This window comes from Bufo bufo, chromosome 1, assembly GCF_905171765.1.
Source record: "Bufo bufo chromosome 1, aBufBuf1.1, whole genome shotgun sequence".
Classification (NCBI taxonomy): domain Eukaryota; kingdom Metazoa; phylum Chordata; class Amphibia; order Anura; family Bufonidae; genus Bufo; species Bufo bufo.
The window spans coordinates 202,136,949-202,281,127 of record NC_053389.1 but is presented as its reverse complement, the minus strand read 5'-3'; the positions used below and the strand labels follow the sequence as shown (position 1 = coordinate 202,281,127).

At 43.3% G+C, this 144,179-nt stretch overlaps 1 protein-coding gene across 4 annotated transcripts; it reads right to left on the bottom strand.

The window, feature by feature from the left end:
• Positions 1 to 33,409: 33,409 nt before the first annotated feature.
• LOC121002810 (myocardin-like) lies at positions 33,410 to 82,055 on the bottom strand. 4 transcript variants are annotated; one of them, XM_040434386.1, is made up of 15 exons: positions 81,486 to 82,055; positions 58,132 to 58,421; positions 57,249 to 57,306; positions 55,497 to 55,562; positions 53,634 to 53,689; positions 52,288 to 52,363; positions 50,936 to 51,085; positions 43,797 to 43,948; positions 43,410 to 43,535; positions 42,744 to 42,997; positions 42,499 to 42,664; positions 40,911 to 41,570; positions 37,667 to 37,804; positions 37,525 to 37,582; positions 33,410 to 34,630 (listed from the first exon to the last, which is right to left on the bottom strand). In XM_040434386.1, exons 4-15 carry the CDS (start codon positions 55,546 to 55,548, stop codon positions 34,161 to 34,163), a joined length of 2,358 nt encoding a protein of 785 aa, XP_040290320.1. In that variant the 5' UTR covers positions 55,549 to 55,562; positions 57,249 to 57,306; positions 58,132 to 58,421; positions 81,486 to 82,055; the 3' UTR covers positions 33,410 to 34,160. The 4 variants fall into 4 exon arrangements, with proteins under 4 accessions (XP_040290320.1, XP_040290338.1, XP_040290329.1 ...); XM_040434404.1 differs by lacking the exon at positions 57,249 to 57,306; XM_040434395.1 differs by lacking the exon at positions 58,132 to 58,421.
• Between the last annotated feature and the right edge of the window lie 62,124 nt (positions 82,056 to 144,179).

Sequence of the window (144,179 nt, the reverse complement as noted above, 5' to 3'; positions counted from 1 at the left end):
GAGAGGAGGAGTGGAAAGGCTGGGTGGCAGATCTCTTGACTCCACTGCCGACAGCCTGTTCTGCATGTCCGAAATTGATGAGGATAAGTTATGGTGGTGTGGAGCTGTGTCAATGACAACTGGATTGTCGACATCGACACCTGCTCTCTTGAGGAAGAGGAATCGGATACCAGGAGTCGGTATAACTCCGCCTTCCGGGCCGAAGCTGGGTAACGAATCCCTCTTTTGTTCAGCTCTGCTATGATTTTGGGGACCGTCCAGCTCCTGAGCGACCCCACACTAGCATGCTCGGATGCCAGGAATTACGGAATGGAAGAGGTCTCGTCAATTTCTGAGAGATGTGACATGCTGGAAGCTGAAATATAAAACTATTAGTGCTCGTAGCAAACAAAGACGTCACCTCCTGAAACGTTTAGAACCTTAAACCCGTGTTAGTGCCTAGCGTTTGCTACACCAAGTTGAAAATCGCTTGGAGAGAAACTGAGCCAGAGACGTGAGAAACAGTGACATTGGCTCCGCGAGTGTGGTTGAACCTGGTAAAGAGAGGACAAATACCTGATATCCCCACCTGGTGAGCCAGACTTAACAAAGACCTGTTGACTCGTGGCGGCGCTATCAGAATCGGATCTTTTTTTTTTTTTCATTCTTTTTATTATTTCAGTTATATAAGAAACATATACAAAATCAGAAAAATCCAAAGATCCGTAATACATAAATCAGTAATATAATAACATTTTACCCCAAATACCCACCCCCCACCCTTTGGAGAAGAGAAATAAAAAAAACATACACATCCGACCCTAGTTCAACCAATTTTTCCATATTTTATAATTTTTTTCTGCTCTCTCACTATATCTCTCCGACACCCGTTCCAATTTAATCAAATTATCGACTGATTCTTGCCACTGTCCCACTGTAGGGGGATCTCGATTTACCCATTCCCGAAGTATGAGAAGTCTAGCTTGAAATAATAAAACAGAAAGTCAGTCCTGCGTCTCAACACGGACAGTTACTTGCGCTGCTGCTGGTCCCGGGTTCGTGTGGTAGGTTTCACACTGGCAAAGTCAAGTTCATAGGTTTTGGAACCGCGCTGCTGGGAGCTATGTATTCCGGTCACAGGTGGATGATACAAGGGTGTCAGCCCCTCTCCTCGACAACCAAAGGATATGGTCCTCCCAGACCTCCTCCTCTACAGGGTTTAAGGGGATAGGCAAGATAGTGAAGCACCCTTGAGAAAGTTGTTCTAAAAGGTTTTATTCTACTTACAACAGGTCAGTAGACAAAAGGCATAAAAATACAAAATGATCGTCACGTTCCTGCCCGACCCGGGTTTCGCTACCTCGCTTCTTCAAGGGCGATGACTGAGCATGCTCACAAACGAGCCCTATAAATAGCCCAGCCCTCTCATTATTATTCAAGCGGGTGTGGTTCCCATCCGTACAGGACATTTTCAAAATAACAGTTTTACAACATATAACATAAAATCACACTGATGCAATCATTTTTAAAATACAAACATAAGAATATAAAATTATACACGGGAGTGGATTGTTACTCCCTATTGCCAATTTGTGTAAAGACCCTTTCGGGTTACCGCTGTTCTCAATAGTCAATATATACATTCAGCCTCTTAATAAGAATCTATCCCCCACTTAATCCTCTCTTGTCCTAGGTGTATCCCAACTCAATTTATTATAGTAGTTCTATCCTCATATACATTCCATCCACTCCTCGGATATTATACCGGTATTCTCCACCTACTCCCGGAGCGTCATTCAGCTAATTTCCACTCCTCCTGGAACATCCCTCCACAGGACGCCATCCGATTCTGGGACGTCACACAGGTAATCTCCGCCCACTCTTAGAACGTCACTCAGGAGGGCGCCACCCACTCCGGTAGCGTCATTCAGGTGTTCTCGACCCCGCCTCCACCCCTGATGTTCCCATCACAAGGCATCATTATCCAATGGAGCAGCCAGGAAACCTGACGTCATCCAAAGGTCCTTAGGAGGCCAGGTAGAGAACAGCCGAACGTCGCCACCGGTGGGTCATTTTACAGTAAACATGGTTTAAGGTCAAATTCAATATTAAGCCCTCTGGGTTGTAGGGTTCCTAGCTGGTAAATCCACTCCACTTCCTTTCTATTGATTTGTGCCAGCGAGTCCCCCCCACGCCAGTGTGGCTTAACAGTTTCAACTCCAGCGAATTTTAACCCTTGTGGGTTTTTTCCATGTGATAATTTAAAGTGTGCTGATACGCTATGGGTCATTAGGCCTTTTTTGATGTTCCGTAGATGCTCTTGTATCCTAACTTTCAGCTTCCTAATTGTCCGTCCCACGTACTGGAGCCCACAAGGGCATTCCAGTACGTAGATGATGCCCTCATTTTCGCACGAACAATTGTTCTTTATACGGAATTCAGCCCCATTCTTTTTAGACACTATCTGTTTAATATTCACCTGTCGATCTCTGGAGTTCCGATTTTTACAGCCTGCACAAAAGCCACACCAGGTAAATTTTCCTTCTTTTTTCTCCTTCACATTAACTGGGGGTATGGCACTACGTACGAGTTTCTCTCTAATGTTGGTCGCTTTTTTAAAAATAAAAGAGGGATTTGCAGGTATTATTTTTCCTATTGTAGGGTCGTTTTTTAAAACTCCCCAGTTCTTTTTCACCATTTTCTTAATGTTATCTGACATGGAGCAAAATTTGGTCACAAATGAAAATCTGTAGTCCCTATTTTCTTTTATCACTATTCTTTTTGTATGTTCCTTTTTTCCTTTTGTTTCCATCTCTACTTTCTGTATGCATTCATCTAAATTGGCCTCATCATATCCTCTCTCCACAAACCTATTTTTTAACACCCCACATTGCGTTCTATATTCATCCACCTCTGTACAATTACGGGCCATCCTCTTGAACTGTCCTTTCGGAATGTTCCTGAGCCATGGGCCGTAATGACAGCTCTTCATATCAATAAAGGAGTTCACGTCTGTTTCTTTAAAATAGGAGCTAGTAAGGAAACGCCCATTTTCAACCCGAATGCATAGGTCAAGAAAATTAACGCTTGTGTTGCTGATTTCCCCCACAAAACGTAGATTCCAACTATTGTGGTTCAATTGGGAGATAAAGGACTCGAGTCCCTCCTTTCCTCCTTCCCACACCAGGAGACAGTCATCAATATACCTCCTCCAGAAGGTCAATTTGCGGACACTCCGGGAGGCAAATTGACCTTCTGGAGGAGGTATATTGATGACTGTCTCCTGGTGTGGGAAGGAGGAAAGGAGGGACTCGAGTCCTTTATCTCCCAATTGAACCACAATAGTTGGAATCTACGTTTTGTGGGGGAAATCAGCAACACAAGCGTTAATTTTCTTGACCTATGCATTCGGGTTGAAAATGGGCGTTTCCTTACTAGCTCCTATTTTAAAGAAACAGACGTGAACTCCTTTATTGATATGAAGAGCTGTCATTACGGCCCATGGCTCAGGAACATTCCGAAAGGACAGTTCAAGAGGATGGCCCGTAATTGTACAGAGGTGGATGAATATAGAACGCAATGTGGGGTGTTAAAAAATAGGTTTGTGGAGAGAGGATATGATGAGGCCAATTTAGATGAATGCATACAGAAAGTAGAGATGGAAACAAAAGGAAAAAAGGAACATACAAAAAGAATAGTGATAAAAGAAAATAGGGACTACAGATTTTCATTTGTGACCAAATTTTGCTCCATGTCAGATAACATTAAGAAAATGGTGAAAAAGAACTGGGGAGTTTTAAAAAACGACCCTACAATAGGAAAAATAATACCTGCAAATCCCTCTTTTATTTTTAAAAAAGCGACCAACATTAGAGAGAAACTCGTACGTAGTGCCATACCCCCAGTTAATGTGAAGGAGAAAAAAGAAGGAAAATTTACCTGGTGTGGCTTTTGTGCAGGCTGTAAAAATCGGAACTCCAGAGATCGACAGGTGAATATTAAACAGATAGTGTCTAAAAAGAATGGGGCTGAATTCCGTATAAAGAACAATTGTTCGTGCGAAAATGAGGACATCATCTACGTACTGGAATGCCCTTGTGGGCTCCAGTACGTGGGACGGACAATTAGGAAGCTGAAAGTTAGGATACAAGAGCATCTACGGAACATCAAAAAAGGCCTAATGACCCATAGCGTATCAGCACACTTTAAATTATCACATGGAAAAAACCCACAAGGGTTAAAATTCACTGGAGTTGAAACTGTTAAGCCACACTGGCGTGGGGGGGACTCGCTGGCACAAATCAATAGAAAGGAAGTGGAGTGGATTTACCAGCTAGGAACCCTACAACCCAGAGGGCCTAATATTGAATTTGACCTTAAACCATGTTTACTGTAAAATGACCCACCGGTGGCGACGTTCGGCTGTTCTCTACCTGGCCTCCTAAGGACCTTTGGATGACGTCAGGTTTCCTGGCTGCTCCATTGGATAATGATGCCTTGTGATGGGAACATCAGGGGTGGAGGCGGGGTCGAGAACACCTGAATGACGCTACCGGAGTGGGTGGCGCCCTCCTGAGTGACGTTCTAAGAGTGGGCGGAGATTACCTGTGTGACGTCCCAGAATCGGATGGCGTCCTGTGGAGGGATGTTCCAGGAGGAGTGGAAATTAGCTGAATGACGCTCCGGGAGTAGGTGGAGAATACCGGTATAATATCCGAGGAGTGGATGGAATGTATATGAGGATAGAACTACTATAATAAATTGAGTTGGGATACACCTAGGACAAGAGAGGATTAAGTGGGGGATAGATTCTTATTAAGAGGCTGAATGTATATATTGACTATTGAGAACAGCGGTAACCCGAAAGGGTCTTTACACAAATTGGCAATAGGGAGTAACAATCCACTCCCGTGTATAATTTTATATTCTTATGTTTGTATTTTAAAAATGATTGCATCAGTGTGATTTTATGTTATATGTTGTAAAACTGTTATTTTGAAAATGTCCTGTACGGATGGGAACCACACCCGCTTGAATAATAATGAGAGGGCTGGGCTATTTATAGGGCTCGTTTGTGAGCATGCTCAGTCATCGCCCTTGAAGAAGCGAGGTAGCGAAACCCGGGTCGGGCAGGAACGTGACGATCATTTTGTATTTTTATGCCTTTTGTCTACTGACCTGTTGTAAGTAGAATAAAACCTTTTAGAACAACTTTCTCAAGGGTGCTTCACTATCTTGCCTATCCCCTTAAACCCTGTAGAGGAGGAGGTCTGGGAGGACCATATCCTTTGGTTGTCGAGGAGAGGGGCTGACACCCTTGCATCATCCTAGCTTGAAATAATACTTTACCTAAAACCCATCGTATCTCTTTATTTAGTTTAAGATGTTCTGTAGCCCCTAATATACAAACTACTGGGTCTTCAAAAACTTGAACACCCAGAAATACTAATACAATCTCTGCAATTTCTTTCCAATACCTAAAAAGTTTAGGGCATCTCCAAAAACAATGTATAAGATCTGCCTTCTCTCCCCTACATTTTGGGCACTTATCAGAAGTTCTCACACACCTATTCTCTTTAATGCCCAAGGAGATCGATGTAGCCTATGAACTATAAAGAACTGAGAGATCTTATGTGAGGCCCATTTTCCTCTGGCAAGAATTGTAAACAGTTTTTTTTTTCCTTCCATCAAAATCCCATATCTTTTTGCCGTTGTTCCTCTTTTTTCTCCTCCATTAGTAAATTTATCTATTCTATCTGATTGTTCCTTCCTATATTTATCTAAACTCGCCGATGTCCTCATAGCATTTTTGAGCTGAAAATATTTATAGATATCCTTTTGGGGGATCCCAAACTCCCTTACCAAGGTGCCAAAATCCTTCAGTTTATCTTCCTCAAATACTTGATCTAGATATTTCATCCCCTTTTTATCCCATTCTATATAAGACCTAATCTTTTGCAATTCCTTTAAATTAATATTTTTCCAAATAGGTGTATCTTTTCCAAATGTGTATTTTAGTTCTAAGTTCTTTTATTAAGGGGAGTACATTTAACTTTTTGTATTCTTCTATATTTCTAGAGATTTGTATACCTAAATATTTAAAACTCTTGTGTTTCTCAAGCACATGCACCCTTGAGCCACTCTGTAGTTGCCCCTTCCCTAATAACATCATATGGGATTTCCCCCAATTAATGTTTAAACCGGAAAAAAAAACTAAAAACGTATCTATTATATCTATTACTCTATTGAACTCATCCCCAGTGTTATGCATAAATAATAAAATATCATCGGCATACATAGATAATTTTCCATTTCCTTCCCCATATTGAAAACCTTGAAACTCCTTATAATTTCTTATTATACATGCCAAGGGTTCTATTGCGATAGCAAATAGTAATGGGGAGAGAGGGCATCCCTGCCTGGTGTCCCTGAAAAGGGCAAAAGGCAGGGACAAGCTCCCATCCACCATCACCCTCGACCTCGGATTGGAGTATATAAGTTGTATCCATCTTATGAATCCCTCCCCTATACCAACCCTTTTCAAAACTGCCCATAGATACTCCCACTCGATACAATCAAATGCCTTTTGGGCATCCAATGAGAGTATAGCTTTCTCACCAATTTCTGTTTTATTAGCTTCAATATTGAGGTACAGCCTTCTTATACTTGAATATCTCGTTCTTCCGGGTATAAAACCTGTCAGATCTTCTTGAATTATATCTTTAATCACCTTAGAAAGCCTACCTGCCAAAACCTTTGCCAGAATTTTAACATCCGTATTCAACAGAGATATTGGTCTATATGAACAGGGGTCTAGTTGTTCTTTACCCTTTTTTGGAATCAATGTAATAATTGCTTCTTTCATTGAGTCTGGTAAATCGCCTATTTTTTGGGCCTCACACAGTGTCGCTCTTAATTCTGGTATTAACACCTGCGCAAAGGTCTTATATATTTCGAAAGGGAGTCCATCACACCCTGGTGTTTTTACAGGTTTCACCATACCCAAAACATCTTCTATTTCTAAAATAGATATTTATTTTTCCAGGAATTCCTTTTGGGCCTTAGATATCTCTCTCAGGACAATCTGATCTAGATATTGGTCCAGATCTTTTTTTGTATATTGTACCCTCGACTTATAAAGTTCCTGAAAGTAATCCACAAAAACTTTTTTAATTCCTTCAGGTGAACTGACTATTACATCCCTATTATCTCTAATCGCCCCTATCCATGATTTCCCTCTCTGATTTTTTACTATACCTGCTAAAATTTTCCCAACCTTTTCTCCCTCTGAGGCTAGCCGAAACCCCTGGAAGAACAATTCTTTCCTACTTCTCTCAATCGGATATATTTTTAGCTTTTCATGTTCCTCCTCCCATTTCTTCTTATTATTTTCAGTGGGGTTCATTATACATACTAATCTTGCTTCTTCTAAAAAAATTTCCAGTAAATTCCCTTTTTCTTTAGTAATTTTCTTCCAATAATTAACCTTTTTAAACAACGATCCTCTTAGATATGCCTTGGCGGTATCCCAGACTATCAATTTATTAGCAGAGTTGTTATTATCCTGGAATTTTTTTTTTAACTCCACCAATATACTTTCTTTATCTGGGATTAACGATAACCAATGAGGATTAAACTTAAACATTGGCAAATTTTGCTTTCTGTTCAAATCCAATTCCATTACCACAGCACTATGATCGAATAAGGCCATAGGCAAATACTTTATCTTAATCCTATTTTGGGACATTAAGTTTTTGTTTCCCAAAACCATGTCTATTCTTGACCACGTTTGATGCGATTTAGAATAACAAGATAGCGCCAGACATCAGTCCAGTTAAACTCCAAGGCCAGCTTAAACAAATCTACATTTTGTATTCTTCCCCCCCTGCTAGACATTCTATCCCTGAGTGGATCCATTACAGCATTATAATCTCCTATCGCAATCATTATACATTCTTGTCTATTCAACATAAATCTATGCAACTCATACAACACATCCGGCTTATATGGTGGTGGAATATATATATTTGCGATTACCATTTTAACCCCTTCTATGTTACATTGTAAGAAGAGGTACCTACCACAGTCGTCCGCCTCGTATGCAACACACTCAAATGTAATCTTATCGTGTACCAAAATTGAGACCCCTCTGGAAGAAGTAGTGTATACCGAATGGTATCCTTCCACTATCCATCTCTTCTCCAACCACCTTAAGGATTCTTTAACTAAGACAAATGAGAAACATTTAGTAGGGAGCCTAACTGAAATAGCGCTGCTGGCGGGAGTGATCAACGAGCAAGATGTGCGAGCGTATGAACACGATGCCTAAATAACGTATCCAGGCGGTGAACAAGGATAGACGAACATGGTGTGCATAACGAAACCAGACATATGGCCAGTGAAGGAGATGGCCTGAATGACGGAACAGACAGATGATAGACGAAGATGGGTGAACGGGCCTGAGTAACGTAAACAGGCGGGAGACGTGGACATGACGAGGAACGGAGCCTGAAAACAAAAAACAGGCTGTGGACGTTGAGAGAAACGCTGCCTGAAAGACGTAGACAGACAGTAAACCAGGACATGACAACGTGTGGCATGACTGACGTGAACAAGAAGAGAAAACATGGTCTGAATAACGTAAACAGGCGTGAGACAAGGATATGACGAAGACGTTGCCTGAATAACGAAAACAGGCTGTGTACATTAACCACTTAAGGACCACAGGTTTATACCCCCCTAGTGACCAGGATCTTTTTTTACAAATCGGCACTCCACAACTTTAACGGTTTATTGCTCGGTTATGCAACTTACCACCCAAATGAATTTTACCTCCTTTTCTTCTCACTAATAGAGCTTTCATTTGGTGGTATTTCATTGATGCTGACATTTTTACTTTTTTTGTTTTTAATAGAAATTTTGCAAAAAAATGACATTTTTCACTTTCAGTTGTAAAATTTTGCAAAAAAAACGACATCCATATATACATTTTTCTCAAAATGTATTGTTCCACATGTCTTTGATAAAAAAAAATGTTTGGGTAAAAAAAAAAATGGTTTGGGTAAAAGTTATAGCGTTTACAAACTATGGTACAAAAATGGGAATTTCCGCTTTTTGAAGCAGCTCTGACTTTCTGAGCACCTGTCATGTTTCCTGAGGTTCTACAATGGCCAGACAGTACAAACACCCCACAAATGACCCCATTTCGGAAAGTAGACACCCTAAGGTATTCGCTGATGGGCATAGTGAGTTCATAGAACTTTAAATTTTTTGTCACAAGTTAGCGGAAAATTATGAATTTTTTTATTTATTTTTTTCCTTACAAAGTCTCATATTCCACTAACTTGTGACAAAAAATAAAAACTTCCATGAACTCACTATGCCCATCATGGGGTGTCGTCTTTCCAAAATGGGGTCACTTGTGGGGTAGTTATACTGCCCTGGCATTTTAGGGGCCCAAATGGGTGCGAAGTAGTTTGAAATCAAAATGTGTAAAAAATGGCCTGTGAAATCCGAAAGGTGCTCTTTGGAATGTGGGCCCCTTTGCCCACCTAGGCTGCAAAAAAGTGTCACACATGTGGTATCGCCGTACTTGTGACAAAAAATAAAAAATTCTAGGAACTCGCCATGCCCCTTACGGAATACCTTGGGGTGTCTTCTTTCTAAAATGGGGTCACTTGTGGGGTAGTTATACTGCCTCTTTGGAATGTGGGCCCCTTTGCCCACCTAGGCTGCAAAAAAGTGTCACACATGTGGAAGTTTTTATTTTTTGTCACAAGTTAGTGGAATATGAGACTTTGTAAGAAAAAAATAAATAAAAAAAATCATCATTTTCAGCTAACTTGTGACAAAAAATAAAAAATTCTAGGGACTCGCCATGCCCCTCACGGAATACCTTCTTTCCAAAATGGGGTCACTTGTGGGGTAGTTATACTGCCCTGGCATTTTAGGGGCCCTAATGCGTGCAAAGTAGTTTGAAATCAAAATCTGTAAAAAATGGCCTGTGAAATCCGAAAGGTGCTCTCTGGAATGTGGGCCCATTTGCCCACCTCGGCTGTAAAAAAGTGTCACACATGAGGTATCGCCATACTCAGAAGAAGTTGGGAAATGTGTTTTGGGGTGTATTTTTACATATACCCATGCTGGGTGAGAGAAATATCTTGGCAAAAGACAACTTTTCCCATTTTTTTATACAAAGTTGGCATTTGACCAAGATATTTATCTCGCCCAGCATGGGTATATGTAAAATGACACCCCAAAACACATTCCCCAACTTCTCCTGAGTACGGAAATAGCACATGCGTGTCACTTTTTTGCAGCCTAGATGCGCAAAGGGGCCCACATTCCTTTTAGGAGGGCATTTTTAGACATTTCACAGGTTTAATGAGACGCACAGGACTGAGGAAAAATTAGGACGAGGTGCTGCCAGTAAAAGAGGATCCGCCCTTCCTCTAAAGTGAATAAATAATGTTAAAAAATATACTGGGCACACTCACTTATGTAGAATCATATATTTTATTCAAGGACATGTAAGGTAAAGTAAAATCAATTATTTAAAAAAACACATATAAAATACAGTCAAGCAATATAAGAACACATGGATACCATAAAATATATAGATATAGAATAAATACTAGGACCAGTGGTGGATAGGCTAGGGATGGTAAAAAATCAGTCCATACGAAAGTCAGAACAAATAGAAGTATAGCCCAGCTGGTGGCTTGAGCTAATATAGTGGCTAGCTTCACAAAGTACTATAAGGTTCACAGTCCTGATTCACTGCAAGAGGATAATGTAACTGTGGTACAACAGAATTCACTAAGTGAGTATACTTGCGGCGTCCCGCTAATACTCACTGTTCCTTATGCGGTTCCTTATGCAGGTAAACTTGGAAACAAATTGTCGTTATCAGCTGCTGCTGTAGCAACTGAAGGATACTGTGTCTTTTCTCCGTGCCCTTGCGATCCTCTGGCTGCCGCTCCGTAGTAGCAGGAAGCCGGTCAGCGCTGGGACTCAAGATGCTTTTCCCCTCGTCGGTATGTTATGCGACACACTCCTCGTGTGTTTGCGCTTGTAGGTCCCGGCGTATCAGGGGTTTAGTAAGGCACAGAGTTCTCAAAGACTTTGAATTGCCGCACGGCTCCTTGGGGTTGTTCCGGGGGGCTCCTCACCAAACGCGTTTCGGGGTACTTGCCCCTTCACTTGGGGTACTTGCCCCTTGCCCCATCCATCGATCAATGTGGATGAAAAAATCTCTGCCAAAAAAAAAAGGAGCGGAAAGGCGTCTGCCAGGACATAGGAGCTCCGCCCAACATCCATACCCACTTAGCTCGTATGCCCTGGCAAACCAGATTTCTCCATTCACATCAATCGATGTGGATGAATAAATCATTGCCGGGATTTTTTTATTTATTTTTATATATACAAAGTGTTTGCCAAAGCATATGAACACTGCCGCCTCCTCAGCTCATATGCCTCGGCAAACGTATCTTTTACTGCAGAGGAGAAATCTCGTCTTGCAGCGTCGCATACACCGACTTTTGTGTAATCTGACAGCAGCGCAATGCTTCTGTCAGAATGCACATCAGTGCTGCAGCTGCTTGGTCCACCTAGAAGGTAAAAAAAAAAAAAAACAGGCCGCAACGCAATAAATTTATTAACATTAACTTTAGAGAACATTAACTTTTATAAACTTTTGAAACAGAACAATAACTTTTTTGCTTACCGGTGATTTTTTTTTTTTTTTTAACCTTTATAGGACAAACCTCTCTCCTTCCCCATGGGACAATGTGCAAAGCGCAAATCGCCCAGAGATGTGGCGAAGTACATTATGCACTTTGTCCCAGGTGAAAGGAGAGGTTTGTAGCAGCTCTGTGTGAAAGGGCCCTAAGACCCCTGTGTGCCTGTCCTGTGTACGCAATCCCTATGCTAATAGTGTACCTGAGTGTGGAACTTGCGGAAACACTCCCATATGCATAGGGCAGGCTGGTCACGACAGTCAGGACAAAAAAAGGTGGTGTCACGCCTTATTCCACCCCTGCTACAGACACGACATCTTTTTTTTGGGGAACGTTGAGTTGGAGTACCAGGATAGACAGACGGGAAGTGTCTGCCATGTAGCCGGCTCACTACATCAGGGCCTTGGGGCACGGACCCTCCTGGATACAGGATTTCCGAAATGATCTCTTCCTGGAATTTTAGGAAGGATCCTGTTCTCCCAGCCTTACTGTAGAGAACAAAACTATTATACATCGCCAATTGAATTAAATAAACAGACACCTTCTTATACCAGCGTCTGGTGCGTCGGGAAACTAAATAGGGAGCCAACATCTGGTCATTGAAGTCCACCCCTCCCATGTGAAGGTTATAGTCGTGGACAGAGAGGGGTTTCACAATGACTCCAGTTCCCCATTCAATTTGGACAGTCGTGTCTGCGTGAATGGTGGACAGAAGGTAAACGTCCCTCTTGTCCCTCCACTTCACCGCGAGCAGTTCTTGGTCACACAAGGAAGCCCTCTCCCCCCGTGCAAGTCGGGTACTAACGAGCCGTTGGGGGAAGCCCCGGCGACTAGGTCGCGCGGTGCCACAGCATTGAATTCCGACTAGATGTAAGTGCCGAAAGAGGGCCACACTTGAGTAAAAATTGTCCACGTATAAGTGGTACCCCTTGTGGAGTAAGGGTGACACCAAGTCCCAGACAATCTTGCCACTGCTCCCCAGGTAGTCAGGACATCTGACCGGCTCCAATTTTGAGTCTTTTCCCTCATAGACCCTAAAACTATATGTATAGCCTGTGGCCCTTTCACAGAGCTTATACAGTTTGACCCCATACCCCTGGGGATGTACTGTTTTATGCCAAGGCGCCCGGTAAAATGTACTAGGGACTCGTCTATGCAGATGTTTTGATTAGGGGTATACGCATCTGCAAATCTGGATGACAAATGGTCTATGAGGGGCCGAATTTTGTGGAGCCGGTCATAAGCAGGGTGGCCTCTTGGATGACAGGTGCTATTGTCAGCGAAATGCATAAAGCACATGATGACCTCAAAACGTGCCGTAGACATTGCAGCAGAGAACATGGGCATGTAATGTATTGGGTCTTTAGACCAATATGACCGCAATACATTTTTTTTAGTTAGACCCATGCTGAGGATAAGGTCCAAAAAAATGTTAAACTCGGAAACTGTGACTGGTTTCCACCGGAAAGGCTGGGCATAGTAGCTTTCCGGATTGGCGGTAATAAACTGTGTGGCGTAGCGGTTGGTTTCTGCCACAACTAGGTCATAGAGATCCGCGGTGAAGAACAGCTCAAAAAACTGAAGGGCCGATCCTAAATGAGCCGTCTCAACGCGAACTCCAGACTGGGCGGTGAAAGGGGGCAATACGGGTGCGGCGGAATCAGGGGATTGCCAATTAGGATTTGCCAGCACCTCTGGGAGACTAGGGGTTCTACGGGCCTGTGAACGCGGTGGCTGCGACAGGGGAGTTATTGCACGTGCCACCGTACCAGCTGGAACTGCCCTTCTGGTGCTCGCCACTTGACCAGGGAATACGGCAGTGCTGGTAGAAGGTCCAGGGTGTGCTGCACTGCTGGTGTATGCCGCACCATAAAGAAGATCAGCGCTGCAAATGAGGATCATCATGCGGGGTAGGCAGAACACTGACATGGGATCGGGTACGTCTGACCGTAGCAGGGACCTCTACCTCGTCATCTTTGCTAGTGGTTAGAGTGCCACTGCTGTCTACAGGTTCATATTCTGAACCACTGGATTCAGCGGATGAGGCGTCCCCATCGCTTTCATCCATAACGGCCAGAATCCTGTAGGCCTCTTCAGCGGAATACCCCTTGTTTGACATTTTGGGTTCACTAAATTTAGGGGGTATTCCTCTGAGACTACCCGGGAAAAAGAGCTAACCTACCTAGTAAAAAGGAGTGCTTGCGAAGTAGCGATTTTACAGTGTTTTTGCAGTGATCAGAAAAAAAATAATTCTGTCACTGCGGTGGGGCGGACTGAACGCAAGTGTGCGCACAAGATCAGGCCTGATCGGGCGAACACTGCGTTTTGTAGAGCCTAAGGTGTACTTATATAGATCTGAATGCGATCAGTCTTGATCACTTACAGATACTATATAGTAGTAGTGCTGATTAGCAACAGCGATGACGCTAATCAGCGACTAAAAAGTGACTGCGGTGCGGTGGGCTGGGCGCTAAACTACCTAGCAAGTAGCTAACTACCTGGCAGGGATGAGGGACCCTTACAGGGGGGGTGATCAGTGACAGGGGGGTGGACAAGGGGGTGATCAGGGTGATCAGGGAGTCTAATATGGGTGATCAGGTGCTAAATAAGGGGTTAATAAATGACAGGGTAATGTGTAATGTGTAGTGTGGTGATTTGGTGCTACTTACAGAGCTGCCTGTGTCCTCTGGTGGTCGATCCAAGCGAAAGGGACCACCAGAGGACCAGGCAGCAGTTATATCAGACGCTATTTTCAAAATAGCGTCTGACATGCCTCTTTCATTCGTCGATTCAAAAATCCACCAGCCTGCCAGCCAATGATCGCGGCCGGCAGGCTGTAGATGAACTTGTGCACTACGCGATCCTGTGAACGCGCGCTCCTGTGTGCGTGCGTTCACAGGAAATCTCGGCTCACGCGAAATGACGCCAATCGGCGTTAGTGTGACCTGGGAGCGCCGCAGCAATGACGCCTTTCGGCGTTAGTGTGACGGGAGGTGGTTAAGCAAGGTGGCCTGAATAACGTAAACAGGTGTGAAACATGGATATGACAAAGACGTGGCCTGAATAACGAAAACAGGCTGTGTACATTACGGAAAGTGGCCTGAATAACGTAAACAGGCGTGAGACACGGATAAGACAGATGTCACCTGAATAACGAAAACAGGCTGTGTACATGGAGAGATGCTGCCTGAATAACGTAAACAGTAGTGATGAGCGGCAGGTGCCATATTCAATTTCGACAAAATTCGCGAATATTCAATAGAATATTCGTTTCATATTGGTCGAAATCGAATATTCGTCATTATTCTAGTTTTTGCGATTATTATGCGATGTAAATAATCGCGTAGTGCGATTTTAACTTAAGGCTACTTTCCTATTGGTTTGATATCTAGAATTAGCGAAGATGACAAATATGACGAATGTATTCGTCATATTCCTCAAGACGAAGATAACAAAGTATTCTACATCTTCGTTTTAGCTACCTATTCGTCAACTTCGCTAATTCTAGCAATCAAATAGGAAAGTTGACTATAGAGACAGCTGTGTTTAATTCGCTATGCGATTATATTACTTTTCTTTTTTTTTTTTTATATAAATAGAATCATTATAATAATCAATTATTTAACTATTCCATTTTTTTCAAAAAAAAGCAAAGTAATATAATCGCATAGCGAATTAAACTTAGCTGTCTCTATAGTCAACTTTCCTATTTGATTGCTAGAATTAGCAAAGTTGACGAATATGGAGCTAAAACGAAGATGGAGAATACTTTGTTATCTTCGTTTTGAGGAATATGACGAATACATTCGTCATATTCGCTAATTCTACCAAGCCAACCATAGTAAACCAGGTCCAAGTTGAAATAGCAATTCGATTCAAGTTATAATAATCGAATGCACTGGAATGCACTGCTATATTCCATATTAGGCTAGAATTAACGAATATGGAATATAGCATTGCTAAGTTGAAATCAAAATTCGATTATTATAACTTGAATTAATCGAATTGCGATTTCAACGTAATTCTCAAATCCGAGAGTACATTCTAGTATGGAGACGTTCCCATGGTGATGGGGACGCTCCATGAGCACGGAAGTCATCAGAAGTGGCAACGGGCACTGACTGGAGCAGCCAGGAAGCCAGGAATCCTAAGGACAGGTAAGAACTACTTTTGGGAAGTGGGAAAGAAAAAAACATAACAATAAAAAAAAAAAAAAAAAAGAATATTTGAAATATCAAATTTATAGCACTATATTCGAAATATTCGCGAATTAGCGAAGTGCCTATATTCTCAAAAAAAAATTGATATTTGAATATTCGCGCTCAACACTAGTAAACAGGCAGAAAATAAGAATGTGACAACGTGCGGCAAGAATGACGTGTACCGGAGGTAGACAATAGCAGCGAAACATGGACTAAGTGATGTGTAGAGGCGTGAGACATAGATAGGACAAAACGTATCCTGATGAAAGAAAGCAGGTTGCGCACATGAAATGGAGGCAGTAACAACGGCATGATACACGTGACATGAATAAGTGCACAGATGATTGCTGTTTTTTTTTTATTTTAAAACATTGTGAGTAAATACTGTCAAATGCAGCGTATAGAAAGAAAGTGTGGCGTAATAGAGGAGACAGATAGGGTGGTTGGTTTGGAAAACATAGTGACTGAAATGCGAGATTACAAACCTTGTGTTATGGAATTTTGACGAACGCGGCAAGAGAAGGTGTTGAAATTTCCGTTACGTTTGGCCTGGAAAAGCGTTATAGCCCAGCCGGAGCAAACCAGAAACTCTATTTCTATGAATAAATTAAATATGGGAAAATATGGCAGCCTGAGATGATTCTAAAATGATGCGAGGCCTGATGCCCCTATACGTGCCTGCTTACAGAAGAACGTGCGTGAGTAAAACCCCGCCCTAGCAAAATAGTTCTTTTTAAATGTATTTATTAAAAAAAAATTTGAGCCACGGCGAGAACCCTGAAGTGCGCCCGAACGCAGAGCCTATGCCGCGGACGCCCCCCAGTCCCCCCAGAACCGTGGGCCGGAAAATGAGTGCAGGATCGGGATCAATGATGGGTTTAGGTAATGGAGGGCCAATTAGCTTGCTCAAGGACAATTAACATGGCCGAGGGTTCTGTAAAGCATTGGGGACAATCCTTCTTATGACTGATGCTGCCCTGCCCCCAAACATGTGAGCCCATCCTCACTCATGGAGATTGCATGAAGTGGTGCATGAGACCCTCATAGTGGCCAACAGTTTGTGCTGTGAAAGTGCGGACTGTGATGTGAGCTTGGGCAATTGCGGGGAGCCTGTGCAGCTCTGTGCCTCCGGCCCCACTGTAGGTTGTGACGCAGGAGAGGCGGGGACGGGGAGGAGCCTGAACCCCCCCCGCGCGCCCTGGATCGCGAGGAGCACGTGACCCACCAGCCGGTGAAGGCAGGAGAGACGGCGTCTACCCGGCCTGCGAGTCACAGCGAGCGCCGCAGCAGAAGCCTTTAGTGATGGTGGTGGCCGCTCCGTGGTGGTGCGGGGGAAGAGGACCGGAGGGCTCGCTGGAGGAGAAGAAGATTGCAGTGGACATGGAGAGAAGGTAGGAGGACGTCGGCAGCCATACTTACCTGGCTGGAGCCGAATGAGGCGTGACTGACGTAACCCTGGGATTGCACGGAGTGACGCCAGCACTGATAGTCTGTGGGAGAGGAGCTTATAAATCCTCCGCCCCTCCCACAATAACAGGCTGAAATCAGCCTTGACAATTGTGACCATAATGATCACTTACCGTATTGTACATGATTTCATACAGATATTTTTGCGTGCAATTTGTTCGAAATATTAGGACATTAAAATGATCAGTCCATTACTGATGGTAACCTGTTACATTGAGCAGTTTTCTTTGGGCATAATCAGTATCATATGATTGTAGTGTGATATTGTTAGAGAAGTATCAAGTAAGGGGTTTCCTTCTTTTCTACCCACAGTTGCATGGTCCCTGCCAGTCATTGTTTACTAGGCCACAGCAATGGCACACTGCGATCATGTAAGCCATGAGGTCAGTATGGATGCGATGTCACAACTGTGTCCAGTGATTGGTAGTGACTTGAGTCAAGTGCAACACATCATAGCTGTGGGTTAGTAAACTGTGGCACCTTGTGTCATACATTTACAGCATTGGCACTATGGGGGAGATTTATTAAACTGGTGTAAAGTAGAACTGGCTTAGTTGCCCATAGCAACCAATCAGATTCCACCTTTAATTTTCCAGAGGAGCTGTGAAAAATGAAAGGCAGAATATGATTGGTTGTTATGGGCAACTATACCAGTTCTACTTTACACCAGTTCTGATAAATCTATCCCTATGTCTGTAATGCACAACATCGTAAATGTATGACAGAGGGCTAAAGGCTCCATTCCCATTATGTTAGAGCTCTACATTTAGTGTATACACTGTAAAATACTCCAGGTGTTTTTTGCCTCCATCAAGCAGGTTTTCACTGTTTCATTGCCATGGATTCTGCACGGAGAAGCCATACTTTAGTTCTGTTAATCAAAATGGGGCAAATCCACATGCTGATCTGCTGACCTTAAAAGGGTTTTACAATCACATACAATGGGGGCCTATCTCTAGGATATGCCCCCATTGTCTGATAGGTGCTTGTCCCACCTCTGGGACCCGCACCTACAACAAGAACGGAGCGGGCAAATGAATGGAGGGCTCTGGCTCAGCTATTTCTATCTGCCCCATAGAAATGAATGGGAGCTGGGGCAGCACGTGTACGGTGCGCTCCCATTCACTTTTATGGGAGCAGCGGGGAGCAGCACTTGGTGGTGGACGGACCCTGGGAAGCCACAGCTCTCCCAGCTCTGTTCTCCTTGTAGATGTGGGTCCCAGAGATGGGACACGCACCTATCAGACAATGGGGGCATATCCTAACGATATGCCCCCAATTGTATGTGATGGGAATACCTCTTTAAATGTCTGTTGTGCATTCTTTGAAATTCCACATCACATGGCAGATCTCACACATTTTCAGGCACTCATCATAGCTATGATTGTCTAAGGTCAGTGGCGTAACTAGAAATGACTGGGCCCCACAGCAAATATTTGATTGGGCCCCCTATCCCAGCAAATTCTTCGCAACTCTCTCCTCCTGGAACTCCTGCTCCTGTGGATATCCAATATCCCATTTTACTGTACTGTTAACTGAATTCATTTAATTAATTTTTACTAGAGATGAGTGAATTTCCTATTTAGAAATTCGTTCACGCTTTGGTTGTAAAAGCAGAATTGCGTTATGGTTTCCGTTACCACAGACCATAACGTAATTCCATGACAGAATGCATAACTGAAAGCCTTTAGAGGCATTGCGTTATTCATTTCCGTCATAATAGAAGTCTATGGGCTGCAAAACGGATCCGTCCCATTTCCGTTATGCAGGGAAGTCCCACTCCTGCATAACGGAAATGGGACGGATCTGTTATGCAGGCCATAGACTTGCATTTCGTCGCAGAATTGCATTATGGTCCGTGGTAACGAAATCCATGACGCAATTCTGCTTTTACCACCAAACGAAGAGTGAATGAATTTCATAACATGAAATTCACTCATCTCTAATTTTTACCATGATTAGAGATGAGCAAATTTATCAAAAATGTGGTTCTATCCGAATTTATTTGTGGCGAATCGCGTTAAAAAACAGCTATTTCCTGTCTGCAGAGAGCATTTATAGTGGTGTAGAACACTGTGCCTTGCAGTAACACGCATAGGGAGTCTGCTGTGGTAGTGAAACAATACTGTGAGTCAGTATGACATGTAGATGACAGGAGTCGCTCTTAGAATCACTGCACACTTCATTTATTTTGGCAGTTACAGGGCCAAAACTGACCAAATAACTCAAGTGTAAACTCAGCCTTACAGGTCAATGTTAGCGCCGGGTATAAAGAACCGTGCAGAGGCCCAAGATTCTACTATAGTGTGAAAGAGTGCACTCCTATTACACCAATTCACTGATTCCACATAGATTTCTACAAAACCTGTTCTATTAAATGCTTATACAAGTAGAGCCCCCCCTGACAGAGTGGAGAGGGTGTCAGCAGTAAGTTTGTGTTGACGTCACTGATTATTTTGCCCTTCCTCTAATCCGTCAGTACAATAACCCTCAAAAAATGGATCCTGTCTGTGGAACATCCGCCTTCACTCGGTCAGCATTTAGTCAGTAATCCATCAGTATTGCTAAGGGTCAAATGAATGATGATGTCAGCCGGGCCAAAAGGCAAAATAGTGGCCCAGTCATGACGTAGGGAGGGTGGGAACAGCATGAGAAGTCCATAGAGTGCCCTATGACATAGTGGTGAGGTGGAAGCAGCATGAGGAGACCACTGAGTGGCCCAATGACAGAGTCTGGAGGTCGCATAAGCATCAGGATGAGGCCACATAGTGGCACAATGACAGAGTGTGGAGGTGTCGGCAGCAGCAGCATCAGGAGGAGGCCACAGGGTGGCACAATGACAGTGTGGAGGTGGCAGCAGCAGCATCAGGAGGCCACAGAGTGGCACAATGACAGAGTAAGGAGGTGGCGGCTGCAGCAGCATCAGGAGGAGGCCACAGGCGGGCACAGTGAAAGTGTGGAGATGGCAGCAGCAGCATCAGGAGACCACAAAGTGACCTATTGACAGAGTGGGGAGGTGGGTGGCAATACCAGTACCAGCTGAAGATGGTGGGTGAAAGAAGAAGCACTTGGCATCAGATGTGTGGCATCAGGCAGGTGGCAGCATCAGAATAGTAGCTGAGGCAGGTAGCCAGAAGAAACCTGTCTCTTTTGTCAAAGTGTTGGTGTGCACATTCAAAATCGCAAGCGAATAAACGCCCGGTATAGTTGCTGTCCTAAACCAATCAAGTATAAACCCAAAACTAAACTCAGAACAGCATATATTATAGAAATACAAAGTCTTTTATTGGACATACACTTGTATAAAACATAGAAGCATTACATCACACAGGATGATTACATCACACAGGATGAATCATCCTGTGTGATGTAATGCTGCTTATGTATACGGATTTCTATGCTTTATACAAGTGTATGTCCAATAAAAGACTTTATTTCTATAATATATGCTGTTCTGAGTTTAGTTTTGGGTTTAAAGTGTTGGTGTGGCATCATGGATGATCTAGTCTGATGCATCAGACATAGGTGGGTGGAAATCCTGGCTGCTCCACGCCTGATTCATCTTGACAAAGGTCATTCTCTCCACATTTTGGGTGGGCAGCCAAGTTCTTCTTGGGGTAACTATGGCCCCCAACGCACTAAACACCCACTCTGATGCCACACTACTGGCCGGGCAGGACATCTTTTCCAGGGCAAACTCTGCCAGTTGCGGCCACAAATCCAGTTTGGCTGCCCAGTAGTCCAGCGGATCTTCAATGTGAGGTGGCAGGGTGCTGTCCAAGTATGCCACCACCTGCTGGTTCAGGTCCTGCCCCAGGTCTAGCTGCTGCTGGTGAGTTTCTTCATTAGGTAGTTGAAGAAAGCTGCTCATCAGCGACTCTAGACTCAAGTTGCTGCTGATGGAGCTGGAACTGCTCCTACTCCACCCACCCTGCCACAGCAGCCATGGCAAAAAAAGTGAGTGCAGAGGGCGCTTCCGGTCAGACGTGCGAGAGAATGGACGATGGCGCGGATAGGCAACGTCCAACTGACTACATAGGATGTCTCTATAGTAGTTCAGTTTGTCCTCCCTCTCAGCAGGTGTAAAAAAGAATAACATTTTGGACCGGTAGCAAGGGTCCAACAAGGTGGAGAGACAGAAGTCATCCCTCTGCCAAATGTTGACAATTTGGCTGTCACTACGCAAGCAAGTGAGCATGGATCGGGCCATTTGTACAAGTGACTCGGAGGGACTCCCTGCCTCCATCTCCACTGCATACTGCCACAGTGTGTCTGGGTCCTCTGCCTTGTCTTCCTTATTGCCCTGTAGCTCCTCTGGCTGCTCCTTCTCCTCCTCTCCTGTCACATTTGTATACAAACTACCCATTTTTCTACACATTGCTTGTGCTCCAATGTCCTCCTCCTCCTCTTCCAGTTCAGCCCCCACAGAGCACATGTGGCCGTGAGTTCTAGGCAAGACGTCTCCAGTCCCCTGACAGCCATATTTACCAGCATATGTTCCAGGACATAAAGCAGTGGAATGACGTTGTTCATCCTGTAGTCCTGGTGACTGACAAATAACGTGGCCTCGTCAAAGAGCCTGAGCAAACGGCAGGTGTCACGCATGAGCTGCCACTGGCTGACATCGAATTTACACATGGGAGTACTCCTGTCCACTTTCTTTGTTCGTATAGTCGGTCCAACATATGGAGGGTGAAATTCCAACAGGTGGACATGTCGCATATCAGCCTATGTTAAGGGACACTGTTCTGCCACTGCGGGGTGAAGACATCAGGAACCGCTTTACAACCAGATTGAACACATGCGTCATGCAGGGGGCATGGCTCAGCCCTCCTTGACGCAGCGCAGACACCATCTTCTTCCCATTGTTGGTCACCATGGTTCCGATTTTGAGTTGTTGCGGATTCGATTTCTTAATGAAGGACACTGAGCAGTTCCTTCCCTGTGTGACTTGTTCACACAGGCAAACGAGGTGCAGAACAGCGTGACACTGCCATGCCCTACACATGTGGTATGTTGGAGGGGCACTATGAATTGTCCCTGCAGTGGAGGCTGAGGACGCAGTGTAGGATGAGGAGGCAGAGGTGGACATTGTCGCAGGACCAACGGTGTGAGAACGTGGAGGCAAGGGCTGCATCACCTAGCCAAGTTGCTGGTGTGGCTGTGCAGGAACCACATTCACCCAGTGGGCCGTACAGGACATGTATTGTCCCTGACCGTAGTTACAGCTCCACACATTGGCGCTGCTATGCACTTTGGCAGACACCGATAGGCTCAAGGACTTCTGTTCTACATATGTGTGCAGGGCTGGTACTGCCTTTTTGGCAAAGAATTGACGGCTTAGGACTCTCCATCTCGGCTCGGCACAAGCCATCAGTTCTCTGAAAGGTGCTGAGTCCACCACTTGGAAAGGGAAGGACAGCAGCACCGGCAACTTGACCTGGAGCACATTCAGCTTCTGCACTGTTGGATGAGTGCATGCATACTGTTGTCTCTTGGCAATCTCTTCGGTGATCGATTGCTGACGGAATGACTGACGAGGAGGAAGATCAGGAGCATCAGGACCAGCAGTGATGGGAAAGACAGACAGCTCCCTTCGGTTGAAGTGGTGGAGCCTTTACTGCCTGAAATCGGGTGCGTGCCACTGGGTGATGGAGCAGTTGCTGGCTGGACCACCACATCTGGGCCAGGGTTCTCCCAGGCCACTTTATGGTGACACTGCATATGTTGACGCAGGGCTGTGGTGCCAACATTGGAACCCTAGCCACGCTTCACCTTCTTCCCACAGATTCTACAAATGGCCATGTTCACCTCCTCCAGCGGCTTAACAAAAAACTGCCACACTGCCGAGTAGGTGATTTTACCCCCAACACTCCGCACTGACTGACTGCTACCTCCGCTGCTTCCGTGAACCCCTGCACCACTACTTTCCAGGCAAATAGGCCCCTGCGAAGCGGGGGGTCTACCCCAGGAACGTTTGGCTTCCGACCACCCACTGCTGCCACACTGCTGACTCCCAGCCACGCTAGCAACTTGCTGGCTCCGCCGTTGCCTCACGGGCAAGCTGCCACCCTCTTGTCGCGATGATGATGAATCCCCTAATTCACCCAGCTCCCAAATGCGATCAGCTACATCATCATCATCGAGTACTGTCTACATGTCACTGATGTCCTCATCAACGGTTTCTGGGTCAGGAGCCTGACCGCTCGCAGCACCAGCTCCCATGCCACTCTCCCCATCACTACTTGCCCACCTACCGGAGGAAGCGACAGATGTCTCCTCCCCATCTTGGCTGGCTAGTAGCTGCTGACTGTCCTCTAGTAGCTTGTCCTCGCTATATATTGAAGCTGAGCCCACATCATACAATACTTCTCTGGCTAAGGGAACAGAAAAGGACAGAGGCAGGTTGTGTCTGATGAACCCACCCACTCTTGGCTAGGGGTGTCTGATGCTATTTGGGACAAAGTGGATGACCGAGTCAACCATTCAAAAATCGTTGGGTTGCTGGTCAAGAATCGCTGGTTGCTGACACCGGAAGCTCAGGCCTCTCACTGCGACTCCTGCTGCCATGCCCCCTTACTCTGTTGCGACCTGTGCCTGTGCCAGAAACATTTAGGCCTGTGCCACTTCCCTGTGCAGGGCCTGGCCTGGCACTTCTTTGTCTGACATACTGTTAGATCAAATAAATAAATAAAAAGGAAATTAAAATTCTCCCAAAAAGTCTGCAATTTTCTCACTTCACCACACAACGGAAAATACATTTTTTTGTGCCACTAATACACTCCACAAAAAGCTTTAAAACATATAACTGCACAACTGAACGGCAAATAATATATATTTTTTTGCCACTAATAGAACGCCAAAAAGGGCTTTAGAACATATAACTGCATCGTTGAACTGCAAATATATATTTTTTGCCACTGATACTATCCAAAAAGGGCTGTAATTTTCTCGTCTCACCACACAATGGCAAATACTTTTTTTGTGCCACTAATACACTCCACAAAAGGCTTTAGAACATATAACCGCTCCGCTGAACGGTAAATAATATATATTTTTTTGCCACTAATACACATCAAAAAAGGCTTTAGAACATATAACTGCACCGCTGAATGGCAAATAAGCCCTTATTTTTTTCCATTTATACATGCCACAAAAGGCTTTAGACCATATACCTGCACCACTGCATACACGCCAAAAACTTTCACTCTACCACACAACGGCAAATACTTATTTTTTGTGCCACTAGTACATGCCAAAAAGGGCTTTAGAACATATAACTGCACCACTGAACGGCAAATAGGTCCTTACTTTTCTCCACTAATACACGCCACAAAAGGCTTCAGAACATATAGAACTGCACCGCAGAACGGCAAATAATATATATTTTTTTGCCACTAATACATGCCAAAAAGGGCGGAAATTTTTTCATTTCACCACACAACGGCTAATAAGCCCTTTTTTCCCACTAATACAAGCCAAAAAATGCTTTAGAATATATAACTGCGCCGCACAAGGGCAAATAAGACGTAGAAATATTTCCTTGTAATAGACCCGGTTATTGGCTGTATTAAACAGCACTTGCACCCCAATAACAAGAAAGGTTTGCTGGATTTACAGAGCTGTATAATGGCTATTTGGATCCGCAGTCAGTGCAGCAAGGGGGAATAAGATTGTTCCTATTACCCAGGCTGTAATTTCCCCTACTGAACCCTGTTCTGCTTCAATACTGTGGAATGATTTCTCCTTATCCATTCCCTGAACTTATATACAGCAAAATAAAAGTTTTAAAGTCTCTCCCTAGCACCTGCTGGCATCTCTCCCTGCACTAAGTACATTGGAAAATGGCAGAATCCAAGATGGCTGAGGCTAATTATAGGGCTGTGACATCACAGAGCTGGCTGGCTGCTGATTAGCTGCATGCATGGCATTGTGTGTGATCCCTCGTTCCTAGAGTTCCTTGCTCCATGTCCTAACATGTGCAGCAGCCATTTTAGGAAAAAATGTGATTTCTTACCATGAAGCGAGAGGAAATTCGGATTCGGTGCAAATCAAATTTTTCCTGTAATTCGGATCGAATTCCACTTCGTCAACTTCGATTCGCTCATCTTTAACCATGATCTATGGTAAAGGGGAAGAAGGGGAAGTCTTCCTCCATACCTCCATGCAACTCAGAAAAGTGGCTACTGAGGAGGTGGAATAGGGGAGAAAAAATGTCCTGTACTGGGCTGCAATGTGAGCAGGTGTGTACATTAACGTGTGCTAGGTACATTATGTAATTAAAGGGGTTCTTCATGATATATCTTTTTTTATTTTTTATTTAACCTTATTCTTGAAGTGTGTGTGATATTCACCATGTACACTATGTATATGAGTCATATATGCAGCATGCGCCCATATATGATCTTTGTGGGTGCAGCATGCATGGGCGTAACTGCCATAGCGGCAAACTATGCGACTGCTATGGGACCCAGGGCAAGAGGCGGCCCAGTTGGGATCATCTCCTCTTGGGGTGGTGAAAACTTGGTCAGCCCTCTAAAGAAACAACTTTTAGCAAACGCGGCAGTGGAAAAAATGCCCCAAGTGTCATTGAAAGGTGTTTAGGCTCGAAACCCTTCTGTCCTGTGTGGGGGGCCTGGTTCGATCCTTGCTATGGAGCCCTTACTTCTCTATGTACGTCACTGATGTATCCTATATGCGAGGAGGGTTCTGTGCAGAATGTTTGTGGCTTGTGTGTATCATGAATGTATATATTATATGTATTATTATCTAGCTTTGTGTAGCTTTGCTGCTATTTGTGTGGGGCACACTTCTTGCATAACTGCCCTTTGCTGTCAGTGTCAGCCCCTTCTTGGACTAAGTGATTCTCTTTTTCTGTTCTTAAAGAGTACTGTACAAAAATGAAAAGAACCCCCCTGAAAATATGAATACATTGCTAATTAAAGAGGTAGGCATCCTTGTGGTAAAGCAGCCCTTTACTGAATATATAGAGAAGAAGAAAAAAAGTCATACAAGAAATTGATATGATTTGCAAATCTTTAACCAGTAGGAAATTGGTCAGTTTTTCAACTTGGTAATTTTATTCTCAAAGTTTGCTACTTGATTTGGCCATGTTCGGAAATGGATGAAGATCTAAAAATCTGTTTACAAGCTCACAAACTGTAGAATTAAGACATGTTTACATCACAATTATTGCCTCCATGTACGTTGAGACATATGTGTTAAATTGATGCCTCCTACAGATGACATACAGTGGCAACCGGCAATCATAAAGTCCCATTGCAAAAAGATGTATAATTTGAACATACAATGCATTCAGAAAGTATTCAGACCCTTTCACTTTTTTCACATTTATGTTGCTGCCTTGTGCTAAAATAATAAAAAAAAAATTTTTTACCATTATTCTGCACTCAATACCCCATAATGAGTAAGTGTAAACAGTAAAATATTGCATTGACACTAATTTTACACCCTTTACTCAGTACTTAGTTGAAGCACCTCTGGCAGCGATAACAGCCTCAAGTTTTCTTGGGTATGATGCTGCAAGGATTTTCTGCCAGTTTTCTCTGCAGATCCACTCTGAAGCTCTGTCAGGTTAAATGGGGACCATCAGTGGACAGTCATTTTAAGGTCTCTCCAGAGATGTTCGATTGGGTTCAAGTCAGGGCTCTGACATTCACAGAGTTGTCCCTAAGCCACTCCTCTGATATCTTGGCTGTGTGCTTAGGGTCATTATCTTTCTTTAAGAATATCTTGTACTTTGCTCTATTCAGCTTTTTCTAAACCCTGACCAGTCTCCCTGTCCTAGCCACTAAAAAACACCCTCACAGCGTGATGCTGCCACTAGCATGCTTCACTGTAGTAATGGTATTTGGTATCTGGTTTGCTCCATCTATTTCATTTAGAATTGAGGCTAAAAAGTTCAATCTTGGTTTCATCAGGCACGAGAATCTTGTTTCTCACAGTCTGAGATTCCTTTAGGTGTTTTTTTACAAACTCCAGATGATCTTTCATGTGTCTTTTACTGAGGAGAAGCTTCATTCTGACTACTGTGCCATAAAGCCCAGGTTGATGGAGTGCTACAGATATGGTTGACCATTTGGAAGTTTCTTCCATTTGCATACAGAATCTTTGGAGCTCAGCCATAATGACCATTGGGTTCATGGTCACCACTCTTCTCCACTGATTAATGAGTTTGGTGGAAAGGCCAGTTCTAGGAATAGTCCTGGTTGTTCCAAGCTTCTTCCATTTAAGAATAATGGAGGCCATTGTGCTTTTGAAAACTTTTATTCCAGCAAATGTTTTACCCTTCTCCAGATCTGTGCTTGCACACAATGATGTGACTGAGTTTTGCACCAGTTCTTTCCTCCTCATGGCTTGGTTTATTACACTAAAATATAGACAGGGGGGTGTCTTTCCAAATCAAGTCCAATCAACTGAATCTATGACAGGTGAACTCCAATCAAAATGTAGAAATTTGATCAGGTTTCAAAGTTGATCAATAGAAATGAGAAGCACTCAGAGCTAAATTTCAAGTGTCACAGCAAAGGGTCTAAATACATATTTAAAAGCAAAGTCTTAATTTTTTTCTTTTTAATAAATTAGCATAATGTCTACAATTCTCTTTTCACTTTCTCATTATGTGGTATTGAGGGTAGATGGATGGGGGAAAACTAACAATATGTGAAAAAAGTGAAAGGGTCTGAAAACTTTCATTATATATATTTGAACTTTTAGCAGGATAGGGTTTTCCCCTACGCTATTTCAAAGTTGTTTTCTTTTGCAGCACTGACATATAGTCAGTATACTCTTTTGGCTTCTCTTTGTCTAATGTAACCCTATGGATATGTTTAGAGTTCATGTCAAGGGCTTCCGTGACATACTCACTTCAGTTTTATTTTTAGCATATCTGGTAGAATGTCCTAGATTTTAGGTCAGAGATATAGATATACTTCTCTTTGCATGGTGTATCTGCTACACGGCACCTAAAATTGATTGGGTTATGGCTCTGTTCACACCTATGAAGAGGAGGCGTATGAGGATGGTCTGTGGATGTCAAAGCTGGCTGTTGAGTTGGACAAATAGCTGTTAGGATACTGGAGACAGCAGACAGCAACATACTTTGTTGGTCTTTAGTGGTATATGCAGGATGAAATAACAGTTGGCTACTTTGATTTTCCTACTTAGAATTTTTAATGGTTTTCTCAGTTCAGTTTCTCAGTATTGAGATAATAAAAGCTCTGATAAAGGCATGATTACCAAGCTAGTCACATCGCCTGCCTAATGCAGTCAGTAGTTTTGCAGGGTCAAAACTGCTGACAAACTCCCTTTAAAATTGAGTCAAAGCTGGCATTTGAAATAACCAATAGCCTAGAGGTCTGAGAGAGGACAAAACGACTTTCTAAAGCTCAACTCACACATTCCTTTTAGAAGATGGTTAGATAGGAGCCCCATGTGATTAGATGGCCTTAGTTTATGTGTTGAATATTAACTGATAGTTTGTAATAGAAATTAACTTGACACTATCATTGAGTAACAAATAAATATGCATTTAATCTTTCTTTAACCTTTTTTTCCAATACGTTAGGTTTATGTGATCTTACAGCGGGTATATGCACCAATATTCATTCATTCTCTTAAAGAGAGACAAATTTCAACCATACATTTATTCATAGTTTTACAAGAATATGACAAAATTCAGACATAAATTCACAGCACTTTATTGCTTAGCATTTAGTTACATCGTGCCTTAGGCATAAATTACTAACTATTAGTGGAGCAACAGCGTCCAACAGTGGTTCCCTCTGTTTTTGGTATAAAAGATAAATTATGACAATTGGCCAGTGTATATCAGAACACAATAATAAAGATGTTTGAGGTATTTATGGACCATTAAAAAATCAAGCAAAATAAGAGAGAAATGGCACTTTCCTTGTCATTAGACATTTAGACTTTTTAGTTGTTATTGTAGTTTATATTTATTTTATTCCATTATACTATGAATTGTACTAAATTGTTACATTTCTCAAATGCAAATACAGCCCAACTAGGTATGTTTAAGAGGATCTATCAATGTTTACTGCATGATGTATGTATTATAACTATAATGGCTCCAGTAGACATGAAGCTATGGTGCTAGTCTGAGCAAAGCCCCACACATTTCTGTTTGGCAACCTAAATATTTTAGGAGATCCTATATCTAAATATTGTAGTTTTGTTTTGTTTTTAATCATGGGATGTCTTAAAAGGGTTCTCTGGGATTTTAATATCCTCAGAATACACATGTATGTAATGTCTAATTGAAACATGTTTATTGCATGTTAAAGCTTACAATTGAGTATATTCTTTGTTTTTCTGTCAGTAAATGTTTTGCTATTCTGAAAGAAACAATACCTCAATTAAAGTAAATATCAAACTTTGGTTACCATTAGATTTTTTTTTAATCTACATAGTTCCAAAATGTGTCCTAATTTTTCAATCTATCATAATAACAGTCAAAGCTGCAATTAATGAACTCTCTTTTACTGCTTATACACTAAAACCCAATAATAAGGCAATATGCAGTAAGCCCCTTAGGCTGCCAACTGTCAGGATTTTATCATTTAACACTTGGTCTATGCAGGGGATTTGGTGGAGCTTTAATTGTTAAAAAAAATATAATAAGAAATCTATCAACATATAAAATTACATGTGCACATTCACTTTAAGTGGGAACCCACATTTCTTCAGCTATAAAGCTGTGTGTGATTTTGTTGATTTGTTCCCTTTTTTGGAGAAGTTTTTTTTGGAAAACATTATTTAACTTTTCTACTGTACTGTCTTATCGTCAACTCATGTCACTTATCTAGTATCAGTGCTTCCTTCATTGGCAGTTGTAGCTATTTATTTTACCAAATAGAAAATAAATATTTTTTGAATAATTATAGCAAAATTCTTCTCACCCATATCTGCTTTCCTGGTCTATCATATCTGTATTATTTTCTATACACTTGAGTTGATCTTATATGCCTACTTTTGCCATGTATATTTACTACTTCCCCTGGTTGTATATTTCTATGGAATAATACTGCTACTATATAAAAATAAAAGTTATTATTGTTATTTCATTTGTTGAAATGCTGCCATAATTTTGGCTATAAGAAAAAAAAAGAAAAAAATAGCATATGTATATTTAAAGGGGTTATCCGAGTTATGCAAAAAAAATAATTAAGCACTGTAAATCTGATGGTCAGGAATAAATACGCAAGTTTTAGCCAAAAAACAAATATATATATATATATATACAGTATATATATATATATATATATATATATATACACACACACAAACGCAATGAATGGTAGCACCAACCTTTAGATTTGAAGATTGGGTGCAAGCTCCAATAGGAAAAGCGTCCCAGGATAATAAAAATAAAAAATAGAGCAGCACTACGGTATAGTGAAAAAAGAAAACTGTTTATACACCCAGTGGAGACGCAATGTTTCGGCTCCAACATGAAGCCTTTCTCACGCAATGTAACAATGCAAACTGAACATACTTATAGTGTGAGGAAATGACATAATCACATAATCAAGCAACTTACAAATCCCCGATGTGACTCCATTGCCAAAGTCAGCGTCTAAGAATCTCGGATGCGCATGCGCATCTGAGATTCTTAGACGCTGACTTTGGCAATGGAGTCACATCGGGAATTTGTGAGTTGCTTGATTATGTGCTTGTATCCATGTCCATAGTCATGTGACCTGGCCACTCCCCATGATAGAAGTGTTGTAGTAGCTTCTCATTTTAACCAGTTGTTATCTGGGTTATTGCACAAGTGCACTTTATATACATGAATTTTGTATTTATTCACATAATGTATTATGATATATAACTGTATCACGGTTCTATCTTATGATTATGCACTGTGTTCACCAGACCTACATTTGTACACGTATATATTTCACTTTATTTTTTCATATGTCACTTGTACAGGCATGAGTTAATGATAATTATGCTTGATGATTTCATTTCCTCACACTATAAGTATGTTCAGTTTGCATTGTTACATTGCTTGAGAAAGGCTTCATGTTGGAGCCGAAACGTCGCGTCACCACTGGGTGAATAAACAGTTTTCTTTTTTCACTATACCGGAGTGATTCTCTCTCTCCCTCTCTCTCATTCTCTCTCTCATTCTCTCTCTATATATATATATATATATATATATTTTTTTTTTTTTTTTTACGAATTCCCCTAGTTCTGTTCTGGCCCCTTTGTTTACATGCAGCTGCAGAGCTGGGGGGTAGGAGAGAATGTAACAACAATCTCATAAATATTTGTGGGTGTCAACAAAGACTGCCTTTTCCTCCCCTCTGCTATGCACTATTTGCAGTCTGACTGCTGGGATATCCAGAAGCATGTTGTTTTGTGTGGGACTATAAGTCCCAACTGCACAGTACAATAACATTGCTGATACACACAGGATCTCCCTACCTGTTCTTGTGCAATGGTCTACAGACATTTCCTCACAGCCAGCAGAAGACTACAGAGGATAGAAATCCTCCAGTCTTTGTTATATCTGTGTTTGCAGGGTGAGGAGTGAGGGAAGATCCTGTGCACAGCATTTATCTCTTCAGTGTCTGGAGAAGAGGAAACTGGGAGGCTGCTTAGTACCCGAGGCAGAGCCTCCAACTGTGAGTCCGTGCTGCTGATGGTAGAAGGGGTTAAACTTTGCTGAAGAATCCAGTTGGAGGGGAGACACAGGACAGACATCTCTGCCAGCAGAACGGGCAGTGCAGAGGGGTGCAGCTTGTTGCTCCAATCAGCACAACCTACACAGTGATGTTCCGGAACGTCATCAGAGCAGGGAGAGAAGCTGACATCACAGGTCATATGATGCTCAGCTAACTAGTAGACCGCACTATCGATGAAGTAAGTGAATTGAAAATCCCTTTCATTTGCTTAGTTAGAAACCTACAAAGAACAAAAAAATAATAACTTGGGCAACCCCTTTAATAAAGTGTAAAGATCCTTGAAATACAATTATAGAAAAAATAAGGCTTAATAATTAAATAGCACAACATGCCTATGTGCTTGATTTTCCTACAAGGTTATTTTAAAGCAGCTCCCCATCTTGTATTGCACCATCAATATCTGTACAGCACACAATGGGAAAGATATATACATTTTAGGTCGTAACTGTCATAAAAATCTCTAAAGAAGGCTGTTCTTAGACAGATGAAAGCTCTAGGCCAGGTCTGCTCTATTGGATATGTGCTTTGCTTTTGTAAGACAAACTACTGATAAAAAATAAAAAGGTTCAACTGAATTCACTTGCAAGCCTGACAATTTCTTTTTAAAGATAAAATTCAGAAATTCTACATGTCGTTGGGAGTCTCATGAAATTTTAGCAGCTGTCTGATAAAAAAAAAAAAAAACAACATGCACACTCCTGTGACAATTTTTATATCTTCATACTTCATGTGCCCTAAATAGTGGAATTAAAGATACCAGACTTGTGCCAATATGTTCTTGTCACTTAGATGTGCATTATTGTTGTTGTTTGTTTCTTGAGACCTTTTATAAAATTCAGTAAAGCTATATTATATAGTTTTCTGAATTATAGAAGTTCTTTCTTCAACAAAGACTATCTGTGTTATCAAAAAATGATTCAAGTACCTTAAGAGATACATTTGCCACCTTTGACAGCAAAAGTATTTTCTAGAAACATGTCTCTCCTTTAAGGAGTCACCTCACTTCATCATTTTGCTAAAATGTTTGCAAGTTTCCATATTTTCCATATCTAATCTTGAAACCGTTTTTCTCAATATACCATAACTAGTGATGAGCGGCATAGGCAATATTCAAATTTGCGATATTTCGCTAATTATTGGCCGAATATTTGCCATAAATTAGCAAATTCGAGAATTCGTGATCGCCAGTCATTGTTTACTTGATTGCGAAAATCGTCAATGTAATATATTCTCAATAAATTTGCGATAAATTTGCGATTAGAATATTTAACACTATTCAAGAATACGAATTTATAGCACTATATACAAAATATTCTCGAAGTGGCGATATTTGCGATTAAAATTTGCGATTCGAATATCCGCGCTCAACACTAACCATAACATGCTGATATCACCATACAAACCAATACTGATGTAACCTGAGTCATAAAGATTTACCCTTGAGAAACTGTTCCTTATAAATTTGACTTCGAAATAAAATCATCTACCATCAGTTCATTTACTATCTGACATCTACAGAATTCCACCATTCTCATCCAGATACTGAATCAATAGTGAACCGTCCTATGAAATATGTATGATCTACAAGATTATGATTTAAAAACATTTTAGAAGGTAGATCATTACATGATTTTGAGTCTATCGGGTACTCCTGGTTCCATTCAAGTTCAGCGATATGTATATAATTTTTTTCAAATATAAATTGAAATTTTTAAAACATTGAATTATTTATTTCCTGCATAAATGAAAATGTGTAAAATAGACAGCCATGTTTTATAGATAAATGTATCAGCAACAATGAATCCTTTTGATTGCTAAACATTTCTGTTCAGCATTAGTGCAGCCAAGATAGTGTCTACAGGAAGCAGCTGTGACCAATGTCATCACATTCTCATCTATCATACGTCCTGAGATTTGACCACACATTCCACCCTCTTATACGGCTAGCAAAAGCTGCTGGCAAAAGAAAGATTATCTTTCTTTTATGAGTTGTATTTGGGGGAAGATTTTGTTGGTATCTAATGTCCTTTTTAATTGTAATATTACCACTGCTCCACCATTAAATCAATCATTCTGTTAATACTTAAGTCTGGTGAGTCGAAAATGTCAGTAGAGAAAATGCTAGAACCGACTGGGCTATTAGGGCCAAAATTGGAAGTAGATCCTGATGTTAGTGCTTCTAGCCAGTCTGCTGGATCAAAGGTAGCACTAGATGAAGAGGAAGATGATGGAGACATGATGCTTTCCTGATGATCTGGTGAACATGGCAATTCAAGGTGATCTGGAGAAAAGACAGCTGAAAGACAATCCTGACCATAAAAGAAATCGTAATTTCCAGACCCAGGAAATTCTAGCATTCCAGAACTGGGCATAATTGAAGGTGGTTGAGTATCACTGCAACACTGCATCTGTTTCGCGAAATTACTGTTTTGGGCTGCAGGTGACATGTTTTGATGATTGATATCAGAATGAATGTTTTCCATTGAGATGTTATCAACATGCATTAATTCATCTGCAAAATTACAAAAAATGATTTGATTAAGACATTTTAATATCCATACAAGGATACATATTAAAAAGTTAACTTCTTTTTTTTGGTACAGCTCAGCCTAGAAAGTTTTACCCCTTATATACATATATGTCATATTCATTTGATGTCTCTTTATAAGGGCATATTCATATATGGCGGATTCATTGCAGAAATGTTTGTGGCAAAAAAACCATTCCACACATCTGAGAGGGGTTATTTCAGATGGTGTGCTTGGTTTTAACGTAACTTTATTCTTTTATAAGTTATTTACAAGTTTCTGACCACTTATAAAATGTGTTCAATGTGCTGCCCATTGTGTTGTATTGTCAATGCAACCCTCTTCTCCCACTCTTCCCACACTGATAGCAACACCGCAGGAGAAATGCTAGCACAGGCTTCCAGTATCCGTAGTTTCAGGTGCTGCACATCTCGTATCTTCACAGCATAGACGATTGCCTTCAGATGATACGAGATGTGCAGCACCTGAAACTACGGATACTGGAAGCCTGTGCTAGCATTTCTCCTGCGGTGTTGCTATCAGTGTGTGAAGAGTGGGAGAAAAGGGTTGCATTGACAATTCAACACAATGGGCAGCACATTGAACCCATTTTGTAAGTGGTCAGAAACTTGTAAATAACTCATGAAAGAATAAAGTTACGTTAAAACCAAGCACATCATTATTTTTCTTGTGAAATTCCCAATAAGTTTGATGTGTCAAATGACCCTCTTCCTATTGAAAAAAACTAAAGTTGGATTCAAAATGGCCAACTTCAAAATGGCCGCCATGGTCACCACCCATCTTGAAAAGTTTCCCCCCCTCACATATACTAATGTGCCACAAGCAGGAAGTTAATATCACCAACCATTCCCATTTTATTAAGGTGCATCCATATAAATGGCCCACCCCGTATAATGTTTCATGATATACTGTATAATTGGATGGCAAGTTACCAACTGTATAAGCTATTTTTTTGGATTAGAGGAGGAAACCTAAGTATCTGGTGAAATTCCACATAAACATCTTCCAAAATTCGACGCCAAATATAACAAAAAAATCTGAAGTTAGATTAAGAATTTTATGTGAAGCAAGGTTAAGAAAGAGGGACTTTTGTAGACAATAAGAGCACTTTTGATTCAGGTACAATTTATTTCCACCTAAATAAAATCGGACAGGTGATTCAGATGAATCGAACCAGAATTGAATGTTAAGAAATGTCCTCATCAGTAATGCCAAGGAGTATGCTAAATATTTTATGGATTACTTTATTTTCTACACTGCTCAAAAAAATAAAGGGAACACTTAAACAACACAATGTAACTCCAAGTCAATCACACTTCTGTGAAATCAAACTGTCCACTTAGGAAGCAACACTGAGTGACAATCAATTTCACATGCTGTTGTGCAAATGGGATAGACAACAGGTGGAAATTATAGGCAATTAGCAAGACACCCCCAATAAAGGAGTGGTTCTGCAGGTGGTGACCACAGACCACTTCTCAGTTCCTATGCTTCCTGGCTGATGTTTTGGTCACTTTTGAATGCTGGCGGTGCTTTCACTCTAGTGGTAGCATGAGATGGAGTCTACAACCCACACAAGTGGCTCAGGTAGTGCAGCTTATCCAGGATGGCACATCAATGCGAGCGGTGGCAAGAAGGTTTGCTGTGTCTGTTAGCGTAGTGTCCAGAGCATGGAGGCGCTACCAGGAGACAGGCCAGTACATCAGGAGACATGGAGGAGGCCGTAGGAGGGCAACAACCCAGCAGCAGGACCGCTACCTCTGCCTTTGTGCAAGGAGGAACAGGAGGAGCACTGCCAGAGCCCTGAAAAATGACCTCCAGCAGGCCACAAATGTGCATGTGTCTGCTCAAACGGTCAGAAACAGACTCCATGAGGGTGATATGAGGGCCCGACGTCCACAGGTGGGGGTTGTGCTTACAGCCCAACACCGTGCAGGACGTTTGGCATTTGCTAGAGAACACCAAGATTGGCAAATTCGCCACTGGCGCCCTGTGCTCTTCACAGATGAAAGCAGGTTCACACTGAGCACATGTGACAGACGTGACAGAGTCTGGAGACGCCGTGGAGAACGTTCTGCTGCCTGCAACATCCGCCAGCATGACCGGTTTGGCATTGGGTCAGTTATGGTGTGGGGTGGCATTTCTTTGGAGGGCCGCACAGCCCTCCATGTGCTCGCCAGAGGTAGCCTGACTGCCATTAGGTACCGAGATGAGATCCTCAGACCCCTTGTGAGACCATATGCTGGTGCGGTTGGCCCTGGGTTCCTCCTAATGCAAGACAATGCTAGACCTCATGTGGCTGGAGTGTGTCAGCAGTTCCTGAAAGACGAAGGCATTGATGCTATGAACTGGCCCGCCGTTCCCCAGACCTGAATCCAATTGAGCACATCTGGAACATCATGTCTCACTCTATCCACCAACGTCACATTGCACCACAGACTGTCCAGGAGTTGGCAGATGCTTTAGTCCAGGTCTGGGAGGAGATCCCTCAGGAGACCGTCCGTCACCTCATCAAGAGCATGCACAGGCGTTGTAGGGAGGTCATACAGGCACTTGGAGGCCACACACACTACTGAGCCTCATTTTGACTTGTTTTAAGGACATTACATCAAAGTTGGGTCAGCCTGTAGTGTGTTTTTCCACTTTTTGAGTGTGACTCCAAATCCAGACCTCCATGGGTTTAAAAATTTGATGTCTATTTTTTTCTTTTTGTGTGATCTTGTTGTCAGCACATTCAACTATGTAAATAACAAAGTATTTCAGAAGAATATTTAATTAACTCAGATCTAGAATGTGTTATTTTTGTGTTCCCTTTATTTTTTTGAGCAGTGTATATTTAATTATTATAAATACCAACCTGTATGTAATAGTGGCTCATCTTCTAATATGTCATCAATTGACTGTGAAATGGCCATCTATAGAGAAACAAAAATGACATTTAATACACACCAATGGAATATTTCCTATAGTCTTACATAAATGCACAGTGATCAATATACCTGTGCTTTCTGTATGGCCTCCTGAAGTTCTTCCTCAAAGGATCGGGGCTTCTGTACAGGACTTTCTGGACTTGCTGTGATCTGCATGGGAAGCTCAAAGTCCTGGCCAAGTACCTCACATGTGGAAGGCTGCAAAACCTGAAGCATTAACATCTTAATAGCTTCAACTGTTCCATAAAGACCAATAACTAGTTGCATTGCTGGTGCTTAAAATGACTTTTATATCTGGCATAAAATAAGCAGCCTGTGATATCCTATGTGTTGTGTGCACAAACTAGAAGAACGAGAATAATTTTCAGTTGCAGCATTACAGGACTGGGGTCATACTATTATGATTTCTGTTTGTCTTTTATGTTTGTACATATGTTATGTTAATGGACTTTAGATAATTTTTTTTTATTTATGTTTATAGGCTTATAGCTTTTTCTTATACAATCGTGAACATTGTTTCATATTTGTAGGATCTATACTTTCTCAGCCAGAACCCCGACTTGATCAGTGATGGCTTTTACTCTACCACTGTTTATATGAACATGTACTGTACTTCATTTCCTGCCTAAGTGAGAGGTGGATCCTTTATTTTATCCCTCACCTTCACTGCAGTTGAGATTAGCAGATTCCAGCAGTACTTCAGAATATAAAGCAGATGGCCGCCATACTTCCTAAAGTACTTACTGGCATTGTACCTACTGGCACAACCGATCAAGGCGATCCTCTTTCCTGTTGTGTATTACAGGTGGGGACTAATGTGATATCAACATACTGACCTAGTGGAGCACTGTTCTTTTTATTCTTCTGAGCATTAAAGGTTGACAGTGTTTACCCAAAATACAACATTACAATGCATTGAGAAAATGATGTTGACAATATGGTCTCTTTTTTAATAATTTTGTTTGTGCACACTATTTAATATGTTTGTATAGAGCAGGGGTACTCAACTGGCGGACCGCGGTCCAAATACGGACCGCGGCCGCCAGTTGTCCGGACCCCGGCCATCCTTCAGAGCGCTGCTCCTCTCCTGCACACTGTGCCGTGCAGGAGGAGGAGCTTACCGGCGCACTTCCGCCTGTCCCACAGCGCAGTGAGACAGGGCTTCCTCCACATGTAAGCGCTCCTCCTCCTGCACACTCTGGCAGCTCTGCTCAATACAGCGGCGGGCACAGGAGATGATAGTTCTCAGCAGCGCAGTGGAGGAGTCTCTCCCTCCCCCCTGTGCTGCTGCTGCCCCCGCCGCTGCCAATAAGAAGAGACGGGAGGAGGAGGGGAGGGGCTGTGGCCACTGCGCCACCAATGAAGAAAACTGACCTGTAATACAAATAGAGGAGGCGGGTGCCGGAATCAAATAGCCGACACCCGACCTCTGTGACAGGGAGCTGCGATCAGCTGCAGTTGAGTTAACCCTTCAGGTGCGGTATCTGAGGGGTTAATTGTAGCTGATCGCAGCCCCCTGTCACAAAGGTCGGGTGCCGGCTATTTGATTCCGGCACCCGCCTCCTGTATTTGTATAAGAAACGTTGGTGGCACAGTGCGGCCCCCCCCCCCCCCCAGTATAAGAAATATTGGTGGCGCAGTGCCCCCCCCCTTCCCCATTATAATAAACATTGGTGGCTCATTGGGAAGTGCCAATGAGGGTTAAAAATAATAAGAGAAAATTAACTCACCTCCTCCAGTTGATCGCGTAACTGCCGGTCTCCAGTTCTTACTTCTTTCTTCAGGACCTGTGGTGACGTCACTGAGCTCATCACATGGCCCAATACCATGGTGATGGATCATGTGATGAGCTCAGTGATGTCACCACAGGTCCTGCGTCCTGAAGAAAGAAGTAAGAACTGGAGACCGGCAGTTACGCGATCAACTGGAGGAGGTGAGTAAATTATTTTTTAACCCTCATTGGCACTGCCCACTGCGCCACCAATGTTTATTATATTGGGGGGGGCGCACTGCGCCACCAATGTTTATTATACTGGGGTGATGGGGGGGCGCACTGCGCCACCAATGTTTATTATACTGGGGTGATGGGGGGGCGCACTGCGCCACCAATGTTTATTATTTTGAGGGGGGGCGCACTGCGCCACCATTGTTTATTATTTTTAGGGGGGGCGCACTGCGCCACCAATGTTTATTATATTGGGAGGCACACTGCGCCACCAATGTTTATTATATTGGGGGGCACACTGCGCCACCAATGTTTATTATATTGGGGGGCACACTGCGCCACCAATGTTTATTATATTGAGGGGGGGCGCACTGCGCCACCAATGTTTATTATACTGGGGTGATGGGGGGGCGCACTGCGCCACCAATGTTTATTATTTTGAGGGGGGGCGCACTGCGCCACCAATGTTTATTATATTGAGGGGGGGCGCACTGCGCCACCAATGTTTATTATATCGGGGTGATGGGGGGGCGCACTGCGCCACCAATGTTTATTATTTTGAGGGGGGGCGCACTGCGCCACCAATGTTTATTATATTGAGGGGGCCGCCAGACGAAAAAGTCGGACATGTAGTACTTTTAGTCTGGCGGCCTCTCACCGTGCTGCGCCGTAACTCTGCCCCCATCCCCATTATAGTCGATGGGCACAGAGCAGCGGCACGGCGAAGTAGTGGCAAGATGGATCTGACAGGGTGAGCAGCCTGTCGGATCCGTCCTGCTGCAAGTGTGAAAGTACCCTTACTAATGAGCGCTTCCATCATGGAACGCCCATTAGTACAGCCTTTACCTCCACCGCTACTTGTGCTAGTAAAAAAAAATATATATTACGGTACCTCCACCTCCATTTGCTCACGCTGTGGAGAACACTCCCTGCTGACTAGAAGCTCAGGACAGGACCTACAAGACGCCATCACGTTAGAGCACTGGTCCTGAGCGTGCAGTCAGCAGCGAATGTTCACCGCAGCCAGGTGAATGCAAATTATAATTTTTTTTTTTGCAAAAGCAGAGAAGGGGGGCACTAATGGGGGCAATACTCTTACTGGGGGCACTAATGGGGACATTATTCTTACTGGGGCACTAATGTGGCCATTACTAATTCTGGGACTTACCCGGGGCGCTCCACTATAACGTCAGAGCGCCCCACGCGCATGTATCACATGATCGCATGGCATCTTTACTGTTGGCGTTCAGCTCGGACCTTCACCTGACTGCAGACCCTGGTATGTGGACCTTTAATAAAACTAGTTGAGTACCCCTGGTATAGAGCCATGTAAATGAATTCCTATTTGACCACTAACAATTTACCTACCATATAGCTTTCACTGACTTCTGAACTCATAAGTTGCTCCTGTGCAGATGGTGCAAATTCAGACCCGTCACTGTTGAGACTATATAGATATTGCGTGTCTTTGGTTTGTGCTTTAGCGCAAGAAAGTGTCACAGTTTCATCTACTTCTGTTTTAATAGATATCCTGGCATTGAACTTTTCATTCTTTCTTCTGTTTTTTAATCGTTTGTGCATTTCTAATTCTACTCGGAGGTCTTCTGCTTGCTTTTGTTCTTGGAGTAATTTCCATGTCAGGTTTTCAATTACTTTTTGTTTCTCGAGAAGAACCTGCTCATCATCAATTCCCTGCATTGCCATGTCATTGTCTTGATTGGGTGTCTGGGTATCCGAACTCTCTGTAACACTGCAGGTCGTTTCAGATGTCTCATGAAGACTCCCAGCATAAGATGGTGATGGGGAGTTCTGAAATGTGCAAAGTGCAACAGGGGTAGTCTCACGTGATGACTGATTTTGTAGTGAAGGCAGTTCAATGACAGGAGTTAACAAGCCTGCACTCTGAATGGGGGCTGGAATGGTCTTTGTACGTGGGATTTGGTACGGCCTAAGGCGCTCCAATAAAGCTGGCTTTGTTCCCGACACAGGTAGCCCTCTTTTGCGTAGATGTTGTCGTAATTCTGAAACCTTGCAAAATGATATGAACATTTAAAGCCATTGATCAGTAGTAAGTCTATGTAGTAATTCGGTGCTAAGTACAGATAAAATAAATGCAGTTTATATTTTTAGGGCCCCTTTACATAGGCTGATAGAGCATTCATGACCATTGCCCACTCACTTTAGCTTTATTTAAGAGGCACATTGATCGCTAGGGCTGAATGATCATTTATTCAGATACAGTTTCATTATACAGGGTGATCTGCTGCTGACAATGTTTTTTTGTGCGGCATAAATGGCCAGGTTAGCAAACGTGCATTTGAGGTGCCAAAATTAACCCAATCGAATTAGCCAATTTTGAGAGTACTTCACATTCAACCAAACCAGAGCTTGGGGTCTGTTTAAACTTGTCTTCTGGATAGTATAACATATTGGGGACAAATATTTTTGCTTTAAGGAAAAGTAGAACGCGCACCAAAAATAGTCCATCACTTTCTCCATGAATCTCTGTGGTCCAAATTTTGACTCGTATTACAATTAATAATGAGAAATATACAAATTGATCTTCTGTATGTGTCCAAGGAGCTGACCAATGCTTCCCTTCCTCCTCATTATCCTGTGTCTGACTGCAAGATAAGTGGCTGGAGCAGGAGCCTCCCTCCTCTGTCCAATCATATTGAACAAAGTAATGTTAAGACCCATCCCTTGACTAAGCCTTGCCCCCACAGTCTCCAGCAGAATATGGAACTTATGAGCAAGAGATTACCCTTGTGTATGCTGCAGAATTTCCAAAAGACTGCTTGTTTTAAGAACATGCATAATATAGTGCAGACTGCCAATGGGGACAATATTAGATCATAATTACTTTTATCATTTATTTTTCTAACACATTCTAATTTTACATAGAAATGTATATAAGATATTGAAGTAAACTAGAAAATTATGTTTTCATACTTACTGTGAGATCATCCAAGTTTGCTGGCAACATTTCTGGTTTCAAAGGAGAGTTTGTTGGTGAATTGGGTACTGGCGTCATAACTGTACCAGATGCAGGTGAGAGATTTATGGTGGGTGTTCCAGCTTGCGTAGTTCCTGTAAAGCTAATCACTTGATCTGCTGAGATACTAAAGATTGATAAAAAATAACCTTGTAAATACACATTCTGGTGCATTTAGAAATGTACCTATCTAGGTTATGAAATACCTTGTTGTCAGAGGGTGAACTGTTTGAACACAAAAAGTTTGGTTTTGTTGCTGGTTGAGGATCTGCAGCTGGAGGAAAATCTGTTGCTGTTGCAGCAAACGAGAATAGGCAGCATCCATTGCAACCGGAGACCTGTCTGCTTTCTGGTCTGGTGGAATGTACTGATGATATTTGAGTTTCTTTACTTTGGGTTTAGAATCTTTGTTTTTTTTTTGCCGTTGGCTTTTTCCAATGTCAGATGGTTTTGCTGGAACCTTAATGAACCAAAATTAAAAAAGAATAAGTAGATAACAACTGTTGAAATCTCATCCATATATGTACTGTAATCATCTTCAGATATTATATGTGCAAATCCGCACACGAAATCTGGAACAATTCACTTTAATTTACAAACTTTAATAAAGCTCCGGGCTCTAGATTCATGCCAAATACTGCAATATCTTCTCATATATATGTTACTTCTGAATGTCTTCTTTATAATTGTATTTATTTGTTCCAAATGATAATCTTAGAATCCAGCACTAGTCATATTATAAAAACAAAAATATATCACATCCTACTTTGAGAGGCATTTTTTTTATAACATACTGTATCGGTATAAGAAAATAATGCATATCATAGCCTGTTTTTAAAAAAATAAAATACTGTATCTGTATGAGAAAATACCTTAGGAATTCCAGATGAAGCCTGTGCTGAATGATGGATGACTGGCCTATTGGTTGCCAATGGGTCAGCCTCTACAATAGCCCCTGCAACTGGCTGGTTCACCTCAATTATTTGAGGAAGATCCAACTAGAAGAAAGTTACAGAGATGATATTAGTTATTATTACTATGGTTTCAGATGAGAGCTTATCAATGAATTACATACAAAGTAATATAGTTTCAGCTGTATGATTTTCTGTTTCAGTTTATTGCATTCCAAGTTCCCAAAATGATGAAATATGGCCTTTTGACATTAGTACATAGTTTTACAGTAGAGATTTTTACTAGGATTTTCATACTATAAGACATGATCAATGTGCATTTTTTTCTGTTTCAAAGTACAGTCATACCTGAAACGCATTGCTTGTGGGTGTTGGGGACAGATTAACTGAAAGACCAGGAGAAGGAGCAAAGCGAGGAGAAGAAGAGGTGGATGAAGAAGAGCTGGTGATGTCATCATCAAAGGAAAAAGTATCAGAAGATGAAGAGATCTGGACCTGGTCTTTAAAGAAAAAATATGTATTGTCTAGGTGAAATTTGGTTGAGGCCCCTTTCATTTTTTCTTGTAAATGCACATTGTACTTTTTTGGACAGATAAAACTATACACTCACACTGTCAGTTCAGTTCCTTTGCTAGTAAGATGACCATATACATTGGATAAATATCACCCAATCCCAGTGATCTGGGTTGGGATTCAACTTGTTCAATCATTAGTTCCCCCAGTTAAGTACCATCAGAAGTGTTTAACTATAGCTTTGCACTTTCTTCCTATTGAAATAAACATGCACTATGAGTGCTTTTGTTGATAAGGGAGTCGCTAGAACATAGCTGTCAGAGTAATGAGCATTTTACTGGCAGCTCTTTGCTTTTCTCATCTGATGTCTATTGTGAAGCTTAAGATAGCCATACATATTATATAGTTGTTGCACTCATTTGGTCAATAGCTATACCTGTTGCTTCACCAATACACATGTACCCTTGGCTCAAAAGGGAATAAGCCACTGACAGACACCTCTGATATTGACGTATGCCCCTAAGAACAAAATGATTAGGAATGTTGAAATTCAAGATATTCGACCCTACTTTTCCCTGACATCTATCATCAAAGGAAAGTTAGGACATACCGATACATATTACATGGTCAACCATTCCTGCCAAAATTGAGTTTTTCCTACATCAATCTAAGGGTGGGTTCACACTAGCATTATGGAGTCAGTTATGGATTTCTGTTATAACAGGGTTATAACGGAATCCCTAAGACGGAAGGGCGGATCGACAGGACTTTGTTTTCAGTCTTGCATAACGGGACCCAGACGGATCAGTTATGTTTTCCCATAGACTTCTATTAGGACAGAGCAAAACGGAATGCCTCTTAACCCCTTAGGGACGCATGACGTACTGGTACGGCATGTTTCCCGAGTCCTTAAGGACCCATGACGTACCAGTACGTCATGGGTTTAAACCGCGATTGCGGCGCGGCGGGAGTTAATCAGAAAAGGATGCCCGCTGAAATCATTCAGTGGGCATCCTGTCACAATGCTGGGGGGGGTCATGTGACCCCCCATATCGGCGATCGCAGCAAACCGCAGGTCAATTCAGATCTGCGGTTTGCAGCGCTTTCTGCAGTTTCTGATCCCCACGGTCCCTGACTGCAGGGATCAGAAACTTTAAAATTCCCAAAATAAAGATTTTTCACCCCCCCCCTGCACCCCTGAATGATTTTATGCCGGCGGGTGGTGCAAAGGGGGGGGGTTGCAGGCGGTGCGGGAGGCGGGCGGTGCAGCAGGCGGTATCGCGATCCCCCGCCCGCCTCCTCTTAAATATTCATTGGCGTCCAGTGGGTATACCAGTGTGTCAGCACATTGCTGACACTCTGGTATAAACGGCTGACATCTGTGCTGTGATGTCAGCCATTTAACCCTTTCCATACCACGGTCCGTACGGACCGCTGTATGGAAAAGGCTAACAGTCAGGGAGCCCCCCTCCTTCCCCTTCCCCGTCTGCTCAGTTGTGGCAGACTGGGAAGGTTCTCAGGCATCCTGCTGTCCATGGGGCTGAACAGATCTGTGCTAAAGGCAGAGATCTGTTCAGACAAAGTGTAAGTAAAATACAGTACAAAACACTATATAGTGTACTGTACTGTAATATACAGACATCAGACCCACTGGATCTTCAAGAACCAAGTGGGTCTGGGTCAAAAAAAAGTTAAAAAAAAAGTAAAGATAAAAAAAAAAAAAACATTTATCACTGAATAAAAATTAAAAAAATAAAATACACTACACATATTAGGTATCGCCGTGTCCGTAAAGACCTGATCTATAAAACGGTCATGTTACTTTCCCCGCACGGTGAACGCCATAACAAAAAAAAAAAACTATGAGAAAATTGAAATTTTGCCCACCTTACTTCCCAAAAAAGGTAATAAAAGTGATCAAAAAAGTCATATGTACGCCAAAATAGTACCAATCAAACCATCATCTCATCCCGCAAAAATCATACCCTACCCAAGATAATCGCCCAAAAACTGAAAAAACGATGGCTCTTAGACTATGGAAACACAAAAACATGATTTTTTTTGTTTCAAAAATGAAATCATTGTGTATAACTTACATAAATAAAAAAAATATACATATTAGGTATCGCCGCGTCCGTATCGACCGTCTCTATAAAAATATCACATGACCTAACCCCTCAGGTGACCACCGTAAAAAAAAAAAAAAAAAGCTGTAAAAAAAGCCATTTTTTGTCATCTTACGTCACAAAAAGTGTAATAGCAAGCGATCAAAAGTCATATGCACCCAAAAATAGTGCCAATCAAACCATCATTTTATCCCACAAAAAATGAGACCCTACTTAAGATAATCGCCCAAAAACTTAAAAAACTATGGCTCTCAGACTATGGAGATACTAAAACATGATTTTTTTTGTTTCAAAAATGAAATCATTGTGTAAAACTTACATAAATAAAAAAATTGTATACATATTAGGTATTGCCGTGTCCGTGACAACCTGCTCTATAAAAATACCACATGATCTAACCTGTCAGATGAATGCTGTAAATAACCAAAAAAAAAAACGGTGCCAAAAAAGCTATTTCTTGTAACCTTGCCTCACAAAAAGTGTAATATAGAGCAACCAAAAATCATATGTTAGGGCTCTTTCACACCTGCGTTCTTTTCTTCCGGCATAGAGTTCCGTTGTCGGGGCTCTATGCCGGAAGAATCCTGATCAGTTTTATCCCCATGCATTCTGAATGGAGAGAAATCCGTTCAGGATGCATCAGGATGTCTTCAGTTCCGGAACGGAACGTTTTTTGGCCGGAGAAAATACCGCAGCATGCTGCGCTTTTTGCTCCAGGCCAAAAATCCTGAAGACTTGCCGCAAGGCCGGATCCGGAATTAATGCCCATTGAAAGGCATTGATCCGGATCCAGCCTTAAGCTAAACGTCGTTTCGGCGCATTGCCGGACCCGACATTTAGCTTTTTCAGAGTGGTTACCATGGCTCCCAGGACGCTAAAGTCCTGGCAGCCATGGTAAAGTGTAGCGGGGAGCGGGTGAGCGGCTCACCGGGCGCTCCACAGTGACGTCAGGGCGCCCCAAGCGCATGGATCACGTGATCACATGGATCACGTCATCCATGCGCATGGGGCGCTCTGACGTCATTCTGGAGCGCCCCGGGAGCCACACGGACTGCAAGTATACCGCTCCCCGCTCCTACTATGGCAACCAGGACTTTAATAGCGTCCTGGGTGCCATAGTAACACAACGCATTTTGAAGACGGCTCCGTCTTCAAATGCTTTCAGTACACTTGCATTTTTCCGGATCCGGCGGGCACCTCCGGCAACAGAAGTGCACGCCGGATCCCAACAACGCAAGTGTGAAAGAGGCCTAACCTAAACTAGTACCAACAAAACTGCCACCCTATCCTGTAATTTCTAAAATGGGGTCACTTTTTTGGAGTTTCTACTCTAGGAGTGCATCAGGGGGGCTTCAAATGGTACATGGTGTCAAAAAAAACAGTCCAGCAAAATCTGCCTTCCAAAAACCGTATGGCATTCCTTTCCTTCTGTGCCCTGCCGTGTGCCCGTACAGCAGTTTACGACCACATATGGGGTGTTTCTGTAAACTACAGAATCAGAGCCATAAATAATGAGTTTTGTTTGGCTGTTAACCCTTGCTTTGTAACTGGAAAAAAATATTAAAATGGAAAATCTGCCAAAAAAGTTAAATTTTGAAATTGTATCTCTATTTTCCATTAATTCTTGTGTAACAGCTAAAGAATGTCAAAAAAACCAGTCCAGCAAAATCTGCCTTCCAAAAACCATACGGCGCACAGTAGTTTACAGCCACATATGGGGTGTTTCTGCAAACTACAGAATCGGGGCAATAAATATAGCATTTTGTTTGGCTGTTAACCCTTGCTTTGTTACTGAAAAAAAATGGATTAAAATGGAAAATTTGCCCAAAAAAAAAATCGAAATTCTGAAATTTTATCACCATTTACCATTAACTCTTGTGGAACACCTAAAGGGTTAACGACGTTTGTAAAATTAGTTTTGAATACCTTGAGAGGTGTAGATTCTAGAATCGGGTCATTTGTGGGTGGTTTCTATTATGTAAGCCTCACAAAGTGACTTCAGACCTGAACTAGTCCTTAAAAAGTGGGTTTTTGAAAATTTCTGCTAAAATTGTAACATCCCCCAAAAATAAAATATCATTCCCAAATTGATTCAAACATGAAGTAGGCATATGGGGAATGTAAAGTAATAACTATTTTTGTAGGTATTACTATGTATTATAGAAGTAGAGAAATTGAAACTTGGAAATTTGCAATTTTTTACACATTTTTGGTAAATTTGGTATTTTTTTACTTCATTTTACCAGTGTCATGAAGTACAATATGTGATGAAAAAACTATCTCAGAATGGCCTGGATAAGTCAAAGCATTTGAAAGTTATCAGCACTTAAAGTGACACTGGTCAGATTTGCAAAAAATCCTTAAGGTGAAATAGGGCTGAGTCCTTAAGGGGGTTAAAGGCTTCCGTTTTGCATTCCATCCTATGGATTCCGTTATGTTCCATTATAACCCTGTTATAACGGAAAGCCATAACGGACACCATAACGCTAGTGTGAACACACCCTATTATGTACTTTATGGCCACCTTACGTCTCTTTCTGGGCTCCTTATAAAGATGGTTTGATTGACAATACAATTCTTTGTCACTTTTGCATATACTAACGGATACATGAATTCAACAAGCAATTAGGGAAGTAAACAATGTAATTTTTAACATTCAGTTGTTGCGAGCACGCCCATACACAAATTCACACTTATTTGGCATGCCTTAACAGTGTTAAAACTTGTGCTTTCTACTTTAGTGTCCTTTCCATTTCTTAGTTCTACCATTTTTAGATTTGAAGGGGTTGTTCATGATTACAAAAACATGGCTGCTTCCTTCTAAAACCAGCATCACCCCTGTTCACAGGTTATATGCAGAGTTGCTGCTTTGTCCCATTGAGCCAAGTTGCAATACCAGACACAACTCATGGACAGGGGTGGTATTGTTTTTCTAATCATGGACAACCTTCTTAAATTACTGTGGTAATGTGAAAAAGAGCAGAAACTTAGCCAAAGCATGGAATATGTTGTTCTTGAAACTATAGATATTTCATTTTTGTTAGGTCGGCTGTTTTATTAAGCTAATTCAATTTATTTAGCTAAGGTTATTTAGAGGTCAAATATGGAATTATGATACAATACAAAGTAGGGAAAGAAAGAACCCCATTTCAAGAAAAACTAAATAAATATGACTTAACATATAGATAAGTATGAAGAACCTAATAGTAAAAGTAGCATATGATTGTATTATTTCGTAAATGAATGTAGTAATTTCTAATATGTGCTCCATAATATTTTACATAATATTCGCAATAAAATTGTGAATTCTAGAATTTGTGATCTCCAGTCATTATTTTCGCGATTGCGCAAATCAGCACTAATGATGCGCATATGTTTTGTGCAATACATGCAACTTCACATTTTATCAGGTCTGACTACATACTACTGTTTGGTGCACTAAGTATTGTTGTGACATCACAGCACTATGTCTGTAGCATGTATGTATGCACAACAGAGAAACAGTAATTCCTATCACACTACCTAACACCCTGCACTGGAACCTATCAGCTACACTATATCACTATCTAACCTACACTGAGTATCTCCCAATAACTATCTGTATTATATACAGTACAGACCAAAATTTGGACACACCTTCTCATTCATAGAGTTTTCTTTATTTTCATGACTTTGAAAAATTGTAGATTCACACTGAAGGCATGGTTTTCACTTCACAGGTGTGCCCTGTCAGGTTTAATAAGTGGGATTTCTTGCCTTATAAATGGGGTTGGGACCATCAGTTGCGTTGAGGAGAAGTCAGGTGGATACACAGCTGATAGTCCTACTGAATAGACTGTTAGAATTTGTATTATGGCAAGAAAAAAGCAGCTAAGTAAAGAAAATCGAGTGGCCATCATTACTTTAAGAAATGAAGGTCAGTCAGTTAGCCGAAAAATTGGGAAAACTTTGAAAGTAAGGGCTATTTGACCATGAAGGAGAGTGATGGGGTGCTGCGCCAGATGACCTGGCCTCCACAGTCACCGGACCTGAACCCAATCGAGATGGTTTGGGGTGAGCTGGACCGCAGAGTGAAGGCAAAAGGGCCAACAAGTGCTAGGCATCTCTGGGAACTCCTTCAAGACTGTTGGAAGACCATTTCAGGGGACTACCTCTTGAAGCTCATCAAGAGAATGCCAAGAGTGTGCAAAGCAGTAATCAAAGCAAAAGGTGGCTACTTTGAAGAACCTAGAATATGACATATTTTCAGTTGTTTCACACTTGTTTGTTATGTATATAATTCCACATGTGTTAATTCATAGTTTTGATGCCTTCATAGTCATGAAAATAAAGAAAACTCTTTGAATGAGAAGGTGTGTCCAAACTTTTGGTCTGTACTGTATATGAGCTAACTAACTATCTAATGTAATTGGATAAGGAATAGGATCCAGATGAAAGCAACGAGCACAGCAATGTGACTTCTCTCTCTCTCTCTCTCAGAACTGCAAAAAACAGCATAAAATGGCTGCTGGGGAGTTTCTTATATAGTAAAGGGGTAGCCAACTTTCCTATTGGTTGCGTGGGATGTTGCCAAGTTCTGAAAAATATATTTTAGCCTTCTCATTGGCCCACAAGCAAGAAGGGAGGTTACTGATGAAAAAAATCTAGAATATTCTCGATTATGAATATATAGCACTATATTCTACATAAATATTCATAATTAGAATATTAACGATCAACACTACTCCAGAATCAAGGCATGTTAATCAACTGATTAATCCTTTGAAACTTGAGCTGGTGGGAGGAGCATTCACATGGTCAAACACCTAGATATTATCCCATGTAGAAAGCCATATAAGTGTTCCTCACCTTTTACTCCATTTTTCATCCCATTTGCCAGTGGCAGAATGTTTTTCTTTACAAGTTCTAAAGGCCCAGGTCGATGTAAAATTTTTTCATTCAAATCTTCAGCCAAGCGAACTTTTTTCTCTTTAAGCTCATCAGATTCAATTGCACCATCTATAACATAGTATATAGCATACATTAATTGTGGCTTTATTTGATAGATCCATCAATTGATAAAATAATAAGAAAACCCAATGTTCACCATATTTATTATGCAGAAAAAAAATCTTAGGAGAAGCCTCAATCAATTAGAGATTAGTTGAAGTACAACATGCACGGTTAGGCAATCTGAAAATGGGATATTTGCCTGCACACAGCATGTTAAAAGGTATTGCTGTCACAGAGTTGCAGTAAGATATTCTATCAATAAACCATGATGCCCATTTTGGATACCATCATGATGGCCTCATCTTATGACTATAATAAACTAAAATTAGATTACACTGATATCAAAATGTGTCCTTATTTCAGAAAAAGGATATGGAAAACTTAAAGGGAATTGGTCATCACTGCCACCACTGTGTAATACACAATGGTAATATTTTTCCAAAGATGCCACTGTCAACTACAGAATAAGGAAAATCCCCCAGAAATGAGATAATTGCAGAGGGTCAATTGAAACAATTCACCAAAATAAAGAATAAAGGAGTCCTCTCTAGAGGAGTTATGTAGTCCCACATTGCTCCTTCTGGCTTGATCGATGTCCCAAGGCCTTTACATGTTTATAAGTTAGTTCTGCATATGCTCAGTGAAGCATGGTTTACTAGCCTTCGCTTCATCTGCATCCTGTGCACAGGGCTAGCTTGTAATGATGGATCTTGACCTGTGGGACATCAGTCAAGCCAGAAGTAGCGTGGGATACCACAAACTCTCATGACCCCCGGACTGCCTTATTGCTCTACATAGGTAGAATGCTATTTTCTAACGTAATTTCTCTCTTTATGCCGTGACATTTCATATGTAGAAACCTATTACAATCGTGCATGATGTTATGGGAGCAATTTAGGTGCTGAAATTGTGAACACAGGTACCACTTAAAATAATCAAGGTTTATGAAAAAAGCATAGGTGCTTCTACATGCATAATACAAGCTGTATCAGCTTTCCAGGCATCATTTAGAGGAAGAGTGATGTTAACTGACAAAATATGTATTTTCTTAAATTCTCACTCGTTTAGGGCATCACATATGGATCATAAAACCTGTGTAGAAATGTTTTAGCAATACAGCCCTGCTCTACCGTGCACGTTCCACTTCAGAGCTCGGTAAAACTGACATCACACACCCACCTCCCAAGTGTGACAAAAATAAATCCAACCTTCAGAAAAAGGCATCTTCATGGCAGCCACTTTGTGGAGTTTGTTCTGAGTCTTGCACTTCATGAAATCCTCTGGCTGTAAAGCAATACATGGTATAATTCTCTGAAATAATGAATGTTAAGTTTTTAACTTTAGATTTTTCCCCAATCCAACCAGTGTCCCAATATTTTCCAATATCGGGCACTGGGGCTAAAGGAGCCTACACTGAATGATGGAATTAATTGCTACATGAACAATGGACTCCACTACTGCAAGTCCCATCATTCCTATGAAGGCTTGTTCTTGTAGTTTCAGATTAGGGTTCTTCTGGCCTACCAGAGGAATTTTTTATGAGGTAATAGCCTCTCTCTATACAAAACCAGCATTAATTCCATCATAAGATAAATTAACAATTCACACATACACATTCAAACTCTCCTGACTCCCTTTTGGCTCCCCCACATAAACATATATGTTTGGGTTAGTGTAAAAAGTGTGTGTATTCAGTGGAGAGATGGGAAAAAGTGCTACCAGACACTTCTGGCAGTGACATGTGGCTAGCTCTAGGTGTAAAAAATAAGAATAAGTGTATAAATAATCGAATTTGTGCTATTGTTTACTGTAATAACACTAAGGCACAAGTACAGGGGTTTACTATGGAATTCAGGTGTGTACCTCTTAGGCTAGGTTCACACATACAGTTTTTGAGCCAAAAACAGTAGTGGATCCAAATTAAAGGAGCTTCACACCATTTGTCATGATGTAAGGAGACCCGGTCACCACCGCTGCCATTGATTGGTTACAGTGATGTCAAACCGAATGTTAACATTGGGGGAGCCCAACGGAGCATCATAGGCCTGGAGGAGAAGGAGTGGGGAGCCAGCTCAGGGAATCTATTATTTTACTAATCTGGCTAATTGGGGGGCAGGGGGTTGTGGGTTCCAAATGAATGGTTTATAAACACACTCTCTTTAGTATCCACTCATGTGCATCTCCTCCAAAAAATTCCCCTGTATGTGTGAAATCCAGACTCAGAAGGACCAAGTTTCTTGTGTTTTTTTCTTGAAACCCTTTACACATATAGCATATTTTTCTTCGGTCTGCATTTTCAGGCATGGAGTGAATTTTCACTATGGATTTTGTCCTTTGCAATTCAATTCAAATGAAAAAATCCACAATAAAATCCACATGTAACACATCGGTGGCATCTGAGCATACTACAATATAAAACACTATAAAACCAACTGATCTCACAAAGAATTATGATACACATGGAATTATATGCAAGAAACAAACTGGTATTATATTAAACAATTGCCCATATTCATGGAACAGACCACAAATTTTAAAAAAAATGGTCGCTTACTTTATGTCCTAAAGTTGCATTTTGCTCGGAGCAATTTGTATGTGCTTTATTGACAGCTAGAAGGATAATTAAATACGTTAGTCATTTCATTAGACATATTGCATATATTGCAAAAACAGTAGCTGATCAATGTGATTTTATTGATGAAAAAAAAAAGGACATTTTCTCCTCACTAGAGAGGTCTGATTTTATTTATTGGTTGGCAGACTTGATTCAAGTACTAATTAATTTAACCCTGATTGCCCTGAAAATTTGTGTATGATACATTAGATTCTTACACTGGTGGCCTGTGTCTGTCATTGTCCACCTATCCCGATTCCCGGGTGGGCGCAAGTGTCTCTCCACTCACTCTGTGTGTATTGGGGCTAGTGCTTAGTGAACTTCTCTGTGATATTGCTAGAGTTAATATTTCCCTCCTGTCCTCTCTGTCCAGCTGCCGACTAAGGCTGGTACCACTAGTGTTTAGGAAATCACACATACGTTTTTGTCTGGCCGACTCTATGCCTATTTTCTGTATTAGGGCTGGATCTCCATTGGTTCCCATTATAGTTAACGGGGCTGGATGGCAATCATGAAGTTTCTGGCAATGCCGATCCAGCGAGACCCAGCAGGCTGTTCCCTGCCAGAACAGCCTGCCAGATCTCACGAACGCTAGTGTGAAACTAGCCAATACCGATCAGTTTATTCCACCTATTTGACTGAGCTTTAGGTATTCTAGTGTTTACTAGTCCTAGTGAATGTGTGCTTATTCTATCTGCCCATGTACAAACTCTGCCTGTTGACCGACTCTGATGCTCTGTTGCCCGCTCTGACCTTGGACTTGTTTTATGGATATGCATGAGCTTTGTCTGCCCTAATCCTGGCCTGTTTTCTGACTATGAGAATTGCCTGCTCCTTTGGTACTTTGCACTGGTGGCTCTATCCCCCATGGGTTAGCTGCTAACTACACCAGGTCTATTCCTGAAGGTAGCGGCACACATTTTTACACACACATTATTGAGAGAAGATGCAGTCACTTGTTCTAAACAAGAGTCAAAAATTTATGCCCGATACATTCAACATATATGCTCAGAATGGTAGTTTCAAGGACCTGCCAAATTCCTGCCCTTCTTTTGACTCACAGGCTGTCTGTCAGCCTCTGAGCCAATCAGGGCAAGCCCCACACCCTCTGAGATTGATCCTCCATCTTCATCATCCCTGCTCTGTTTCCCGCTAATTTTCACAGTAAAATGGCACAGGTGCCATTTTGCGTGATTTATCTGAAGCAAATTGTCAAAACTTTAGATTTGTTTGTCAGCAGAATTTTTGTGAAATCCATAACAAATCTGATTCATTCAGAATTGATTCGCTCATCTCTACTGTGGAGTTCAGATATAAGAGCTACACATCCAACGATTTGACCAGCTGCCTGATGAACTCTTTGTAAAAAGGAAAGATAGTCTGAAGATACAATGAAAGCGACGGCATTTTTTAATAAAGACCAATTGAAAGAATGATTTTTAGCCCCCAAATGAATAAAATACAATGATAAAAAAAATTGCCTCCAAAAGGTGTTTATAGCCTTTAACGTTACATTAGTCCCATTAAATAGCGGGATTTAAAATGCATGCAAAATAAGTGCTGGATATAGTCTGTACTGGCATGTATCAGTATTCATGTAATTTAGGGAACTTTCACACTCGCATTAAGCTTGTCCAGCAGGCTGTTCCAGCAGAGGAACAGCCTGCCATATCCCTATTAACATTTGCACACGTGTGCTGCCAGAGGTCCGCCAGAAGCCTGTCGGACAAGCTTATCGCGAGAGTCAAAGTAGCCTTAGTGTTTTTTTTTCTATAAGAACTAATTAGGTCACAAGAAACTTACATGCCATTAGGTTCCTTTCAGACATTTGTTCTTGAGAGCGACGATGTTGCATCCGCAATTGAAGAACTGAAAATAAATATTAATGAACAAGATTAGCAAATAACATAGAAACAGTTAATGAAGCATTCCTGTGATTACCATGGACCCTAGTTCAATTTGTTCTTTTTAGAACTTTAACATTTAATAATACTTTTTTTGTGTTGATTTGTTACAGTAAACACAAACCTTAGGTGCTCTGAGCTCTGACGGGGATGCTATTAGTTGCATTATACATCAACCACACCAAATAACCTCTTAGCAAGTATAAGTGTAAGGTCACAAGGTGCTGATGCGCCGTAGTTGTGACGCAGCTGCCTTGTGGTTGAGGACCATGCAGCCGTAAGAGCTGCAACAGGCTCAAATTAACTAATTAGGCTTGCATGGTTTATTGAATCTTCATTGTTAAAGTGTAACTGTCGTTTAAAGGGTCTTATTAGTAAAGGCCTGACTGAGCATTGCTAAGGAGAGTCTGTCTTCAGTTGTCAGCATTTTACTGAGCGCTGAAGAGTCTATATGCCTGTGTGTAGCAAGTCAGATAGACAGTATGGGCAACAATAGGGTGCATGTACATAAGTCAGGGACTGGGATAGTGACGAGGCAGCTGGAAGCCTCTACACAGGTGTTTCCATTGCTCAGTAAAACGTTGAAAACTGAAGACAGATTCTCTTTAGCAACACTGTTTGAGCTTTGCTTAGAAGACTTTTAATACCATGTCCCTACACTATATTAATCATAAACTGAAATGACAGTTACACCTTAATGGCTGTGTAGTATCCTCAAAACCATGTGGTCATTATCAATGAAGAGCAGATAAACAATGCTATTAGTGTTGATCGAGCACCAAAGTGCTCGTGTGCTTTGGCCGAACACATCGGTATGCTCGAGTTCTCTACTGAGCACCTGAGCATAATGGAAGTCAATGGGAGAACCCCAGGCACCCCCTGCTCGGAAGAGAAGAGGGTGTCTGGTTCACAAAAAAAGGTTAGAAATTAATGGAAACCCCATCAAAATGGTTTGGAAACAGCATTAAGAGGATGGCTGGATGTGTCTTGGACTCCTATTATCTATAACATATAATAGACAACCACACAAAGGCTATATGCCAAAAGACAGGTATGTGGAAGCCAACAGTCTATCCATGAGACAGATAACAGTCAGCATACCTTACAATGGCAGCCTTGCACTATGAGACATTCCAAACCAGCTGCTTCACATCTGTTGGATGGCTTTGGTGGACCTGCGCACCTAGATCAATATCATTAGGGTGACAAAAAGTTTTCTGATTGCCCTAACATAATATTCAATAACCTTTCTATACAGTTTTGTCATGTAAACTCATTTGCATAAACATGGCCATATGGGAAAGACATGCAAATTAGCAGAATCTGCCTTGTTTTTCAGCTGAAAAACCATTTGCATGGAAAATTCACGGTCTATATTACTCATGAACAGCGCCATCTATTGGTTTCTTGTCATAAGTCTATGAAACCAATAGATGGCGCTGTTTGATGCTCGGGTCTCCCATTGACTTTTATCGTATTAAATTGTACTCGAGCACCCGCAGTATTCGGCCAAGCACTGCAATGTGCCGAGCATAGTGATGCTCTAGCCGAACACCAGTTCGGCCGAGCATGCTCACTCAACACTAAATCAACACTATCCTAATTAGTTAATTTGAGCCCATTGCACTGTGACTGCTTTGTGTGGCCATACCTTAATAAGCTCAAATTTTACTTCTACTTTTCAGTTCTTTTTTTGATTGCATGTTCCCCTGAAATTTAATAGGTGGCATTGAAAGTTGGTGTGATTAAAACATACAAATTATGACTGAACAATGCTGCAGATTTATGCATTTCAGTCCACATAAATCCACTTTTCTGCAAAGTTTTATCCTATTCTACTAAACAGTGCTTTATCTATAACCTAAAGTAACTGTTGTTACTTGAAGTTAGAAATGTTTTGGGTGGGATTCTGCAGTGATTACATTAACATAAGTAAATTGGTCATTATAGGTGACCGTTTGTGAACACTCTTGGCCAAACTCATGGAGCTCTGTGTGCACCCAGAGTTAATTTACCTGCACAGGGCCAACATGGAGGAAACCCCAGAACCTGAGCTGGTTAAAACAATTGAACAGCACTGGCACGAGTCACTTAAGAATCAATCTAGAAGTGAGTACAACTATCAACTCTATCAAACAATGACATTATGATAACTGAGCAAAGTTAATTCTTCCCAGGAATAGCCAGCCTGTCGAAAAAAATAAAAATAAAATCCAAATGCAAAACTACAGCATATCTTGCAAGCCAAAAAATGTCATAAGAACTTCTAAATAATTCCAACATGAACTGCTAATTAAGAATATCCATTGGGGGAATGGCAGGACAACCTCTTGCAATGCACAGGGTGAAATCTGTGACAAATAGAAATGTAACTTGTGTTGATTTTGCTGCAGATTTTCCCTTGAAAAACTGAGTGCACATAAAGTGTACAGTTGTCAGCTATCAGTCATTTCTCTTTCTGGATTCCCATAGAATAAGCATATTCCCTAAGCAATATAAAGAGAAGGGGAAGAAAAAAACAAGTTGTACATAACTGTAAATCCATGGATCCGTAGTATAAAGGCAAACTGCACAGGTTTTCTGACCACATTGCCACCAGTGTGTTAAATTTCATGCCAGCATATTTCTTTAGTTCTGGGATGACATAGAAGACCAAGGAGACATACTAAGACTGGGTCATGTTCTATTTCCAGCAGTTTCATGCCCCCTGCAGTTGTCCCTGGCCAACGTTTGTGCTGAGCAGCTGAATGATTTTTCGTGACGGGGACTTCTATTTATTCCAGTAATTTGATCAGACACCCACTCCCTTTTCTCTCACTCCCCTCTAAAACACAGAATAGAAAACAAATAAAGCAGTGTATTACTTCACAATCCTCAAAACTCCATTACAAATGTATGTTTCTTTCACTTTGTAGCTCTATTGAAGGGAATGTTGACCATGGCATCTAATTTGTGAAGGAGAAGATAAGCAGATTTTTTTTTTTTTTTTTTAATTCAGCATAACTCCTAGTTTTAACATCTTCTATATTTAGTGTCCAGTGTGCTATCCTACCCAGGTTTTGATAGTCCTTCCCATATGAGTATAATGGTCTTCCCCATATACTATGATTATTTGTGCAGGAAAAGGAGTGTGAGAGAGATTTTTGGAATATTGTGTAAATGTCCCCTTTTTTAGTTACTTCAGCTTATGCATGTCTCAGTTCAGTGCAGTATAAATGTAGAAAAACAGCCATTGAATTGTACACATTTCTATTGTACAGTGAGGAGACCATAGTGATGCACTAGTCAGGGTGAAGCTGAGGCCAGCTGCAGTTCTCTGCAAAATTCGGTGGCCAAGAGCACTGGTCTGGAGGGAGAATATAGAAGGGACACAGCACCTAACCAGCCCCCTCATTCTCAGGATGAGTGGAGGGTCCAGTGGTCGGACTCCCACAGATCATGAAGCAATGGCATGAAATGCTATCTCTTTATAAGATGGGGACATCCTGTTAAATTGCATTTACTTGTTCTGTGTCCCTGGTGTAGTAGTTAACATGCAACTGCTCGATTGCTCATTCCAGAAGCCTAACACTTGTCAAGGTATTATTTTTTTTTTACATGATAAACATTAAATCTGCCCTGGTATGTGAGGGGAATCCTAACTAATCCGGGTGCTGCAGAGAGGAAGAAAAAAAGGGCTACTTAAAAAAAGAAAACCTCCAGTGAGGTAATAGAGCAGTGTTTGGTTGCAGCCAAGTCAGGATTTACACAGATCTAATGGCACAGGTGCCAGAGGTTGATTGACAAGCCCAAGTTTCAACTGTCCTTTCATATATGACATCATTAGACAACCATGGACAGTGAGGTTGTGGAGAAGACCAGAGCAGCAATTGTTGACCGACATGTGCTCAGTGTCAATGACGCACAGAAAAAAATTCATGTTCTTTAGAAACAGCTCCTGAATTCATTTTCAATATGTGGAGGTAGAAAATGAGCTGGTTAGTTAGTGTCACATGTCCTGCGGATGTCAGGACACATCTCACTGCCCTAAGGCTTATTGGGACAGCAGTGACATAAAGCAGGAGGGAGGATTCAAGTATGGGAGATATAAGAAAACGGCAAATGAGGAAAATTTGGAAGAAAACTCAAAAATACATTCTTTATATTATTATATGCTACTAAATACTGTAATACCTCTCCTCATTTGAACAGTTATTTTGTAGGTGGGTTGGAGTGAATACTATAGTAGAGTTACATCATGCCAGGATGTTTCAGGAAGACATTTTGTACTGCCACAAGTTGTTCCAGTATGTTACAGTATTTTATGATCGGGCCTTATGTGGGATTAACTGGCTTGCAAATGAATACTTTACATCTGCAGCTAATAAATTTATCACTGGATCTCATTTGCTAGACATTGCTCTAGACTGATACCCAATCTACTGAAAATCCATAAGAAAGGTGTCAATTAAACAAATTTCTCTGTCTCACTTTCTCTCACACCTTGATTCTCCCAAACTGAATCACACAAAATTTAAAACCGGTAGAACCTTTTTTTTATTTTTACAAATTTAGATCAAACTTCCAAATGTTTGTATCGACTGGCTCATCTATAGTGTCAGTTTATAGCAATATAGTAAAATGTTATATGGAACCTGTTAACACAATGTAACATTCAATAAAGGATGAAACAGTGTTGCGCTTGTGAAATATTGATTGTGAAAAATGAGATTAAGAATGGTGCAGCAACATGTAGTGCGTTTACAGTAGGGAGCAAAAGGACCCTAGATGGCCCAGGATAAATTCAAGAACCAAATCTATCTTATTCCTGTTGGATGGCCTAATTAAAACTTAACCTTTATTATTAGTTTTAATATATGTTGCCCAATTAAAAATCTATAGTCTTCAAGTTGTATATAATGCAGTTTTTATTGTTTGTAATTTTCATATATTTTTTTTAATCCTATATTATTTCTTAGTTTGTGTCTGCAGGTTTTGTATATATATATATATATATATATATATATATATATATATATATATATATATAGTGTATACAAAGTATCATTAGATCATTAGGGCAGAAGAAAGAGCTTTTACATATTCATATCTATGCGGCCATGTTGCCTGCTTCCTTGTCAAGGCTCTTTCTAAAGAGTTTACAGCAAAGCACTTCTTTATATTTCCAGCTGTATCATGTTGGACTCTTAGGAACCTAGCCCTTCAGGAGTAAAAAGGAATGCAATTCCTCCTTAAAAGTAAAATCTTTGGCAAACACCAGGTAAGGGCCCACATTTCGCTGTTTTCTTATCTCATCGATTAAAATGGAGAGCAAATACCCATGCTCTGAATGAAGTGAGCACTCACCATTTGAATCAGTCGAGGATTCTGTGCTACCAGGCCACTACTAATCAGATTTTCATGGCATATCTAGGGAATACAGTATGCAATAATATTCAGAAAACCCACTTCAACCTGCAAACCATAATCTGTAATTTATTAATATATTATTAACACTGTATATTACAAATCAGCCTATTAATACAATTATTTTTTACGACCCCATTAATCTAATTGTAATATCTTGATGTATTTATACAGGTTTTACCATAAACGGCATTGGTCAACACAACTATACACAGGATAGTGATCGGTATGATCACTAGGGGACTGAACCCTGGAATCTCCAAAATTCAGATTAACAGGGTCCCTTGTGTAAATTGCACAATAAGTAATTACAACTTCAATAACTGTTTAACAGGCTGCCAAGTACTGTACCATTGTGGTGAATAGTGTGGTGATCATGCATGCACACCATCAATTTGTTTGCACAGCTTACAACTGTATGAACAAAATGAGTAATACTCATCTTACCAATCCCCTGCCCCTACCTTCCTGATTCCCTACCAGTCTCTGTTCACTTGGCTCCAGAGATGTCAGTTGAGGCCTTAGTAGACACTGATTGGTGCCATACAATTGTTGGAGTCCATTAAATAAAGAAAATCAGGAGATCATAGAAGTGCAGAGGACTGGCAGTGGTGAGTGTGACACTGTGCACTGTGTTACTGAACAGATTTGGCTTGGGGCTACTCCTGAGGGTGTTGCAAGGTGGTCCTCTGATAGTCACCCTTTATCCTCTGTACGGGGATCTAGACTATGCTGCTGGGACCTTTAGACTGTTACTTCTAGAAGTAGAACAACAACCATAAACCAAAGCATATATTTCATGTGTGGAACCATGCCAACTAACTATACCTACTAAATAGAACCACATATGTAATATAGAAAAATATCTTTATTACACATAATCATATCACTCAATATTACACAAAAAATACTATATAAAATCTATGGGTGAGAGCTATATAGCAAGAATCTCCCCCCCTCCTCCCCAAACACTATAAACCTATTTTACATATGCAAGTAATATATGCACACCAACAGGTAACGCATAGTAAAGTGCTAATGCTATAGGGTATGATGCAGTCATCTATTCCCAGTCAGTAGAAAAAGTCCAATACTCATCTCACATAGCCAGGGCACACCCAGGGTCCCCCGTGAAATATGGTCCAAACTACGTGGCTCCAACTTAGGGAAATCCCAGTAAGTGTCACTAACAGCAGTCAGAGTGATATGGATAGATTAAAAACAATACAACAAAATAAAATAAGAATTTCATACAACATAACAGAGTGTCGTGGTTTATTCTAAATTTATGAAGCTTTAATGTACCACTGAGCACCACCTTCACTCTAGAGGTGTGCCATTCAACTCTTCTGTCTAATTAGTCTCCAGTCATAGGTTGATGACCGAGGTGTGCCAAGAGACTTTGGTGAGTAGCACCAGATGGATTTGCAAAAGCATCATCATAGGGCAAGCTGAGGTCAGGACAGAGTTTGTGCAATACAATAGTCAGTCCATAGGTCATGGCAAGTAGCAAGCACATGGTCAATATGGTGATCAGGCAGAAGTCAGGCACAGATGGCAGGAACATATAACATCACACTTTTGCAGGACTAGATAAGCTAGGAACCTTTTGCTCAGGCACCTTACAATAGAGAAAAGCAACTCTATATACCTCAGGGAATATTGCCATTGGCTGGGTAAAGATTAGGCCTATGGGAGTGTGCACCCAAAGGAAGTTGGCAAGAAGGGCCATGAACAGCCTGAAGTGTGGACCAGTGAGAAGACTGTTCATGGCCACATGGAGTGAGGACGGACTGCCAGCATTGTATACTCCTTTTATTGTATACCATTATAAGCTACGTGTAAAAAAATAAAATAAAACATTCATTGGGTTAGAGAACCCCTTTAGGCAGTTATTACATTAAATGTGTACAGTATGGCCTAAAGTAAAATGTTTGTCTTGTCAAATTTCACAAATCAATTTTTTGGCTAATAGAGAAAAATAATCCACTGTATTATATATATAAAAAAAGCACTAAATTTGTAATACAACAGTCTTGAAGATGTCTGTAAAGGTACACACATTTTGGTAGTGTTACGGTTTTCTGCACAGGAGAAATACTAAGGGGGTAATTTCCTATACTGAAATACGCCTAAATTGTTAGTTGCGCCACTATCTGCAACTTCGCCTCACTCACGCCAGGTCTAAAAGTTTGGGCGTGGCGTGGGCAGGGAAGGGTCCTGCCGGCCTATTGCATTTACAACTTTCTACACCTGTTTCAGGCATAGAAAATGGTCTAAATTTACAGTACAACAGCAAGGAAGCTGGCTTACATTTAGCACTGGAGCTGGGTGCAGGCCTCTCCATAACTTTGGTGGAACCACAGCCAGCTATGGGCCTTTATTAAAACTGGCGTCTAACACGCCGGTCTTAATAAATGTGTCCTTAAATTTTAGATGTTCAAATATAGGAGAAGCAATTATAACATTGATTTTATTTTAGTGATAATTTAAGCTATTTTAAATTAACACTATTAGAAACTAAAAGATAGATAAGCTAATTGCGATTGCAATGTAATTGTTGTAAGAGACAGAAGCTTGGTGTAGCACCTTCTGTCTTAAATTATAAGACACTCCACACATTTAAGTATCATTCCAGGGAAAAAGCTTCATTGCTCTTAAAGGAACATAGAAATTGAAAGCCTTTTCCATGAAATTTTGTCTTAATTAGTGATGAGCGGCAGGGGTCATATTCGAATTCGCGATATTTCGCAAATATTTTGTAGAATATTCGTCGAAAATTTGAATATTCGTTATATTCTACGATTTTTTTTTACTCAAATAATCGGCAAGGTAATGATCTTATATTATAGCACTATATTAGCTAAATTGCTCTATATTCGTTTTTTTTCGAATATTCGCTATATTGCTAAACAAGAATATATAGCAATATAGCGAATATTCGAAAAAAAAAGAATATAGAGCAAAATTCGCAAACAACACTACTCCTAAAGTCAAGTATATTGCAGCCTTCTTATTGGCCCACAAGCTAGAAGCAGGGAGGGATCATGTGTACTGATTAAAAAAAAAATAATGGAATATAAAAATAATTGTTTTAAAAAAAATGGAATATTCGAAATTACAAATATATATCACTATATTCGATATATTCGTGAATTTTCAAAGTACCTATATTCGTGATAAAAATTCGAAATTCGAATATTCGTGCTCAACACTAGTCTTAATATGCACACCTCCCTTGATCAAATTTTGTCTCATATTGCTGTCAAAGATGTAAACACTAAATATAGAGAACTCTTCTCTCTGTGCCTGATAAGATCAGCCATTAACCTTTCCTGCTCCTCACAATCTTGTGTCTGGCTATGAGACTGGCTTTAGCAGGAGCCTCCCCCCCCCCCCCCCCCCTTCCTCCTGAGACAAGAATGACAACCTTTGCTTCCTTTGGTAAGACTGACAACTCAGATGTCTGTCAACCAAAATGGTAAGGGATAATTAGGAAATTAACACCTGTGTTGTCTACAAGATTCCTACAAGTACAGTATGCTTAATGAGGTACAGAAATCCCGGCAGATAGAGGAACAGTTTCTCTCCTAATTGCTTTTATCATTTATTTTTAAGTTGAGTGCTCTTTTGATGGTATGGCCACACAGTGAAGAGTTCATACATTGGAATTTGCACTATAAAATATCTGCTGAAGATGTTGTTGTGTTTCTACAGCAAAATCCATGACAAAGCTGCCACAAAATCCACGTGTTATATACAGAATTGCTGCTGATTTTGCAAGAATGTATTGTAAAGGGTAAAATCTGCAGTGAAAGTCCAAAGCATAATTTGACATTCTGCACCAATCTGCACCACAGGTCACTTTCTGCTGCAGATTTTTGTCTGCAACATCTGGATAAGATTTGCTAAATCTACTTTGCTGGTACTATTACACTGTGGATTTTCTGCATTCAATTTAAAACTATCTGCATTCATAAGGGTCCTTTATCAATCAAACCTGCTTTTAACATTTAGGTTCTCAGTATACATTCTTTTAACTTCTTATTTACTTGTAACCATAAAACACAGATAATTATATCAAATACAAATCACAACAATCACACCCCCCCAATCCACAAAATCCTACCCCAATATGGTGTCCTGTAAAGAGGGAGGCAAGGGGAAAGTTACAAAGGCAAGGGGAAAGAGAAAAACTACAATTTAGAGAGCATCCCAGCATGAACAAATATTTAGCCATTCCTTCATGTTGTTCCTGCTTTTCTATAATATTTTTTTTCTCATATTCCTTCACTTTCTTTACCATATTCACCAAGAGTGTGGTCTGGAGGTACTCTTGCCATCCAGATTGTTAATCTCACCAAAAACATGACCTTTGAAATGAGTACCTGTCTAGCTTTAGTACGCTTTATGCTATTAAGACCATAATGAATCACTGAATATTAAACGCAATTTGTAATTTAACTTTACTCTCTCTATTACGACAAAAACTGATTTCACATGACCAAAGATTTAAGAAAAAACCCGTACTCCAAATCAGCATTAAACTATCATAAGAAATAATACTACAACACCTGAGAAATATAAAATATACCACATTTCTCCTAAAAATGAGGGTCAGACATTTTAATAAACTCGTCAGGTTATGGTTACCCCAATGGGGGGGGGAGGGGGTATAAAGACAAGGGAACCCCTTATCCCCAGCATCTCTTTCAGTGTTATACAACATTTTCTTACTAACACATTAGTTAGCCAGTCCTTATGGTTGCCACACATTGTCCAGATTCCAACAATGTGAACACATTAAATAATGATTTCTTCACCAACTGTACCGGAAGAGCCAGATTATACTTCCAATGTGAAGTTGTTAGGCAAGAAAATATTCCTTAAAAAAGGAAAAAGATAGACCCTACCCCCCTGTCCCGCCAGAGAGTCTTACATAAAAAAAACATCTCCATTCTAACACGCTTCCTTCCCCATATTATTAGATCACTCAAGTTTTTTCAATCAGTTTAGAAAGTTTATCATCAATCCATAAGGGGCATTCTCTCAATACATTTAAAAAAGTTGTGGCAAGAAAACCAACTTAATAAGCGCAATTCTATCTTCTCTAGACAGGGGTGGTTTTAAACATGTTGTAATATTAGGTCTAATCTTAGATATTAAGGCCAGTGATGGCCAGTTTGCAGTGTTCGCTGACAAACACATGCGATCTGCTATCTTTATTCCCAAGTTCGGCGATGCTGAGGTAAGTCCTTACCTGTGCCTGCCCCGCGAGCCGCTCTGAAACACATGCGGTCATCGGGAGCAGGCAGTTCCGAGAACAGCCCGATGAAGGCTGTTCTCGGAACTGCCTGCTCCCGGTGACCGCATGTGTTTCAGAGCGGCTCGCGGCGCAGGCACAAGTAAGGACTTACCTCTGCATCGCCGGGCTTGGGAATAAAGATGGCAGATCGCATGTGTTCGTATGCGAACACTGCGAACTGACCATCACTGATTAAGGCCATCAAATGAAGCAAGACATAATTATTCAAGTTCACTGAAAAATGAATACCCAAATATTCAAACAAATCGGATGAAACCAAGACCCTCAAATCACCCTGCCTTCCATATCCAAACCCTTAAAGGAAATCTTACACCAGGATAATCGCTATTGAAGTAAAGCCATGGCCTAATAGCACTTAGTACCTTATTTCTAGGTGTGCCTTAGTTCTAGGAATAGATGTTTTTTTATCCTCTGAAAATCCAGTTTATTTTGTATGCAAATGATCCAGTTAGGTGCCCAAAGGGGCATCACTCTTGCAGGAAGGAGCCTAGGCATGCCCCCTGCTAGTGCCTAAGCCCGCCCTCATGCTGGGAGTTATGGCTTGAATGTGATGTAGGAGGGGTGGGTGGACACATTGTGTCAGGGGGCGTGTCTGGGGTTCTTCCTGCAAGAATGACACCCCTCTGGGCACCTTACTGGCTTATTTGCATACCAAATAAACTGGACTTTCAGAGGATAAAAAACATCTATTGCTGGAACAAAGGCACATCTGGAAATAAGGTACTGAGTGCTGTTAGGCTATGGCTTTACTTCAACAGAGATTTTCCTTGTGACATATTTCCTTTAATATCCTGTCTAAGGTTCTATAAATATGTCAATAAGGGAGAGAGAGGACAACCCTGCCGTGTACCTCTAGACAGACTAAAAGATAGAATCAGTGTCCCATAAACATTAACCTAAACAGATGGAGAGTTATATAATAATTGATCCAGCCAGTAAAGTTCCTCCTAATGCCATTTCTTTCTATCACCCTCCAAAGCAAGTACCACAGGCCACAGCAGGATTCCCTACAGGCCAGATGTATATTTGCAAATAGCACAAATTAAAGTGAATATTTTTTGAAAAAAAATCCTCACTTAATCTAATAGTCCAAACATTTACCACCAGTTTCACATCTGTATAAAGCAAAGATATTCCCTCTCCAGAGGATCCTTACCCATCTTTGGAATTAGAATAATAATCGCCTCTGACATAGAATTGGTGAACCTGCCAGTTCTGGCTGATTCATTTGTAAAGGGAATGCCATCAGAACCCAGGGAAGTGTACCCTATAAAGGATTGGACAGAAACCCTAAGATCTTCCAACGCAATTGTCTCATCAAATTGTATTTTCTGGGCCTCAGATAACATTATTGATAACATTACATTATTGATGAATCTCATGAATAATCTCCCTGCCTGTAAAATCGCAGCCAGAAAAAAAAAAAGATTCTAACCTTATCTCTTCCTGGTCACAAAGGACCACTCAGTATACATTTAAATAACAACAATCTTTCTTATATAGTACTAATATATTCCTTAACACTTTACAATTACAGAGTAACAGGGTCCTGCTTAATTATGACATAGGTGGCCACAGTCTCAAATTTTCAGGGATAGTTTTGGCAAATTCGGGCTGTGCTGGGCCAAAAAAATGGGTTTATGATGACAGGTGTTGAGCAAATCGAAGTTCACAAACTGTACTTCGATCCGAATTTCAGGGAAAATTTTATTCGCTGCAAAACCGAAGTTTCTTGTGCTTCGTGTTAGCGAATCAATTTTCCCTAAAATGGCGGTAAATCAAAAGAAATTCACATTCATCTCATCCATTTGCTCGCAAAGAGACCTCAGCGGCCATTTTGACTGAAGATCCCACGCGAAATCTTGTGCACTGTGACATTAGACGTCTGGACACCAGCCAGTGTGATGACATCATCATGCACTGCATGAAATTTCACTCTGGATCTTCAAGCAAGATGGCCTCAGCGGGCTCTTCAAGATCAAATGGATAAGGGGAGTATTTAATTTTTTTTACAGATTAACCCCTGACAGCCCTTTATGCTCATCATAGATGAATGTGGCATCTGAGGGGTTCAATGATGGGTGGCAGCGCAATCTCTATTCCCCATCATTGCGCCTGCTACTCGTTATGAAGTGAATTTCTTTGTGAAATTCGGCGAAGCAGCCGAATCGAAGTTTTGAGAACTTCGCTCATCTCTAATGATAACCCCCACCTATAAATGGCCATTTATGGGTTGGTTGTGAGCATCCTGTGAACATGGCTACACCAACTACAATGTTGAGAAGTATGATATGGACATTAACAAACCTTTAAAATTGCAAATTACTAGAAAATTACAACTGCTGTTTTCAGCACAAATAGTGGCTACATAGAATACACTGGGCCCCTAAGAAAATCCAAATGATGAGATATGTTGCTTCTTTAACAATGAAATAAATGATCTGATCTGTTGCTGCAGATGTGACAACCATTATTTTGACCTAGCTAATCAACCAGGGACTTTTACCCCACACCACCGCTGATCAGTTGTTTTATGTAGCTCTGTCACTGGAAGTCAGTGCGAGGAGCTGCAGAGGGCTGTCAACATTGTAGTGGACAACGCTCATCACTCCAAAGCGGCTCCTATTGACTTCAACTAGTTCTAGTGCTAGTCAAAAATAACAACCTGGGGCACATTTAAAATATAACGTATATAACATAATAATATATGAAATATAACAATCTTTATTTACCAACACAACACAAGGTGAGATGCAATTCCGGTTACGCACTTTAGCAGACATGAGTAGCTTTCCTCTGGGAATACCGGGGATTCCATGGCATGGCACCTTATTTGATATGTGCATACCATGATAGGCCGTAATACAGGTGATTGCCATGAATTAAATTATATATACAGTACAGACCAAAAGTTTGGACACACCTTCTCATTCAAAGAGTTTTCTTTATTTTCATGACTTTGAAAATTGTAGATTCACACTGAAGGCATCAAAACTGTGAATTAACACATGTGGAATTATATACATAACAAACAAGTGTGAAACAACTGAAAATATGTCATATTCTAGGTTCTTCAAAGTAGCCACCTTTTGCTTTGATTACTGCTTTGCACACTCTTGGCATTCTCTTGATGAGCTTCAAGAGGTAGTCCCCTGAAATGGTTTTCACTTCACAGGTGTGCCCTGTCAGGTTTAATAAGTGGGATTTCTTGCCTTATAAATGGGGTTGGGACCATCAGTGGCGTTGAGGAGAAGTCAGGTGGATACACAGCTGATAGTCCTACTGAATAGACTGTTAGAATTTGTATTATGGCAAGAAAAAAGCAGCTAAGTAAAGAAAAACGAGTGGCCATCATTACTTTAAGAAATGAAGGTCAGTCAGTCAGCCGAAAAATTGGGAAAACTTTGAAAGTAAGGGCTATTTGACCATGAAGGAGAGTGATGGGGTGCTGCGCCAAATGACCTGGCCTCCACAGTCACCGGACCTGAACCCAATCGAGATGGTTTGGGGTGAGCTGGACCGCAAAGTGAAGGCAAAAGGGCCAACAAGTGCTAAGCATCTCTGGGAACTCCTTCAAGACTGTTGGAAGACCATTTCAGGGGACTACCTCTTGAAGCTCATCAAGAGAATGCCAAGAGTGTACAAAGCAGTAATCAAAGCAAAAGGTGGCTACTTTGAAGAACCTAGAATATGACATATTTTCAGTTGTTTCACACTTGTTTGTTATGTATATAATTCCACATGTGTTAATTCATAGTTTTGATGCCTTCATAGTCATGAAAATAAAGAAAACTCTTTGAATGAGAAGGTGTGTCCAAACTTTTGGTCTGTACTGTATATAGTGATCTACATTATGTAATTGGCTTACTTGGACCTGGATGCCCGTTTTCATATTATGGATAATAACCATTATGCACTTTTTTTTAGCACAATGTATATATTTATTAATTCATTTGTGGGTTGTCCAGGCACTCATGATTGTCCTTATTGAAGACTAGTTTGCACACATTTCTGTATGGACATATTTAGCCCTATATAAGATTTCTACTGTATACAAGAGTTTAATGTTGTGGTGCTAAATAAAAACTGTTATATTTTATATATATTGGATGTGCAGTTTTTTATATAGTCTTTCTGGTTGTAGTTGTCTAGTTCTAGTGCTGGAGCTACACCCGAACAGCTGATCTTTGGGGGTGCAGGCTGCCAGGCCTCTGTCGATCAGCTAGCGATGGTCCTGAAGATAGACCATCATGTAAAAAAGGCTAGACGACCCATTTATAGTGAACAACCTGGCTCAGCTGGTGTCAAAATAATGCTGGCGATATCTGTATCTGTAGTGCCTCTACTCTGCACTTGATTTCCAGGACCATCATCTACATATTACACTATATAGTTGTATGATTAAGCAAGCAGCAGATTTTAAGAAAAAAGGCAATTAAATTTTGTTTGTATGTTTATTGATTATTTTAAATTAGATTACTGATTTATGAAATAATACAAAAAATTTTGTATATACATTTAAAAGTCTGTTCATATACTAGTGCAATAGGCCGCTAAACATTCTTCCAGTTAATTAACATGGGGAAAATTAGTTTATTGAGGATCAGCACTTATACAAAGCAGTGTTATCACCTACTGTAGTAGCATCTAAGCATTATGGGTGTCATTTATTAAGACCAGTGTTTTAGCCCCTGCCCTGGCGTTGGATCCGCCAAAGTTATGTAGAGGCACCGGCGTATTCAGCGCCAGTCTAAATGTGAGACAGCTTTCCAGCAGTCTTACATTTAGACCATTTTCTACACCTAAAACAGACATGGAAAATGGTAAATGAGATGGGCCTGTCGGCCTGTCTCCTTGCTTGCCCACACTATGCTCACTTTTTTTAGATCTGGCATTAACGGGGTAAAGTCACAGATTGCTGTGCAATTAACCTTTGCACCACAATCTGTGCCAGAAATACTCGTAATATCTCTGGTCGTAAATGACACCCTATGTCTGTCTCTTAAATTCTTTATTGCTGTCTCCTTTGTGTGATTTACTTAAAAAAAAAAAAAAAAAAATTATGATAATATCACCTAGAGACAGGCAGCCACTGTATACAAAGAAATAAAAAGACAGCAAACACGTTGTTGCAATAACCGTAATCGTAATAATGATTCCACCATGATTTTTATTCAAGCATCAATGAATAACTAGACTTGTCAACTCTCCTGGAAAAAGGAGAGACCTCCCAGACAACTGGAACAGCATGGAGGGCTGCCCTCAGTGCTGTAAATGTATGAGGCGCTGAGATTCTGCCTCATTAGATGCAGCCCCGGTGCCCAAAGTGCATTGGGGGTGGGACAAACAAAATAGGTGAAATGCAGAATAAACAGATAGTGTAATGTACAAAGCGGGTGAAGCAACATACATAGGGGGTACGTCTACCCCCAGGAAATATCTGGAGGCGTGCTTTGTTGCAGAAAGCATTCACCTGCAGGCCAACTTTCAAATGTTGGCAAGTATGCAACTAACGGATTGCCAAGGGTCAAAAAAGGAGTAAAAAAAACCTCACACCATATTTACTCCTATTCAGTTAGCCCATGGTTGAAGTACATAATTCCTATTCCATAAGTGAATCAATTACTAAAAAAATATAAACCGGACAGCCCATCTGGAGAAGTTTTTGGGGCTACTAAATATATATTTCTAAATGGGCCTCCACATACAGATCAGAAGTCTTGCACGTATAGGTAGTGAGGAGGAGGGCAATGAAAAAAATCATATAATTCACAGCCTGTGTGGGGATTGCTCTCGTAAGTGCAGAAATATCTATAGGAGGTTTTAACTGACAGGTAATATAATAATCTATAAGTAATTATATCAGTTGTCAAATGTCAAATATCTGGCCTGTTGACCTTGGTGACCCTAAAAGACCTTTGTTCACTTACCTAAATAAAGTTCTACAATTTCTTCTCACCGCAATCATTCAGATTCCATGATAAAACTGTATAAGCATTCACATACCGCTAACCCTCATGCTTTGACTTTTATCTCTTTTGGATTACACAGAACATTTGCTTTAAAGGGTATCCAAATGTTTAGCACCAGCTGGTGATTTTAAGGCTAAGTCATTTGATTTGACACCCACAAACAACAGCAGTTACATTTTGGCATCGGTATCAAATTTACAAACAGACAGGCAGCAATGCTGACAAGGTCTGGGAATTTAAACACATTTGGACATCCTAATCTCATCGATCAAAAGGTATTTAGATCTTAGGAAAATATCATGTAGACATTACTATGGAGGACATTAACACAAAGAAGTGTTTGGAGCAAATTCATGGTATGAACATTGCTATGATCTCTATATTGCTAGAAATTGCTAGATTGGACAAGACGTTTAAATGGAGATAACTGCCAAAACATTGTTTTCGAAATTTTTTAAAGGAGTTTGAAAAAATGGTCAGAATGGCTTTAAAACAGTAAAAGAAGACAAACTCACCTCACCACTCCCATTCCAGTGCTTTACAGGACCCCCTCTAGTCTCGATTTTCTGATCACTGTTGACACACAGGAAATGTGACCTCTCAGCCAATCACTAGACTGGCTGCAGTAGTGACCCACCTCAGCTGCTTATTGGCTGAGAGGGGCTAGGAAGTAGAGACTGATGAAAGGCCCGAGAAGTATCCGATCGGCAGTGATTACGGTTCAGTGAGGAGTATTCCTTGACCTTAAAGAGGAACTTTCATGCGATTTTATTAAGGGAGATATATACCTGTACTTGCTGGGTACTGCTGATGCTGCCACCCTGCTTGATTTTTTAAAATATGCCTCCTACGCCCCGCTGTGCCCCGCCGGATTTCTCCCGCTCAGTATGCTAATACTGAGCATCGGAACAGGGAGGAGGAGACGTCAGGGTTTCTCAATAGGAGTCTCCTTCTCCCTGGCTGTAGCGCTGTCCAATCACAGCCTGGGAGAAAAAGTGCAAAAGTAGTATGGCATTAAAAAACTGTAATCATACTGCACTACCCAAATGCACTATATAGAAAGTATAGTATTGGTATATAACACCCCTGCTTTAATCACTTTTTTGGGGGGCAACTGGTATATCACACCAGTAGAAATTATTTGTTCCAATAGCGTTTGTCCCTCTATCTAACTGCGGTATCTCAGCAGAACCGCAAACAACTGCTGCACAATACAAATGCACTATAATATACTTTCTATGTTAGAAAGTACATTATAAGTTTATTACACCCCTTTGTAAGTCACACCTATCGATAGCACACCTATACCAGTCCTTAAAAGGACTTTTGTGGCCCTATTAGCTAGCGTTTGGTGTCCCTAACAGTCTGTCCCTGCTCCACACAGCAACCCCCCCCTACACTGGCAAAAGACTGAATGTAAAATGGTGGCCAGATCAGGTTTATTTATAAGGTAGGGGGTATGTCCATGTGCTGAAACATCTAAATTGGCTGTCCTGTCCCACCTGATGGATGTGTCATGGGTCAAAGTTCTTCACAATGTAAAAGAATATAGCACTGGCGGACATCACCATATGTTCGCATGTTCGGCAAATCGCGAATGAGCAAAGTTCAGCGCGAACCGCAAGGCCATCTCTAATCTCTATCACAATATGATAAGCCAAATCTTTTGCAAAAGCTGCAACCATGGAAAATCACAGCAGAAAGTAAGATTCTGGCTATGGATGCCGTTTTTTACATCTAGAGAAGTCATGTATGAAACCAGCTTTAGATGAAGGACTGAAACACACTCAGCAAAGGCAGAAAGATAGGAATTGTTTTATGCAATTAATACATTTTGCATTTAGACTGGCTGACCTGTTACATGTGCGCTTGGCAGCTGAAGGCATCCGTGTTGATCCCATGTTCTTATGTGTCTGCATTTCTGAGAAAAGTTAAGTTATAATATATGCAAATGAGTCTTTAGGAGCAATGGGGGCGTTGCTGTTACACCTAGAGACTCTGCTGTCTCTGCAACTGCTGTTCCCTCTCCACTTTGATTGACGGGGCCAAGCAGTGTAAATGTGACCACACTGGGCCCTGTCAATTAAAATGGAGAGGGCATAGCAGATGCAGAAGAAATGAAGCCTCTAGGTTTAATGCAACACCCTAGTTGCTCCTAAAGACTCATTAGCATATATTAAAACTTAACTTTTCTCAGCAGTTAGGACACATATGAACATGGGACCAACACAGATGTCTTCAGCTGCCAAGTGCACACATGTAACAGGTCAGCCAGTGTCATAGGTACAAATCTGAGGACAGTGCCAGGCAGAATGAAAGCACATATTCACACTACTACAGATAATAAAAGCTGAACAAAGGGTACATTTCTCCTGCTTCCCTCAACTAGTGCTGTCAGCAGTTTTGGAGGGTCCAACCATATATACATATATATATATATATATATATATATAGTGACAATCATATCAGTTCTCTGATGCACACTACAGAGGATAGATTTATTTTGACAGGTTCCAGATTCAGTTTGTACAATCTGTAGAGAATAACATTTCCTGGACCTTCAAAATCCTAAATCTTAATCTTAATAGACAATGACGGATTGGATGGAGAAGGTGAACACAGTCCTGTGAAGCACTAGGATATGGCTTGCGTGTACTGTAATTGAAGGGAAGGAACTGACCTGTTCCAGTGAGGATGGTTAGTGATCAGACACAGGATAAGGTTACATTTAACCTACATTGAGTGGTAAGTGGAGGACGTTCTCATCACTATGCGCAGAATTCATGAAGCTATTTGTAAGAGTTTTGAGGTGTTGGAAAGGTGTAAACTGTGCAATAATTTGAAACTTTTCTCGCCTTCTCGTCAATTTGAAAAATTGGACTGAAAGACTGGGTGGGTTTAACTGAGAGGGGCATGGTCTCCATCAGCCTGACAAATGTAATAACTTTCAAGGAGTTTTCCCCTTTCCATAGGACTGATCACGAGAATGGAGCAACATACGGTACGCACATGCCAACTGCTGCTCCATTCAACTCCGTGGAGCTTTTGGAGATTGCCAGGTGCCTGTACGAATATCACCAGAAAGCATGCATGTCTGCCGATCCATTCAACTGGGGGGAACGCGGCCCCCATTCTCCTGACCAGCTAGGGCCCCAGCAGTCAGACACTTATTCCCTATCCTGTGATAAGGGGGTAAGTTGCTGTACTGGGACAACTCCTTTGAAGCTGGAGAATTAAAGTTAAATGGACTGTGTATATGGGGAGGTGCTAAATGAAGGGAATGTCTCACGTCCAATGATCAAACCTTCAAAGTGTTCTCCAGGATATGAAATATTTATTCTAAATCCAATTTTCAGATTATGTCTCAATATAGCGTTTATTGTTTAATAGGCAAGTAACATAGAATTGGAAATGTATCATTAGACAATGTGGCCATGTTTAATGGTCCTCCTGGACCTTACAATCAAAGACGCGGGATAATAGAGGAGAAGCGCTTTCCAGGAGCTGCCACTGAAGACTGGACTGGAAAGCACTGAGATCTAAAGTATAACAATTTTACAATGAATATTTCATATTATTAGCATTAACAGGGAGAGTGCTTTGTTTTGACCATAAAGCTGGATGATGACAGAAATTGTGATGCGATTCTAGGCCTGCCTATACTGTAGGAGGTGTAGATTTCCCATTCTGGCTTTAAGACAAAATGCACAAGATTTATTAAGCTAAAAGTGCCTTTTATTAAATGTGGCAATTTTAATCCGGCAATTTTCAGTATTAGGCCCCCTGCACATGAACGTGTGCTTCCCGTTGCCGTATTGCGGATCCGCAATACACAGGTGCCGTTCCGTGGCCATTCCGCATCACGGATGCGGACCCATTCACTTGAATGTAAAAACACCAAGTTGGAGCTCACCTCACCATACACCACTGAGGAGCACGGACACAGAACCGGAACCAAGGCTGAGAAGTAGCGAAAAAAGTAGCAGTGGTATATGCTGTGGGTGGGGTGAAAGCAGTCTAATTGCCAATTAATAATCCACAGCTGAATCACTGCTTTTACTCTGTATATAAGATTTGTCAGTCTTATTCTCTGTGTCATGAGGAAGGATCTGTAATATACAGTGAGTGCAGAATTATTAGGCAAATGAGTATTTTGACCACATCATCCTCTTTATGCATGTTGTCTTACTCTAAGCTGTATAGGCTCGAAAGCCTACTACCAATTAAGCATATTAGGTGATGTTCATCTCTGTAATGAGAAGGGGTGTGGTCTAATGACATCAACACCCTATATTAGGTGTGCATAATTATTAGGCAACTTCCTTTCCTTTGGCAAAATGGGTCAAAAGAAGGACTTGACAGGCTCAGAAAAGTCAAAAATAGTGAGATATCTTGCAGAGGGATGCAGCACTCTTAAAATTGCAAAGCTTCTGAAGCGTGATCATCGAACAATCAAGCGTTTCATTCAAAATAGTCAACAGGGTCGCAAGAAGCGTGTGGAAAAACCAAGGCGCAAAATAACTGCCCATGAACTGAGAAAAGTCAAGCGTGCAGCTGCCAAGATGCCACTTGCCACCAGTTTGGCCATATTTCAGAGCTGCAACATCACTGGAGTGCCCAAAAGCACAAGGTGTGCAATACTCAGAGACATGGCCAAGGTAAGAAAGGCTGAAAGACGACCACAACTGAACAAGACACACAAGCTGAAACGTCAAGACTGGGCCAAGAAATATCTCAAGACTGATTTTTCTAAGGTTTTATGGACTGATGAAATGAGAGTGAGTCTTGATGGGCCAGATGGATGGGCCCGTGGCTGGATTGGTAAAGGGCAGAGAGCTCCAGTCCGACTCAGACGCCAGCAAGGTGGAGGTGGAGTACTGGTTTGGGCTGGTATCATCAAAGATGAGCTTGTGGGGCCTTTTTCGGGTTGAGGATGGAGTCAAGCTCAACTCCCAGTCCTACTGCCAGTTTCTGGAAGGCACCTTCTTCAAGCAGTGGTACAGGAAGAAGTCTGCATCCTTCAAGAAAAACATGATATTCATGCAGGACAATGCTCCATCACACGCGTCCAAGTACTCCACAGCGTGGCTGGCAAGAAAGGGTATAAAAGAAGAAAATCTAATGACATGGCCTCCTTGTTCACCTGATCTGAACCCCATTGAGAACCTGTGGTCCATCATCAAATGTGAGATTTACAAGGAGGGAAAACAGTACACCTCTCTGAACAGTGTCTGGGAGGCTGTGGTTGCTGCTGCACGCAATGTTGATGGTGAACATATCAAAACACTGACAGAATCCATGGATGGCAGGCTTTTGAGTGTCCTTGCAAAGAAAGGTGGCTATATTGGTCACTGATTTGTTTTTGTTTTGTTTTTGAATGTCAGAAATGTATATTTGTGAATGTTGAGATATTGGTTTCACTGGTAAAATAAATAATTGAAATGGGTATATATTTGTTTTTTGTTAAGTTGCCTAATAATTATGCACAGTAATAGTCACCTGCACACACAGATATCCCCCTAAAATAGCTAAAACTAAAAACAAACTAAAAACTATTTCCAAAAATATTCAGCTTTGATATTAATGAGTTTTTTGGGTTCATTGAGAACATGGTTGTTGTTCAATAATAAAATTAATCCTCAAAAATACAACTTGCCTAATAATTCTGCACTCCCTGTATGTTGATCCGAAACAGGTTGATGAAATGAGCCTGATGTTTGGTTTTTAAGCACGTTTCCTAATAAAACACGCACTGCGAGGTGAAGCTGGACAATCTACTTTTTTAATTCACTTGAATGGGTCCGCAAATCCGGAGATGCGGAATGGTACGGAACGGAAGCACGGAACGGAAGCACTACGGAGTGCTTCTGTGGGGTTTCGTCCCGTACTTCCATTCCGCAAAAAGATAGAACATGTCCTATCTTTTTGCGGAACGGCCGGATCACGGACCCATTCAAGTGAATGGGTCAGCGATCCGCTGTGGCTGTCCCACGGACTGTGTTCATGCATTGCGGCCCGCATTTTGCACGACCACGAGGCGCACACGTTCGTGTGCAGGGGACCTTAGATTGCCTTATGAAATGTCAGTATTACTAAATCCATCCAGGGGTAACAAGTAACCTTGGAGTCCCATAGCAAAACCTGGAATGGGGCTCCTTTCCACCATGACCACTTTCAACAACATGTTCAGAAAAGCATATGATTGGTCCCTCTAATGCACAAGGCTAAGGCACACAGTCATAGTACAGGAATAAGGCACACAGCGATGTCACAGTACAGGGAAAATATACTGTACTAGGTGAGGTAATAATAGTGGAATAAAGCACACAGTGATGCCACAGTACAGGGATAACATACTGTACTAGGTGAGGTAATAATAGTGGAATAATGCACACAGTGATGTCACAGTACAGAGATAATGCAAACAGGGATGTCACAGTACAGGGATAACGTACAAGGTGAGGTAATAATAGTGGATTAATGTGCACAATTAAGTCACAATATAGGGATAGCATCCAAGGTGATATAGCAATAGCGAATGATACACACAGTGATGTCACAGTACAGAGATACTAAAGACCATGATGTCACCGTGCAGGGATAATCTACTCAGTGATGATGAAACACTGGAATTATAGAAACAGTGATGTCACATACAAGTATGATGCACATATGATGTCACAGTTCAGGAATAATGTAGTGATGTCACAGCACAAGAAAAACGTAAAAAGTAATGCGGCACAGAAGGAATACTGCAAACAGCAGAAGTAACAATGAGGCTCCATAGTAAAACTTAGAATGGGGTCATATTGAATTTTTCACGGCACCTTATATACATTTTATCACCAACTGCACCTTATGTCTCAGCTGAAATGGGCCCCTTAGTTATTGGGGCCCCATGGCAGCTGCTGTGCCTGCTACCCTGGTAGTTCTACCCATGAATCCTCCCTATGTGTCTACAAGACAACTGCAGCTATGGGGGAAGGAACTATTCCTGTAAGTATAAGAAACAGCTGCTAATGTACAGTGTCCAGCTTCTGTGACGCTAGGAACGCTGTATAGTAGTAGTTTATGCATATACCATGCACATATCTTCTTGTCTTGTGTTTAGAATTAGGTTTATTGTACCATCACGCACTTACAATATAAATATTAGAGTATTCATAAGACTCATTTCAAATTGCATTTCCGCTGCACGCTTGCCATATGCACTGGGGAAGCTCCTAGCGCACATCAGCTCCCATTATACCTGATGACGGGAGGGAAGTGTTCTATTGCACTCCATCAGGTGGTATATGTTGAGGATATTGTTTTTTTTTTAACTCTTTTTTTTTTTTTTTAACAAGGACAGCTAGCTTTGGGTGATGAATGCCCCTGAGCAGCATCAGGCCTCATGCACACGACCGTTGTTTGGGTCCGCATCCGAGCCGTCGTTTTGGCGGCTCGGATGCGGACCCATACACTTCAATGGGGCCGCAAAAAATGCGGACAGCACTCCGTGTGCTGTCCGCATCCGTGGCTCCGTTCCGCGGCCCTGTTAAAAAAAATATAACATGTCCTATTCTTGTCTGCGCTTTGCGGACAAGAATAGGCATTTATATTGCCGGCGCCCATTCCGTTCCGCAAATTGAGTAAGGCAACACGGGCGGCTTCCGTTTTTTGCGGATCCGAGGGTTGCGGACTGCAAAAAACGGCACAGCCGTGTGCATGAGGCCTCAGCTGCATGCATATGGCAAATCCTCTGGTGCTTGCACCCAGGTGCAGGTCAATGTGCAGAAGATCTGCACAAATTTCAGTGCAGATTTCTGTGCGTTTCTGCACTCAAACCGCTCCAAAAAACGCAATACATAATAGCATGTTTTGATGCAGATTTGATGCACTTTTGCTGCAGATCTCACCCTTCGTTCAAAAAGGGTGAAATTTGCAGCTAAAACCGTAAACATAATTGACATGGTGTGGAAGTGTACATGAGATTTACACTTTGCTGGTACTGTACTGCGCTGTGCTTTTCCATGTGGGAATCTGCGCAGGACAAATGTGCATATTCCGCAACATGTGCAGGTGGCCTAAGGGTTCGGCCACACGGTCAGGTTTCCTGAAAGAGTTTTGGAAGCCAAAATCAGGAGTGGATCATAAGAAAGTAAAGGGCTCATGCACACAGACATATTTTTTCCCTGCATCTGATCTGCATTTTGTGCGGGTCGGATGCAGACCCATTCACTTCATTGGGGCCGCATAAGATGAAGACAGCAGACCGTGTGCTGCCCTCATCCGGATATCCGTTCTGCGGCACCCAGAAAAAAATAGAATGGACAAGGATAGAACTATTCTATAGAGGCCATGACATTTCACAAAATGCGGAACGCACACGACCAGTATCCGTGTTTTGTGGATTTGTGGACCGCAAAACAGGCTATGATAGTGTGCATGAGCCCTAAAGGACAGATATAAATTCTCCTCTTTTTTTTTTATTCACTCCTGATTTTGGCTTCCAATACCGCATCAGGAAACCTGCCCGCGTTGGGCGTACCCTTAACAGTCAATGTATATATCTCCCAAACAGGGGCGTACCTAAAAGCTCATGGGCCCTAGTGCAAGAGTCCAGCTTGGGCCCCTCGTCCCTCAGTGCTTGTTGGCAAGGGGCAGGGGAGCACGTAGCCTTCCTGCTGCCTGAGGAAAACATTGAAAGGGCACCCCTCATGCCAAATTCTTAACCTAACCCCTTCCCTCCAGCCAGAGGTGTAAATTGACCAGTATGCACTTTCTATAATGCCAGTGTCACAAGGGTCTTTGGGCCCCCTCAGGCTCCTGGGCCCGGTAGCGACTGCTACCTCTGCACCCCCTATAGCTACGCCCCTGCTCCCAAAATGTATGGCAAAAGTATAATCCAAACCTATGAAACTGTATTTCAATATATTTGTACTCAATCCCAGACCTATGCAGCTATGTAGGTATTACTTTAGGTGTAAGTATTTGTCAGGTCCTACAAGTCATTCTTGCTATGGATGTGGACAGTGAAATTATATAGAATGTTTTCGCACATCTGAAGCATCACTATGTATCACACTATATTTAAAAGTCATCTGTTGCTGCATATCAGACATGTATGAGCAAAGATTAAAGCATGACTATATTTGTGCAAATGGTAAAATTTTTGTAATTTACAAAAAAAAAAACACCTTACCTGAACGGAATTTGCTTCTGATAAGCAGTGAGCGCTCCGAGGCCAGCAAGGTCATTTTTGGTGGTGAAATCCCAGCTGTCCCAATGGACTGAATAAAAGGTATAGAGACAGACGTAATTGCTCCCTTTTAATAATGAGTTGAGCGAAGAAAAAAAAAAATCCAAGGGTGAAAAAAAAAAATCAATAAATATGGTGAAAGAAGAAAAAAAAAAGATAATAATATTAGTAATGTCAATAAATTAAAAACAAAAGTTGAATAAATATTTTTTTCTTTTTTCGGCCTTATGAATCCTTCATGAGATCTAGTTTTTCGTAGGCTTGAGTTCTTCTGTGCTGTCAGGAATCTCTTCAATTATTTGACTACTTTTTTTTTCTGCAAAAGCTCCGGGAGCAATCTGTATCTTGTCAGCAGTAAATACATAGGAAGGAAAAGTTAACGAAAGGAGAAGGGAGTGAGTCCAGAGAGATTCCCAAATGATATTGGCTTAGGGAGCTTTGCTAGATGTCGTCATTAGTTAAAAGATCTCCCTTCTCACTGTCTTTGAGATGCAGAAGTTCTCTGTACTCCAAGGCCTCTTGCCCGCCCCCTGTGCCTGTCTGTCCCCTCCATGTGTGATAAAATGCCATCTGCTTTGACACTTGACACCCCACAATTCTGCAGCAGGCATGCAGTGCTGCATCAGCAGGGCTCTTCTTTCATACGATGCTCCTAGGCTCACACACCTCCTTCTAGCCCCCAGCGTTACAGTTACATTTACTGACAAACCAAATTCTTTGTGACACGGAGGGATATGCGATTGAAAAAAAATCTTTTTGGGCTTTTACATCATTTTCCAACCTTGGATATGACTTACAGAATACATTGAAAGGAAAAAACAAAACTGTGTCCTCCTATCATTTGGAGCTTTTATTCCATATTGGGACATTTAGTAAACAAAAAATTCTAACTTTTTCATGGGGATTGCAAACAAAATGTATATGCATTATGCAGCGTATTATGGACATGCGCAGCGCACTGTGTAGGTCCTCACTGTAATTGTCCACCTATGATTTCATACCTAACTCCAGTTCCATTTGATGAAGGTTGTACTGAGCTTTTTTGAGGGTTTGCCCACAAATCTGCAGCTTTCCTCAGCGGCTGCAAAGCGGGTGAAATTTAAACAAATCCTATCCATCCACACACTGCATAAAACACCTACTTGGAAACTGACACACATTAAAAAATCTGCAGCCTGTCAATATAGGTTGCAGATTAAAATGTACTAGAACAATGATTTTTAGAGGACTTAATAGTAATAGTTTCAGGGTAAGGCCACACAGTCAGGTATGCATGCAGCTTTGAAAAACAAAATCAGATTTTTCATAAAAGGAGAGGAAGTATAAAGGACAGATACGACTGTAGTGCCCTGGAGCAGGGGTACTTTACATTCTGGACATTTGCCCTATGCAAATTTATAAACTTCTTACTTCATTTCACTTTAAAGGGTTAACTTGCAATGAATTATACTGTTTAATACTGCGTAACCGCATATATACCCTGTTAATTTGCGCATCACCGTGGAAAGGGTTAATGGACACTGAGAGACTTTTAGGACTGGTATTTTTCCACAATTATGGTACCATAAGGTTTAAAAAAAAGCATGTATCAGATGGAAAAACAGACATTATTTACCACCAAAACCAGACAGCCTGACCTTTTGAATCCCAGGTGCTGCTATGTTATTATATCTGAAAACCTGTTTTTGTCTGAAAAATCTTCTGTGTCATTTGCATTAGGTGTCATTGAAGTTTTAATGTAAGTCTATGAGAGGAGGGAGTTGAAACATTGTATCTGTTTGTGCTGAGCTTCTCCACTCCATCCTTCCCACTCAAAGTGTGTTGTTCAGCTAGAATTGGTATATAAAGGAAAAAGAGAGCTTTCAGAGCCCCTAGTGTTGTACGGTTAGGGAACGGTGCTTGGTGGGGGATACTCTGCCAGACTGCATGAGTGACCAGAAGAAGATGTTGAGATGGGGATACTCTGCCAGACTGCATGAGTGACCAGAAGAAGATGTTGAGATGGGGATACTCTGCCAGACTGCATGAGTGACCAGAAGAAGATGTTGAGATGGGGATACTCTGCCAGACTGCATGAGTGACCAGAAGAAGATGTTGAGATGGGGATACTCTGCCAGACTGCATGAGTGACCAGAAGAAGATGTTGAGATGGGGATACTCTGCCACAGACCCTGGCCCCCCAGCTTTTGGCCATGGTACCAGTGTCACGGCCTATGGTGTGTGCTGTGACACTGTTGCTACACTTGCAGTTGCCCGCGGCAACGTATTGCTGTGTGTGCATGCGGTGGCAGTGTCTCGGCCTTCTGGGTGATTGCTGTGATATGGTTGCCACGCATGTTGTTGCCTGCGGCAACGTGTAGCTTTCCTATGCTTGTGTGTGCACTTCCTCTTTAAGTGGCTTCCTCCCCTTGTCTGGTGTTGGAAGGGTTAACTCCCTTCCTAGTGTTTTAACACTGGGTTTATGTGTGTGTGGGTGTGGCTGCTTGGGCTATTTAGCCTCTGCTGGATGCCTGAAGCTGAGGGGTACTCCAGCCATGGTGTATGCTGGAGCTATCCTCCTGGTCTTCATATGCCATCTGTCCAGTGAGGGCCACCCTTGTGGTCATAGAAGATAGAAGATGTTTTTATGGTGTCTTATGTTTATTGCAGCTATGGGTGTTCTGGGTCCCTGTGTGGTTTGTGGTGTGTGCTGTGTCCTTAATGTTTGTGTGGACACCAGCACTTGTGCACGGGTTCCAGTCAGTGTGTCTGTGGCAGGTAAGTGTGTTACTAGTCTCGCTTACCTGCCATCTCTATAGCTGTATGTGTTCCCCTCTCCTTGCAGCTTAGCCAGTGGAGACTCCTGTTCGTCCGTGTTGTGGAGGAACAGGTCGTCTTTCCCTGATCCTAGTCCAGGGATTTATCTGAGGGTTAGTAGGGCCCCGAGGTTCCGGAGTATGAGCCCTCCTACCATCAGGGTTGGCTCATATGGTTAGAAGTCGGGGTCAGAATTAGGGACGCATTAGGAGGTGACCTGATCCCGGCGTCCTGGCCTAGCAGCTACCCGTTATCCCTCTGACACCGCACGGTGGGGGGTTTCCCCCACTCCCCGCCGTGACAACCAGCATGCATATATATTTACTGCTATAAGTCAAAAATTATAGTGTATTGCCTTGAATAAGGTAAGCATGATTGTCAGATAGGTATCAGGGCAGGTAAGTATATTGGTAGGAAAGTATATTACCACAGATACTGTGCTGATTACTATGCAACTGGTCAGTATGAAGAAGTAGGTGAAGAAATAGGTACAAGTCTGAACAGAAGAGACCAGAGTAAAACTCATTAGGGCAAGAAGAATACGTTACCTATGGCCTGAGTAGAAAAATCTTGCTCTGTATATACACACATGCCTATACTTTTTTCTTATCTATCACTCGACATAGACTACACTATTTTTCATCAATTGTCTTTTTATTGACGATTCTGTCAAGAATAAACATGTACATACACAAAAGAAAACATGACTTTGGCGTACACTACACTATTTACTTCCATTCTCGTATTATTTGGTTTAGATCATTTTGTAAACCCAGATATCCAATATATGCCGTTTTATATTCTTTTCAGACCCCTTGATAAAGGTCGTTTTCCGACCGAAACGTTGGGACTATTTTCATGGCCTCTGATATTAATGTATATTCTGGATGGAAACTATGTATAAAATGATGTGAAATTGCACATTACGTATTAAAGCATCACGTGAAAATAATTCTTTGGTGTGCCATAGATTTCTCCATTTGACTTAGAACCTCTGTATGGACATTACAAAAGACCAACAAGGGAGAATACCTTATGAAATGTAGAAAATGGTACAGAATATCAACAAAGACCATATTTGTAAGTGCCATGTAGTCATCTTACAAACACATTGGTAGCCAGAAAGTGGCCGACCCCCTTTAATGATTTTGTCTCAGATTTTGGTGCGGATTTGTAGGCTAGTTCAACAAAGTAATATGTAAGTGGTTTGTATTCACAGAGTCCACATGAAAGAAAATGATCCCAGCATTCACAAATGCAAATCCACCACTTGATTTCGCTTGATCCATATCCATAAACAGGTATGTCACGTAGGGTCCATAATCTACATGGTTCCTTCTTGTATGATCTGCTTCATGTGGATTATTCCCCTTCTGTGATATACCTGTTTATACATATGGATCAAGAGAAATAAATGGTGGATTTGTATCAGTGAGTCACTAGCGCTATGGTCTGGATCCAGCATAGCCGGAGGTTAACACAATGCCTGTTGACCCTATTGGCTATAATGGGAAAGAGCTGAGATCCAGCCGCTACTCTGCAATTATGCTGGGATTTGGACAGACAAAAAAACACTGTTTGCATAGTCAATGAGGCCGACAGTAACATCCGGCTATGCCGGATTAAGAGAGCTGCCGGAACAGCATAGTGCTAGTGTGAAACTAGCCTAAATGCTTGATTGAATGAATACATGAATGATGAATTGCTGTATTTGCAGTACCCCAGATCTGGGAGTATCTGCCAATGTATGTATGTGTATTTTATTGTATTGCCCGTTTGTCCCAGCTAGGGAAGGTATCGTTGGCAGTGGTCTGCAGGAACAGGGCTATCCACCCTGTTCCTCCCCTCTTGGTAGGATTTGGCTGGTCCTACTTTCTGGCAGGAGGGGGAGTACCAGTTGATAGAGAGAAGAAAGAGTAAGCACATGTCAGAGTTCCTACTCCTTATAACCAAATCCAATTCTCGTGTGAGACCAACACTCGAGAGCGATCAGCAATATCAAGACTACTGCTTCCAGAAAGCATCAGTGTGACAAGACAGCAGAGTGATCAGCGAAATAAAGCTTTAGGCCTCTTGCACACGAACGTGTGCGCCCAGTGGCCGTGCTGTGGCCCCAAATTGCGGGCCGCAATGCACAAACACCCACCGTGGGGCAACCGCAGCGGATAGCGGACCCATTTACTTTAATGGGTCTGCGATCCGGCCGTTCCGCAAAAAGATAGGACATGTTCTAATTTTTTGCGGAACGGAAGTACAGGAAGAAACCCCACGGAAGCACTCCGTAGTGCTTCCGTAGGATTCAGTTCCGTGCTTCAGTTCCGCACCATTCCGCATTTGCGGACCCATTGAAGTGAATGGGTACGTATCCGTGATGCGGAATGCACACAGAACGGTGCCCGTGTATTGCGGATCCGTAAATGCGGACCGCAATACGGCCACGGAGCGCACACTTTCGTGTGAAAGAGGCCTTACAGGCCCTGCTGCAGATGAGAGACTATGGCTCAGACGCCCATCACCCAATCCACCAGGCCAGACTAACATCAAGCCTGATTCTTACAGTGGATACCTATATCTAAAAGTGCCTGCTAGTACCAATCAATAGCTGTCCAACAAGACACCACACCTACTCATCTGGTGCCAGAATCTGTACATTGTATTTTACATTGCAGTAAAGAGAGACTGTTATACTTCTGGCCTGATTCTTCAAACTACATTTCCACTGCACCGATCCCCAGGGAGCAAAGGCCGGAATGAGTATATCGTCACACAACATCCCATCAGGGCCGCTACCACTACCATCCTCTGCATTGGGTCCTCGGGGGCTCCCTACATATTTATATAAATATATGATTTGTGGCCTTTGTGACCTAAGAGTTAGGCTGAGTTCACACTTCCGTTATTTGATCCGTTTTTTCCATCAGTTATTGTGAGCCAAAGCCAGTAGTGAAGCCTATTTAGAGATAAGGTATAATGGAAAGATCTGCACCTGTTCTTTGTATTTGACCCACACCTGGTTTTGGTTCACAATAACTGATGGAAATAACTGATCAAATAACAGTGAGTGTGAACACAGCATTAGGCCTCATGCACACGACCGTTGTGTGCATCAGCGGCCGTTGTTCCGTTTTCCGTTTTTTTTTTGCAGACCCATTGACTTTCAATGGGTCCGTGGAAAAATCGGAAAATGCACCGTTTGGCTTCCGCGTCCGTGATCCGTTTTTCCAGTCCGTGAAAAAAATATGACCTGTCCTATTTTTTTCACGGACAACGGTTCACGGACCCATTCAAGTCAATGGGTCCGTGAAAAATCACGGATGCACACAAGATAGTCATCCGCGTCCGTGATCCGTGTCTGTGATCCGTGTCCGTTTTTCCTATCATTTTCAATGCAAACTTGACTTTTCACTTTTCATGTCCATGGATCCTCCAAAAATCAAGGAAGACTCACAGAAGAAAAAACGGTCACGGAACAACGGAAATCCGTTTTGCGGACCGCAAAAAGAAACGGTCGTGTGCATGAGGCCTTATAGTAAAGGGTTATTTCTGCCTCATAAAGTTATGCCATATCATTAGAATATGCTATCACTTTATGGTCATTTGTGGTCCAATGTCTGGGAACCGTATCGATCCTGGGATGCTGTATGGATGCAGAGTACTTGAATAAGGCCCTGTTGTAGTGTCCTGAACAGCCAGGTGGCCAGCAGCACCTCTGTGCAGGAAAAGACTCTAGATTCCGAGGCTAAAGCCTCATGCACACAAATGTATTTTCTTTCCTTTTCCGTTCATTTTTTTTTTGCGGACTGTATACGGAACCATTCAGTTCAATGGGTCCGCAAAAAAAACGGAAGTTACTCCGTGTGCATTCCATTTCCGTATGTCCGTATTTCCGTTCCTTGAAAAAATAGAACATGTCCTATTATTGTCCGCATTATGGACAAGGATAGGACTGTTCTATTAGGTGCCAGCTGTTCCGTTCGGAATGCACACGGACGTCATCTGTATTTTTTGCGGACCGCAAAATACATACGGTAGTGTGCATGAGGCCTAATCCACAGCAGAAAAAAGGTAGCAAACCAGTTGCATGTTAGGAGGTGGAAACAGGTTGTTTTTGGTGTTTTTCTTATCCAGCCCTTGGATGGGATAATTCAGGAGTGTATTTGGTGGCAGAAACACCACTAAAACCGCTTCTAAAAATAGCTAGTGTATTTTTTCTCTCTATTATTTTCAATACATAATCCACAAGCAATTGGCTTCTAACCATGTGTACATGGGGGTGCGTTTCCATTGAAGTCAATGGAAAGCTATTGTTGCCATTAGGATGTTGGATTTCGCAGCAGAAAAAGGCTGTTTTCCGTGATGGAATCTGCAACGGATTTTATGCGTATGAACATTTTGTCTCCCTCAGGATTGGTTATCATGGCCCTAGTGGTTAGACTCCCACAATCATAAAATGATGACGTATGAGATCACTTTAGGGAATGGGTAAACCCTTTTAACTCACTGAATGATCACTGTGCAAAAAATATAAAAATAAATCAGTAACAATATAGCCCTGCTATATTGTGTATAATCAGCAGACCCCATGTTAGGCACCGTGACAGTCAGTAACATGTGCATGCCGGTTAACAAACAAACCCTCTTGGACGTCTGTCCTCTGAGCACCTAACACACCTGTCGCCCCAATCAGAGGCTAAACGACTGTAACTTCACCAACAGTGTGAGGCTGGCTGTTCAATCCTAGCAGGGCTGGTGGCATGGAGGATTTCCAGCTGTCCTTGCACAGACAGCAGCTTTTATTTCAAGAGGAAGCACACAAGCAGGTGGCCAATTTGCTGAAGACGTGAAGAAAGAGAACAATCATTTGAAGCAGTGACCAGTACAAGCTCAGGGACCAGCTGAAGTTTACTGGTGCTAAACTGTACGGATGGGACAGTGATAAGATCTGCTTCTCAAAAATATGTTCAGATAAGTCCGGATGGGATGTACTGTCATTTAGAGCAGATAAACCTTAAACCTGCAAAATCCATATTTACTTACGAATTTTGACCTTCATTTGGCTGCAGATTTTCACCCTATAAGTATAAATAATCATACTGTGCACTTAAAATCCAAACTATACCTCAACTTGTGTGCCTGTACCCTTAGGCTACTTTCACACGGGCGAGTATTCCGTGCGGATGCGATGCGTGAGTTTAATGCATTGCACCCGCACTGAATACCGACCCATTCATTTCTATTGGGCTGTTCACATGAGCGGTGATTTTCACGCATCACTTGTGCGTTGCGTGAAAATCGCAGCATGCTCTATATTCTGCGTTTTTCACGCAACGCAGGCCCCATAGAAGTGAATGGGGTTGCGTGAAAATCGCAAGCATCCGAAAGCAAGTGCAGATGCGGTGTGATTTTCACGGATGGTTGCTAGGTGACAGTCTATTCACTGTATTATTTTCCCTTATAACATGGTTATAAGGGAAAATAATAGCATTCTGAATACAGAATGCTTAGTAGGTGATCAATTGAGGGTTAAAAAATAAATAAAAAAATTAACTCACCTTCTCCTCTTGTTCGCGTAGTTCCCGGTCTCTTCTTTACTTAAAAGATGAACTACCGGCTAGGACCTGTGATGACGTCAGATCACATGCTCCAATCACATGGTCCATCACCGTGGTGATGGACCATGTGATTGGAGCATGTGATCTGACGTCACCAAAGGTCCTTTAGCCCACAGCTCATCATTAAAGAAGTAAAGAAGAGACCGGGAACTACGCGAACAAGAGGAGAAGGTGAGTTAATTTAAAAAAAAATATTTAACCCTCAATTTATCATCTACTAAGCATTCTGTATTCAGTATGCTATTATTTTCCCTTATAACCATGTTATAAGGGAAAATAATAACATCTACACAACACCTAACCCAAACCCGAACTTCTGTGAAGAAGTTCGGGTTTGGGTACCAAACATGCGCGATTTTTCTCACGCGAGTGCAAAACGCATTACAATGTTTTGCACTCGCGCGGAAAAATCGCGGGTGTTCCCGCAACGCACCCGCACATTTTTCCGCAACGCCCGTGTGAAAGAGGCCTTAAGGCACAGCCGCTGATCAATTGTCTTTGGCAGCCGCTAAACCGGAGCAGAGATGAAGTACTCTGGGAATGACCCACTACACAGTGGGTGGAACTTTCTGCTTCCGGCTCCATCCACTGTGTTGTTTCCCGGACCAGGAGCTTCTGAACATAGCAGATCCATGGGGCTGCTAGGTGTTGGACCCCCACTAATCTGATATTAATGACCTATCTTGAGGACAGGTCATCAATATCTAGAGAGTGGAAAATACCTTTAGGGCTCATTAGGGTGGCCAGACGTCCGGTTTTCAGGCTCCCTGCAGAGCCTGGACGGACACAGGGATGTCCACCCTTTCAGTAGCTCACGCTCAGACAGCAGCACAGCGATGTCTAAGAGTGAGCTGCAGCAACTGACTGAGGCTTCTCTCACCTCCAGTCAGTCACTAGAGCCGCACACATGGCTCTCTTTGGCTGAGGGAGAGAGAAACACCCCGGCTGCCCCCAGCTCACCTTCCATTCAGAAAGTTCTTCCCTCTCCTCCCCCTGTTTTTTTCCCTGGCCAGTTATGAGGGCGTGGCTTCATGAAGGTGGGGGCGTGGCTGACGAGTTCCGGCTTTTCTTTTCTGTGCCAGCCAGGCTCATATTGCGGGCCACACAAACAGCGGGTCCACAATATACAGGCCCCGGCTGTTTTTGCACAGCATCACGGATGCGGACCCATTCAAGTGAATCTGGAAGGTCTGGTGCAGAACGGAGGCACGGAACCCCATGGAAGCACTTCAGAGTTCTTCCGTGGGGTTTCTGTCTGTGCCTCCGCACCGCAAAAAATAGAACATGTTCTATTTTTTTGCTGTGTGGACGAATCATGGACCCATTCAAATAAACTCTAGGACTCATAGTTTTTAGGAAAACTGGTTATCTCTTTTTGCTTATTTTTTATGAATTCTTTTCATCTCCCCCCTCCCCATGCTCTGGAACACAATGAGTGCAATAGTAAATGATGTCTGAGTGACATCATATAAAAAGAGTTCCCAGCGAGCGTTCGTATTCTTCAATCAAATGCTTTTTATTTTATCCATACATCAGAACAAATAACAATGGACGCATTTCGGCCCGTCCAGCCTTCGTCAGCTGAAACGCATCCATTGTTATATGTTCTGATGTATGGATAAAATAAAAAGCATATATTGAAGAATACGTACGCTCGATGGGAACTCTTTTTATTTAGCGTGGATTCATCTCCTCCCCGTGCGGGCGTCTACTGGGTCTGAGTGTCGGCAACTTTGTGCATTTTCTGAGTGACATCATAGGTATTGGTAATTAACAGTGTGTTTAAAAAGACAAGCTTAAAAAAATTGCCCTTTATCAGGTGTTTAGACACACATGGTGTTAAGGGATAAAAATAAAAATAAATTAAAAGTGGCTTGGGGGACCAAATGTCCAGAAATTATGCCTTGACAGGGTCGGAATGCCTGCCCATACGTCATGCACAAGTGTTCATTGTCACAGGCCTAAAAAAATTCTCACTTTTAATTGGGAACAGCATCAATGCAATGTGGATGTGGAAAGGGTATGGTATAGATATAGTGGCATGCGATCCCAATAGTAGAGGCAGCAGGACCAGTATAGCATGGAACATACAAGGCAGTCTATTGGTAGTAGTAGCCACAGTAGTAGTGATAGTGGTGGCAGATTCTTTGCATTGATGGTGTTGGCAGTAGGGGATTAACAGCGAGGAGCGGCAGCAGCTGAAGCCGCAGCAGCTGCCGCAGCAGCCATTTAATACATGTTGGCAGAAAGGCAGCAGCATAATGGATGCAGCAGCAGCCTTATGGAAGATGATGGTCGGCAGGTCGCAACAGTGGCATGATGGCTCGGTGGCATGACAGAGGCAGTGGTTGCGATCGCCATGCAGAATATGAATGTAAGCAGGTCACAGCAGCGGCATGAAAGTGGCAGCAGCAGCTGCAAGGAACGTGATGGTTAGCAGGTCACAGCAGCGGCATGATTGAGGTGGCTGCAGCAGCCATACAGAACGGTATGGTTGGCCTGTGTCACCTTCATCATCATGACCCTCTTTCTCTTCAAACTCCTACTTCTCGTCCTCCTCCTGCTCAAGTGGCAGCACCTCCTCCTCCTCCTCCCCCATGGGAGTTTCTCATTGTGGGTCCCCAACAGCTAGAGGGCCACCTGTTGCATAAGCGTCAGCGTCTCTGCAAAAATACATATGAGGGGGATGAGGGACAATTGCTGCATGAACGGCATGAGTTGCGACTGCCCAATCTGGAAACAACACATGATAACTGCTGAGGCGGTCTGGTATATGACCAAATTGTTTCTGCTGCTCATACAGACGCTTGAGCATGTATAATGTTAAATTCCAATGAGTTGGACCCTCGCAGATTAAGCTGTGTAGCTGCATACTATTCTGATGCTGCAAGTCCAGAAGTCACCACGTAAGAATGGCTGAAAAGAGGGACAGTCTCCTGTACATTGCCAGCACCTTGCGCAAGCCAGTGCATTATTTTAAAAGTCCATGCAGGCTGCCCAGGGTCAGGGCGGCCAGGATGTTGTGCCCATTTTCGCTGACCACCTTGCCAAGTTGGAGTCGGCAGGGTGACAGCCAGTGGGATGTTTGCTGCTTGATGTACTTGAGCTACTGCTCGCTGGTGTGGCTACTCTCTCCCAGGTCTATCAGCTCCAACAAGGCGTGGCAACATTTGACTTGACACGTGATTGGATGGATGGGTAGTGTGAGTGATGCTGTGCCATGCTGCTGTTGAGGACGGGACTGTGTCCATGGAGGAGGAGGTGGAGGAGGCAGAAAAGTGCCTGCTGTAAGAGCCAGCCCTATGATATGGTGGGAGAGGGTCAAAAGGACCTGGCCATGTTACTGGGGTGCTACCTTTCCACTGCCACAAAAAAATTGACCCAGTGGGCCATGAAAGACATGTACTGTCCCTGCTTGTAACAGTTGTTCCAAGTGTCCACCATGGAGTGTAGCTTAATGCATCGCGAGAATCGCAATGAGTGATCCACGTGAGAGTACATGGCTCTACTACAATGGTACCACAGCAACTGCAACACCAGCTACATGGTTAGGTGATGATGATGACAAAAGTACCACACTACTTGGGGATAAGGGTTGGCTGCCACAAAGAGTACCAGGAAAAGAAGGAATGCTTGCCAGTTGTATTTTCTCAAAAGAAAAACCTCATGTGCTGCAATAGACCTCTGGTACCTTTAATTGTGTTTGAACGGCTATGGCTTTTTTTAATCCTGCAAATCTTGCACACTGCTGTGGTTTTGTGTGCCCGTGTTGTGGAGAAAAATTGACATACGGGAGTTGTTCTCACAGAGCTACAGGCCGCCGAGCTGGGTTTAGCTCGGGCATGTTTTGGGCATAACCCACCATCAGCGTCAGTGGCATCACCAGATCCGAAAGCAGACATGGTCCTGGCTGTTCTTTGGGAGATATGTGGCCTCAGCTAATTATTGCTGCCGCCACTGCCCTTCACTGATTGCATTGATTCACTGTTGCCTCCTCAGCACCCTGATCCGGCTCCCAGGTCTTGACATCACCCTTCCTGCCACTTTTATCAGACTGTGAGATATCATGTTTGGCTCCTGTCCTCCTCTCCCCTGTTCTGCCCTGACTGCCACTGTCGCAGCCCAATGCTGTGGCTACAGGTGGCACTATTATCACCACCATCAACACAGGTATGCATGGGGTCACCAGCCTCCTCCCCAACCTCCTTGTCAGGGCAGTCCAAATGGTGAGGGCTCTCACACAGGTGGTCAACAGGGAGATTCTCTTGCCTCTCAGATAATGTTGTGAACTACCCTTTGTATTGGTGTAGTAATCATGTATATACAGTATGCTGCTTAATTAAACTGAACCCCCTCAATAAAATTAAATTGGAATTGTGGAAACTGAATATACATAAACAGACCATTGAGACCTTACCCTTAATATTACGTTAACACTCCCAGCTAAATTGTTACCCTAGCCTGTGTACTGGGGGACTGATCACCTGTATGCTGGTTTTAAATTGCAACCGTGTGAGGAAATAAATGAATATTAACGGATGATTAAGGGCAAAGTCTTATTCTCAAATTTTTGTTATTACTGACAGGTAGGTTTAATTAGATTTAACAATTCCAAAATAAACTTAAATTGAAACAGTGTGGAAATGGAATTCACTGAAACTGACGATTGAGGCCTGACACTCAATTTCTCCTTATCACTCATAGGTAAATTGCTGCCCTACCCTGTGTATGTGTATATATATATATATATATATATATATATATATATATAAAACCGGTTTAATTAAATGTAACAAACCCCCCAAAAATTCCAACTGTGTGGAAATTGAATTCATGGAAATGGACGATTGAGGCTTGACACTCAATTTCTCTTTAATACACACAGGTAGATTGTTGCTATACCTTGTGTATTGCTGCAGTAATCACGTATATATGTAGCTTCAATAAATTGAACCCCACCCCAATTTTTTTTTTAAATTGCAACCATGTGGAAACAGAATTGACAGATTACTGCCACTCCTTGGGTATTGCTGCAGTAATGACGTACCGTATTTTTCGCTCTATAAGATGAACCTGCCCATAAGATGCACCTAGGTTTTTGAGGAGGAAAATAAGAAAAAAAATATTTTTAACCAAAAGGTGTGCTTTTGAACTAATGGTGGTCTGTGGATGACACTATTATGGGGGATCTGTGAACGACACTGTTATGGAGGGGAACTGTGGATAATTCACTGTTATGGGGGATCTGTGGATAACACTGTTATGGGGATCTGTGTATGACACTTATGGGGATCTGTGGATGGCACTGCTTTGGGGGGGATCTGTGGATAGTACTGTTATGGAGGATCTGTGGATGGCACTGTTATGGGGGATGTGGATAGCACTGTTATGTGGGCATCTGTGGATGACACTATTATGGGGATCTGTGTATGACACTGTTATGGGGGGAATCTGTGGATTACACTGTTATGGGGGATCTGTGGATGACACTGTTATAGGGGGGATCTGTGGATGACACATATAGCATCCTATGCTATAGTGTCATCCACAGATCCCCCCATAACAGAGTCCCTGTGTAAATAGTGACCCCAACACAGGGGGTGGAGGCCGGCAACTGGTGTTGAAATCGCGGCGGGGGCCCAGTGCAGTCACTGTACTCTATTACACCGGGCCTCACTCACACCTGTATTCATATGAAAAGTGTGGCCAATCCATATGTAAAGTGTAGGCAAGGTAGCCAAATCCACTACTTACTATGAAAGTCCCCTATTAGCAGGCACTGCAGGATGGCCGGTCACTCACTTCCTCACGTGCATGCTCCTCCCACTTAATTAATGAAGCAGGCGAAGCATGCGACATGACAAAGTAAGAGACTGGCGAGCCTGCAGTGCCTGCTAGTACTGGAGTTTCATAGTGAGTAGTGGATTGCACTACCTTGCCCTCACTTTACATATGGATTGGCCACACTTTATATATGGATACTGGTGTGAGCGGGCCCGGTGTAATAGAGAACAGTGAATGCACCGGGCCTCGCCATGAGTTGCCGGCCTCCAGCCCCTCCTCCCTCCCCACTGATACTGTGCAGCATCACGGCCAGCGATGTATCAGTGTAAGCAGAGTAAAAATGGCAGCATTCGCCCCATAAGACGCACTGCCATTTTGCCCCCACTTTTTTGGGGGAAAAAGTGCGTCTTATGGGGCCAAAAATATGGTATATATGTAGCTTAATTAAATTGAACCCCCTAAAATAAAATGTAAATTGCAATTATGTGGAAACTGAATATATTCACAGCCCAGCTGAATGAGAGTTCTCCTCGTTCTGCTAGGGCACCTCACTGCTTGCTGCAGCATTGATTGGCTCATCCAGGCTGTTTGTCAGCCTGCAGCCAATCAGGGCAAGACCCCCACTTCCTCTCAGGGTCATGTGAGGCCCCTCCCGCCCCCAATGCTTTTTTTTCTCGTTGACATGTGCACTAAAATGGCACTATGCGCAGTTTTAGTGGATTTGTCTGAAACAAACCTGAAAATATTCGGGTTCGTCTGCCGTCCAAAAAGTTTGGGCCCAAACCAGTTTGATCCGCCCATTTCGCTCTGAACCAATTCGCTCATTCTTAGAAAAAATAAAAAAACAAACATACAAAAAACCCTGTTTGCTCTGCAATTAATATTTCTCATAGGCTTCCATGCAAGATCTGAAGCTGTCATTTTTTTTTTGCTTAGAAAAGGTTTCTAAACATGTTAGCCAAATGCACCAAAACCCTAAAATATTGAAGAAAAAAAACTTGTACGTGATACCAGCCTTTTTGCATATATATATTTTTTTTTACTGCCATTTCCAAAAAAAGGTTAAAGTCAGTTGTTAGCTTAACCCAGGGGTGTAACTACCATATCAGGCGACTGCTATGGGGCCCAGTGCAAGAAGGGGCCCAGTCTTAGTTGGTATTATCTTCTCTTTTACTGGAGGGGAAAACTTGGTCAGGACTCTACCCTCTAAAGGAACTACTTTTAGCAAATAAGGCAGTGGAAAAATGGCCCAAGGGTCATTGAAAAGGGTTTAGGCAGAAACCCTTCCGTCCGGTGTGGGGGGCCTGGTTTGATCTTTGCTATGGGGCCCTTACTTCTCTATGTACCTCACTGGCTTAACCCCTTGGCGACCCTTTACGTGCTAGTGATATGATGACTAGTGATGGATGAACATCGGCCTGGACGGTTTGCGAACGCGATCAAATGTTCGCGAACCGCAAGTTCGCAGCGGGCTCCATTCACTTTAATGGCAGGCGAACCTGAAAAACCATCAGCTCATATTTGCAGCCACCAAATACTTAGTAGAAGGGCACAAATAGTCCCAAAACATGGACAGTGAAATACTAGAGGGGGATCAATTACAAAAACTCCAACAAAAAAATATGTGTCTCAATCAGGGGACATTTTTATGTGTCTTAAAGGGAAATTCTCAGAAATGTGCCCTGTCGGAGCCTAGAATTTTTTTTTTTAGGCCACGGGATTACTGACCTTAAAAATTAGGCATTCACCTGACAAAAGAAATTCTGATTATGTGGCTCAAGGTACATTATGCGGTCAATGGATAAAAATTTTACTGTAGGTCACTGGACTACAGGCCCCAAACATTAGGCATTCACCGGACAGAAAGATCAAGTGATTATGTGGCCGAAGGTATATTACACGGTCAATGGATATCAATTTTACTGCAGGCCAGTACAAATACAGGTGAAATACATATGTTTAAAAGAGTTAAAAATTTAAAATTGGATTAAAAACATGGCTAACGAAATCCCCCTCTTTAAAAAAACAAAAAACGAATGATAATAGTTGAAATTCGATAACACGTGGTCGTCACTGGTGTTGAATTCCTCCGAGGCCCCAACAATTATTTATTCACCGTACAGAAAAGAACAAGTAAGTATGTGGCTGGAGATAGATTACATGGTCATTGGATATTAATTTTGCAACAGACCAGTGGACTACAGGCCCCAAAAATTATGCATTCAGCGTACAGAAAAGAAGACGTAACTATGTGGCTGGAGGTAGATTACACGGTCATTGGATATTAATTTTACAGCAGGCCAGTGGACTACAGGCCCCAAAAATTATGCATTCAGCGTACAGAAAAGTACATGTAAGTATGTGGCTGGAGGTAGATTACACAGTCATTGGATATCAATTTTATAGCAGGCCAGTGGACTACAGGCCCCAAAATGTATGCAGTCACTGTACAGAAAAGATCAAGTGATTATGTGGCTGGAGGTCTATTAGACGTCCAATGGATATAAATTTTACTGAAGGCCAGTACAAATATAGGTCAAATACATACAGTACAGACCAAAAGTTTGGACACACCTTCTCATTCAAAGACTTTTCTTTATTTTCATGACTATGAAGGCATCAAAACTATGAATTAACACATGTGGAATTATATACATAACAAACAAGTGTGAAACAACTGAAAATCTGTCATATTCTAGGTTCTTCAAAGTAGTCACCTTTTGCTTTGATTACTGCTTTGCACACTCTTGGCATTCTCTTGATGAGCTTCAAGAGGTAGTCCCCTGAAATTGTCTTCCAACAGTCTTGAAGGAGTTCCCAGAGATGCTTAGCATTTGTTGGCCCTTTTGCCTTCACTCTGCGGTCCAGCTCACCCCAAACCATCTCGATTGGGTTCAGGTCCGGTGACTGTGGAGGCCAGGTCATCTGGCGCAGCACCCCATCACTCTCCTTTATGGTCAAATAGCCCTTACTTTCAAAGTTTTCCCAATTTTTCGGCTGACTGACTGACCTTCATTTCTTAAAGAAATGATGGCCACTCGTTTTTCTTTACTTAGCTGCTTTTTTCTTGCCATAATACAAATTCTAACAGTCTATTCAGTAGGACTATCAGCTGTGTATCCACCTGACATCTCCTCAACGCAACTGATGGTCCCAACCCCATTTATAAGGCAATAAATCCCACTTATTAAACCTGACATGTATATAATTCCACATGTGTTAATTCATAGTTTTGATGCATTCAGTGTGAATCTACAATTTTCATGGTCATGAAAATAAAGAAAACTCTTTGAATGAGAAGGTGTGTCCAAACTTTTGGTCTGTACTGTATGTTTAAAAGAACTAAAAATATAAAATTGGATTAAAAACACGGCTAACGAAATCCCCCCTCTTGAAAAAAAAAACTAATGATAATAGTTGAAACACGTGGTCGTCACAGGTGTTGAATTCCTCCGAGGCCCAAAACACTAGGCATTCACCGGACTATATTTACCTAAGACAGGGACCATTATATGTTTTGGGTGGTGACGGATATTTGTGGGCTGTCATGAGGAAATTCAATTAAACGTGGTCGACTCGTCAGATATGTTGAATTCCTCCGAGATCCATGCCTTATTAATTTTTTAAAATGTGAGGTAGTCCACACTGTCGTGAGCTAGGCGAGTGCGCTTATCGGTCACAATCCCCCCTGCTGCGCTGAACGTCTTTTCGGACAGGACACTAGACGAGGGGCAAGCCAAGAGTTCCATGGCAAATTGTGCCAGCTCTGGCCACAGGTCAAGCCTGCACACCCAGTAGTCCAGGCTTTCTTCGCTTCTCAGAGCATCCACGTCTGCTGTTAACCCGATGTAGTCGGACACTTGCCGGTCTAAATTTAGGGGTTAGCCACTGATCGGCCTGTGACCGCAGAGCTGAAAGCAGTGCAGGACCGGTGTGGCTCTTGGCTGCCAGGCACAACAGACGCAGCACAGCATGGCAACGTCTCACCTGGAGCGTCGATTAGGTTCTGGGGTGCTTGGGGGCGCAGCGGAAGAGGCAGTAGCAGTGAAAAAGGAGGGGTCAGCCGAGGAGGATACGTAGGATGGAGTAGGAGAAGGAGAAGAAGAGCCAGGCCTGCATGCAATCCGTGGCGGTAACACGAAATCTACACGGGTGCCACGGGATGCATGCTTGACGGCCATCAGAAGGTTCACCCAGTGGGCAGTAAAAGTTATGTACCTTCCCTGTCCGTGTTTGCTAGACCACGTGTCTGTGGTCAGATTTATCTTGGCACCGACACTGTGTGCCAGAGATACATTCACCTGCCTTTTGCCAGATGAATGCGACGACGGCACGGTGGAAGGTGGAGTGGAGGACAAATTGCAGGTGAGAGGAGAAGGAAAAGAGGCAGGATGTGGAGCGCCGGGAGTGTGGCTTTGTGGGTTCTGATGGTGTTGCTCCCACTGGACTCAGTAATGGGAGGCCAGGTGCCTTCTTAAGGCGGTCGTCCCTAGGTGAGTGTTGGGCTTACCGCGACTTATGTGTTGACAGCACAGGCTGCAGATGGCAACACTATTGTCAGCAGCTGACACGTTAAAAAAAGCCCACACTGCGGAGCCATGTGCCGGCATCCTTGAAGCGCCAGATATGACTATGCATGGTGGATGCTCTCTCCAGATACATTTGCAGTCTGCTTTTTGCCTCCTGTGCACTGCTAGTTCTGCCTGCTTCTCCTCCCTATCTGCTGCTCCTTCTCTCCCTCTGAACTCCCCTCTGTCTTCCTCTCTTAGGGACACCCACGTTGACACGTCATCATCGTCACCTTCACCACCACTGACATTAGAGATCTCGGAGTAGGCAGCAACAGCAGGGACCACCCTTCTTGAGCTGATCTGGGTACTGTCATCTGACCGCTGGGTGGCGGCCGTTGCTACATCCTCTTCCACATCAGATGCCAAGAATGGCTGCGCATCGATAAGGTCTGGGAATGGATGGGAAAATAATTCCTCTGACTCGAGTGGAGGGGCTACGGTGGTAGTGGTGATGTCTTTGGAGGTTTACACAGCAGAGAGTGAGGAGGGTGCTGATACAGAGGATGAAGATAGTGCAGAAGCGGAAGCCTGAGTGAGCCACTCAACCAACTCTGGTGCGTCCTTTGACGTAATCGCACGCACATTCTCCAACTTCCCACTTAGGCTCCGGCCTCGTGCACCTGCCCGACCCCTACCACCCCTGTGGAATGGCCTGCCTCTTCCTCTGCCTGTCATTTTCAAAATGACCCTGTGACAAAGTCCCTATAGAAGAGCAGTATTTGTGAAAGCAGGTATAACGCAGGCCTCAATCAATATTTTGTGGAAGCCGGTATATCAATCCACTCTATCAGTATTTTGTGGAAACAGGTATATAGAACACAATAATGAGTATTTGCTGGAAGCCAGCAAATCAAACCCCTTAATCGATATTTAGTGGAAGTTGATGTATCTCAGGCCTCAATCAATATTTGGTGGAAGCCGGTATATCAATACCCTCTATCAGTATTTTGTGGAAACAGGTATATAGAACCCAATAATTAGTATTTGCTGGAAGCCTGCAAATCAAACCCCTTAATTTATATTTGGTGGAAGTTGATGTATCTCAGGCCTCAATCAATATTTGGTGGAAGCCGGTATATCAATACCCTGTATCAGTATTTTGTGGAAACAGGTATATAGAACCAAATAATTAGTATTTGCTGGAAGCCTGCAAATCAAACCCCTTAATTGATATTTGGTGGAAGCTGGTGTATTGCAGGCCTCAATCTATATTTGGTGGAATCCGGTGTATCACACCCCTCAATCAATATTTTGTGGAAGCAGGTATATCGCACCCCTTAGGCTACTTTCACAATGGTGTTTCTGGGTCCGCTTGTGAGATCCGTTCAGGGCTCTCACAAGCGGCCCAAAATGGATCAGTTCAGCCCCAATGCATTCTGAATGGATAAGGATCCATTCAGAATATATCAATTTGCGTTTGGTCTCTGTTGCGTTTTTTTAGACGGTCACTAAAACGCAGCTTGCAGCGTTTTGGTGACCGCCTGACTATGCGGAGCCTAACAGATCCGTCTAGACTTACAATGTAAGTCAATGGGGACGAATCCGTTTTTCACTGACACAATATGGTGCAATTGAAAACGGATCCGTCCCCCATTGACTTTCAATGTAAGTCAAGACGGATCCGTTTTGACTTAGACTTTTTTTTTTTCATAATGCAAACGGATCCGTTATTAACGGATACAAGCGTTTGCATTATTGGTGTGGATCCGTCTGTACAGATAGAAGACGGATCCGCACCAAACGCGGGTGTGAAAGTAGCCTTAATCAGTTTTTTTGGGGGCAACAGGTATATCACACGAGTTGCAATTAGTTATTCGAATAGCGTTTGTCCCTCTATATAGCTGCAGTATCTCAGCAGAACCGCACACAACTGCTGCTCAATACAAATGCACTATATTATATTTTCTATGTTAGAAGGTATATTATAGGTATATCACACCCCTCTATCAGTTTTTTTTTGGGGGGGGGGGCAACAGCTATATAACACCAGTTTCAATTAGTTATTCGAATAGTGTTTGTCCCTTTATATAGCTGCGGTATCACAACAGAACCGCACACAACTGATGCACAATACAAATGCACTATAATATACTTTCTATGTTAGAAGAGCCAGCAACTAAAGAAAATTGGAGCTCACACAGTACCATTATAAAAATATATAAATCTTTATTATAACATGATTAAAAAGTATATATGCCATTAAAAAAGGGAAGGAAAGTGACAGAGAAAACACCATCCTGGCGCCAGGGCCGTCTTTTCGAATGGGCACGCTGGGCAGTTGCCCGGGGGCCCCACTTGCCTGGGGGCCCGCCTGCCCAGTGAACCCACCAGCCAACTTCTCAACCGTCATTTAGCAGCGTTGCCGCAGGCCAGCGGCAGCCTCCCGCGAGCCCGCGGGAACGGCCGCCTAACACACACAGGCATGGGCATGGATCACACTCGCGGCTCTCTCTCAGCCTCTGACCTGTACCCGCCAGCCTGAGCCAATAGACATCACCGCCGTCGCTGCCACCGTACCGCCCACGACTTCCCTCCCCCTGAGGTGTGACGTCACTCACGAGAGCTGCCTGTCTGCTGCAACGAAGAGGAGCCGCGCTAGAGCCGCCGAGGAGGAACAATTGAGACAGGAGTACAGTCAGTGTCAGACTGTATCTCAATTTTGCAAGTAAGAAAGCAGCGCTGCAGTAAATGTGTTCTTGTTTTTTTTTATATATACACAGCATGGCGGGGGGGGGGGGTAGAGGGGGCCAAATGTCCTGCTTCTGTCTGCACTGGTCATAGAAACTGATGTAGGGTAGGGGTACAAAGTGTATCACTCAAAATGTGTATTAGGTGGATAGATTCAATCAAAATCACTACTGGTCTCGGTCACTGATGATGAATGAATGTACTGCCACTGCATTTATGGGTGCTGGTAAGGCCACATTTATGGGTGCTAATATTACTGCATTTATGGGTGCTAATATTACTGCATTTATGGGTGCTAATATTACTGCATTTATGGGTGCTGATGTTACTGCATTCATGGGTGCTGATGTTACTGCATTCATGGGTGCTGATGTTACTGCATTCATGGGTGCTGATGTTACTGCATTCATGGGTGCTGATGTTACTGCATTCATGGGTGCTGATGTTACTGCATTTATGGGTGCAGATGTTACTGCATTCATGGGTGCTGATGTTACTGCATTCATGGGTGCTGATGTTACTGCATTCATGGGTGCTGATGTTACTGCATTCATGGGTGCTGATGTTACTGCATTCATGGGTGCTGATGTTACTGCATTCATGGGTGCTGATGTTACTGCATTCATGGGTGCTGATGTTACTGCATTTATGGGTGCTGATGTTACTGCATTTATGGCTTTTGTTAGCTGTTTTTTTTGTTACGGTTATCTGAAAGATGGGTTTCAAAAGTTTTGACAGGGGCGCAGTTTCAGTGCTTGCCATAGGCGCCATTTTTACTAGATACGCCTCTGTGTCACTGTGAAGAATGGAGCCGATGCTTTCTGTGTAGTTCCGGCTCTTCATAGGCGGAGTGATATCAAATGCCAGAATGACATGATACAGGAAGCATCGGCCCTGCTCTCTACTGCAGCCGCATACTTCCTGTCACACGTCCGCATCTCAGAGGACCCAGGCAGTACACACGCCACTCCAACATTAATACCCACCAGCACCAGCAGTACCCACACCAGCATGAGCTTCGCAGCACAATGGGGCAGCATCGTTTGAACTGGCTTTCACTAATGTGCATTGAAAATGACATCCTAAAAACCATTGACTTCAAGCCAGTTATAAAGGAATTCTGTACAAAAAAGTGTCGCAAATTTAATAAATGATTAGTGTTTTTGTACTGTCCAATTTTAATCAGTAATGTCTTGTTTTTCAATTTCTTGCTTTTCAAGCTCATGTTATATTGTTCAAACGTTGTGTTTAATGTTTAAACACTGATTTTGTTGAAAGTACCAATAAATATCGCCTTATTGATAATTTGCATTTTTATTCTAGTGCGTGATTGTGTAGACAGGGCCCCAGTGCACTGTATTGCCCGGGGGCCTATAATGCTCTTAAGATGGCACTGCCTGGCGCTGCACACATACCAAAAAGAGTAATACACATATCTCAAAGTATAATTGCAGCAAGCATAAACAGTAATAAAAATTATTTCTGACTTCTCTGGTTCCGGGTTACTTTTTTACCCGGTTCTTTTTTAATACACCAGCATCTGTATATCCTTTTGCCAATATCTTCAACATTTGAGGCAGTATGGTTATTATTGTAGAGACTCATTCCTTATATGAATAATTTATTTATTACTGTTTATATGTGCTGCAATTATACTCTATTGAGATATGTGAATTACTCATTTTGGTATGTGTGCAGCGCCAGGATGGTGTTTTTTCTGTCACTTTCCTTCCCTTTTTTAATGGCATATATACTTTTTAATCATGTTATAATAAAGATTTACATATTTTTATAATGGTTCTGTGTGAGCTCGATTTTTCTTTAGTTGCTGGATATACTCGGGAGCTTGTACCAAGTCATTTGATTAGTTGGCCCATTACTTTGTCCAAAAATTGTGGGTGGGTACTTACCCTCTTTTGTAATAGGGTCACTTATGGTCTATTTTTCTATTTCTATGTTAGAAGTTATATTAAAGGTATATCACACCCCTCAATCAGTATTTTTTTGGGGGGCAACAGGTATATCACACCAGTTGCAATTAGTTATTCCAATAGCGTTTGTCCCTCTATCTAGCTGCAGTATCGCAGCAGAACCGCACACAACTGCTGTACAATACAAATGCACAATAATATACTTTCTATGTTTGAAAGCATATTATAAGTATTTCACACCTATTGATAGCACACCTATACCAGTCCTTAAAAGGACTTTTGTGGCCCTATTAGCTAGTGTTTGGTGTCCCTAACAGTCTGTCCCTGCTCCACACAGCAACCTCTCCCTACACTGGCAAAAAACAGAATGTAAAATTGCTGCCATATCGGGTTTATTTATAGGGTAGGGGGTGTGTCCATGTGCTGAAATGTCTCAATTGGCTGTCCTGTCCCACCTGGTGGATGTGTCATGGATCAAAGTTCTTCACAATGCTAAGAATATGGCAGAGGTGGCCATCGCCATATGTTCGCCTGTTCGGCGAACCGCGAACAAGCAAAGTTCGCTGCAAAACGACCGTTCGATCCGAATTTATTACCGGTGAATTGCGTTAAAAAACGTCTGTTTCCTGGCTGCAGAGAGCCTGTATAGTGGTGTAGAACACTGTGCCTTGCAGTAACACGCATAGGGAGTCTACTGTGGTAGTGAAACAATACTGTAAGTCAGTATGACATGCAGATGACAGGTGTCGCTCTTAGAATCACTGTGATAATGTCAGCAAGGCCGAAAGGCAACATAGTGGCCCAGTCATGAAGTGGGGAGGGTGGGAACAGCTTGATAAATCCACAGAGTGGCCCTATGACATAATGATGAGGTGAAAGCAGCATGGAAGCAGCATGAGTAGGCCACAGAGTGGCACAATGACAGTGTGGAGGTGGCAGCAGCAGCATCAGGAGGCCACAGAGTGGCAAGGTGACATAGTGTGGAGGTGGCGGCAGCATCAGGAGGAGGACACAGAGTGGCACAATGACAGTGTGGAGGTGGCAGCAGCATAAAAAGACCACAGAGTGGCAAGATAACATAGTGTGGAGGTGGCAGCAGCATGAGAAGACCACAAAGTGGCAAGATAACATAGTGTGGAGGTGGCAGCAGCATCAGGAGACCACAGAATGACCAGGTGACAGAGTGGGGAGGTGGGTGGCAATACCAGTACCATCTGAAGATGGTGGGTGAAAGATGGGGCACTTGCCATCAGATGTGTGGCATCAGGGAGGTGGCAGCAGCAGAATAGTAGTTGAGGCAGGTAGCCAGAAGAAACCAGTCTCTTTTGTCAAAGTTTGGTGTGGCAGCATAGATGATCTAGACTGATGCATCAGGCATTGGTGTGTGGAAATCCTGGCTGATCCACGCCTGATTCATCTTGACAAAGGTCAGTCTCTCCACATTTTGGGCGAACAGGCGAGTTCTTATTGGGGTAACTATGGCCCCCGCCGCACTAAACACCCGTTCTGATGCCACATTACTGGCCGGGCAGGACAGCTTTTCCAGGGCAAGCTCGGCCACTTGTGGCTACAAATCCAGTTTGGCTGCCCAGTAGTACAGTGGATCTTCAATGTAGGGTGGCAGGGTGCTGTCCAAATATGCCACCACCTGCTGGTTCAGGTAGTAGTCTCTTCACTAGGCAGGTGAAGAAAGCTGCTCATCAGCGACTCTAGACTGAGGCTGCTGCTGATGAAGCTGGTACTGCTCCTGCCACACCACCCCTCCAAGCAGCCATGGCAGAGGAACGTGAGTGCAGATTGACCAGTCAAACCTGCGAGAGGATGGACGATGGCGCAAATAGGCAGCACCCCAACTGACAACAGAGGATGTCTCTATAGTAATTCAGTTTGTCCTCCCTCTCAGCGGGTGTTAAAAAGGCCCCCATTTTGGACCGGTAGCGAAGGTTCAACAAGGTGGAGAGCCAGAAGTCATCCCTCTGCCGAATGGTGACAATTCGTCTGTCACTACGCAAGCAAGTGAGCATACATCGGACCATTTGTACAAGAGCCTCAATCTCCACTGCATACTGCCACTGTGTGTCTGGGTCCTCTGCCTCGTCTTCCTCATTGCCCTGTAGCTCCTCTGGATGCTCCTGCTCCTCCTCTCCTGTCACCTGTGTAGAAAAGTCAGCCATTTCGCTACACATTGCTTGTGCTCCAATGTCCTCCTCCTCCTCCAGTTCAGCTCCTACAGGGCTCATGTGACCCCAACGTGTGTCACCTCCACCTTGAGGTTCATCAGGGGGTTATGAAAAAAGTGGAAAAAGACATGTAGGGATGAGAGAAACTTTATGAGCAACAAGATATATATGGATAACACTTAGCTCCCGAACAGGTAGTGGGGGAAGGTATACATCCCAATATAGAGTAACTCAGCCAAGGATGACCGGCTGGGAAACCCACAGGGCGTGTCCGGCAGATTTAGATCTGATGTGGGGGATACCGTTCTGCCGCTGCAGCTAAAGGAGGGTATGCTTTGAAGTGTACGAGCAGCTGAAGTGCATGCAAAGTATCCTGGCCATATTTAGTATGTCTTGCAGATGGGTAGTAGACTTTAGGAACCGCTTGACAAACAAATTGAACACGTGTGCCATGCAGGGCGCATGGCTCAGCCCTCCTTGACACAGCGCCGACACCATGTTCTTCCCGTTGTTGGTTACCATGGTTCCGATTTTCAGTTGTCGAAAGCCAGGATTCAATTTCTTGATGAAGGACACGGAGCGGTTCATCCCCATGTGGTATGCAGGAGGAGCACTATCAATTGTCCCTGCAGTGGAGGCTGAGGACACCGTAGAGAATGAGGAGACAGAGGTGGACATTGTCGCAGGACCAACGGCGTGAGAGCGTGGAGTTGCTGGTGTGGCTGAGCAGGAACTACATTCACCCAATGGCCCGTAAAGGACATATTTTTTCCATGACCGTAGTTCCACACATCGGCGCTGCCGTGCACTTTGGCAGACACCGACAAGCTCAAGGACTGGCTCACCTTCTGTTCTTCATGTGTGTGAAGGGCTGGTACTGCCTTTTTGGCAAAGAAATGATGGCTTGGGACTCTCCACCTCGGCTAGGCACAAGCCATCAGTTCTCTGAAAGGTGCAGAGTCCACCACTTGGAACGGGAGGGACTGCAGCACCAGCAACTTGGACAGGAGCACATTCAGCTTCTGCGCCTTTGGATGAGTGCAGGCATACTGTTGTCTCTTGGCAATTGCTTCGGTGATCGATTGCTGACGGAATGACTGACGAGGAGGAGGAGCAGGAGCATCAGGACCAGCAGATGATGGGAAGTACAGACAGCTCCCTTTGGTTGAGGTGGTGAAGCCTTGACTGCCTGAAACCGGGTGAGTGCCACTGGGTGATGCAGCGGTTGCTGCAGCAGGCTGGACCACCACATCGGAACCACAGTTCTCCCAGGCCACCTTATGGTAACGCTGCATATGTTGATGCAGGGCTGTGGTGTCAACATTGGCACACTGGCCACGCCTCACCTTCTGCCTACAGATTCTACATATGGCCATGTTCACCTCCTTCGGTGGCTTAACAAACAACGCCAAGTAGGTGATTTTTTTCTCCCAACACTACGCATTGACTGACTGCTACCGCCGCTGCCTCCGTGAACCTTTGCATTGCTACTTCCCGTGCACGTAGGCTCCTGCGAAGCAGGTGGTCTACCCCGGGCATATTTGGCTACCGACCTCCCACTGTTGCCATCCTGCTGACTCCCGGACACTCTAGCGACTTGCTGGCCCCACTGATGCCTCTTGGGCAAGCTGCCACACTCTTCTCCCGATGATAATGAAGCCCCTTCATCACCCGGCTCCCAAGTGTGATCAGCTTCATCATCATCGAGTACTGTCTGCACGTCATTGATGTCCTCCTTAACCGTCTCTGGGTCCGGAGCCTGACCGCTCGCAACACCAACCCCCCCCCCGCCACTCTCCTCATCACTACTTGCCTACCTAGTGGAGGAAGGGGCGGATGTCTCCTCCACATCTTGGCTTGCCAGTAGCTGCTTACTGTCTTCTAGTAGCTTGTCCTCACTGTATAATGGAGCTGAGCCCACAGCATACAATGCTTCTCTGGCTGAGGGCACAGAATAGGACAGAGGCAGGTTGAGGACAGGTGAGGGCACAGGGCCTTCTCCCGGGCCATGCCAACTAAGGGTTTTGTCTGACGAACCCACCGACTCTTGGCTGGGGGTATCTGATGTCAATTGTGACTAAGTCGAAGATCCAGTCAACCATTCAAGAACCACTGTGTTGCTGGTCAAGACACAACCGCTAGCTGACACTGGGAGCTCAGGCCTCTCAAAGTAACCCCTGATGCCACGGCCCCTTACTCTGCTGTGACCTGTGCCTGCGCCAGGAACATTTAGGCTCCTGCCACTCACCTGTGCAGCAGGGCCTAGCACTTCTCTGTCTGACATACTGTTAGATCAAATAAATAAAAAGGAAATTAAACACCCCAAAAAAGTCTGTAAAGGCTTTAGAACATATAACTGCACAGCTGAACGGCAAATATATTTTTATTTTTCTACTTATACAATTCACAAAAGTCTTTATAGCATGTAACTGTACCACTAAACGGCAAATATATTTTACTTTTGCCACTAATACACAACAAAAAGGGCGTTAGAACATATAACTGCACCGCTGAATCGAAAATAGGCCCTTATTTTTTTCCACTTATACACGCCACAGACGGCTTTAGAACATATAACTGCACCACTGAGCGGAAAATATATTTTACTTTTGCCACTAATACACGACAAAAAGGGCTTTAGAACATATAACTGCACCACTGAACAGCAAATAGCCCCTTATTTTTTCCAGTAATACACAACGAAAAGGACTTTAGAAAAATATAACTGCACCGCTGAATGGCAAATATATTATACTTTTGCCACTAATACACGACTAAAAGGGCTTTAGAACATATAACTGCACCACTGAATGGCAAACAGACCCTTATTTTATTCTACTTATACATGCCACAAAAGGCTTTAGAACATATAACTGCACTGCTGAACGGCAAATATATTTTCTTTTGCCACTAATACACGACAAAAGGGGCTTTAGAACATATAACTGCACCACTGAATGGCAAATAGGCGCTTATTGTTTACCACTTATACACGCCACAGAAGGCTTTAAAACATATAACTGCACCGCTGAATGGCAAATTTATTTTTTATTTGCCACTAATACATGACAAAAAGGGCTTTAGAACATATAACTGCACAACTAAATGGCAAATATATTTTTCTTTTGCCACTAATGCACGACAAAAAGGGCCGCAATATTCTCACTTCACCACACAACGGTTAATAAGCCCTTTTTTCCCAAAAAAGTCTGTAAAGGCTTTAGAACATATAACTGCACAGCTGAACGGCAAATATATTTTTATTTTTCTACTTATACAATTCACAAAAGTCTTTATAGCATGTAACTGTACCACTAAACGGCAAATATATTTTACTTTTGCCACTAATACACAACAAAAAGGGCGTTAGAACATATAACTGCACCGCTGAATCGAAAATAGGCCCTTATTTTTTTCCACTTATACACGCCACAGACGGCTTTAGAACATATAACTGCACGACTGAGCGGAAAATATATTTTACTTTTGCCACTAATACACGACAAAAAGGGCCTTAGAACATATAACTGCACCACTGAACAGCAAATAGCCCCTTATTTTTTCCAGTAATACACAACGAAAAGGACTTTAGAAAAATATAACTGCACCGCTGAATGGCAAATATATTATACTTTTGCCACTAATACACGACTAAAAGGGCTTTAGAACATATAACTGCACCACTGAATGGCAAACAGACCCTTATTTTATTCTACTTATACATGCCACAAAAGGCTTTAGAACATATAACTGCACTGCTGAACGGCAAATATATTTTCTTTTGCCACTAATACACGACAAAAGGGGCTTTAGAACATATAACTGCACCACTGAATGGCAAATAGGCGCTTATTGTTTACCACTTATACACGCCACAGAAGGCTTTAAAACATATAACTGCACCGCTGAATGGCAAATTTATTTTTTATTTGCCACTAATACATGACAAAAAGGGCTTTAGAACATATAACTGCACAACTAAATGGCAAATATATTTTTCTTTTGCCACTAATGCACGACAAAAAGGGCCGCAATATTCTCACTTCACCACACAACGGTTAATAAGCCCTTTTTTCCCACTAATACAAGCCAAAAAAATGCTTTAGAACATATAACTACACTGCACAAGGGCAAATAAGACATATCAATTTTTCCTTGTAATAAACCCTGTTAATGACTGTATCAAACAGCACTTGCCCTCCAATAACAAGAATGGTTTGCTGGAATTACAGAGCTGTATAATGGCAATTTGGGTTCTCAGTCAGTGCAGCAAGGTGTAATAGGATTGTTCCTATTACACAGGCTATAACCTCCCCTACTGAACCCTGTTCAACATAAATGCTGTGGAATGATTCCTCCCTATCCTTTCTCTACACATTGAATAATCTTTCCCTGAAATTGTAAATAATTTTTTTAGCACAATTAAATTTTTTCTAGCACTGTCCCTAGCACCTGCTGACGTCTCTCCCTGCACTAAGTAAAATGGAAAATGGCAGAATCCAAGATGGCTGAGGCTTTTTACAGGGCTGGCTGGCTGCTGATTGGCTGCATGCATGGCATTATGGGTGATCCCACCTTCCAAGAGATCCTTGCTTCATGTCCTCACACGTGCAGCAGCCATTTTAAAATGTGATTACTACGAAGCGTAAGGAAATTCAGATTCGGTGCGAATCGAATTTTTCCTGAAATTCGGATCGAATTCCACTCTGTCAACTTCGATCATCTCTAGTCATGAATATAAATGGCAGGACAACCCCTTTCTCTGAAAGTAGTAATTAACCATTTGAAGTAGTCCTTCTGGGGTACTGCTATTCCTTTATTTTTCCTGTTCATTTGGCTCAAGGCACTGTATGAAAAACAGCCATAAACGCTATGGCAGTCTTCAACAAAGCTCTGGATGTGGGAAAGACCACATAGCATATTTGTGATGTTTTCACTTGGTCATTATGGGGTATTGATTGCAGATTGATGGGTGAAAAAATTCCACAACATAACAAAATGTAAAAATAGAGTATGAAAACTTTCCAAATGCACTATACCATTATATGGTCACTACATGGTGGCAATATTGGCCTTGGTATACTGGATTTTGTTCAGTAACAACATGGTGTTCATATTTGTTACTTTGGGGTACTTTACTATACACAGAAAACTGTCTTGCACTAGCTATGCTGTTTTAGCTGTACATACATAATATACTGTATGGGTTTTTTGGGGGGAGGAATAGTGAATATCTAGATGCTAGGCCTTTATATAGAACCTAACAGTACCACTGTGTCCTGCTCATCTGAACAACATGCTGTGGGGAGGTCCCAAGTTCAAAATTTGCCCTGGGGACCATTGGATTCTATTTATGCCCCGAGACTGAGTTGTATTGAACTGCAGATGGCAATCAACAATTAGCTCTACAAAAAGTCTACTTATAGTCCAGGTTTTAATGGGTATTCTCACCTTAGACATTTATGACATATCTTCAGGGTATGCCATGGATGTCTGATAGATGCTGGATCCAGATGTTTGGGAAACCCATGTTTCTTCAAAACGGGAGTCCTGACCTCCTTCCCACCTGGTGAGATGGCTACCGGTCATTGCAATGTGTAGAATGAATAGAGAGGTGGCCACATATGTCCATGACCATCTATTCAATTCTATGAAAGTCTTAGACACGGTCAAGCAGCATTTTCAGTAGATTCTTCTATGATGTATTTGTTATAATTAAGCAATATATTGGTATTCTACTCATCCACAGGATTGGCAAATGTAGTGCAAATAATCAAGTAGGGGTTAAAAACAGAGCATGGAAGCTATAAGCCGGTAAGTCTAACACCTGTCGTGGGTAAACTGAGAGTTTTCTAAGAGATGCTATTCTGGAGTATCTCAATGAAAATAAGCAAATAACGCCATATCAGCATGGCTTCATGAGGGATCGGTCATGTCAAACTAATTCAATCAGTTTCTATGAGGAGGTAAGTTCTAGATTTGACCGTGGCGATTGTGAAAAATTATGAAAATTGGCTTCCACCTCAGGAGATTTTTTTTTGCCTTCCTCTAGATCAACTTGCAGGATAACAGACTGAACTGGATGGACTTATGTCTTGTTTCAGCCTAACAAGCTATGTTACTATGTATGCTCTCCAGCTTCCAGACACAGAAAAGGATTAGGGTACTGTACATTCATGCTTCAACATAGAACTTGCACCAAATTCTCCATGTGGTGAATTTGTGCAATTGACAGTCTGACAACATCTACAGCACTTTGGTCAGTTCTTATACATCTGTACTTCTCATAAAATTCTGTATGCAAAAAAATAAAAATAAAACAGAATTTAGTCTGTTTAAACATATGACCACGCTGGCACGTGTTCAGGTAACACCAAAGACATGAACAACATCCAGCAAGATTACATTAAGTGGTAAGATTCTTTTATAGTGGAGGTCTCACTAAATGTTATGGGTAGACTTGGCAGTAAGGAACTCCTCTTTGCCCTTTAATTTAATCCAGCCTTTGCTATACGAACGTTACCCTGGTTAATTTTTTTTCTCAGTTTTTCCTGGAACAGGTGTCACCTGCTGCCAGCCATCCTGAAAGTACGAGCAGGATTTCACTGACGCTGCGGTGTCAAATTCAGCCCTGAGTATTTAAAGATATGCACACTCATTTTTTCTTCCCCCTTTCCCATCACCTTTCTTTATACCCCTTAGCTCATACATTAATGTTTTATTTTGCACAGAGTAATGTGTCTGCATAGGGGAGGAGAATTAGAAAACACATATAAAAGTTGCTGGCTGTGCACTTTACTGCCAACCATATTGCCCCACTCTGTGTGCCATACAGTAATCAGTGCCTCTGGAGGACAAAACAGCCTTTGAATGGAGCATGTTCAGCATAAAAAAGTTGAACATTTTAAAATATGAAAGTTTTCATGTTACCATAGGAATAAATTCAACCACATTTAGGATTCATAAAAAGGATATTTACGTACCTGCATTAAATGTTTGCAGTGATATTTGTCCGACGGCTCATAAAATTATTCTATTACTATAACAAATATCAATCTTTTCAGGGCTACGGAAGGGTTTCAAAGGAAAGATCCAGAGCCAGGATGTAGGTAGGACCAGCATCAACTATCCCACCAGAAGTAGTACTAGTAGTAGCAGGCCACAGTTGTCCCTGCTGGCTTCGGAAAGGCGCAACATTATAGTGGAAGGGAAAGAGGATGAGATTGTGGATTTAATGGCTCACACTTCCTCTCAGTCACAACAGGATGATGTGGAGGTGATTTCAAAGTCCAACACCGTGCCATGGAGCCAGGGGACACAACATTCTTCCTGTTCCTCCTTTTTGCAGCGCCAAAGAAGGATTTTAGTGAAGTCCTCTTAGTCTTCACTGCCCCTTCCTAGTGGAGCACCTTCCTTTTTCCTAAGAAGTGGCAAGAAAACTCCACCAAACCCTATGGCAGATAGTCAAGAGAGTCCCCTGTTGACGACTTGTGTGAGAGCAGTTAGCGTTTTTACTGCCTTGAGGAGGAGATGGAGGAGAAGGCTGCAGACTCCAGGCATAGCCGTGTTGGTGGTGGAAATAGTGTTGGCGCTGGGGGCAACGACAGTGGCAATCAGGGAAGAGCAGGGGCCAAAGAACCCACCAGGATATCCCACAGTCTGACAGGACCTGGGAGGCGGATCAGCGTGTGGAGAAGGAGACAACATCAGAGAAAGATGGTGATGGCGGCAGCCATAAAGAGCAGAGACCACGTACCTCCAAAAGAACAGCCAGGGCCACATCTGCTTTGGGATCTGGTGATGCTGCTGACGAAGTAGGTGGATGAGGCCCAAAACATACCAGAGCTAAGCCCAGCTTTACTGCCTCTATTTCTGCTGTGCAAGTATCTCCTGTCTGGATTTTTTTTTACAAAAAACAATATGGCTGCACACCGTTATATATACAAACAGTATGAAACAGAAATGGGAGTCATTCTAGATAAAAGTGGTACAATACCGACTATAAATGAGTAATGGAAGCTCTTAGCGCACATACGTGTCGGGCCCTGGGTACTTCTGAGCAGAGTACGTTTGTAGCTGGTTCCTACACTGCCCTGAATAGTGTAGGCTTAAGTAAGTCCAAAGTGAGGCAGTATATTTAGTGTTAGGTACCCATCTGAGGAAGCCACCTTGATGCCTGGTAGATGGGGCCCGACACATATGTGCGCTAAGAGCTTCCATTACTCATTTATAGTCGGTATTGTACCACTTTTATCTAGAATGACCCCCATTTCTTAGCTCTATTGTTTGTATATATAATGGTGTACAGCCATCTTGTTTTTTGTAATTATGTTTGCTTCATGGATATTCACCTGTGATTCTGAAGGTTTTAGTCTAAATTTTCTTGGAATTTTTTTTCACACTGCTTGAATACAAAAGCATTGCCTAGTGCAAGCTGTGCAAGAGTAAAATAACGGCAGGCAAACACAACCGTAGGCACAACTGTTCTATTGAACCACATGATCTGGCATCATCCCAGCCTGTGGGCAGACATAGTTGGCAGCCAGCCACTGCAGCATGAGTTCCCTCCTTCTCCCGGTCCACATTGCGGCACCTAGGCCACATCCTCAATCCATATAGCGTCATTCACATCGTCATCATCCCTTTCCGCTTCTCCGGCTTAGACTCCTCCTTTACTCCATCACTAGCCATCGATAACAAATTACATGGCCAGAAAACAACTGTACGCACCCAGCAATCCGATGGTGCACAAGCTTAATTCCCACCTGGCCAAGTAGCTTGCAGTGCAGTTGCTGCAAAAAGCTATCTCTGCATTTTACTCTCATGTGGCGGACAACATGTGCCGCTCACTGGGATTCTCGATGTTCGGCAAGGTTCTCGCCATGGTGGACACCTGGAGAAGCTCTTACAGGCAAGAACAGTACATGTCTTTCTCTGCCCACTGGGTTAATGTTTTTCCCAGCAGTGGAAAGGAAGCACCCCAGCAACGAGACCTGGTCCTTTTGACCTCCCCAAGATGCCACACCAGGCACCTTCTCCTCCATGGACACGTTCCCATCCCCAACAACATCAAGGTACAGCACGGGTCACTTACACTACCCATCCTTCCTAACACATGTGTCAGGTTAAGCTTTTCCACACCATGTTGAAGATAATTGGCCTGGGAGAGAGTAGCCACACTGGCAAGCAGTTGAAAATTATGTTACCAGGATAAACTGTGTTCGCAGCTTGCCGCAGCTTATGGCGGGCAGCATGCTCAGACAGCAAAAAAAAAAGTAAAAAAAAAAAAAAGCCGGATCCGTTTTTCCGGATGACACCGGAGAGACGGATCTGGAATTTCAATGCATTTGTCAGACGGATCAGGATCCTCATCCGTCTGACAAATGCCATCAGTTTGCATAGGTTTTGACGGATCCGGCAGGCAGTTTCGGCGACGGAACTGACTGCCGGAATCCTCTGCCGCAAGTGTGAAAGTACCCTTATATAGTGCCTATGACATGTCCACTAAGTCATCACTGCATCACACCTATGTAGTGTACGGGGACTGTAATGCCCGTCACTACAAAAGTGTCACTTGGTGTGCTGTCGTCCCCCCTTATTTATGGGGAAGTTGGTATATGTCATCTTTATAAAATGTCATGTAATGTAATGCTATGTATTTCCCTGTTACTGTGAAACTTGCATGTACAGGCCTGCTAGGGGTGTCATTCCAGCTCTTAGTCACTAGAGGGAGCTAGGGAGCCCTAGTTTATATAAGGCCCAGTCAGGGAAAGGAAGGTCAGTCTAAGAGAGTCTAGTCTAAGTGTCTGTCTAAAGCTGCAGCCTGTAGTCTGAAGCTGGAGCTTAGACTATGTCCGAGACAAGTCCAGGCCTGAAGCCTGCGGACCAGGAGAGGGTATGGCAGTCCCTGTAACCGGGTTCCAAATCCAAGGAGAAGGTTCCCCTCCTGAAGATATATATATGCAGAAGCAGGAAGACCACTGTTCAGAAGTTTCTAGAGTCTGAGGAAGCTGAGAGGGAGACAGAGGCAAAGCGCAGAGAAGCAAGAGGTACTCAAGATAACAGAGGAGGTACTTTATAAAGCTAAAACCAAGGATATAAGCCAGAGCTAGGTTATTGGGCCTTGGAGAAGATTTGCTATGTTCCAGGATCAGTCAGAGATAGAGTGCAAGCTCCTGTACTGCAAGTCCTGTGTGTTTAACACTCTGTAGTCACCTTGCTCAATCTGTATTGCCTGCATCAACCGTATTGAAAAATCGACTGTATGCAAAGGAACTGCGCTTCCGTGAATGTCTCTATATTTATAACTACTAAAGTTGGAGTTCTGTGTTAACATCACGTGGTTCCTCATTTATTCCTGCTATCCGCAAACGGCGTGCCACCGTTTACTTGGCACTGGCGTCACGAACATTTTCTACAATCACCTGCCCTTGCAGAGAGTCAGCCGTCTCAGGTTAGTGTCTATTGCACTACTACACCCAGGAACACCATTACACACAACTTGAGTACGCTGCACCTCTCTTTTGGCGTCACGAACAGGATACGCACGCTTTCTAGTGCAAGAAGCGTGAACTTTGTGCCTTATACAGTTGCCCTGTGACCAAAGTGACAAATTGCCTGTTTATTTAAAGTGGACTTTGTGGACTGAAAATCATACCAAAAGTGTTCCTAAAACCTCTAAAAAGTGCTGTGCAGTGTTGCGCTATCAAAAGGAAGAAAATCGCCACATCGGAGTGTGGTTTTGTGGACTTTTTACAACCCTGCTTGCTGTCAGTGAATGGACAGCGTTTTGCTAAAGATGGCCACCGGCCGCCTGGAGTAAAGTTTCCCGCGCTGCTGAGGACCTTCGTGGGCGGATCCCTGCAAGGACACAGAGAATCCCGCCCCTCTTCATCATCGCACCGCCGCGGCCCTGCTTCTTCTACGTCATCGGGTGCTCAGGACGTCCGGAATCTCGCGAGACTTGGCCTGCGCAAGCCCGGCGATACCGGTAAGCACTTGTAACCGGAGGGAAGGGGAGTGTTCCGGCCCCTTTAGTCGCCAGTGGCCACCTCTCAATAGACTACCATGTCAGAGCCAGGAGTGCCTGAGCAGCCGGCCCCGGGAGAGTTCGCGGCTCCTAATCATCCTACAGCCCCCAGCATGATGCCCTTTACCATGCCTTACTATTTCGGGGCCCCATGGTTCCCTCGCTACAGGGGAGAGACCCATACCCTAAGGGACTTTAAAGAAAAGTTGCTGGCACTATTCCGATTGTACCCCATAAATGCCGACCAGCAAATGGAAATCCTGCTAGCGCAGCTGGAGGGAGCTGCCCGCAGGGAGGTATTATCCTGGCCTGCTACTGAGTGGAGTACTCTAGAACAGATATTCACCCGCCTCAGAGCCACTTTTGAAACTAGGACTGCCTCAGAGATAAAGATGCACTTCTTTGGCAAGAAACAGAAGTCCGGTGAGTCCCTCCGTGACTATGCCCTATCACTTCAGGAGGCTTTAGGGGCTGTAATTCAGATAGATCCCAAAGAGGCTGATAACCAGGACCAGACCCTGAGGGAACAATTTATCAACGGGGTGTCTAGTGAACAAATAAGGACCCAATTAAAGATGCTGTCCGCCCAGCACCCTAACAGTACCTTTCTGGACTTTAAAGAACTGGCGATAAAAATTCTGGGGTCAGCAGTATCTACGGAGTTAAACACCCCACCTGAATCATCAGCCTGCAGGCCAAAACCGCTTATCACTAACCGAGCTGAGGCCGGCCAAGCTGTTCAAGTGTCAGCTACCGATACTATTGCCATGCTGACAGAGCAAGTAAATCACCTCACTAAAAGTCTAGAGAAGGTGTGCAGAAAAATAGAGGAATGGGAAAAACCCATAATGACAGAAGAAGAATTCCTGTCACCTCCTAGGCCGTTCCCACCTCCTTACCAAGAGACTCACCCCAGGGATCCTGGGAGGCGCAATAAAGGCCGTAAGCGGCCCGTGTGTACATACTGCAAAAAGCTGGGACACACAGAATCCACGTGCTGGCAGTTAAACGGGCAACCCCTGAGGCTGAGGACCACCCCTCGGGAGGTAGAACACTAGGTCCAGAGGATCCAAATTGGATGCCACGGTATGTAGGATCCCATCCTAAAATCAATATAGAGATCAACGGGGTCCCCTTTGAAGCCCTATTAGATACTGGGTCTCAAGTCACTACTATTCAGCTGCCTGCATTTGAAAAGTTCTGGGACACCAACCAGTTGACCCAGCCGCCTGAATCCTGGGTGGAGATTATCGCCAGCAATGGCAAACCAGTAAAGATCCATGGATACTGGGAACCCACCCTGCAGGTGGGAGAAGTAACCCTGCCTCAACAGGGGGTGATAGTAGTACAGGCCGGCGACAGAGGAGGACATCCTGTCATTCTAGGCACCAATGTCTTCAAAAACTGTTATTCAGAAATACTTGCCGTATTACATCAGACTTTGCCCACTGCTTCCTCTGCATCCAGGAGGGTGATTCAAAAGACTATTACTGTGTTAAGTGCCCAGCAGAGGTTTGCTAATGGGAAAGGAGAAATTTGTACTGCCAGGATTAGTGATATTAAGCCTGTGACTTTGCCTCCTAATTCTCAAACTCTTTTATGGTGTCGTGCTGTCCTGGGAGTCCAAGGCCGAGATTATCCAGCCCTGGTGGAACCAATCCAGATGGAGGATTACCCTTATGTGAGAGCTGCCAAGTGCCTGGTGAACGTCTCCCAAGGTAAAGTACCTGTCCGTCTGATTAACCTGAGCAATCATCCTGTTGCGCTTACTAAGCATTGCCGTGTTGCCCAGCTGTCCCAGGTGTCCTTCCAAGACATCATTCGTCTTCCAGTGACAGAAAAGCCGCCAGCTGCAGACAGCGGATGTTCGCCGGTGACCCAGCCACAAGTACCCTGGTGGGAAGAGCTCCATGTCGGGGACGAGACTACCCCCCAACAACAACAAGAAGGGATTATACAGCTTGTCAAAGAGTACCACCAGGCCTTCAGTAAGCATGCTACGGATTATGGAGAGGTGAGTGCCATACAACACACCATACCTACTGGCTCTCATCCTCCTATCAAGGAGAGATACAGACCCTTACCGCCTACTTCATATCAGACTGTAAAGGAAATGATCCAAGAGATGAAAGACTCTAATGTCATCCGGGACAGCCGTAGTCCGTGGGCTGCACCCCTGGTCCTTGTAAAGAAGAAGGACGGTGGTATCCGTTTCTGTGTGGATTATAGGAAAATTAATCAAATAACCCACAAAGATGCATACCCACTGCCCCGCATTGAGGAGTCACTAACTGCTCTGGGCTCCTCTGCCTATTTCTCTACATTGGACTTGACCAGTGGCTACTGGCAAGTACCCATGGCCCCTGCAGATAGGGAAAAGACTGCTTTCACCACTCCCATGGGCCTGTTCGAATTCAATTGTATGCCGTTCGGGCTATGTAATGCCCCAGGAACTTTCCAGAGACTAATGGAACAGTGTTTGGGTCACAAAAACTTCGAAACAGTGCTGCTGTATCTAGATGACGTCATTGTGTACTCAAAAACATATGAAGACCATCTGAAACATTTGGCAGAAGTATTTAAAATCCTTATCAAATATGGCTTGAAGGTAAAGCCATCCAAGTGTCACCTGCTCAAACCTGCAGTAAGATACCTGGGGCATGTGGTCAGCGGAGAGGGCGTGCAACCTGACCCTGATAAGCTAGCGGCTGTCCGTAATTGGCCGGTTCCTACTACCGTCAAAGAGGTGAGGAGTTTTCTTGGTTTTGCCGGCTACTATAGACGTTTTATCCCCCATTTTGCTCAAATAGCTGATCCTATCCAGAAACTCTTGAGGGGGCAACCCAAGAAAAGTCCTAGAACTCCTGTGCCTATTGAGTGGAATGAGGAAAGAGAGATAGCGTTCCAATTGCTAAAAAAGAAACTGACCGAGCCTCCTGTGTTAGGTTATCCAGACTACAGCAAGCCCTTCCATCTGTATACTGATGCTAGCAAGCGAGGCCTGGGGGCTGTGTTAGCCCAGATCCAAGAGGGAAAAGAAAGAGTGATAGCTTATGCAAGCCGCTCCCTGAAAGGAGCTGAGAAAAATGACCAGAATTATAGTTCCTTCAAACTAGAGTTCCTGGCATTAGTGTGGGCAGTGACAGAAAAATTCAAGGATTATCTAGCCGCCACCCCGTTCATTGCATTCACTGACAATAACCCTCTGGCACATCTAAATACAGCTAAATTAGGGGCCTTGGAGCAGAGATGGGCCTCTCGCCTTGCCAACTATGATTTCTCTGTAAAGTATCGTGCTGGACGCACTAATGATAATGCTGATGCTTTATCCAGGCTTCCCACAGAGACAGCTCCTGATGATGTACGAGATGCTTGGGAAGATGTAGAGATGCCGGCTTTCTATAACAAATTTGCTCAACAGGACCAGGCTCGAGCTACCCATGGCAGAGCTGCAGTTCCTTCACCCTCCAGTAGGCCTGATCCTAAAGAAGAAAGGTGGGTGAAACTACAGTCTGAAAGTAGAGTGCTGGGTGAGTTGTTGGACTTCATTACTAGTGGCAGAGCCCCTGAGAGGATTCGGCGTAAGAGTGCAGATCCTGAGCTCATCAAACTGTGGAGACAGCGCTATCAACTCTTCATACAAAAGGGCCTGTTACTACGGAGAAGCCTAGACCCAGTGTCCAACGAGAGAGTGCACCAGATTCTCATACCCCGACGAGATGCAGGTATGGTGTTGGAGATGTACCACAATCAATCCGGTCACTTTGGGGTCCAAAAGACTGAGGCTACTATCCGCCAGCGGTTTTACTGGGTGGGCATGAGAGAAGACATGGAAAAGTGGTGTCGCGAGTGTGTAGCCTGTGCCTTAAAACGAAGTGAGCACCATGATCAGAGGGCACCACTGAGACCCATTGTAAGTACCCGTCCTCTTGAACTGGTCGCCATCGACCATGTGAAACTGGAGTCTAGTCGCTCAGGGTATGCTTATGCCATGACTATTATTGACCATTTCACTAAGTTTGTTGTAGCGGTGCCTGTGAGAGACCAGACAGCCAAGACTACAGCCGAAATGTTCTGGAAGCACTTCCTCCTGCCCTATGGATGTCCAGAAAAGATCCTCACCGACCAAGGACCTGCTTTTGAGTCCCATCTGTTCCATGAACTGTGCCGCTTACACAACTGTAAGAAGATCCGGACAACGGCCTACCATCCTCAAGGTAATGGATTATGTGAAAAAATGAATCAGACTTTGATAGAGATGCTGAGGGCCGTGCCTCCTGAAACCAGAGGAGATTGGCCTAATCTGTTGCCACAGCTCATGTTCACATACAATCATACCATACATTGTTCCACCGGGTATACCCCTTTTTACTTGATGTTTGGGCGCCAAGGGACATTGCCTGCTGATCATTCATTGGACATACACGTACCTGATTGCATTAACCCATTACCTAACACCGACTGGGTTGCTGAACATCAAAGGCGATTGAATACAGCCAAAGCCATTGTTCAGGAGCGTATGGAATATGCTAGGGACCGACAGCAGAGAGACTATGATCAAGCAGCCCATGCAGAACCCTTGACAATAGGGGCCGTGGTATGGTTAAAGAATAACCGCCGTACCAGTAAATTGGACAGTAAATGGGAGCGAAGTCCCTATGTTGTCACGGCAATCCCAAATGTTGGAACTCACACTTATGAGATCACCCGGGAAGACAAGGGATCCCAAATTGTACACCGAAACCGGTTAAAGCTCTGCCTGACACCAGAACCTAGTGCCGAGACATGGACTATCCTGGTTATAATGTTACGCTGTGCCAGGTCAGCGCCCCAGTTCCATTCACTATCCTGAGAGAAGAGAACGACGCCCCTTGTCACCACACTTCACCTTTGCCAATTGGACCTGATATGAACGTAAATGCAGATGAATTACATGTATGTATGCCTGCATGTCTCTTTTTCTGTTTCAGGTAGAGATTCCAGTTGGGCGAGCCCTGATGGAGTACGAGGTCGTACTCAGCTTAAAGCAGTGGGGTATGTAGTGTACGGGGACTGTAATGCCCGTCACTACAAAAGTGTCACTTGGTGTGCTGTCGTCCCCCCTTATTTATGGGGAAGTTGGTATATGTCATCTTTATAAAATGTCATGTAATGTAATGCTATGTATTTCCCTGTTACTGTGAAACTTGCATGTACAGGCCTGCTAGGGGTGTCATTCCAGCTCTTAGTCACTAGAGGGAGCTAGGGAGCCCTAGTTTATATAAGGCCCAGTCAGGGAAAGGAAGGTCAGTCTAAGAGAGTCTAGTCTAAGTGTCTGTCTAAAGCTGCAGCCTGTAGTCTGAAGCTGGAGCTTAGACTATATCCGAGACAAGTCCAGGCCTGAAGCCTGCGGACCAGGAGAGGGTATGGCAGTCCCTGTAACCGGGTTCCAAATCCAAGGAGAAGGTTCCCCTCCTGAAGATATATATATGCAGAAGCAGGAAGACCACTGTTCAGAAGTTTCTAGAGTCTGAGGAAGCTGAGAGGGAGACAGAGGCAAAGCGCAGAGAAGCAAGAGGTACTCAAGATAACAGAGGAGGTACTTTATAAAGCTAAAACCAAGGATATAAGCCAGAGCTAGGTTATTGGGCCTTGGAGAAGATTTGCTATGTTCCAGGATCAGTCAGAGATAGAGTGCAAGCTCCTGTACTGCAAGTCCTGTGTGTTTAACACTCTGTAGTAACCTTGCTCAATCTGTATTGCCTGCATCAACCGTATTGAAAAATCGACTGTATGCAAAGGAACTGCGCTTCCGTGAATGTCTCTATATTTATAACTACTAAAGTTGGAGTTCTGTGTTAACATCACGTGGTTCCTCATTTATTCCTGCTATCCGCAAACGGCGTGCCACCGTTTACTTGGCACTGGCGTCACGAACATTTTCTACAATCACCTGCCCTTGCAGAGAGTCAGCCGTCTCAGGTTAGTGTCTATTGCACTACTACACCCAGGAACACCATTACACACAACTTGAGTACGCTGCACCTATAAACCCTCATGATTGGCTGAGGCTGACTGCAAGGCACTAAGAGCAAGCCGATCAGGCCAGGGCGACACCTAAGGTCATCTTATCCTCCTTTTTCTCTGTCTTCTGATCTGTAAAATGGCATGCCATTTTCAGTGATTTGTGCAGAACAAATTCCAAAAGTTGTAGATTTGCTGAAAACCAAAGTTTTTGGGAAATTCATAACAAATTATTTTATTTACAAACAATGTGTTCATCTCAATGCACAGAGCATTTTGGCTTTTTTGGGATTCCGCAGTACTATCTTTAGCATTGGGTATTATGACTATGAAATTCTGACATTGCCTTGTTTCTGCATTCTCATTTGTATTACTCCTTCACATTGTTACCTGGTTTTAACCCCAGTCCTGCCTCTGACTTGTCATATTTTGATCCCACTCCTGGCAATGACCCCTGGATTAATGTGTAAAATTATACTTGATTCTGCAACTTACACACCATCAAATTTGGAGAATCCTTAGACTTCACATTTCTGTTTAGCCAGCACTAAATTGAGTCTGGTTCTAGAATCTTCTTTTCTGGTAAAAATTGTAACATTTTAGTTGGTACACACTGGATTAGAACATCCATCCTACATACATGTTCTAATAAATACTATGTACACATTTGTAAAGTTTTTGTACTGGTTTAAAGAATCTAAAATTTAGCCTAGCGTTTGATTAAAAGTGTCCTTTAATTTTGTGTTTCCATGGTAACAGACTACAAACAAACCCAGTGCAGTCTGATCCGCCATTATATTCCCTTCTCCTTTTTGTCCCTACATGCTGATCTATTGAATGTATGTTAGTAAAAAGTAGGGTATTGATATAATGAATATGCAAGAATATGCAGAATCTTATTTTGTAATCTGCTATTATAGGTCTGTATAGGAGCTGCAAACACTAAGTAGTAGGATTTATACTCAAGATCTACTGCAAAGAGCCATCGGAAACTCTAGATAACTAGTAAAAAATAATGATGCTCCCTGGACAGATGGCCTAGACTTTTAAGTAAAATGTTTATTAAAAGGTGGATCATGAGAACTTATTGAAAGTAATTAACACATTTGCAAGGAGTGGACTTCCTAATTAATATGAGATGATTATAAAAAGTATGTACAGAGTGGGGGCACACAGGGGGACAGATAATTGTGTTCACTTAATGGCATCAAAACTTTTGAGAGAGACGTCAGCATTTTTGCAGGTAGTTGTGAGGTAAGTAATTAGGTATAGAGTATAGATGAGCAAATTTTTCAAAGATTCGATTTGCCGGTTCGCCAAATTTCTGGGGAAAAATTTGGTTCGATCCGAATTTATTCGTGGCGAATGACATAAAAAAAACGGCTATATCCTGGCTGCAGAGAGCCTTTATAGTGGTGTAGAACACAGTTTTGTAGTAACACGCATAGGGAGTCTGCTTTGGTAGTGCAATCACGGGCCAAAACTGACCAAATAACTCAAGTATGAACTCGGCCTTGCAGGTTGATGTTAGTGTCAAGAAGAAGTGCACTCCTTTTACACAGTCATCAGCTGATTCCACATAGATATCTACAGAACCTGTTCTATTAAACGCTTATACAAGTAGAGCCCCCTGACAGAGTAGAGAGGGTGTCAGCAGTGGTTTCTGTTGACGTAATTGATTATTTTGGCCTTTCTCTGATCCGTCAGAACAATAACCCCCAAAAAATGGATCCTGTCTGTGGAGCATCCGCCTTCACTCGGTCAGCATTTGGTCAGTAGTCCATCAGTATTGCTAATGCCAAAAATAAATAGGAGTGGATCCAAAACAGAGATGACACGTGAACTGAATATTTACATGTTTTCTGTGTTTTGTACAAACTCCTGCTTTTGGCTACCAAATCACAAGCCAATTCTTTGAGGGGTTTTTAACGAGGGAGAAAAAAAAAAGTTTATTTAAGAAACGGGACATTAGCACACATAAAATACACCACAAAAGGGGCAAAACCACAAGGTTTAAAAGAGAAACTGAAAAAAAAAGTGCTTCATCGACAAGAAGGGATTGACGGCCAGTGTCAGGGTGACCACAATGGTAATGCATATTGATCATGAAATGTATGGAGTTATGGCTGATAACTTGAGGACAGTCCAGCAAACATGCCGACTCCAGCTCATTCCTACAGTACAGGCTACACAATCACAGCTGGAAGGTAACTGGTCGGTACAGGCAACACCCGGAAATCTTCATAAATAAGCCTTAGTATGTGCAGGTCTCACAGCCGCTGTAACAGAACAGTAAGAAGCGGTATAACATGTAGTAAGCATTGCAGGGATCATTTCGAGACATGTAAGACATCCTGGGAGTCCCGAACATTGTGCACAAGGTCCGAGATGAGAGTCGTCCATGTGTTTAATACTGGATGTTATTCATGGCCAGCCCCGTGATGAATCCCAGCACTCGGATTAGGTTGTCCCTACTGAGGAACTTCACTTTTTCTTCACAATGCACTGATGCCGTCACCTTTACGAGCTGGGTTGCTGATAAGTGGATTCTAAAGTTTCTGCGAAAAAACTGCGAGTAAAGACATTGGAATAAATTGTCCACTTCCTCCAACGTGACCTCATCCTTTAATTTATAAAAATCATTCCATAAAGTCTTGAAGTCCTCTGCATGGATGGCATAAGAAATTTCCATGCGAGGTTCGACGGGCACAGAGAAAACAAGCTCTGTGGCCGACACTGATACAGGCACGTCATACACATCGCTGCTAGCCCCGTATGGTCCTGAGAACTGATTACCAGCTTACTGAAACAGTCAAAGTTTCTTTGGAACTACGTTCCTACGATAGCCGTGAGCGCCTCGGAGACGTTATATAGGAAGAGCGGGAGGCAAGTTAATGTCTTTGGTAACACCTCCAATAGATTTTACTCTGTGTACGTCCCGCAGAACCAACCTGTCCCCACAATCTGGTCCTCTGTGTTTGCCTTGGTGAGTGGAGGCTTGGATGAAATCTGTATGAACACAGCCAGTCTCTCTCTGTCCTTTCCTTTGAGTCCAGGTAAACAGTAAAATTTGACTTTTAAGTTCAGCTCTGAGCCCACTTCAATGGCAAGACCCTTCTGCTTCTCAGCAGCTATGCAGGAAGACAGGTGCTTGGAATACTCTTTCAGTCTGATGTATGAGAAATTATACATCGGTGTCACGCTGTACAGAGTCCATTGTTTTTGAAGGAGCAAAGCAGCCTGTTCCAGATCAAAAGTTTCCTCCAAGGGGTTGCACTTTGGGATTTTTCTTTTAGACAGACAAGCTTCGCAATGCAGACCGTCGACGTGCAGAGGTTAAGCTTCCGGGAGGATGCCTCGGCCTGTGAAAATGACTGCTCCTTCGTGCCGATGACCTACTTCAGCATCTGTTCCAGGACATGAAGCAGTGGAATGACATCGTTCATCCCGTAGTCCTGGTGACTGACAAATAACATGGCCTCCTCAAAGGGCCTGAGCAAATGGCAGATGTCACGCATGAGCTGCCACTGGCTGACATCGAAGTTACACAGGGGACTACTCCTGTCCGCTTGGATCATCAATAAATCGTTGATGGCCTTTCTCTGTTCGTATAGTCGGTCCAACATATGGAGGGTGGAAAAATCGCATATCAGCCTATGTTGGGGGATGCTGTTCTGCCGCTGCAGCTCAAGGAGGGTGTGCTTTGCCGTGTACGAGTGGCTGAAGTGCATGCAAAGTTTCCTGGCCATTTTCAGGATATCTTGCAGATGGGTGGAAGACTTCAGGAACCACTTGACAACCAGATTGAACACGTGTGCCATGCAGGGCACATGGCTCAGCTCCCCTTGACGCAGTGCCGACACCATGTTCTTCCCGTTGTCGGTCACCATGGTTCCTATTTTCAGTTGTCGCAAAGAAATCCAGGATTTGATTTCTTGCTGAAGGACACGGAGCAGTTCCTCCCCTGTGTGACTCTGTTCGCCCAGGAAAACGAGGTGCAGAACGTGAGAGTGATGAGAGGGGTCTCACATGGCTTGCATACACTACATGCCTCCAACATAATTCTTGGATCTCTACATGAAAATAATGTATTTGGTGTAAATCGCACGAGGGGCATAGTTGGAGACATTTCACCACTGCATAAGTCAGTCCATACAGCGAAAGGAGGTGTACAGTCACCCATACATTTTCCGAAAAAAAGACAGTGTCACATAAAGAATTTCACCACCAAGTAATTTGGGTCATACCACAAAAGGAGTTGTACAATCACCCATACATTTTCCCCAAAAAATCCTGTGTCACGTAAAGAATTTCACCACTAAGTAATTCAGTCCATACCGCAAAAGGAGGTGTACAGTCACCCATAAATTTTCCCGAAAAAAGCCTGTGTCACATAAAAAGTTTCACCGCAAAAAGGGCTTTACCACATATAACTGCATTTCTGAACGGCAAGTAGGCCCTTAATTTTTTCAACTTTTACACTACACAAGGCTTTTCAACATATAAGTGCAATCTGAACCACAAATATATTTTTCTTTTGCCTATGGAGTCCTTTTGTTATGGCTTTGCACAAGGAGCAAGAATGTTACGCACAATTCTGATGGAACTCCTGATCTTAAAAAACTGAACTTAGGCTCCAAAGCAGAGGCTCTCCTGTCATGTCTTATGTGCTGTGGCGATCGAATGCAGACGGAGCAGATAAAAACACATGAATGTTTTCAACTTACTGAAGCTGTTTGATTTAATTGTAAATAGAGGGTAAAGGAAAAGTCTGCTGGTGTGTTGTCATCAGAGTCTTCATTATGTTTACTGCAGGACCCATGACGACGTAATTCGGTCCATACAGCAAAAGGAGGTCTACAATCACCCATCAATTTTCCCCAAAAAAGCCTGTTTTACATAAAAAAGTTCACCACTACGTAACTCGGTCCATACAGTAAAAGGAGGTCTACAATCACCGATCAATTTTCCCCAAAAAAAACATGTTTGAAATAAAAATTTCACAAATGAAAGGATAATGGAATTCGGTTCATACAGAACAAAGTCTACAATCACCCATCAATTTTACAATAAAAGCCTGTTTAAAATAAAAAATGTCACCACTACGTAATTCGGTCCATACCGCAAAAAGGTCTTCACCACATAACTGCACCGCTCTACTTTTACACTACAAAAAAAGGCTTTTCAACAGGTAAGTGCAACGCTGGGCAGCGAATAGATTTTTATTTCACCACTAATACACGCAAACAGGGCTGTAAAATATATTACTGCACAGCTGAACGGCAATTAGGCCCTAATTTGTTTCTACTTTTGCACAACACCAAAGGCTTTTCAACAGATAAGTACAATGCTGGACGGCGAATATATTTTTATTTTGCCACTAATACATGGAAGGCAGGGCTGTAAAATATATCATTGCACCACACAAGGGCAAATATATTTTTCTTTTGCCACTAGTACACGGCAAAAAGGGCTTTACAACATATAACTGCACTGCACAAGGGCAAATAAGACATACTGTCGAAATATTTTCTTGTAATAAACCCTGTTAATGGCTGTATCAAACAGCACTTGCACCCCAATAAAAAGAACGGTTTGCTGGAATTACAGAGCTGTATAATGGCAATTTGGATCCCCATTCAGTGCACCAAGGTGTAATAGGATTGTTCCTATTACCCAGTCTGTAACCTCCGCTACTGAACCCTGTTCTACACAAATGTGGAACGATTCCTCCCTATCCTTTCCCTGCACTTATAAATAGTTTTTTCACCACAATCAAGTCTTTCCTATCACTGTCCCAAGCGCCTGCAGACGTCTCTCCCTGCACTAAGTACACTGGTAAATGGCAGAATCTAAGATGGCTGCCGCTATTTATAGGACTGTGACATCTCAGGGTTGGCTGGCTGCTGATTGGCTGCATGCATGGCATTATGGGTGATCCCGCCTTCCCAGAGTTCCTTTCTCCATGTCCTCATACATGCAGCAGCCATTTTAGGAAAAAATGCGTTTCGTTATCACGAAGCGCGAAGAAATTCAGCTTTGGTGCGAATAAAATTTTTCCTGACATTCGGATCGAATTCCACTTCGTCAGCTTCGATTTGCTCATCTGTAGTATAGAGCACCATTTTATTAAATGCGTTCAAATTCAAATTTTTTATGGAAAGTTCTAAGATCAATCAATGTCATGTTTGGATTGATTCTTCAGGTACATAGAAAAACTAATTCGGACTGCATAAAGCTCATATTCACCAATTAGCCATAACATTACAACCAATAACATGAAAAGTAAATAACATTATCCCATTACAATGCCATCTGTCGAAGGGTGAGATATATTAGAAATCAAGTAAACAGTCTACTAAAAATGGATGAGAAAAATAGTTAAAGGAATTATGCCATGATTGATATAAAAATGAAAATCAGACATCTTATAATACACGACAATCTGTTTCTAACAAAGCTAGACTCAGTTCTGTACCTCACATGGATCCAGAGATTTCCCCATCCATTGCTCTCAGGGCCGGTGCTTCCATATAGGCAAGGGGGGCAATTGCTCCCGGGCCCCCCGAGTCCTTAGGGGCCCCCCGGCGCCGGCCCGAGGACAGCGATACAGATGGCAATGCTGTGGGGCAGGGGAGGGAGAGGTGTGTCCCTTCCCCTTCCTCTGATAGGCCGGTTCAGCGGTGCAGTGAGATATTTTACAGCCCAGTTTGACTTGTATTACTGGCAAAATAGAAATATATTTGCCGTTTAAGGTTGTACTTATCTGTTGAGAAGCCTTTTCTGTAAAAATTTAAATAAATTAGGGCCTAATTGCCGTTTAGTGCAGGGATATATTCTAAAGCCCCTTTTGCTGTGTATTAGTGGCGATATAAAAAATATTTAATCTAACATTTGGTCATTTGATCTAACATTATGTTAGGCAGAGAAGTGCCAGGGGAGTGACAGAGGCCTAAATGTTTCTGGCACAGGAAGAGGTCGCAGCAGAGTAAGGGGCCGTGGCAGCAGGGGTCACTTCGAGAAGCCTGAGCTCCCAGTGCCAGTGTCAGCTACTGGTCGTGTCGTGACCAGCAACCCAGCGGTTCTTGAATGGTTGACTCGATCTTCGACTTCATAGCGAGAGTGGGGAGAGTGGCGTGGGAGCGGGTGTTGAGAGCGGTCAGGCTCCTGACCCACAGATGGTTGAGGAGGACATCAGTGACGTCCAAACACTACTCGATGATGATGATGTAGCTGATCGCACTTGGGAGCCGGGTGAAGGGGCTTCATCATCATCATCATCAGGAGAAGAGGGTGTCAGCTTGCCCGTGAGCCAGCAAGTCGCTAGCGTGGCCAGGAGTCAGCAGGGTGGCAGCAGTGGGAGGCCGAGAGCCAAACGCACCCATGGGTAGACCACCCACTTCTCGGGAGCCTACCTGCCGGGGAAGTAGCGGTGCATGAGTTCACGGAGGCAGTGGCGGTAGCAGTCAGTCAGTGCATAGTGTTGGGGGTGCGGCAGTTTTTTGTTAAGCCACCGGCTGACCTTTGTCAAGATGAATCAGGCGTGGATAAGCCAGGATTTCTACCCACCAATTCCTGATGCATGAGACTAGATCATCCATGATGCCACACCAACACTTTGACAAAATAGACCAGTTTCTTCTAGCTACCTGCCTCAGCTACTATTCTGATGCTGCCACCCGGCTGATGCCACACATCTGATGCCAAGTGCTCCTTCTTTCACCCACCATCTTCAGCTGGTACTGGTATTGCCACACACCTCCACACTATGTCACCTTGCCACTCTGTGGCCTCCTGATGCTGCCGCCACCTTGAGACTCTGTCATTGGGCCACTCTGTGGCCTCCTCATGCTGCCGCGACCTCCAAACTCTGTCATTGGGCCACTATTTTGCTTTTTTGGCTTGGCTGACATTATTATTTATTTGACCCTTCTTCTGATCTGTCAGAAGGAAGGCACAACGGATCCTGTCTGTGTAGCAGCTGTAAGGTCTGTAAGGCCTGTATGGTCCCATCAGAATTTTCTTGTGATTTGGTAGCCAAAAGCAGAAGTGGGTACTGATGGATTACTGACCAAATGCTGACCGAGTGAAGGCGGATGCTCCACAGACAGGATCCGTTTTTTGTGGGTTATTGTTCTGACGGATCAGAGGAAGCGCAAAATAATCAGTGACGTCAATACAAACTTACTGCTGACACCCTCTCCACTCTGATACAGAGGTGTCTGATTATTCACATACAGCCGGGACATTGGAGCTGGGGTCTGGTGCTTCCGCTCTGCCTCTCTCACCTGAAGAGAGGGGAATTAAAGCCTCCTACTATAAGAAATCCAAAACTGAGAAGGACAGGAGAGATGCGTCTAATATTACAAAAAACGCAGAGCCAGGGCCGGACGGAGGCACCGGACAGCAGCATCCAAGGTCCACACGGCTTCTGACAAAACGGAAGTAAGTAGTGACCAGCTAAATGTTGTGAATTTATCTAGTATTATGTTGAGCAAAGACCAAGAATATGTATTGTCCCTTGCCCTAAATTTTGCGCCTTCTACACATTTTGATATATTTTCAACCTTGCTGGATATCAATAAATTTGTGCGCAACATCACGGTATCTCAGCATTTCCATGATGTCCCTGCTCCTCCTGATCCCCCGCAGAATCAGCCACAGACCTATAATGAAAATATTTATAAGGATTTACTGTTCAAAGAACAAATGTCTTTATGTTGCCTGACGGGGCTTCAGGAGGAGCAAGGAATCGTGGAGGCAGTCCAATCTGGGACAAAATTTCATACACAAAATGCGAGATTTTATCCTGTGATGTCGCGCACTAGCAGCATGGATGTATTCCAGGAGGTCCTGGAAAAGGAGTTAGGGCTCTTTCACACTTGCATTGTCCGGATCCGGCATGTACTCCACTTGCCGGAATTACACTCCGGATCCGGAAAAACGCAAGTGTACTGAAAGCATTTGAAGACGGAACCGTCTTCAAAATGCTTTCAGTGTTACTATGGCACCCAGGACGCTATTAAAGTCCTGGTTGCCATAGTAGGAGCGGGGAGCGGGGGAGCGGTATACTTACAGTCCGTGCGGCTCCCGGGGCGCTCCAGAATGACGTCAGGGCGCCCCATGCGCATGGATGACGTGTCCAATGCGACCACATGATCCATGCGCTTGGGGCGCCCTGACGTCACTCTGGAGCGCCCCGGGAGCCGCACGGACGGTAAGTAAGCTGCTCCCCCGCTCCCCACTACACTTTACCATGGCAACCAGGACTTTAGCGTCCCGGCAGCCATGGTAACCACTCTGAAAAAGCTAAATGTCGGCTCCGGCAATGCGCCGAAACGACGTTTAGCTTAAGGCCGGATCCGGATCAATGCCTTTCAATGGGCATTAATTCCGGATCCGGCATTGCGGCAAGTGTTCCGGATTTTTGTCTGGAGCAAAAAGCGCAGCATGCTGCGGTATTTTCTCCGGCCAAAAAACGTTCCGTTCCGGAACTGAAGACATCCTGATGCATCCTGAACGGATTTCACTCCATTCAGAATGCATTGGGATAATCCTGATCAGGATTCTTCCGGCATAGAGCCCCGACGACGGAACTCTATGCCGGAAGACAAGAACGCAAGTGTGAAAGAGCCCTTAGGGAGAATTCTAAAAGATAGTAAGGACGCCAGAAGTCCTGATAATCTTACCCACTCTCAGGTCCGGGCCCTCCAGGAGCTGCACCAGTGCGACAATATCATTATCAAAATGGCAGACAAGGGGGGTGCGGTGGTCATCATGGATAAGGAGGCATATGGTAACCAGATGCGGGATATGTTGGCCGACGCATCCACGTACAGGAGACTACAGAGAGACCCATTGAGGGAATATAAAGATGGCTATATGTCATTAATACAAAAAGGTAGAGATATGGGTATATTTAATGAAACGGAATATAGGTACCTGTGCGTGGATGCGCCTGTCACCCCTATTATGCATGCCCTACCTAAAATCCATAAGGGTGTCCACCCCCCCCCCCTCCGCCCCATAGTCTCTGGTATAGGGTCCCTCACTGAGCGCCTGGGTAGTTGGCTGGACAACATCCTCCAGCCACTAGTCAGGCGGACACCGGGGTTCCTTAAGGATACAACGGACGTTCTGCGCGCCATGTTCAGCTTCAAATGGGACATTAATTTTAAATGGATAGCGTCAGACGTCATTGCACTGTATCCTTCCATCCCCCATGGGGTCGCTCTGCTGGCTATGGAATATCATGTCCATAGGCACACGGGATTTAGTTCCAGCTATATTGATTATGCTTGTGAGGTCACTGCATTTCTATTGACCCATAATTATTGTATGTTCGATGGTGTGCACTACTTGCAGACCCGTGGAGTGTCAATGGGGGCAAAATTCTCGCCTTCATTGGCGAATTTGACCATGGCATACTGGGAAGAGAAATACATTTACAGTCTGGACAATCCGTTTGGGCCTGGATTGGTCTGGTACGGCAGATACATCGATGACCTGCTCATGGTTTGGGCGGGCGATGTGTCTGCCGTCCCAGACCTCCAGGCCTATCTCAATGGTAATGATTATAATCTCCGCTTTACGTGTACTGTGAATGAATCCCATATTAATTTTCTCGACTTGACACTCCACGGCAGTCCAGGGGAGGTGGTGCACACACAAACCTATCGAAAAGATATAGCTGGAAACTCGATCCTGAATGCTACAAGTCATCACCCCCTACATACCATCAGGGCGATTCCCGTGGGGGAATATATTCGGACTGCAAGAAATTGCAGTTCACCAGAGCTATTAGTAGAGGAATTCAGCAGGGTAGATAAAAGTCTCAAAGCTAGAAACTATCCTGACTGGATGTTAAAAAGAGGCCAAAATATCGCACTACGCAAAAATAGACAAGAAATGCTTTTCGGAAAATCAAAGGATTGTAAGGCATCCAAAATTTCTGTGGGGAGTGGGAGGGTGCATGGAGACAGTGACCAGGACAACACCCCTACTTTATCCCTGACATATAGTAGAGAATTTAATCAAATCAGTTCTACAATCAAACGATGCCTCCCCATCCTATATGATGATGAGATTCTATATAAAACTTTAAAATCAGGCTGTAGAATTGTTTCCAGGAGGGCTACCACGTTGTCCTGCTCGCTGTCTCCATCCCTCTTCTCTTCCAGCAGAAAGGAAGCCAATATTAAATCCAGTTGGCTTATTTACAGGGGTTTCTCCAGATGTGGGGGCCACCCCTGTAAAAGTTGCAATTACGTGATCCCCTTACAGTCATTTGATAAATCTGACCATTCCTGCAGTTTTCCCATCCAAAGTTACATTAATTGCAACACTGAGGGAGTGGTCTATATCATAAGGTGCACTGACTGTGACTTGATGTATGTCGGGAGTACGATCCGTAAATTTAGGAACCGACTCCTGGAGCATCTTAATTACATCCAAAACCCGAATGCCCTAAATGTCTCCAATGCAGCGAGACATTTTATACAAATACATGCACGTCAGGTTAAAACATTCAAAGCCTTTGCAATTGAGAGGGTCTTTGAACCTAGGAGGGGGGGGGATCATTGTAAAAAACTTCGCCTACGAGAAGCCTTCTGGATTTTCAGACTCAATACCAGAGTTCCCAATGGCTTGAATCTGAAAAGAGAACTAATGTATGTATATCAGTAATTATGATAGATGCCAGAACCAGAATGACCAATGCTGCGAATGCAGCAATTTTCTGCTATTTAATATATGCTATCCCCTTATATATGCAGTTTCTGGGGAGCGATGTGACCATCCTGGTTTTGCCATCTAGTAATTTTCTCACTTAATATATATCACTTTATTTACATGCATGCGTCTAGTGCTGATGCGTAGTGCCTCATTCACACTGTGCGGTTACTCAGTCTTTTTTGCATATGCCTGGGAAGCCGGGAGCACGGTTCCCAAGGACTTAATTTTGATGGATAAACCAACACTGTTTCCTTATTTCAAATAAGTAAATGATCCATAATCATTCATTACAAAACCAATAAAAGATATATGGATCTATAAGTATCAAATCACAACTCAAGCAACGAAGTTTTATACAAAATCACAGATCTTTTTATTGGTACAAAAATAGAGTTGTGACCACTGGCCACACAGACATTTAAGAACACTTAAAATGCCATACAGACCGCAGATATGTGGTAGTTACAATGATTGTGCGTAAAGTGCAAGTGCTAATTACCCCTTGAAAAAGCTGACGGCGAAACGCGCGTCGGGGCACAGACTGTCAGTGCCGTGGTAGAGATTGTGGTCAGTATGCTTTCTCATTCATGTCATTATTTGTTTAGAGTCACTGATGTGAGTAATAGGTCCTTTTAGTCTACGGTCCATTGTTTACCGTTTGCTATATAGTATAGACAGGACTAAACTCGGTGTTAGGCACTGACCAATCTCCTTTGCTGTAAAGTAATTTTAGCACTTGCACTTTACGCACAATCATTGTAACTACCACATATCTGCGGTCTGTATGGCATTTTAAGTGTTCTTAAATGTCTGTGTGGCCAGTGGTCACAACTCTATTTTTGTACCAATAAAAAGATCTGTGATTTTGTATAAAACTTCGTTGCTTGAGTTGTGATTTGATACTTATAGATCCATATATCTTTTATTGGTTTTTTAATTTTGATGGAGTTCCCGCAGTGTGTATAACATATCAGGTATGCAGTCAACCAATACACATTCACCAACCATTCAAAACAAAATTACCCAGACAAATTATTTTCATTTGTATTTTATTTTATTTTATTGTATTTTGTTTTCTTGCATAATCAACTGTACATGTATGTAATCTTCAGGATCTGCACTCCACGGCAGTGTACAGTGCCATATTGGTTTTGTTATTATGTTTTTACAAGTTGTTATATGAAGTATGCTGTTCACACTGTGCGGTTTTTGTCCTCTCCCTGTATGGGTTTGGAACATGGGATTTGGTTCCATAAGGGTTAACTCAGAAGGAACACTCCCGCACAGTGTGCAACCCATCTTATATGTGAGTAGCAGGTTGTAAGAAAGGTGTGATACATAGTGGGACAACCAATGGAGCGGGTGCCTTGTCTCTCAGAATTTTGGAGGGTTGGACATCAGGCTCCTTTAAATTGTGGGGTCACACTATGAAGCACCGTTACGACTAAGGGACCAGTACCCGAAACGCGTCAACGTTTTGTATTCCGTGTACCCAGTGGCCATGTCTGCTGTTTTGTATGTTCAATAAAAGAAGAAGCTTTTAAGAGGATTTCCAATGCTTCCGAGACCTTTCCTTCCAAATTACTTGCACCCTCTCCACTCTGTCGGGGGGTTCTACTTGTATAAGCGTTTAATAGAACAGGTTTAGAGTTGAGCGAACACCTGGATGTTCGGGTTCGAGAAGTTCGGCCGAACTTCCCGGAAATGTTTGGGTTCGGGATCCGAACCCGATCCGAACTTCGTCCCGAAGTGGGGGACCCGAACTGGGGACCCGAATGGGGACCCGAACTTTTCGGCACTAAAAAGGCTGTAAAACAGCCCAGGAAAGAGCTAGAGGGCTGCAAAAGGCAGCAACATGTAGGTAAATCCCCTGCAAACAAATGTGGATAGGGAAATGAATTTAAAAAAAAATAAAAAAATAAAAATTACCCAATATCAATTGGACAGAGGTCCCATAGCAGAGAATCTGGTTTCACGTCAGCAGAGAATCAGTCTCTTCATGCCATAGCAAAGAATCTGGCTTCATGTCAGCACAGAATCAGTCTCTTCATGCCATAGCAGAGAATCTGGCTTCATGTCAGCACAGAATCTGTCTTCATGTCATAGCAGAGAATCAGGCTTCACGTCACCCACCACTGGAACAGGCCACTGTCACACATTTAGGCCCCGGCACCCAGACAGAGGAGAGCGGTCCCGTAACAGAGAATCTGGCCTTATGTCAGCGCAGAATCTGTCTTCATGTCATAGCAGAGAATCAAGCTTCACGTCACCCACCACTGGAACAGGCCACTGTCACATATTTAGGCCCAGGCACCCAGGCAGAGGAGAGAGGTCGCGTAACAGAGAATCTGGCTTCATGTCAGCACAGAAAAAGTCTTCATGTCATAGCAGAGAATCAGGCTTCACGTCACCCACCACTGGAACAGGCCACTGTCACATATTTAGGCCCAGGCACCCAGGCAGAGGAGAGAGGTCGCGTAACAGAGAATCTGGCTTCATGTCAGCACAGAAAAAGTCTTCATGTCATAGCAGAGAATCAGGCTTCACGTCACCCACCACTGGAACAGGCCACTGTCACACATTTAGGCCCAGGTACCCAGGCAGAGGAGAGAGGTCCCGTAACAGAGAATCTGGCCTGATGTCAGCGCAGAATCTGTCTTCATGTCATAGCAGAGAATCAGGCTTCACGTCACCCACCACTGGAACAGGCCACTGTCACACATTTAGGCCCAGGCACCCAGGCAGAGGAGAGAGGTCCCGTAACAGAGAATCTGGCCTGATGTCAGCACAGAATCTGTCTTAATGTCATAGCAGAGAATCAGGCTTCACGTCACCCACCACTGGAACAGGCCACTGTCACATATTTAGGCCCAGGCACCAAGGCAGAGGAGAGAGGTCGCGTAACAGAGAATCTGGCTTCATGTCAGCACAGAATAAGTCTTCATGTCATAGCAGAGAATCAGGCTTCACGTCACCCACCACTGGAACAGGCCACTGTCACACATTTAGGCCCAGGCACCCAGGCAGAGGAGAGAGGTCCCGTAACAGAGAATCTGGCCTGATGTCAGCACAGAATCTGTCTTCATGTCATAGCAGAGAATCAGGCTTCACGTCACCCACCACTGGAACAGGCCACTGTCACAAATTTAGGCCCAGGCACCCAGTCAGAGGAGAGAGGTCCCGTAACAGAGAATCTGGCCTTATGTCAACACAGAATCTGTCTTCATGTCATAGCAGAGAATCAGGCTTCACGTCACCCACCACTGGAACAGGCCACTGTCACACATTTAGGCCCAGGCACCCAGGCAGAGGAGAGAGGTCCCGTAACAGAGAATCTGGCCTTATGTCAGCGCAGAATCTGTATTCATGTCATAGCAGAGAATCAGGCTTCACGTCACCCACCACTGGAACAGGCCACTGTCACATATTTAGGCCCAGGCACCCAGGCAGAGGAGAGAGGTCCCGTAACAGAGAATCTGGCCTTATGTCAGCGCAGAATCTGTCTTCATGTCATAGCAGAGAATCAGGCTTCACGTCACCCACCACTGGAACAGGCCACTGTCACACATTTAGGCCCAGGTACCCAGGCAGAGGAGAGAGGTCCCGTAACAGAGAATCTGGCCTTATGTCAGCGCAGAATCTGTCTTCATGTCATAGCAGAGAATCAGGCTTCACGTCACCCACCACTGGAACAGGCCACTGTCACACATTTAGGCCCCGGCACCCAGACAGAGGAGAGCGGTCCCGTAACAGAAAATCTGGCCTTATGTCAGCGCAGAATCTGTATTCATGTCATAGCAGAGAATCAGGCTTCACGTCACCCACCACTGGAACAGGCCACTGTCACACATTTAGGCCCAGGTACCCAGGCAGAGGAGAGAGGTCCCGTAACAGAGAATCTGGCCTGATGTCAGCACAGAATCTGTCTTCATGTCATAGCAGAGAATAAGGCTTCACGTCACCCACCACTGGAACAGGCCACTGTCACATATTTAGGCCCAGGCACCCAGGCAGAGGAGAGAGGTTGCGTAACAGAGAATCTGGCTTAATGTCAGCACAGAATAAGTCTTCATGTCATAGCAGAGAATCAGGCTTCACGTCACCCACCACTGGAAGAGGCCACTGTCACACATTTAGGCCCCGGCACCCAGACAGAGGAGAGGTTCATTCAACTTTGGGTTGCCCCGCAATATAATTGTAAAATGAAATAAAAAATAGTATTGAATGAGGAAGTGCCCTGGAGTAGAATAATATATTGTTAAGGGGAGGTAGTTAATATCTAATCTGCACAAGGGATGGACAGGTCCTGTGGGATCCATGCCTGGTTCATTTTTATGAACGTCAGCTTGTCCACATTGGCTGTAGACAGGCGGCTGCGTTTGTCTGTAATGACGCCCCCTGCCGTGCTGAATACACGTTCAGACAAAATGCTGGCCGCCGGGCAGGCCAGCACCTCCAAGGCATAAAAGGCTAGCTCTGGCCACGTGGACAATTTGGAGACCCAGAAGTTGAATGGGGCCGAACCATCAGTCAGTACGTGGAGGGGTGTGCACAGGTACTGTTCCACCATGTTAGTGAAATGTTGCCTCCTGCTAACACGTTCCGTATCAGGTGGTGGTGCACTTAGCTGTGGCGTGGTGACAAAACTTTTCCACATCTCTGCCATGCTAACCCTGCCCTCAGAGGAGCTGGCCGTGACACAGCTGCGTTGGCGACCTCTTGCTCCTCCTCTGCCTTCGCCTTGGGCTTCCACTGGTTCCCCTGTGACATTTGGGAATGCTCTCAGTAGCGCATCTACCAACGTGCGTTTGTACTCGCGCATCTTCCTATCACGCTCCAGTGTAGGAAGTAAGGTGGGCACATTGTCTTTGTACCGGGGATCCAGCAAGGTGGCAACCCAGTAGTCCGCACACGTTAAAATGTGGGCAACTCTGCTGTCGTTGCGCAGGCACTGCAGCATGTAGTCGCTCATGTGTGCCAGGCTGCCCAGAGGTAATGACAAGCTGTCCTCTGTGGGAGGCGTATCGTCATCGTCCTGTGTTTCCCCCCAGCCACGCACCAGTGATGGGCCCGAGCTGCTTTGGGTGCCACCCCACTGTGAACATGCTTCATCCTCATCCTCCTCCACCTCCTCCTCATCCTCGTCCTCTTCGTCCTCCAGTAGTGGGCCCTGTCTGGCCACATTTGTACCTGGCCTCTGGTGTTGCAAAAAACCTCCCTCTGAGTCACTTCGAAGAGACTGGCCTGAAAGTGCTAAAAATGACCCCTCTTCCTCCTCTTCCTCCTGGGCCACCTCCTCTTCCATCATCGCCCTAAGTGTTTTCTCAAGGAGACATAGAAGTGGTATTGTAACGCTGATAACGGCGTCATCGCCACTGGCCATGTTGGTGGAGTACTCGAAACAGCGCAACAGGGCACACAGGTCTCGCATGGAGGCCCAGTCATTGGTGGTGAAGTGTGTCTGATCCGCAGTGCGACTGACCCGTGCGTGCTGCAGCTGAAACTCCACTATGGCCTGCTGCTGCTCGCACAGTCTGTCCAGCATATGCAAGGTGGAGTTCCACCTGGTGGGTACGTCGCATATGAGGCGGTGAGCGGGAAGGCCGAAGTTACGCTGTAGCGCAGACAGGCGAGCAGCGGCAGGGTGTGAACGCCGGAAGCGCGAACAGACGGCCCGCACTTTATGCAGCAGCTCTGACATGTCGGGGTAGTTGCGAATGAACTTCTGCACCACCAAATTCAGCACATGCGCCAGGCAAGGGATGTGCGTCAAACCGGCTAGTCCCAGAGCTGCAACAAGATTTCGCCCATTATCGCACACCACCAGGCCGGGCTTGAGGCTCACCGGCAGCAACCACTCGTCGGTCTGTTGTTCTATACCCCGCCACAACTCCTGTGCGGTGTGGGGCCTGTCCCCCAAACATATGAGTTTCAGAATGGCCTGCTGACGTTTACCCCGGGCTGTGCTGAAGTTGGTGGTGAAGGTGTGTGGCTGACTGGATGAGCAGGTGGAAGAAGAGGAGGAGGAAGCTGAGTAGGAGGAGGAGGAGACAGGAGGCAAAGAATGTTGCCCTGCGATCCTTGGCGGCAGAAGGACGTGCGCCAAACAGCTCTCCGCCTGGGGCCCAGCCGCCACTACATTTACCCAGTGTGCAGTTAGGGAGATATAGCGTCCCTGGCCGTGCTTACTGGTCCACGTATCTGTGGTTAGGTGGACCTTGCCACAGATGGCGTTGCGCAGTGCACACTTGATTTTATCGGACACTTGTTTGTGCAGGGAAGGCACGGCTCTCTTGGAGAAGTAGTGGCGGCTGGGAACAACATACTGTGGGACAGCAAGTGACATGAGCTGTTTGAAGCTGTGTGTGTCCACCAGCCTAAATGACAGCATTTCATAGGCCAGTAGTTTAGAAATGCTGGCATTCAGGGCCAGGGATCGAGGGTGGCTAGGTGGGAATTTACGCTTTCTCTCAAATGTTTGTGAGATGGAGAGCTGAACGCTGCCGTGTGACATGGTTGAGATGCTTGGTGACGCAGGTGGTGGTGTTGGTGGTACATCCCATGTTTGCTGGGCGGCAGGTGCCAACGTTCCTCCAGAGGCAGAGGAAGAGGCCGAGGCGGCGGCAGCAGCAGCAGAAGAGGCCAAAGCAGCAGCAGAAGAGGCCGAGGCGGCAGCAGCAGAAGGGGCAGCAGGGGGAGCCTGAGTGACTTCCTTGTTTTTAAGGTGTTTACTCCACTGCAGTTAAGGTTCAGAACGTTAATGCCTCGCTTCAGGCTCTGATGGCACAGCGTGCAAACCACTCGGGTCTTGTCGTCAGCACATTGTTTGAAGAAGTGCCATGCCAGGGAACTCCTTGAAGCTGCCTTTGGGGTGCTCGGTCCCAGATGGCGGCGGTCAGTAGCAGGCGAAGTCTCTTGGCGGCGGGTGTTCTGATTTTGCCCACTGCTCCCTCTTTTGCTACGCTGTTGGCTCGGTCTCACCACTGCCTCTTCCTCCGAACTGTGAAAGTCAGTGGCACGACCTTCATTCCATGTGGGGTCTAGGACCTCATCGTCCCCTGCATCGTCTTCCACCCAGTCTTGACCCCTGACCTCCTGTTCAGTCTGCACACTGCAGAAAGACGCAGCAGTTGGCACCTGTGTTTCGTCATCATCAGAGACGTGCTGAGGTGGTATTCCCATGTCCTCATCATCAGGAAAAATAAGTGGTTGTGCGTTAGTGCATTCTATCTCTTCCACCCCTGGGGAAGGGCTAGGTGGATGCCCTTGGGAAACCCTGGCAGCAGAGTCTTCAAACAGCATAAGAGACTGCTGCATAACTTGAGGCTCAGACAGTTTCCCTGATATGCATGGGGGTGATGTGACAGACCGATGGGCTTGGTTTTCATGCGCCAACTGTGCGCTTTCTGCAGAAGACTGGGTGGGAGATAATGTGAACGTGCTGGATCCACTGTCGGCCACCCAATTGACTAATGCCTGCACCTGCTCAGGCCTTACCATCCTTAGAACGGCATTGGGCCCCACCAAATATCGCTGTAAATTCTGCTGGCTACTGGGACCTGAGGTAGTTGGTTCACTAGGACATGTGGCTGTGGCAGAACGGCCACGTCCTCTCCCAGCACCAGAGGGTACACTAACACCACCACGACCATGTCCACGTCCGCGTCCCTTATTAGATGTTTTCCTCATTGTTCCCGTTCACAACAATTTTGAGAATGGCAAATTTGGGAATGCTTTTTCAACCCAGAACAAAAAGTCTGCTTTTACGGTCACTACAAATAACTTGACCAGCTAAAACTGTGCAGATTTGGTTGAATAGAGATGTGAGACCTGTTTTTTTTTGCGCTGTGCGACAGTTATAGGTTTAATCACAGAATGACACTTCTATCAGCACGCTAGCGTGTGTCTTAGGTTTTTCTGAATGACACTATCAATACCTTCAATGTAAGATTTTCTTTTTGGGATAGATTTCAAGTAGGCCTCAAATACCACAAACTAGTTATTTTCAGAATGGCAAATTTGGGAATGCTTTTTCAACCCAGAACAAAAAGTCTGCTTTTACGGTCACTACAAATAACTTGACCAGCTGAAACTGTGCAGATTTGGTTGAATAGAGATGTGAGACCTGTTTTTTTTTTGCGCTGTGTGAGAGTTATAGGTTTAATCACAGAATGACACTTCTATCAGCACGCTAGCGTGTGTCTTAGGTTTTTCTGAATGACACTATCAATACCTTCAATGTAAGATATCCTTTTTGGGATAGATTTCAAGTAGGCCTCAAATACCACAAACTAGTTATTTTCAGAATGG

What these genes read in the sequence shown, in the direction of transcription:
- LOC121002810 (XM_040434376.1), bottom strand. Translation starts at nt 81,540, where the DNA reads ATGACCTTGCTGGCCTCGGAGCGCTCACTGCTTATCAGAAGCAAATTC. An exon ending in GATGAAAAATGGAGTAAAAG is followed by an intron (nt 43,949 to 50,935) that starts GTGAGGAACACT and finishes TTTTCTTTAAAG; the next exon opens with ACCAGGTCCAGATCTCTTCA. An exon ending in CTTCATCTGGAATTCCTAAG is followed by an intron (nt 42,998 to 43,409) that starts GTATTTTCTCAT and finishes TGGTTCATTAAG; the next exon opens with GTTCCAGCAAAACCATCTGA.